Below are 144179 nucleotides of genomic sequence, written 5' to 3' on the forward strand. Positions count from 1 at the left end.
AAAGCTTTCTCCTTCCTTTGTCTTCAATGGCATTTCCCAAAGGTATTTTTAAAGTGCAGATGAAAAGTAACATACAGGGAATATGAAAGAAGGAGGAAATGCAAAGTGATTAAAAACTGTTTTACATTTTTTCTTCATGTTTGTATCTGAAATTAAAAAAAAAAGTCTTTCATTTACAAATCAAACTAAACAAACTCAGTAACTCTTGTAACTTTTTATACCCTGAACATCTATCCCTAAAATCCACACGTACAGGGCCTCCCCAGTGGTGCAGTGGTTGAGTGCTGGGTTGCAAAGCTGCCCGCAGCCTCTGCAGTGCCGGTTCAATCCCCGGCTGCTGGGTGAGGGTCCCACATGGGGCACAGACCTCACCTGCCACCCGCTGCTCCCCTCAGCAGTGTATTTCATCATGTCTGCCTGTTCTGTTCCCGCTCTGGCTCTGGTGAATTCTCTCACCCTCCCACGTTTCTGACTGTACCCAGTGCTTGTATAAATAAATAAATAAATCTTAAAAAAAAAAAAAAAACCGTACATACAGTACAGATCTTACAGACAGCAGGAGGCAAGGTGAGGAGAGGGCAACAAGAAATTGGCAGCAAGGTAAAAATGGTTAGGTTCCCACATCGAATACTTGAGAAATGTGCCACCTTCGGAAAAACTTTAAGCCCTCTCTCAGTCTTGGTTTCTTCCTTCCTGAAATGGAAATTGTATTTGATCCATCAGAAGTAGGTTCTGAAATTAAAATGAAAATAGATTGGGAGTGATGAGAGCAGTGTTAATTATCCTGCTTGGGAGATGGCTGCTTCCTTGGCATTCTTCTGATTCAGGGCTGGCCTCTACTGTGTCAGCTGACGGGAGGAGTGAGGGCAAAGTGAATGAAACAAACAAGGTTGAGAACCAACCAAAAGGCCAACATAGCTGGGAAGGTGGTGGAAAAAGGTAATTCAGGTTAGTCACCAGAAGCAGGTTTAAAAAGCTGGTAAAGTAGGAGACCTGGGGAGATGTAAGGAGCTGACCTGTCTACTGTAAGGAGATCAAAGCCCTAGATTGGGGCAGGCCCGCGATAATTTGCCAAGTAGCAAGCATTGCCTTCTCTCCCAGTTCCTGCTGCATTAGAAATTTCTGCCAGTCTCTGCAGTTTTAGCTAAACCTTGTTAAATTACCCAGAGACATACACATAGGTAAAAAGGAGTTATCTATGGAGAGAGTAGGATCACCATCACTTTTGATGCCATTCTTCCAGGGGATATTTTCCAAAATAGTGGTTCGTACACTGTAGTTTCCAAGGGGGAGGTTTGTTAAAATTGATCATGAGCTCACCAGTTTCTGATTCAGCAGGTCTGGGATAGGTCCTGAAGATGAGCATCTCTAATAGGGACCCAGGGGATGCTCATGCTACTAATCCAGGGAACACATTTTGAGAACTGATGCTTAAAGAGATTAGTTTAACTACACGTGGATGCAATTCTTCAGGCTCAAAGATTAGCCCAGATATTGATGATGATGATTTGCAAATTTCCTATTTTCAGTGTCTGGTCCAAGTGGCATCAAACTGCCATCAGAATTACTGGACACCTCTGGTACCCAAAACTGCAGTTCTAAAGTTGGTATTACTCTTCCAAATTTGAAATCTTTCTTGTCACGTCTTTGGTTTTTGTTTTTCCCCACTCACAGGCCCATTTTGTTTTACTTTCTGCAAGTTACTTAGAGCAAAAGGGGCAAAATCTTTACATTGGAGAATGACCTATTATAAACCATTATTGAACACAGTTGAGCCTCTGTAAATTGCATTAGGAGTACAGCTGTGGAGAAGGCATTTTGAGGAACTCTCCAAGCCTGCAATTTGAAGGCCCTTTTAACCACCTCCTGCGGCCCAAACACCTCAATCTTTCATTCTTACAGAAAAAAATGATATTTTCAGGTTTTTCCTCTCTTTGCCTAGGACTTTGACATATCAGCACACAAGCCCCTATTTTTTATTATTGTGAAATTATTTTTATGTCTAACATCTTGGAGAGCTTTACTCAGAACTAACTCCAAGTAATATACCACTGATTTATGTGATGATGGTCAGCACATCCTGACCATCCTTTAAAAAATATCCTATTACATGGGGAATAAAGTCAAAGGCTAAAAGCTGGAACAAGGGGCCTCCCCTGGTGGCGCAGTGGTTGAGCCCTGGGCTGTGAAGCTGTCCGTAGCCTCTGTAGTGCCACATCGATCTCTGGCCACCGGCGAGGGTCCCACATGGCGTGCAGACCTCTCCTGCCGCCCGCTGATCTCCTCAGCAGTGTATTTCGTCAGTCTGCCTGTTCTATTCCCTGCTCTGGCTCTGGTGAATTCTCTCACCTTCCCACGCTTCTGACTGTACCCAGTGCTTGTATAAATAAATAAATAAATAAATCTTAAAAAAAAAAAAAGCTGGAACAAGAAAGTAAAAGAGTAAATAAGGTATTGAATCTTGTCTGATATTTTCTTTAAAGATTTATTTATTTTTATACAAGAACCAGGGTACAGGCCAGATGCTCAGGAGGGTGCGAGGATTCACTAGAGCCAGAGTGGGGAATAGAACAGGCAGAGTGACAAAATACACTGCCGAGGAGAGCAGTGGGCACAACAGGTGAGGTCTGCTTCGCCATATGGGATTCTCGCCGGCTGGCCGGGATTGAACCCAGGCTGCAGAGGCTGTGCTTCACAGAGTGGTGCTCAACCACCTGCGCCACAAGGGAGGCCCCTTGTCTAATATTTTCATCTCAGCCTAGTGGGTAAAGATGACCGTTTTACATGGGAATGGATTGTTTAACATTGGGGAGCAATATATGCATTATTTTATATCATAACTAATAACCAGAGGGGAAAAAGTCATGAGTTCTATTATATGAATGCTAGGCTGAGCAACAGGTCAGGGAAAGACATACCTTGATAGAGATTTCCTATCCTTGCTTCCTGTCTTATGGACAGACTGATCCTCCTGATACCTTAATAGATTCTTGTAGCAAACAAGAAGATTAACAAGATGATTTAAATCCAACAATTTAAAAAGAGCCAGAATCTCCAGACTGTTATTTCCATACCAGCTTTTCCAGACTGTCAGATTGTTCTTTTCATACCTTGCAAGCATCACAGCTAAATATGATATTCACACTACTTAACAGCAAACATGGCATGGACAGGAACAAATCAAAATAGATGTTGGTCATGCACAGCCAGTGTATATATTCCAATGCATGTTAGCTGAATATCCATTCTGATTAGAGTAATGGCAAACTAAAAGTAATCGTCCTCTTCATCATTATCTTACCAGAATTGCTAGTGTGCTTATGTTTATACATTTTTGCAGTGGTGGCTTAGAGTCATAATACAGGACTAAGCATGAAACTTGCTTCCTGTAGCTTCTAGATCTTCAAGCATGCCAAAGTTGGAGTATAAATGCCTAAGATTCTCTATGAGATAAAACTTTGACAGACCCAACTGACTGAGGAACAACATTTCAATTACCAGATGTTTTTACACATGTGGAATATAGAGAAACAAAATAGACAAAAACTGAACCAAAACAAAACTCAAACCCCGGAAATGTCATTATAGAATTTGGTGTGACTATCAGTGGGGGAATAAGGGATTGGGAAGAAAAGGCATGAGGGCCCACTAGACTGTGGTGGAAGATTATAATGGTGAGTGTGTAGATGGTAACTTACATCTGAATATCTGTGAACCTTTATCTTTAAATCATGTAGTGTTGTATGCCAACATTTCCTCAACAATAAGAGTTTAAATACATTCATATATGCATACATTCCTTACATATATGCATAGATCAATTTCAAAAAGTTAAAAGTAAACTGAGATGAGGGCTTCTGTGAGAAGTGGCAGTGGAAAGAGACAGTGACCACATTGATACCTCTAGTCTACAGATGACAGACCAGGGATATTATGTGACTAACTTGAGTAGCTTAGCAAGTGGCTCCCAAATTAATGTTCTATGCCGGTTCCAATAACCAGCCTATGTGTGAACACCAGGCTGAAGAGGCATGCCAGTGCTCTGTGTATATAACAAAAAATAGAGAACACACATATCCAGAAGAAAGCTACTTGGGTATATCCACCAGAAGCATGTCCTTCTGATCCTTCAGGATTACTGAAAATAAATTGCAAAAACAGGTAGACAGGAAAATTTCAGGTACAAAAGTGTGTCCATAACCAATGCAATAGAAAAAACAAAACAATAATGCGGAACATGTGCCAGAAAAAAAAAAAAAAAACAATTGATAAAGTAAAAGAAAGCAAAATGCATAAACTGTAAAGATAGAACAAAAGGGAATACATCTTTAAAACAAGTTGGCATGAAAAAGAGTATATATATAACTTGGGAATAACAAATTTGATCATCAAAAAAAAGGAAGACAATTCTGAAAACTAATCCTATAATGTATTACAAAATTACTGTGAGAAAGTAGGAAAAAAATTAACTTATGAAGAGTAGACACTAACATGTAACTGTTTCTAAAATCTGAGTGTCCACTAAAGCAATAAAGACAGTAAATGAAAGGAATTCCTGAAGATGTGAGAGAAAATTCCTGAGTTGAGGAAAATCATGTGATTTCCAAGTGTTCCATGGAATAAAACAAGAAATTTAGAGAAAAGGAAATATATGACCACCCTGTTTTCTGCCTAGGGACATACTACTGCTGATATGCAAAGATATGGATTCCTAGCAGAGTCTTAATAAACTGAGGAGATAAAGAGGTGTTCTGAGTTGCTGAACCAATTGAAATCTGTAGAGCAAAATTAGATAAGGAAAGCAATGTGAAGGGATGCCACAGTGCTCAGGAATTCATCTTAGGCTTTTGACCAACAGGTTACAGCCAATAGGTTAGAGATATTCATGCTACAGACCCTAATGAATACACCTTTTTGAGAATCTTGACCATTTGCCGCTGTCAATGACAACAAAAAGATTGAAACCTTACAAGTATATCTGCCAATGACAGGAAATTTAATAAAAAAATCAATAACCATTAAAGCAAAGAAAAGCTCCACATATTTTGAAATTAAAAAAATACTTTTAAGTAATCCATAGGGACTCCCTGTTGGTGCAAGGGTTTAAGACACAACCTATGAAACTATCCATAGCCACTGCAGCACGAGTTCGATCCCTGGCCAGGGAGCTACCCACATGGTGCAGCAGACCTCTCCTGACTCACCGGCTGCTCCCCTCAGGTGTATTTCAGTAGATCTGCCTGTTATGTTCCCCACTGCGTCTCTGGTGAATCATTTTGCCCCCCACACCTCTGGCCTTTATCCCAGTTCCTATATACATAAATAAATAAATCTTTAAAAAAATAATCCATAGATCAAATAAATAATTACTAAAGGAAATATCAAGCATCTCAAATGGAATTATAATCAAAATATAACATATCATAACTTATCAGGTGCAGGAAATCAGTGAACTGAGGACTTTTTTGCGATAAGGAGCATGTTGTTAAGGAAGAAATGTTTTCAATGATCCAAGCTCCCCCCCTAAAGAAGCTAGAAAAGTAAGAGCAAATTAATCCCAAAGTGTGAGTTAAACTGAACCTCATTTCCTCCCTCATATCATAGACAACAGGTAGATCAAGTATGTAACCAGAAAAATTAAAACAAAAAAGCATCTTGTCTAAATATAGCAGAATAATTTTTCTCCATGTTTTAGACATTTCTTGGAGAAAAACATAAAAGTATTAGTTCAACTGTAAATATATGAATTCAAAATTAATACTGAAAAATTTGATAATAATTTATGACTCAAATAATATTAATAAACCCATAAAGTTTTAATAGTGATCACACATTTAAAAAATAAGTGTATTTCTCCAAACTAAAGTGAATTTAGGGAGATCACATCATTTCACCATATGAAAAGTATTTAATTTTTAACTTAAAAAATAAAACTGGTTTATTTGCTTCTTCATTCAATCTTCCATGCCCTTTTGTTTTGGTCGAAGTAAATGAAAAATAATTGACCTCACACATATGTGGAGCTGGCAAAGGGAGTGGAATTTTCATAGCCCTTTTATGGATATTCTTCACTGATATTACACAAAATGTTCTTGTCTACACAAGTGGTTGTTTCATAAATGTTAGTTGCTTTATGGAACCTGAAACCGTGTGGTTTCATGGATCCATACTTGTTACCTGGATGATACCTTACCAACAACTATATACTTTTATGTAGAACAGTGATTTCTTCTTTGCTTAGAGGAAGGAATAAATGTTAGGGAGTGAGCTGCTTTGATTAAGGAAGAGAAAAGGACTCAAGGATGGACAAAAGCTTCTCCTCAGGCATTTCATTGCATTTTTTTCCTTTTTTTCTTTTTTTTTTAATTTTATTTATTTTTTACATCATTTTTAATTTTTGCACAGTGTATGCATTTTTATCTTGGTTATAGTCCCTGTACAATTCCCACCACCCATGTTTTGCTCCTGCTCCCTCCTCCCCCACCCCTGTTGTGTGTCTCCAGTTTATAGTTGCTTGTTGATTTTGATTTTTACTTTATTATAATGAGTCTTATTCCTGTTCCCTTATCTGGGTTTTCTAAATTCCTGCTACGAGTGAGACCATCCAGTATTTTTCTTTTGCATTCTTTAAGTGATGATAGTAGATTTCCTGAGGCTCTAGGGGCCTTGATTGACCTTTAATTCCCACCTTAGCATGATACTTACTAGAAGAGGTCGAGGCTGGCATATTAAGAAAAGCCTTTGTGACTCCTCCCACAAAGAAATGGGGTGGGAGAGAATGAGGAAGGAAAGGAGGGAGAAAAGCAAAAAGAAGAAAGGCTACATCTGGCCAGGATGGGAGGCAGATCAGGCGGAGAGGTCATAAGCTTGGAGAGCAGATGAGACATAATCTCCATTTCCAGCTACCTTCTTAGGAGATAGGAGAAGAGGAGGAAGACTCATGTAGACCCGTGACTACCTAAAGAGATTGACATTAAGAGTAACTCTGAAATATTTCAATTTCCTTCTCTTTATTTTTTCCTTTCTTTGATTTTTAAGAACTGAAGAGACTAATTTTTAAGCTGTAAACTCCAAAACATCCATGAACTTCTAGAAGCGTTCTATTAAAAAATATAATGCTTATAATGCTTCAACTTGGAGAGTGAGTTTGATAATCCTCTCTGGAGGGTTTGGATTTGAGGATTAGGAAATACATGAAATATATTTGTTCTTTGTCATTTTAGTGACAACCATACATGCAGAGTGAGTTTGAATGAATGCTCCAGCTCCTCCCCAGCCTCTGTGGCCCTGTCCTTGTTCTCCCCCTTGGGCTGGTGTTCTGACTCTCATTGGTTTGCACAGTTGTCTTGACTTTTTTCATGTTCTGTTCTCACAGACATTATTTTCTCAGATCAGACGCCCAGAATTACAGTCATTGGTAACCATGAGGATGGGTTTCCTGGGACCAACCTCCAATTTGGTGGCGTCCTATTGAAATGCCAATCAAAGTTCCAGGCAGCAGGGGAAGGAGGCTTCCCTGGGGCATTTATATTCTGAAATGTAAATTATGGTTTGCCTTGACTTCCACTGCAATCTTTAAGATGTACTCCTCCCTTTGTTCGGAAAACATTCTCAGTGCAGCTGGGAATGCTATTTCCAATTAACAGACAAATCTGCAAGTAAGGAAAGGAAGACTGTGAACGTTCTTAGAGTTAAATTTCAAGATTTTTCTCACAGGCCATGGCAGCTTTGCATTATCTTGAAGGAGTTGTTGTTTGGGTAGAAGATGATGATAGGTTCAAAATGGAATAAAACTTGACTATGAATTATGTTTAGTAGAGTTTAGGAGTCATGAACAAGCAAGCTGTGTCAGCCTATTTTAGGTTTGTCTACCCTCATAATTCAAGAGCATTTTATAAATACCAGTAGGTAAGAATCTATTTTGTAATTCAAATTGTCACTTTTAAATATCAATTTTCCCTTGAGACATTTTAGAAATAATGAAGACTAGTTTCTTTTAAGAAAAATCACAGCTATATATACTCACTCGTAAGGCTGTACATGGACTGGCTTCTTTGCACGCCTTTTGTGACTTTCTCTCAGTGTGAGTAGACTCAATTATTAGACACTCCAAGATTCTCAGAACTGGTTTCATCAAGACGCCCTGTTCTAGCATGCAGGGAGAATATTTTGAGTTGAAAGCAATGAAATCCATTGAGACTGAGGAAGTTTCTGTCCTTGCCTTAGTACTTCATCCTTCCCTAATCTAAGCAGCGATGATCACATCCTAAGCTTCTGCCTTTTTCCTAATTAGAGATTCAACCAACATTACACTTTATGGCCCAGAAGATGTAGTTTGTGGGGGGGGAGGTCATGCAGCTACAGATGTATCAGTGAGCATGTCCTCACTATCCACATCTCATCTTTACTCCAGAGTAAGGATGAGATCACCCCAACAAATTCATCTCTTTCTTAGTGCACCTTTGCCATAATATTTGGCTCTCTCACTAAAGGTAGAGCACACTTTACCTCTGTTTGAATGTGACCAATGAGATATTTGCAGGCTTGGAATGGAATGGTGCTTTTGAAAAATGTTTAACTGGCTCTTCACTTATGAAACAGCTTTGTTGGAGAACCAGTTGTTAACCACTAAGAGGACAAATATCTGATTTGCTGCATTGGCTGATTTCTACAGAAAAAGTACTCACACTATCATCAGTTTCAAGCTACCCATAAAGGAACCATGAATGAGAGGCTGGGAAGAGATGTACAGTAATGTAGTGTTTTATAGTACATCCACATTACAGATATAATACAGCTAAATAACCTCAAGATCTTAGATAATAAGAGAATAAAGAGAATGTAGAAAAGCAATTAGAGACTGGTACATTTTGAATACTTATCTTTGTTGTTAATGTAATGCATGAAACTGTATCTTGATTTAAACTTTAATAATAGTTGTTTCTAACAACCAGCTCACAAAAGGCTGAATATAAAATAATCAACTCTTGTAAGAAAATACGATCAGCTACCACACACTCCTGTGTGAAATGAACTCTCCATGTTGGCTATATTCTCCTGCAGCCCTGCCATTGCTCTTAGACAGTGCCCTGGCTGGCCCACTGGTTCAGCGGGGATAGACACACTGGGCAACAAGTCCTGGCTTGCTCCCAGGCCTGCAAGTTGAGCAGAGCCACCTGACCTCCAGCCACTGCAGAACCACGAGAATGAACTTCACTATTATAAACTACTGAGCTTGGAGGTAACTTGTTATGTAGTACGATTACATTAATAGATGATGAATATACCAAAATCTGAGAGGTGAAAAATAATATCACAATGTTTTTTTATTTTCAAAACCAGTAAGATGATGATTATGATTTTTACATTTTAATTTTCTGTAGGATTTAATCTAAAAAATAGAAAAGTATGTCCTGGATCATCAAGGTTACCCAGTTTATTACTAGGGATTACCACATAACTTGGGTGATGCCATTTGATTGGTCATTTATGATATGATTATAATTATTTTGATGCCAAGTGAATCACCGTGGTAAAACCTGTAAAGAAATTTCCTTTAGGGATCTCAAGTCTTTCCAGGGTCCTACTTACCTCTCTTCACCTTCTTTCCCCTGTTCTTTCTCTCTAACCCCATTTCTAACTACTCCCTCTACCCTGAGAGTACAGCTCACTTTCACTCAGCTTCTATTCAGTTGGTTTGTCAGAGCTTTGTTTTTTGCTGTTTCTCTGCCATTAGTTTGCTTCCCACATCATTACCATTAACTTCCTTATACCCTTCAGGCTTGAATACAGTCATCTCCTCAGTGAGACCTCATCTCACCATCTTATTGAAAGCTAAACACCACCCTCCTGAAGGATGATTCTCCTTTCCCTAATTATTTGTCAGTGCAAATATAAGAAAACTATCCATTATGTTGTACTAGTCAATTCCGTGTATGATTTGTTTTCTCCCCCAAGAATATAAGCTCAACGTGAACAGAAATATACATCTGTTTTATTTACTGCAGCATTCTTAGTACCTAGAACAGTATCTGTACATAATAGATGACTAATACATAACTACTAATTAAATAAGTGCTTGCTTATAGAGTTGTGAGTATAGTGAGATCATCTATGTGAAGGATTTGGCATGGTGTCTTATATAGAAATCTCCAGCAAATGTTAATAACAATCCTAATTTTCTTATTGAAAGTCAGATGTAGGTGATGATGTGCAGAAGAGGGAAGAATGACTTAAAACTTAAGAGAGGCACATTTTAAAGTTTTCTAAATAAATCTTTAACAGACCTGATGATTTTTCAAAACTATTTAGAAGCTTTGGACTTAACATTATAAAATAACAAATTTCAAATTCACTCAGATCTCTCTCCATTTAAATTCTCAAGAGAAAGTAAATAAAGTGACAGATGAAACAAATGTGATGAAAGGCTTACATTCTTGGGTACTTCTCCTTATGTTCGAACTCAATAAAGAGCTAACTTGTCTCTGGAGCCTTTGCCAACAAATAAAAACACTTTTCTTTTGCTGGCTTTCCTTTCTACCAGGCTCACTAACAATGCATTCTTCAAGTTCTTTATTTTCTTCTTCAAGACTCTGTTCCTCATTGAGCTCACTACTCGTGTTTGGCGACGCAGACTAACTATTCGTACATAAAGAGACAATAACAATTCAGCATATATATTCAGATTTTATGTGAGGTGTTGTAGAAACACAGACATGGACTGCATGTCTGCTTTTGGACAAGAGGAAAGAATAGACATTTTGGAAGAAAATGTTATGCCTGTTTCAAAGGATGAATTCATTTTAAAGGATGAATAACCATAAAAGAAGATGAACAGGAAACCAACAGAAGACATACTGAGCAGAGGAAGGACTATAAACACATTTGATGAACTGAACTGTAATTTCATGAACTGTGAGCTACATCAAATATGCACAACATTTAGTGGAAATGGCAAGTTTTGAAACTTGAGTGGAAGGCAGTGGTCAGTAACAGCTCCTCACACGTGTGGTAAGGATCAATGTATTAATTTATCTGAAGTGCTTAGAACAGACTCTGATATTCCCTAAATACTCTATAATCATTAACCAAATAATAAGAAGCCTTAAATGTCAGGTTATAATGCTTCAATCATAGAGAATGACCTAAGGTTTTAAATAAGCAAGTGCCACAGTCAACTTTGCTTTTTAGGTAGAATACTGAAGCCATTGTGAAGGGCTAAGACAGGAGACAGAAAACTCATGAGGATGATGTTGACTAGGGAAGAAATAGTAGCAATGAAGATGAGGAAGAGATGAATTTAATGCCCACTAAAACTATAGATCTGCTATTGAATATACTTGAAGAAGAAGGAAGACCCAAGATGGTAGATGAGATCGCTGAATAGAAGATGACTCAATTAACTGAAATGAGAAAATTCTCCTTGAGAAGCTGAGAGCTATTTCCTCTTCATTCCTCACTAGATCATCTAATGCAAGGTTCTTGGGCTGTGTGGACTCAACAATGTGGCTGATTGTGACTGAGACAATGGAACAGTGTTCACTAATGAGGTGTATTGTGACATATGACATTAATGGATCATATGCATTAAAAGCAATTAGAGCAGTATTCCTCGAGTAGAATGAACATGGTTCTTGGTACTTAAAAAAGGCAGGTATTAATTTTCAAAAACAAAACATGATTCCGACAATGACTCCTGGATTGCGACTAAAAGTCATTTGTTTTATGATTGAGAAAATTTTGTCTCCAGTGTAGAGAGCTAATTGTGGCTGTCGTTTCCATGTTCTTCAATTGTTCTGCAAGATGAATGTATGCTTTATCATGTTAATTTTACAAGTAGGCTTAAAATATAATAGGAAATGTACATGGAAGCTTCTTGACATGGAGACCAATGTCTAACAGCCATTTTATTTCAATAGTCATTAATTCAACCTTCTTTGCCTTCTATGCTTACTCTATACAAGGAGTGTTTTTAGGAAGTGGAGAAATCAGGATAAAAGACAAAAAGTATGTCTTAGATTGGGGCAGAGTTAACAGATAACAAATAGACAATTGTAACAGAAAAACCTAATTCTGGCTGAAGTATGCATAAGAGGAGAGTCTGCTATAATTTGAACATAATGTGTAAGTTGGCTATTATTATGTTATTCCAGCATGCAGGTACATGGTTCTGGTAGCATCATGAGGCAGTTTTGAGAATTTCCAGAGGATGCACAACTTGTTCATCCTAAATGTAGATGAAGTTTTCCTGCCAGAAGGAGAAAGTGGCACCTGGGGAGAGGTTGGTACTTTGCATAGCTCTAAACACCCCGACCTTGCTCCCACACACCAGATCTTCTTCCTCCCTTTTAATTAAGGCCTTGTTCAGCATCATTCAGAAAAGTCCCTCATGCTCAATCTGTGACTCAGAGTCCAGCCATTTGAATGGTACAAACGTTTCCTCTGCAGGAAGGAGCAGATGCTCTGATTGAAAACAAGTAGGGGAAAATAAAGAAGGGAGCCTCATAAATGAGAATGAAGTTGGGGCTAAAGAAATCACAAGTTTCATAGAGACGTTAGCTTATTTTTCATGACACAACAATTATCACAGACCTTGGTCTCTAAGGAAAATAAAGGGAGTGCAGCACAGTTGCAGCAGTTACCATCCCTGGAGTGCTGATCTACCATTGGAAGCTACACGGGTGGGAAAGGATTCTCTCCAGGTAACTATGAAAGAGTTATCAACTCATTCTGGTATGCCTCTGGGACCCAAAAAGGGAAAAAATAATCTAAGTCTGGCACCTAGGCATCTTCCTGAGTGGGTCGTCATGGCAACAGGATATAGCAACTGTTTTCAGGATTCTAGGACTTTGGCAATTCTCATGCGTTTCTCTGCTTCAGCTTCTATGTATGCACAGACATATGGATACCAGAACTGGTGCCAAAATTGAGAAGAGTATTTGAAATTCATGCCAGGATTCCTCTGGGTTACACAGGACCTCAGCCGACCTCACAGAGTTTAGCTTGCTCTGCACCACCGCTGATAGCATGACCCATCTGGCTCCATTGCCTGCTGGGGCTCAGTTGCTCCAGCTGTAAAATGAGGGGATTGGACTCAGCAATCACAGAGGTTAATGTCAGCTCCAGAATTTTGAAGCTCAGTGATTTTATAGAATTTACTTCCAGAGTTGTTCTTAGTTGAGCTTGAAGATGCTGTTAGAAAAAAAAAAAAAAAAAAAAAAACCTTCATGACTATTATTGATGCAATTATTTACTCTTGGTTAAGGACTATATTATCATTCAAGAGAGCATTTAACTCTAGTATATGATAGACATATTTACGAAGGCAATACATGATGTTTATGTGTATATGTGTGTATGCACATAAGATTGAGTTTAAGGGTATGAGTATGACTAGCTCTCTTGAAAGATAAACTGGTTGGGTCTCCCCTGGTGGTACAGGTGGTTGAGTGCAGCTATGTGAAGCTGTCTGCAGCCTCTGCAGCATGGGTTTGATCCCAGCCAGCAGGTAAGATACCCACATGTTGTGGCAGACCTCTCCTGTCTCACCTGCTGCTCCCCTCAGCAGTGTACTTCAGTCAGTCTGACTGTTCCATTCCCCACCCTGTCTCTAGTGAATCCTCTCACCCTCCTGCACATCTGGCCTGTACCCCAGTTCTTGTGTGCATGAATAAATAAATCTTTAAAAAAATAAAAAAAAAACGGTCATCAAAAGAGAACCTCTAAAACAATGGAGAAGCATTCCAGTTTTCATTTGTTTTCATTCATTCATTTACATTCACTCATTCATGATTTCAGTTTTTTGGTCTATGATTACATAACACTATCCTAACATTATGTACCTCTGTGTGTATGTGTTGTGTAAGACAGAGTGTGTGTGTGCCATACAAGACTTTAGCTTGAACTCAAGTTCTATTCACTTAAGAAAAGACTGTAATATTTATTAAGACTGTAATATTTATGAGTTCAGCATTATATCTACCTTCCATATTGTTTTATCTTTAGCACTTTGGACATTGCTTGACAGATGATAAATGCTATATCAATATTTGGGGGATACATGAAAAATGAATGAATGAATACATGCATGAGACAGTATGGGCCTATCTCAGGTTCTTTACATTTGCTAAAGTTTGCCTTTTGAGAAAGAACACACACAGTACTCCAGTTATCACTGTGCAACAAATAACCCTAAGATGTAGAGATAAAAAAATTAAAATCATTGAAAATTTTATGTTCGGAGATTCTGTAGGCCAAAAATATAAGATGAATACATTCAGCAAAGAGAGAAGTTCTGGAGCATGGGAGTTCATGACACTCAAAACAGAAGGTTCAGGACTTATTTTGACCTAATTTTCGAAGACACAAGGGCACTTTTCCCACATTTTTTTAGTTGTTAGGTACAAAAACCAGGTGAGACTCAAGTCTAAATTTCTAATCTCAGTAACGCTAGGATAAGCAACCAGAGACCCCAGAGGGGCAGAGTAAGGACTCTGTTAAAATCTGATGCCAATATGATTTTTTGTTTCTTTGTATTTGGTCTGTGTTCTCTCTGAAAGCCTTTTAGAGTGTTTTATGTGTCTGTTATGTCCTGGGATTTCTCTTTATTGATGTTATGCATTTTTTCCTTGTTAGTCCTGCTTAGCATTCTATCTTTTTTTTTTTAATTATGGGGAATGTATCTTTACCAAATATGTCTTATCTTCCATTGTTTACTCCTTATGGAATATTATTATTCTGTTTTTGACTTTTCTACTTCGGTTCTTCCTGTCTTCCCTTCTATCATGTCCTACTGTCTTCTAAGAAATTTATTCATCTTGCTTTTCACTTTATTAATCCTGTTTTCATCTTTGCCCTTTCTGGTATTTATACCATCTATTGAATATGTATGCCATTGTCAAGTATTCTAGTTTACTTACTAATTATTTGATACCAAAATATTTCTATTTGTTTCTAGTGTTTTGTCTTTTCTTTCTGATGTATGTTGCCAATATGTCCCTCTTTTTGAATATATTGTGTTTATTTTAAATAGTTATCTATTTGATACATATAGCTTTCAGCTGTTTAGTCATTTTGGTCCAGGGTACCAGCTCCCATGTTAATGCAATAGGTAGTAGGCCAGAGGTCTGACCCTAAGGGCTCGGAACGACTGTGGAAGTTCCTTTGTATATTGTCCCTCTCACTGGCCATTCTGTTCATTAGGAAATCACCTGTAAATGTGATGAAGCAGTATTTTCCATAGCTGTAATACTCTAGACATGGGAATTAGGAAGAAGGGGCTAAAGTAATGAAACTTTGAGTGATGTTTTCTCCAGTTCTTCACCCAATTAGTTCTTTTATGCTGTTTACATACTGACCATACAACACAAATAGCCTTATTGTTGCAATTTTTGTGGGAAAAGGTAAAAAATAGCTTCTCAAATGCCTATCTGCTCAAAGGCCTCAAATCTCCAGTGTATTGTGCACATGTGACACATGCACGTGTGCCTGGACACATGCATAAAAACACGTACACCCTTACAGAGCGTAAGGATAAAGGTGGCTTTACATTTCTCCAAAACGCTCATCTTCTATCTTAAGTTAAATTCTTTCAGGCTTATTCTGCATCACAACTAGTTTTCCTAACAAAGATGGACAGTAAAGAAGGCGTCTGAGATTAAGGAGTTGGATTAGCAATGAATACTTTTGGTAGACTGAAGAAAGGAGACACCAGCTCTGAACAATTAATTCCTTATTAATATTATTTCCATCACATGGACATGATTTAGTGCTTCAACAATACTCTAGACCATAACTGTATTTTTCACGTGAGGATAATGTGTCTGCGATGTCAAATTTCTTGCCCATGTTTACACTCATCTGTCCTAAAAGTTCAGATGTGAGGCTTTACAAACAAATTATCTGATGTTGCTGCCCATACTTTACTGCACAGTGTTGCTATCTACCTCTTAAGGTACATTTTTCTAAAAGAACATCAAGGTCCTGGTTCATATAACTGCTCCTCTTCATCTGAGCATTACTATCAAGGGTGGGACTATGTTTAAAAGAACCTGTCTGTGCAACTGATTGTGCTTCTGCTCATTTGAGTGCATCTCCCTTCCCAGAGAGCTGCTCACCTGAGGTCACCACTACAATTTTAGTCTACATAATTTAATAGACCTGTTACCAGTGTAACAGCGATTACCAAGCCATTAGTAATCTTTCGGGCAACACTAGACAATCTCTTGTACTAAAGCTTTTATCGTGGAGTTTTAAGTCATTAGATTAATAAATAATAAATTACCTACCAGACATATTCACTATAAAAGACCGCACTTCAAATGTGCTGGCATGCGTTATTAAATATAATTAAGGTATCTAACTGAAGAACTGAAATAGCATTTTTCAGTAGCCTGTCAAGCCCATGAACTTAGAGCCAGCTCAGGAAACCCAGAAACTCATTGTCTGAAAGTAGGGTTAGATTTCCGGTCACCATTTAGTCTAGGGTGAGGTATGGCTCCTCACTTATGAGACAGCCCTGCAGAAAGTCATTGTCACCCAGCCTGTAAAAATCTCATTATGTCTGATAGACTGAAGGACCAAAAGAATAAAGATGGGACTTCTAAGACAGGGTGTTTCATTTGTACCTGGGGGCCAATTAGCAAACAGCACAGGAGAAGCAAAACTTTGTACAATTACCTAGAAACTATTCGTCCTGCCTTCCTAATCAAGTACATATCAGAAACAAACCAGCCACATTTATGTTCCTTATATGAAGTGCAAGGGGAATTTATAACTCTTATTTCAAGTATTCAGAATCTATGCCTGTAAAATCTTTAACTTCAAATGGTAAATTCTCTTTCCCCTCCCCCAGCAATAATCCTGATCAGAAATAGTTGACTTCCAGGTACTTTGCAAATGGGTAGTGAATGGATTAAATAATAGATCGATTTTATATTTCTGAAGTGTTTTGTAGTTTTCAAAGTTCATTTATGTATGTTGCGCTCTAATAAGAAATAGCAGGATTTAGTGCAATTACTGCCTTGTAGGTAAAAAATCTAGGCACATGCAAAATAGTGTGTAGAAAAAACAGACTTGAAACAACATAGATCTATCATAAATTTTACCTCTAATCCAATATTAGCTTTGAGTTTGGTCATTACTCTCCAAGCAGCCCCCTCAACAATTAAATGAAATTGAAAATATGTAATTCTTGAGTCATTGTGAAGTTTAAAGGGTCATATACATGAAAATCACAGGTATGTAATAAATCATCTTTCTCTCCTACTTCTCCCAGCTTTGCTTATGGAAATCTTGAATATGGACGTTGCTCTCAGACAATTAGAAATATGTATTCAGTTTTTGTTTTTGCTGTTAGAAATATGTTCTTGAAAAATATGATCCTCTCATTAATTGTCCATTCATTTGCCCTGTTGATCTAATCTTATCACTCACATATTCCAATTCAACCCCAAAGTGTGTGCAAACTATATTTGAGTCTAAAAGGTAAAGGAAAATTCAGTAATGTAAGGCAGTAATATTGTGTTAAAAGTTTTGCTATTTGAGTCTTCAAATTACTTTGAATAATATTGCATTAAAATATTTACCTTGCCTATGAGTTTTTTGATCCTCACTGATTTTGGTACCCAAGATGTCTGTTCACTTGCCTCACACTGACCTAGGCCCTGCCACCCCACCTTCTTTCATATACTTGATCTAATTTGGTGCCAGGTGTGAGGCCAGTCTAAATCAGTCTAAATCCAGCTCAGGCTAGAAGATACCAGAATAAGTGAGGCCTCTATCCTGTGGCTATACACAGCCCTGGAAATAGAGGGAATTCCTACTTTTCCATGGCTTTGGAAATAACACAACAGAGCATAGGACTAATAAGAACAGAGTTTACATTGGGAAGATTTTGTTTGGTTGGTTGGTTTGTTTGAATTTAATTTTGCATCAACTATGGGTTATTAAGGGTTAATGAGAGCAGATGAAGAGATAGCAAAAAGATGTCTATTGAATCTGACATCTGGTATTTCGCCAACCACTTCCCCAGAGATGGGACTTATCATGACAACAGACTCAACAAGTGCCACTGAGTCGCTCCTTACCCCTTTATTTCAGGGCAGCAAGGATTGAGTTGCTCAGGGTTCCCTATATATCCCTTTCTCCATTTTCCCAAGAATATCAACTCAGACACATGAACTCAAATAAAAACGACCCAGGTCACACTGCAGGAGCTGAGGCCCAGTATTTCCTGCCCATCATTGGCTCAGCTGGAATCAGAGCATAGTCTTTTTATGGCTAGGTTCTCAGAGGGTCACTTTCTGACAAAAAATTAAATGCTGGGCTTAATGCTGATAACAGACTTCATTCTCGCAGAAGCTTAAAATTGAGAAACCAAAATTGACTCAGTACAGGAAAAAAGTGAACAGTGTGACTAGCAAGAATAATTTAGTTTAACACTTCCCAAAATATAGTCTACACAGGAAATTAACAAAAATTAACATTTATTGCCTGCTTATGAGGAGCCTGGTACTGTTCTTAGTTCTTTTGTTATATTTAACTATTGACAATGACCTAATCTGATAGTCACTATTTTTAGACTTGCTGAAGGTCACTCTGTTAGGCCATGAGATCTGGCTGATTCTAGAATCTGTGCTATAGTCACCTCACCAGGATGTGTGCTTTTCAAAATATTAAGGAATATCAAGTTTGGGAAAATTTAAGCAAACACTGTTTACAAAAGTCTTGGTTCATGGGTACTGTTATAGATGAATGAGCCCACCCTATTTATATGTTCATGTCCTAAGCCTCATGTGGTGCTTTTCTAAAGTAGGGGACTACAGAAAGATCTAGATGGGGTCATAGAGGTGGGTTTTCCATGTTGGGGTTGGCTTCCTTGTAAGAAGAGACAGCAGATTTATCCTCTCTCCACCAGGAGAGGACACAGCTATCTAAAGCTACAAAGAAGACCCTCAGCAATAACTAATTGAACTTGGACTTCCCAGTCTCTAGAAATGTGGAACATAAATGTCTGTTTTCAACACCCTCCCAGGCTATTTTGTTACAGCAGACCGAGCAAACTGAGATAGGAGCTATGTCTGAGATGTATGTTTGAGAGTGTGTGTATGCTTCTGGAACTGTCTGTGGAGCATGGACAGCTCCAAGGTCAAAATGTGGAGGAGAATGTCAAGCTAATTTAAGTAGACTTTTAGATGCAAACCATATTGGAGTCTTTAACAGGCTAAGGTCAACAGCATTTCGCTAGGAGAGGAATTTTGAGTGTAGAGTCTCCAAAGGTAAATACCTTGGAGTATCTTGGAATATCCCTTGGTAATAGAACATTCTTTCTAGGTTTATTTTATTTTGGTGTAGAGCAGTGGTTATCAGTAACTGACTAGCTGGCAGGCAGAAGTTCACAACTGACGGCAGGTTTAGGAATGCCTCCACGGTGTAGAGTTCAGCTGGTCCCAGCTGTCACACTTACCTCAGTTTGAGTGAAGAACGTTTAACAAGTGTGGTCACGCATACCAATGCCAGTCCTGAGAGAGACCAGGCAGACATGAGGAGTGCAACCAGCTGAATGAGCCAGTAAGGCTCAGATGAGCCAGCAGAATCATTGGGATTTCTTAATGGGTATCTGCTGCCCCGAGGAAAGGACTAGGTGCAATCTAATGGAGCTGGCTGTGTCTGTTGCTGTGTAAGTACCATCTCTGGGGAAGTGACTGACACAACAATATCAGATTACAGCAGTGCAGACATTTGGCAGATGTGTGTGAATTCTGAGCTAAAATCCAAATGTGTGAGTGTGGGAGTGGGTGCTTCTTGGTGTGGCTGTGTGATAGGCTATTTTTTAAAATTCCACAGGGATAAAAAGGTGAAATTTAGTGTGCAATTAGGTGCACACAGATAGCATTTAATTTTTACGGCTGCAGTTTTTAAGCAAGAGTTCCACACATAGACACATTCTCACATACATGAAAGAAATCAAATTGCCCATGGGACCCATGGGAAAGAAGTGCTATTACTCTTGCTTCTTTCTGAAGCAGTTGTCAGATCTCTGGTAATATCTCGAATGAGAGCCTTGCCTTTTATGTGACAAGGACTCTTAAAAGCTCAATAGCTGTTCTGGGGGAAAAAATAGAAAATGGATAGGTAGAGTTTATTTGAAGTTTAAGTTGAGAGAAAAGGAGAGGCAGGAGATTGGTATTAATATGTGATAGCGTGTCCCTATTATGCATTTCTATCCTGTTTTGTTCAGGTCAAATAATGCCCCAAGTGGGGCTGGTCTCCAGGCAGCTGTCCAGAGTACTTGAATTGTATTGAATTAAAAAGAATCATATCTAATTGAATCAAATCAAATAAAATTGATTCTGTGAGTATTCACTTATTTCCAAGGAAAGGTTATTTAGGATTGATCCTGGATAAAAGAGGAATAGTATCAGCCCCTAATGGGATACATTAGGTAAGGGGGGAAATGAGATTTGTGTTCTGATCAAGAGGTGCTAGCAAGCATGAGAAAGTTTCAGACTTTCCATCCAAAGCAAGAACAAGGTTAGAAGCAAAGTTTTAGATAGCAAAGTTTTAGATATGACAGAGAAAGTAATTTGGAATTTGGAGCCTAGAGAAAATGTCAGAAGTTTTGTACTCAGGACAAACCTTGTTGGGGGGTAGGAGATTTTAGAGTAGACTACTTATGAAGAGTAGACTACTTACCAGTCACTTGGTCAGGACTGGGTGACAAGGAGCCCTCGTAATGAGAGTACGAAGTACTAATTGCAGCCCATTGTGGTCACCAACATTTCCAAACATCAAGAGTGCAGGCCAAGAGGTCTCCCAGAGGGACTGAAATCAGAACAAGTGGTGACTTGGGACCCTGAAAACCTGACCTGTTTCACTGTGCATTAGCCAGAAGATTCTAAAGTGGCTAGATTACTTCCATTGTATGCATGTATGAAGATAATACACAAGAACATCCATTCATATGAAGTAAGATGATTTTCATATAAATAATTACTACATTATTTTTATTATTTAGTTTCATATGCAAATGGGGGGAAATTTGTCTGAATGTTGAATCTATTGTACTAAGCATATGACAGAACTGGATGTCTGACATACTCTTGATAAGATTGTGAATCCATCTTCCCAACTTAAGGTTATTGTATGCATTGCAGAACAATTTTAAGTGTACTGGAATCATTTAAAAATCTATTTCACCTGGGGAACCTTCCATTTTCTTGTAAAATTTTGCTAAGATCAATTGCCAGCACTTACGTGGTGGCCAGTCTATGCCAAGCACTATTCTAAGCTCCTTATGTGAGTTCACCCATTTAATTCCTATAATCACCCCAAAACTCAGAATACATCTTTGTTTTATGAATGAGGATTTGAGGCATGGGAAGGAGAAAGAACTAATGTAAGTCGTATTGCTACTGAGAGCACCAGAATATGAAACCCGGTCATCTTTTTCTCTTCCTCCAAGTGAAAACAATTCATATTTAAAATGAATACAATAAAGGTGGAATGCAAAACAGGCATGCAGTAAATCCCAGTAAAAGTAATTTTCACCTTATCATGTCCAGTGCTTTCCTTCCATCCTCAGTCTAGGCTGTGAGCAGGGGAAAGCAAACTGCGGATCTATGTGGGTTTTAACTCCCCAGATGATTCTGATGGCACTCCAGAACTGAGAACTGGCATGTTCTGTGAACCCATTTCACGGTTCTGTCACACATGTTCCCAGGAGGCTTCTTCCTGCCTGCTGACTCAATTCAAACAGGAAGAACTGCAAGATGTTTTCCTCTTCTATTAAGAATTCCATTTTACAGCCCTCCTAGGAGCTTGTGATTATGTCAAAGCTGTCAAATTGGATTGGTCAAAATTGTGTGGATCACTGAAAGCACTTTTTTCTTCTGGCATTGACTCTATACCCTTGCATGGCTATACCAGCAGATACCTCCTGACAGCAAGTACATTTGCTTCTTGAGTTGCAACTATTTCTAAAATTTAGGTCTGTTATGTGGCACTGAATTTCCATCCATTAACTTCTGACTGGGCTAGAATCATATGCTCCATCTCTGTATTTTCCGCTTTCTCACCATCATGTCTCCTGTATAGAGACCTTCAACATGAATTACAACCTTGCAGACATCAAAAGTACTTGAAAAATATCAGGTCAGTCTGGAACCATTCAATGAATGTCCCTACAGATTATTGTGGGTTTAAGAGTTTGTGGCTTTTCGGGGCCTCCCTGGTGGCGCAAGGGGTTAGGCACCGCACTATGAAGCAGTCTGCAGCCTCTGCAGCATTAATTTGATCCCCGGCTGGCCAGGGAGCAACCCACATGGCACAGCAGACCTCTCCTGTCTCACCTGCTACTCCCCTCAGCAGTGTATTTCAGTCAGTCTTCCTGTTCTGTTCCCCACTTTGTCTCTGATGAATCCTCTCACTCCCCACATCTCTGGCCTGTACCCCAGCTCTTGTATGCATAAATAAATCTTTTTTTAAAAAAAATAGTTTGTGGCTTTTCTTACATGATAAGATAATAAGTACATGATAAGAAGTATACTTAGAAGTGCCATGCTTTTTGTTATAAGCATGCAAACCTAACTTCTATGCATGCTGATGGACCATTCCAAAGAAATGTAGTACAGTGGAAAACAAGAAAAATAAAACAGGGTGGCCATATCTTAAAGGAACTTAACATTCCTGTTTTATTGCGTAAAATAGGAAAGTGAAACAAACTGATCAATAAAGGAAAATAAAAATGAATTTTTAGACTCTAAGATCAATGAGTATTACCAGAGGGACAGGGGAAGGGGGATGGATAAATTGGGTAAAACGTGTCAGTGGTATGGTGAAGAGTGAAATTGGACTTCTAGTGATGAACTAGATGTTGATTTTTAATGATGCCCACCTGAATCTTATGTTGCAATGCATTTTTATTTCAATGAAAATAATTTTTTTTAAGATTTATTTATTTACACAAGTACTAGGATAACAGGTCACAAGCATGGGAGGGTGAGAGAATTCACCAGAGCCAGAATGGGGAGCAGAGCAGGTAGAAGAACCGAAGACACTGCTGAGGGGAGCAGTGAGGGAGGCAGGAGAGGTATGCTGTGCCATGTGGGGTTCTCCCTGGCTGGCAGGGAATCGAACCAGCACTGCAGTGGCTGCAGACAGCTTCATAGCGCGGCGCTCAACTGCAAAGCTCAACCACTGCACCACCGGGGAGGCCCTCAATGAAAATTATTTTTAAAGTAATTATTTTTCAAAAACATGGACACTCAAAATGTATTGAATTTAGGCATTTTTCTCAGATGTACTCAGTGCCTAATAAACATGCTTGTTATTAAAAAAAATAAATGATAAAAGCCTCAGGACAACATTGCTTCCACTTCAAATGGATTACGAATTTTTCAGTTGGACTTTGAAGGATCCCTCTTTCTCTGATAGTCAAAGTTGTATAGCTGTATTTCATGGGGAGGGTACTCATACTTTTTTTTTTTTTTTTTAAAGATAATCCAAATGGCCTGTACCATAAGAAATTAAAGATACAGAACTGGAGAAAGAGTGAGTTCAACATCCATTATGTACAGTTCAATGTTTACGTATGTATAGTTATTAAAATAGTTCATTCAAAGCCCCTGATAAGTGTATGGAACCTGCCAAGCAGAGCACCTGCCACTGAAAATGACAGAGAAATTTGGTTTCCTTTCTGTAGGAATCTAACTGGCAGGTTTCTTGCCAGTTCTTCATTTATGTCTCCCTTTGCTTGACTCTCCAGCCCACCACCTTCTCCAGCCTCTCTTCTTGTGACTTGAAGAAGCTCCTCCAGTTGCCCTGTGTCCTTCTTTATCTGAACCTCACTAGGATATATTACAACAGTTGTTGATATGTCTCTCTAGTCTGATAAGGAGCTAGATTATCAGTTAACATCATAAAATACAGGAATTAGAGTTAAGAAAATTTATCCTCACCATGTAAATGTTCTGATTATATTTCTGATGCTTCTTTGAGGTCTCCATCCTCTATGGAAGCCTCAATCCATGCATTCCTCCACTTGCAGATTTCAAGGCCCCACCTACATCTAGGATTAGAAGCAGAAATGATGAGTATGATCCCAACCTTACCTTGAAGACCTTCTGCCAAAAGAGTTGGACTTTGGAATTGTTGTGAAGAAAGAGATAGATAATGGAAAGTGTCCTGACAAAATGTATAGATTCCCTCTGCCCATTGAAGCAGGTGGCCCATGGGAAACACCTTAACAATCCAGAATGAACATCCTATGCCTTTATAGAGAACAAAAGCACATATGTGTTGTATTGGCAGAAGCAAAATTTCAAAATCCCCACCATCCAATGGACTACATGTAGTTTACAGTTTAATATTTGATCCTGAAGTAAAAACAGGTTAAGCATTCTGTAGCAATCAATATGTTCCCAACCACCTACTAGACCTTTTTACAGAAAATATACCATTTTGTTCTTTCATGATATAGCCAACACATTTGATGACTCTCTTAAGGAATCCAAAAACATTACTGATCCGTGAAGAATTATTTGAATAACACTCTTGCCAAAGTTAAAGAAGCAATTGACTTGTAATAGAGGAAAATGGTTATAATGGTACCAGAAAACCCAAGCAAAAGATGGTCATGGCAGCCTTTGTGTAGCTCCGATTTTGTGTGAGGAAGGAACAACAAAATGAACTGCAAAGATATTTAATAGGCAACTAAGCCAATTCATGGCATACAGGGAGAGAAAACTGGATAAAATTCTTAATCTATTCATGTATGCTGATGAAGCTGTAAAGGTAACTGTGAGGTTGAAGTTAATTACAATGGATTTTTTTTGCATTATAAATCAATTTTGTCCTAAATATTTATCTATATGATTGATCCAGAAATATTTTAATATATACTCATTTTTTCGTAAGACTCCACAGTTCATGAGAGCTATATCTGTTGCTACTCTTGTGTCTGATATTGCCCCCAATTTTTTGCTTCCTTGCTCTCCACAAATCCTCAGCTTGAGCATTTGCAGGAGTAGACTTTATTTTAGTATGTTAACATTTGTCTGTAAAATGAGCTGATGCTTTCCAGTCAAAGCATTACTTTTTACATTTAGGGTTTTCTGAAGTGGAATGTGGAAAATTTGCTTGGCATTTTGGATTAGATAAGCTAGAATTTCAGATCACAAAAAATAAAGTAGTCCATACTGACTCATAACTCCATAATCAATCATTTTGGCCAGGAATATAATGGGAAAGATCTCTTGCAACATCTGTTTCAGAGGAAGATCTGTTTCATGTCTGCAAAATCTCTAAGATGTTTACCATTAACTAAGGCACTATTAGGAAGAAGAATATGGATCGGCAATTTTGTTCTGAATTCTATAATCATGCATCCAAAGTCAAAGATTATTTCCCAGTGAGCCAGTTTATGTCATATGAGTCCTGAAATGAACATACCCCACAAAGCTGCTATACATGGAGGCTCCCTTAGTTCAAGGGATTACAAAATCAACTGAAAAGGAGTTTCATAGGACTGAGACAATCTTTAAATCATTTACCTAGTCATCCTAGTTTACCTAGTCTTACCCCTCTGTGTTGGAGGAACCTTCCATATTTGATCCTTCAGACTAAGATGAAATGTCCAAGATCTCAGGATTTACCTAAACCCATGTGAACATCCTGGGTTCAATCTAGCTTTAAGAATCTCCAAAACTAGCCATATTTCACAAAACAAGGACATGATCACCCAAATTCACCTTTAGTCTGAGCTGCAATCCAATATGGTATGTATAGTGAAGGATTATTTTATATTTTAATTTCAAGGATTAAAATTGATGAGATTATAGCAGCAGTTTTAGAGAGTGACCCTAAAATCTGTGCACATTTCATATCAAGCACCTCTTCTTCAAGATTCTCAAGAGAATAATACTTAATATTGGAATTCAGAATTCTACCTTTTAAAATGCTACGCTGGTGCCCAATAGCCAAAGCAGGTCACCAAATAAAGATTGAGTTAGAAATCTAATTGGGCCTTCACACCTCTGCATACTCTTCACTTTCCACATTGCCCTACCACCAAAGATGGAAAAGCAAGTAAAGTGGGACAACTCACTGTTTGGGTAGCAGGGCAAAGGAAGGCCTAATATGTGAAGATAATGCCATGTAGTCTTAAAAAGAATCCCTTTTTTGTTTTATTCATTTAGCTTAACACTCAAGCCTGTATTCAATTACTGCAGGTAGAACTGGATTTCAAGACATCCTGCTTCTATTACTGTGAAGTGTTCCCCAACTTATACCATTGCACTTTTGTATACTCCCCATTGGCATGCATCGTGCAGTACAGACACCCCTGATAACAAAATCCAAACAGAGGACAAAAAAAATGTAGGAGAACATTGACTTCCCTGTTATATACATCTTAAAGACAAACTCACCTGCCTAAGTTTCTTAGTTGGACTAACGGAGGTAACCCAAAGACAAATATAGGAAATAAGCAAATCTGTGTCTATATATCCCAGTGTCTATGAATTCTAGATTGAAGCTACTTTCTCAGAGGTGACTAAAGGACTTTTGTATTATCTGTTCCCTGATTAAAGGAGAGCCGCTCTGTAAAGGGCCAGGATTGGTCTTGATAATCCAAGATGTCATTTTTCAAGTGCTGCCTTTCCCAAGTAAAATTCCATTCTGGGGATTTATATATAGGACATGAGAGCTGAAGTTAGACTTTGCTGTATTTTCAAATCTGGCCCTTGGTCTTTCATAACCAAACAGTCATAACATCAGCATATTTATTCTAATTTTCTTTTCTGCAATCTTTTTCTTTTTCTTTTCAAGGCAGTAACTTCTAAACCACTTGCTAACTCTGAAGGATGCAGAGGTGCTGAAAATAATATTAAGAAGTTGAAATTTACTTCCTTTCATGTTGAATTCATTTTCTTTTTCTTCTTCCATTTTTCCCTCATCCTTCTATCCTTCAAATCTTTATTTTTTCTAATGTAATATATCTTTATTGTTCTTCTTTCTGGCCCTTCACATATTGAACTAGATCAAGGTAGGAAGATTAGCTCACAAGGAAATAGAAGGAAGCCCTGTAACTTTTGCTTCATTCCATATCCTCAGGCATCTTTCTTCCCAAATTTTTATGGACATGTTTATTATTTTATTTTCCCCCCCTGGATATTATAGGACCTATTGTTATTCCTTCTCAAGACATTTATCTGTTATGCTGCGTAAAAGCCATGCTGAACATAATCGGTTTAAACAATCTGTTAAACTTACAATTCTCTGTTTCTGCAGTTTGGACCAGGCACAGTTGAATAGCTCCGTGGGTTGGTACATGAGTGGCTGAGCTCAGCTGAGTTCATCCATTCGTCTCTGTTGGATTTCAGGTTGGGAGGGGACTAGTTGGTCTAAGGTGGTCCTGATGAATTGATTTGTTTCTCTTGTTCTTTCATCTTTCTTTGGGTGAGCTGATGCCTATCCACATAGAGGCCAGAGAAGAATATCCTAAAACTGAGAGGAAAGTTGCAAGGACTCAAGATCCATACTCAAAACTTGCCAAATGACATCTGGCTGCATCTTACCACACAGTTGAAGTCTCAGATGAGAGGGAGACAGCCCCAACTCGATAAGAGAGCAAATTTTTGCTACCATGTTTCTATTCTACCATAAAGAAAGAAGAGTGTAGCTATGAATTTTGTGTTCCTTATTTCTCTGCAACTCCATTTCCACATATAAAAGAGATAATAACATCTATAATGCAGTTATTGAAGATAAAATAATATATGAATATATATTATGAACAGCATAATATCTAATGTGCAGTGAGAGAATATAATTAAGCTATTATTATACTATCCTTATTATTTTTTAAAGATTTATTTATTTATATAAGAACCAGGCTATAGGCCAGATATGTGGGAGGGTGAGAGGATTCACCAGAGACAGAGTGGGGAACAGAACAGGCAGAATAACTGAAATACACTGCTGAGGGGAGCAGCAGGCGAGACAGGAGAGGTCTGCTGCACCATGTGGGATGCTCCGCGGCCAGCTGGGATCAAACCAGCACTGCAAAGGCTGTGGACAGCTTTGCACTCAACTACCTGCGCCACCAGGGAGGCCCCTACCATTATTATTTTTCATCATAGACCTGTGTCCTCATTTAGCTATATAATGTACAATCTGAACATTTTCATGGCCATGTGAATTACAAAGCTTTGGCTTGAGGAGTATAATTTTTTGTATTTTCTGTTAATCATACACATATTTGCCTTGGGGTGGCAAATAGAACTATAGTTTCCTGACTCCATGGCAGATGCAATTCATTGATTTTGGTAATTTTTAAAGGTGTTTTAATATCTCCAGAAATCCACTACCAATTGGCCAAAGGTGGTGCAGGAATAAAAATGTTATTATACTAGAGAGGGAGTCAGAAGGCAACAGGCACCCTGATATTGGGAGGACCAATTAGTCCATCTAAAGAGGAAAATAAATTGCCAGTACAAAGGAGACTCTTTGGAAAGGACCATAAGTTATCATGAAAGCCAGGCTCATTATGAAGCAGCCTGGCTTTTGGGTGAGAGAATGGTCAGGACAGGTGTCCAGAAATTAGATGGCTCATAACTTCATCTCTCTCCCTACTATTGATACGTTCATGGAGTCTGAGTCAAAGAACAGAAAATAAAAAAGAAAAGATTAGTATAATTTTTAGAAGATTTAGAAAAACAGGAACTTTTGGCGGGGAAAGGAGGGATTGGAGTTAAAATCAGGGGGTTGCAATTGTATGGGGAATATAAAAATAAAAAAAATAAATTAAAGAAAAAAACAGGAACTTTTGACAAGCCTCTAAAACTTTCTGAATCTGATTACTCCTCTGATAAACGTGAGAAATACAGTACAGTGGATAAATCAAGGACTATAGACAGAGGTAAAGAAACTGATTATTGCATCTATGAGAAGAGACTAGAAACTCAACACAGCTCTGTGTCTAAAATATAAAATATTTATATTAAAAATAAGTTTCCAGGGCCCCCCTGGTGGCGCAGCGGATGATCGCTTGGCTGCGAAGCTGCCCTCAGCCTCTGCAGCACTCGTTCGATCTCCGGCCGCTGGCGAGGGTCCCACATGGCACGCAGACCTCTCCTGCCGCCCGCTGCTCTCCTCAGCAGTGTACTTCGTCAGTCTGCCTGTTCTGCTCTCCTCTCTGGCTCTGGTGAGTTATTTCACCCTCCTGCGCTTCTGACTGTACCCAGTGCTTGTATAAATAAATAAATCTTTAAAAAAAAATAAGTTTCCAAATATTTTAGTTCCATGCATTATATAGGCAAAAACAGTTAGGATTGAGTAGTTTTCTTTGCCTTTTAAATGAGGTCTTTTGTCAGTAGGATTCAAAAGAACCTGTAATTGGTCCTGAATTTCTTCCCTCAGATGAATAGGAGAAGTGCTTCTTCATTTCTCATTGGCCTCTCTTGCAGTTAATCTGATGGGGATAGTTAAAAGGATACCTTTCAAAAAGGCTGCTTATAAGCCACATCTGCATATAAAACAATCTATAAGATAATACATACTGTCACATGCCTATCCACATGGAGGCCAGAGCAGAATATCCTGATCTGAGAGGAAAATTGCAAGGACTCTTGAGATCCATACTCAAAACTTGCCAAATGGCACCTAGCTGCATTTTATTGCACAGTGGACGTCAAAGTTGAAGTCAAAGTTTTTTCACAGCAAACACAGGAGGATCGCTTTCTGGTTGTCCCCATTTTATAGGTATGTTTCACAAGTGGAGGTGCATTCCCAAGAGCATGAAACAAGTTGCTGTCACAGCAAATCCTCAAAGGCTGCTTTTCTCTCATCTTTTGACCTTAACCCTCAATCCTCCACCCTAGGGGAACATAGCCACTTGATAAGTTTATAAATGACATTGTTGGTTGAAAATGTGTCATATAGCTACTTAAAGATTCTCAACATAAAAATCTATACGGTAACATGTTGTTAGAACCTGTTAGAAAAAAAATTAATTTGGACCTTTTGTTAATTTCATATATTCTTATATCGACTTATGGGATTTAGCATTTATTACTTATATACACTAAATTATGTGAATGAAGTTATCACTAAGTTAACAGTAAATAGGACTTAGAATATTCTTTTAATGATCCCTGTAATGAAATTATTGGATTTCTAAGTGTTTCTGGGAACTAAGTTATACAGAAGGAGAAGGAGAATGAGAAGAAGGAGATGACAGTGATGACCATCATTGTATTTCGTTGTGGAACTTTGGAGTTGCAAACTGCCTTGATGTCACACATAATTAGCACAGCAATATCAGGTAGTAAATGAGCTGCATTCTGCTATTAGTGAAAAGGGATCTCAGATGCCAAAAAGTACAATTCTATGATGCAATCACCACCCCCTTTTAACTTCAACAAAACCTGTTACAGTACAAAAATAGCAGTAATGCCATTTCAATTACTACATATCGATATGAACATAGGAGAGCTTAGAAATGCCTAAAATAACATCAAGCCCATAACAATTTATTCATTCATTCAATGATACAATATCAGAGTTAGGTTCTAAGGATGCAGAACATAAATAACAGCAGATGCATTGAGTCCTTGGTAGAATATAAAATCTGCTATATGAGAAGGTGATCGAACAATCATTCATTCAAGAAAATGTAAAATTTCAACTGTAATGTTGACTTAAGAGAAAAATCAATGAAGAATGTAATGCTCAAACTAAGTCTGGTGGTTAAATATATGTGTCAATATATATTTGGGCCTAGGGTATGCCCATATACCTGGTAAAACTTTCTGGGTTTGCTATGAGGATGTTTCCAGCAGATATTATCACTTTAAACAGTACACAGAGTAAAGAACATCTTCCCTCACCAATATATTGAAGACCCAAATAGAACTAGAAATAGGTTCTGGTTCTTTCTGCTTGAGCTGGGTCTCCCAATGCCCTCAGGTACCAGAGATCCTAGTTCTTTAGCTCTTTGCTGCAGGATTTACACCAGTCATTTAACTGGTGTTCAGCCTTTTGGCTTTGAACTGGGAGTTGCACCTGTTCCTCTCTTGGCGAGAGGACCATAGTAAAGGTTTGTAATTTAGAAGCTTATCTCTTGCAACTGAATTCATGAATGGCATGAGGATTCTGTGGAGATGACAGAATGAAGAGAAAACAGGGACAGCAAAATACAAATCTGGACAGTAGAATAAGATGTCACAAGAACCAAAGGAGTAATAGCAGAGAGATAGTGGAGAATCTGGGGAGGATACTATCAAAATGAGCATGCTAAGGAGATCCCCAACTTCAAAATTCAAGAAAACTATACAAAGGAGAAAAGAAAATAATATTTGAGGCATTATAATAGAACATTATAAAGTGTACTTCAAGTTTCAAACTTGCAGATTAAAACTTTCCAAGTAAAGACTGTGATATCAGTCTTTCCCATGGATCATGACTAGCAGCTTACAGTATTTTAAAGATGCTCATAATAGGTGGAGCTCATCTCAAAAAAAAAAATATATATATGATGCAGTCTCTTCTGCCTTGGCCCCAAGTTTAGACTTTAGTTTGTGTTTAGAAAGAACAAGAGAGAGAGAGAGAGAGAGAGAGAGATGTTATCTAGGGAAATGCTTTAATTTCAGAAGCAGTTGCTTATTTGGGTCACTGCAGTCCTAGGCCTGGAACTCCACAATAATGGTCAGGGAATCTGATATAGTCCAGGTGCTAGAGCTGATTCAGAGGAAGTGACTACCTTAACTGAACTCCCAAAGAGATTATAAACAACCCAGAAAGCTGATTTAATTTCCATGGCTTTGAATTGATCCAACTTTTTATGTCCATGAAATGATACATCTCTAGGGTAATCAGAAGCCATATTAGGCCAGAAACTTTGGGTAAGCGTGGTATCAGAGCACAGGCAGATGTCTTTCTTTGCTCTGGCCAGTGGGTTTCCCTTGGACAATTTTCTTTGGACCTTGACAACTTCTTTTTCTTTACTCATCTTTTCTTTGAGAATAATTCAGACTGCCTTACTTATCGGTGGTCAAAAGCACATAAGTTATAGAAAAAATTGCACTGTGTGAGTGTGGGAGGCAGACAGGCCAGCATCTGCTCCTGGGTGGGGTCAATTTGAACAAGTTAAACAGCCTGATTAGTTTCTTATCCAACTGCATGATATGTGAAAAGTCATAATCTTCAGGAATAATGTTAGGATAAGGGAGACGAGGCACCTAGCCCTCCATTTGGCATACAGTAGACACCCAATGTGATAGAGGCTATCTTTTGTTTATGCTTATGTGCTCTCCGCCCCCCCATTTCCTGCATCCCTCTCCCCAAAACTTCCTCTCATTCCACTATTTTAAACTTTGCTTAAGCTGCACATTGTTTTCCTAAAGCCATTCAACCCAATAAACTGGCATGTTTCAGTGATTATATGCTGAATCTGACGCGTGACAGGTAGGAAGCAACTCCACATATTGCATGAGTTTGAGTTCAACACATTATTTTTTTTCAACACATTATTTTGAAATCAGCAAAGGTTAAAGTGTGAAATAATATTATAGGAATTGTGAGAGCATTTCTTTAAGCATTTTTAAATTTTAGGAGTTTATAAAGATGTGTAAGAATTCTGAGAATCTCTGAAATTTCTAACAAAGAGAACTATATAGACCATAACTCTCAACTCTCTTTTGTCCTGGACATTTTAAGTGACCCAACCCAACTCTCATTTTTCTCAAAGGAAACTCTGTTGTCACAGTTAGGGTCATAAAATCCTAAAAGAAACAAAAGAAGAATTGGAAATATAAAAATAATGCCGGACTAGTCCAAGAGGGATGTTCGAGACACAGTCAACAATCTAGAATCTATATGGAAAAACAAAATATGATAAAAATGTTCAACAATTGGGACACAAATTAATAACATCATTACACAAATGCTGAGAAGGAAGATTTTTACTCCAATCACTCACTGTCTGATATTTGGTCTATTTTGAGACACAGCCTTTGCATGCATGTGAAACAAATCTATGAACAGTGCAATTAAGCGAAAGTCACTGAGATGAATTTATCTTCAGTATCTAATCACAGATAACTCTATGCTAGTCTCACAGGAATTTAATACACCCTGAGTTAGTTCAGTATTTGAGATGAACAGGACTGTTAATTTTCTTTACAATTTAAATTAATTTAGAGTATAAATATGTAACTGTAAAATGGCAATCTATGTATTTTAAGCTGGGAAAGCCAGTTTTTGCCCCCACTGTGAATGTTTTTTGATGATAAATTCACATCATTATTATTTATAAAGGGCTACTTAGAAAGGACCAATTATTAGAATTGATTGTAATGATGTTCATTTTATCCATTTATTATGATTCATTAAATTGTAACTTTTTAGTTAAGACTTCAAATGTATTGGTAAGTTTCACCATCCTGAGATTTTTGTCCTGGACATTTTAAGTGACCCAAGCAGTTCCATCTCAGTTACAATTTTCATGACTCTTCCTGAAGGCAGGCCATTTTTATCAATTTTTTACCTTGATTAATTTTTTTTTTTACTTGCTTAATGTTTTGTGGTGAAATTGTTTTTGTATGTTCTTAAAATACTCCATATTCCGGGCCTTCCCCGGTGGTACAGTGGTTGAGCACTGGGTTGCGAAGCTGCCCACAGCCTCTGCAGCACCAATTCGATCCCCAGCCACAGCAAGGGTCCCACATAGTGCGACAGACCTCTCCTGCTGCGCCCGCTGCTCCCCTCAGTAGTGTATTTCATCAGTCTGCCTGTTCTGTGCCCTGCTCTGGCTCTAGTGAATTCTCTTACCCTCCCATGCTTCTGACTGTATCCAGTGCTTATATAAACAAACAAACAAACAAATAAATAAATAAATAAATAAATAAATAAATCTTTAAAAAATCTTTAAAAAAAAATACTCCATATTCCATGAAGTGTTTCAAAAATGGTGACAGTAGAATTGAATTAAAGCACAATGGATATACTTAAAAATTAATGTCTATGCGACAAGTATGGATAACCTAAAGTATAAGACATAGAACATGTTTAGGTAGATGAGCAGAGTGAGACTTTTGCAAGCTACTAAAACTGGGCTAATCGTTTTGTTTCAGACAAAAAGAAAAATGTAATTAGTTTGGTTTCATTGCCCTTGATAGAGAACATATAGGTATTCCACTGGTGGAGCAGATCTTTTTTGGGGGGGGAGAGAATGATTTAAGGCTGTCTTTGTTTCCATATTTTGTGATGGGGGTTAGGAGCTGTCTTCCCCTTGAGAACTCAACTTGGAGGATATAATAACACAAGTCATATTTCAAAGCATTACAGGATGCTTCCACAAGGTTTGCTGAATTTTACTCCTGATATTCTTCCATGTAGGAGATTTGACTTTGAAAGTTCAGGCATTTTAAAGTTTTATTCATGTGCAAAGCACATCTTGAATTCCTTTAATGTAGCTAGCAAGCTGGTTCTGTATTTATTTCACCCTTGCATAACTCAAAAGTAGCGGAACAGATTGTGCTCAGATTGGGCAAAAGCAATTACCAAACCCTTAGACTAGGACTAGTAATGGTCCCAGAAGATAATTTTTGGGAAAACCATGATGGCACGTAAATACAGGGTTATTAACGATTTTCATTGCCAGCTTAGCAGCCTAGTGCTTTCTAGCAAGACCTTCTCATTTGGCTGGATGTGTAGTACCATTTTAGAAATTAGGCAACATATTTTGCACTTTGCATTGACTTTGGTTTTAGCATATGCTCCTTGCTCTGTGCTCATTATGAATTATAAGAGCAGTAAAGATAATAATAATTTGGGGGCCTCCCTGGTGGCACAAGGGCTTAAGCACTATACTATGAAGCAATCCAAAGACACTGCTGCACAAGGTCAATCCCTGGCTGGCCAAGGAGCAACCCACATGGCACAGCAGACCTCTTGTGTCTCACCTGCTGCTCCCCTAAGCAGGTATTTCAGTCGTCTGCCTGTTCTGCTCCCCGCTCTGTCTCTGTTGAATCCTCTCAACCCCTACGCATCTCTGGCCTGTACCCCAGCTCTTGTATGCATAAATAAATAAATCTTTAAAAAATAATAATAATTTGGCTCAGCACTTGACCAGGTACTTTCACTGTTACATTTTCCAGTAGACCGTCACAGGTCTGTGTTTCCCCCATTTTTTTACACATAAGAAAACTGAGACTCACCATATTGGTATACTGTTCCAAGACCACAGCAATTAAGAAATGGAATCAAGATTCTAATACAGTTTGTCTGTCATTCAACAACTATATCACAAAGCCTACTATGCATTCAGCACTGGCCCTAGTGAGGTGCACTGATGAACAAGACAAGCAGAGTTCCTTTCTTCATGAAATGCACAGTGCACTAAGGGGCTGCACAAAAAGTGAGAATAAAACCATTAATGATCATATTATCACAAGTGGTAATAGTTCCTGTTTTAAAGGAAAAGAACAGCACTCTCTAAAAGTGGAAATCCAGCCCCCAGTGAAGATTAGGTGGCTTCTTTGAAAAAGGTGCAATTAAGTTGACACAAGAAGGGGTTAATAGACTCCAACTCCACTGCTGGCTTTTCAATGTTATATTCAGACTAGCTTGGAATGATGATCTGACAATAGCACAAAGGGATTTCAACTTTAAAAAATAAAGTTCTCATCTTAGTCTTTATGAAAAATAAAAACTACCAGATAGAAGTCAAAATTCACTTCATCTTTAATAATCTCTAAGAGAATAGGCCAGAATATAATCACACAGCCTGTTCCAAAAAGCACTCTGGACTCTGAAACCAGTTGTGACAGAGCTGTCCTGAAGGCCATACAACATTTGTCTAGTCTCTTCAGACACTTATACCTGCTTTGGGTATAATTAGTTCTGCCAAGTCACGCTGTCCATAAGGGCAAGGAATATGACATTTCCACATTTGCATTCTCCAAGGTTTGCTGCTTCAGTATTTGGTATCTAATTGAATTGGTGGATGAAGAAATGTAATATGTGCATGGCAAACATAGGCACACACAAGGGGCTGCATGGTGTGGGATAAAGAGGATGGACTATGATGACTGATTGATATGGAACCAAGTCCTCATCCCACCTTGTTTGACCTTGCTTACATAACCTTCTCTGAGCTTAGGATTTCCTGCCTGTGAGAGGCTACTAACACCTTCCTTATAAGGCTATTATGGAGTGAAGACACAATCTATATGAAAAGAGTTGGATGTATTTAGCTGCTCACAAATTGGTCACTGCTATTAATGTCTTGTCACTCTTTTTCAATTATGCTTTATTTATCTTCTATAGTTATCAGGAAGCTGGTCAAGGACAATGGGGGGAAATTCTAGAGTGCTGGAATATTCAATATACCATGAAGATATTCATGACATATTAATATGTAATAAAAGATAAAGGTGCTATCAGTATGATATAAAGAAAATGGCCAGATAAGGATTATATCTCACTCTGATCAACATTTAGGTAGTGTAGCATTCTTGTCCAATGAATGTTTATTATGTAATGAATGATACTGTTTCCTAGATTTTTTAAAAATATTTATTTATTTATTTATACAAGCACTGGGTACAGTCAGAATCGGGAAGGGTGAGAGAATCCACCAGAGCCAGAGCAGGGAGAAGAACAGGCAGACTGACCAAGTACACTGCTGAGGGGAGCAGCGGATGGGGCAGGAGAGGTCTGCGCGCCATGTGGGACGCTTACAGGCGGCCAGGGATCGAACTGGTACTGCAGAGGCTTTGGGCAGCTTCCCAGCCCAGCGGCTCAATTGCTGCGCCACTGGGGAGTCCCTGTTTCCTAGATTTTTTAAAGTTGTTGTTAGCTATATCTGAAAATAAGTACAATGCAGCAGGACTTCTTAGAACAGATATCCCTTAAAATCTCTATTGTATATTTAGTCATCTATGTATGGTTCCTTCAAAGGCATCTTGAATAGCCACTATCCCTGGTGCATCTCCCTGCTGGCTTTGCAACTGAGAGTAACCAATGTGCCATGTGAACCCTTGAACCCCTCCTTGACCCACAGAAAGAGGAAAGTGGCGGCACAGTAAAAAATCTAGCAGAGGAAGAAATGTAAGTTCATGCTGATAAGCCACAACAAAAATATCAACCCCCCACTTGCAGAGGGAAATTAATAAAATCAAAATAATAAAAATATATCCACCTTTCCCCATATTTCAAATTCATAAAAGATAGCCTGAGCAACAGAAACGATAAGCAGACTTTTCAGTATACTTTCGGTAACCCACTGTTGTCCCTTTAATACTAGCTGTCCTTACCCCTGAAGAGAAAAAATGATGATACAGTCTTGGTTAAACTTACATAATTTACTAAACATTAATTCCTTCAATGTATTTTATCAATCATTGATAAAATATCTCTATTTAAATGCTGCCTCTTTGGAATGTAACAGACTAATGACATGATGATGATGATGACGATGACAACTTTAAGTTTTCCCCTCTCCTCTTGTGGTAACTACTGTCTGGGATCATGTTCAAGTAGGTGTGAGATCAGTGTTCCCCCTTCTCTGGCCATTTCTCGACAGTCTTAAAGATCACACACTATGGCTAAACCACAATAGCATGCATTGACATCTGCATTTTATACTCTTGGGTGTCCAAGTGGCTTTAGCTCAGGATCCTTCTCAGCGCTCAGCTGATAATTGCAGGGGAAACCTGGACTGGATTTCCCCATGTTTAGTTTTATGAACTGTGACTCGTACCTACCTGGCTGATGCAAAATTTTCTTCTTTTGTCAGCAACAAAAATTGAGAGGGATGGTAAAGTCTTACATACTGACTGCCTGAAAGGAGCAGTTCCAAGAAAACGGCTTCAAAAGTAAGAACAGTTTGATAAAAATTGGGCTGTGATAATTGAATGGAGTGTACCTGACTTGTGTCTTCCTTCTCTGAAGTGACCATGGAAACCTTGGTGTTGCTTATGCTCTCTCTGTGCATTGGGTTGACTCATTGTCAGAAGTGCACAGGGAAAGAAAACTTAAAATATAAAATCCAAATTTTGACATAGGCCTGACACTTGAATTACTGAATCTAGAAGCAGAACATTGAAATAGAGAACACTGTTCTCTGATATTGTAGCCAAAGTGGTTCAGTCTCAGAGCGGTCTGGCTTGCAATGCCCATTGTATCTCTTCAAGAGAAATGGATGAAGAGTGTATTGTGGACACGCAACAATTCAGTGCTTCTCTCTCTTGCAGTTTTGCTTTCTCTCTTTCCCCTCCTCTTCTCTCTCCTCTCTCTCACTCCCTCCCTTTCCCTCTTTTTCTTTCTTTTTCTCCCCATTAGCTTCCTCCACAAATGACCTTCCTTTTATTCTGCCCTCACTTGCAGTCTCTGTCTAGAACCCTCTTATTTTTAAGGTTGAACTAAAACATCACATTTTCTACACAGTGACCCATGCCCTCTTTATTTGAAAGCAAGCCTTTCTTCCTCTGAAGAAAGTGCTCAGAGAACTTTGCAGCTAATCTGGTTTCTGTCCAAGGGTCTTTTTCTGTCTTGTGTTAAAGTTAAGAAGGAACATGATTCACTCATTTCCTAGTGAAACAGACTAGCGTAATACCCATATGTGACACACTATTGGTCCTCAGAAAATGAATGTTAAATGAATGTGAAACATGAATAATATCATCATGCAAACCAAGTCCTGAGTGTGTGTCTCAGGGGATGGACATCAATATCCCAGCACTCAACTCAAGTGCTTGAAAATCTCTAAATTTCTAAAAACTCAATAGAGGAATATGTGTTTGCTGCATCAGAGTCTGGCTGTTGTGTATTCCTTCCAATGTCGTGTATTCCATCAAAGTACCCAGACCCAGAAATGCAGTGTCTTAATAGTTGTGGGGATTCTAAGGACCAAGTAGGAGAAAGTCTTCTTAATTCTTTGCAAACTAACTATAGCTTATTTAATGTTGACTGGAGCATTTTGGTGAAATGTGTTTTAATTTGTTCAAGAAAATATTGATAACTTTGCTGGACTCTGTGAAAGGGAATCAAACAATAACAGAAAGGAAGCATCCTTACCAGCAAATGAGACAACTAGACATATACAGGTAAATCATTTAATGCTTTATTTTTTTTAAAGATTTATTTATTTATGCATACAAGAACTGGGGAGCAGACCAGAGTTGCAGGGGGTGAGAGGATCCACCAGAGTCAGAGTGGGGAGCAGAACAGGCAGATTACTGAAATATACTTCTGAGGGGAGCAGTGGGCCAGACAGGTCTGCTGCACCATGTGACTTGCTCCCTGGCCAGGGATCAAACTCATGCTATAGTGGCTGCAGATAGCTTGATAGGGCTGTCTAACTGCTGTGCCACCAGGGAGGCCCTCTAATGCTGTATTATTTTTGAGGACATCCCTCATTGAGTGCAACCAAACTCTAACCTAATAGTTATTATTATTTCTGCCTTTTATTATTTATTTAGTTGCTGTTACCACTTTTATATCTTGTCTATATATGTGCATATTTGCTATTGTTATTCATTTAATTATGTTAGTAATAGAGTGCGGACATTTATATAATGTATGTGGTCTCACTTTGAACTTTGGTGTTGTCATTTCCATGCTATAATGTTCCTGCCACATTTCCCTACAAAATGGACATTTTTGGTTCCTGAAACCTGAACATTGAAACCTATTTGAATGCCACTTAGTCCAGGTCTCTCCCAGATGAGTAAGTGCCCTTTCCAGGAAGCTGACACATTCAGGTCAATGTGTACATGGCAGCCTTCATTGTGGGAGCTCACTGCATCCCCATGTAACAAACAGCACATTTCTCTTCTGAACATTTTTTATTTTACAGAGAAGTATGCTTATATGGTTGGCTGTGCTTTGTTGGTACCTATTTTTCAAATGAAGTCTTTAATTTTTTTTAGAGTGACTTGGGATTCACTATAAGAATAAGGGGAAGATACAGAGATTTCCCATATATGTACTGTTCCCAGGAAAAAACAGCCTGCCCCAATGTCAATATCCCCCACCAGAGTGCTACATCTGTTACAACTGGAAAACTTAAACTCACACATCATAGCCATTCAAAGTCCATAGTTTGACTTAGACCTCTCTCTTGGTGGTGTACCTTCTATGGACTTGGTCCGATATATAATGCCATTCAACAAAGTCGTGTGGAGTAGTTTCATTGCCCTAAAAATCCTCTTCCCTTTGCTATTCATCCTTCCTTACCTCTTCCAACTCCTCACAATCTCTGATCTTTTCCTGTCTACATACTTTTGCTTTATGTCATATAGTTAGAATCATAAAATAGAGAGCCTTTTCGAAGATTGATTTCTTTCACATAGAAATACACAATTCAGATTCCTCCATGTGGAATCTGTTCATGTTCTATAGCTTCAAAATTCATTTCTTTTTAGCACTGAATAATATTCCATTGTCTGGATGCAACATAGTTTATTTAGCCATTCACTGACTGAATGACATCTTGTTTGTTTCCAAGGTTTGGCAATTATGAATAAAACTGCTATAAACATCCTTGTTTATAGGTTTTTATGAGGACAGTAATTTTCACCTTTTAGGTAAATATCAAGGAGCGTGAATCCTGGATTGTATAATAAGAGCACATCTATTTAATAGGTGCATAATGATATTTCTTATTGTTGTAATTTCCTTTAGCCTGATTAGTTGTGGTGTGAAGCATCTATTCATATGCTATTCATTATCTGTATATGTTGTTTGGTAAAGTGTCTGCTAAGGTCTCTGACATGTACTTTCATATTGTTGAATCTTAAGAATTTTTGTGTGTATTTTGGATAGCAGTGTTTATGAGATGTGTCTTTTGTAAATATTTTCTCCTACTCTGTGGCTTGTCCTCTCAGTCTCTTTATATTTATCTTTCACAAAGCATAAGTTTTCAGTTTTCATGAAGCCCAGTGTGTCAATTATTTCTTTCATGGATTGTGTCTCTTTTGTTGTATCTACTAACTCATTGTCATGCTCAAGGTCATCCAGGTTCTCTCCTAGGCATTTATAGCTTTATGATTTATATTTAGGTCTGTAATCTCTCTTGAATTAATTTTGTGAAGGATGCACATTCTATGTCTACATTTTTTTTTGCCTCTCAATGCCCAGTTGTTTTAGCACCATGTGCTAAAAAGGCTGTCTTTGCTTGGTTGTATTGCCTTTGCTTCTGTTTTAAAGATTCATTAACTATAATGTATTAGTGCGAGTCTATTTCTGAGTATTCTGTTCTGCTCCACGGATCTTTCTTTTTTCCTGTTCTTTCCCCAATACTGTCTTGATTATTAAAGTTTTGTAGTAAGTCTTGAAATCAGAGTGTCAGTCCTCCAGCTTTGTTATTTTTCAATATTGTGTTGATTAGTCTGGTCTTTTGTCTCTCTATATAAACTTTAGAATTAGTTTTCCAATATTCACAAAATAACTTGCTGGAATTTTTGTTGGAATTGCAATAACTCTATAGATCGAGTTGAAAATAATTAACATTGTGGCAATATTTATTTGTTCTATCCCTGAACAGGGAGGATCACTCAATTTATTTATTTCTCCTTTGATTTTTGTCTTGTAATTTTTCTCATATAGATCTCACAATATTTTATTAGATTTATACTTATGTATTCCATTTTAGAGTTGGTGTTTGTAAATAATATTGTATTTTTTTCATTTCAAATTCCACTTATTCATTGCTGCTATGTAGGAAATACAGTTAGTTTATTTTGTAAACTAAAAATTTGCTATGCTCACTTATTTGTTCCAGGAATTTTTTTATAGATTATTTGCTTTATCTACAAAGATAATCATGTCATCTGTGAACAGAGTTTTAATTGTTCCTTCCAAATCTGTATACCTACTATTTCCTTTTCTTGTATTCTTGCACTAGCAAAAGCTCTACTAAAATGTTGAAAAGGAGTAGTGAAAGGGGACAGCCTTGCTTTGTGTCTAATCTTAGGGAAAACACTTTGAGTTTCTCACCATTAATTAGTAAATAGTCTTTATCAAGTTGAAAGAAGATTTCCATTATCCATAGTTAACTGAAAGTTTTTGTCATATATAATAGTTAGATTTTGTGAAATGCTTTTTCTGCACTATTAATATGACTGTATAATTTTTAGCCTGTTAGTGATCGCATTTATTGATTTTCAAATATTGACACCCCTCCCCCCAATAAATCCCCCTTTGGTTGTGGCATGTAATTCTCCTTATACATCCTTGAATTCAATTTGCTAATAGTTTGTTGAGGGTTTTTGTTCCTACATTTATGAAAGACAGTGGCTTGTGTTTTTTTGTTTTTTTTTTTTTTTTTTTAATGTAGCTGTCCTATTTAAGTGCTAAAGGAACACTGACCTCATAGAATGAGTTAGGACTTCTTTCCTCTGCTACTATTCTCTGAAGAGGCTATAGAGATTTGGCATAAATTTTTCCTTAAATACTTGTTAGAATCTGTTACCTGTTTTTATACTGAGCTTCAATTGACCTTATTTTGACCTTATTTTAGAACTGGACTTGAACTTACTGATCTATAATTCCTCGCTCATCAGCCATCCCAAACTAAGTCAGAAATTCAGTCTGTGGCCTTGACAAAAAGAAGTACCTGTATTTCACAAGAATTGAACACATGTTTCAGTCTTTTCATTACCCAATGCATTCTGACTCTGAGTTTAAGGCTTAGTTCCCCATTTACAGAGCATGTCCTTGAATCAGGTCCTTAAATTCTGTAAACTTACTCTTTGTCTGTAAAATATGACGTGTGATATCATACATTTCTTTATCACATGGTGATGTGAAGGTCAAATAAGTTAATGTTTATGGAAATACTTTATAAGCTGCCAATACATGCATATACATGTGAATTATATGCATTTTAAACTTCAGCCTGAAACACTTAAGTGATTCTATGATTCTCTAAGAAATGAATGACTCCAGATTCACACTTCATCTAAATACAAACTATCATGAGGAAGGTCTGGATATAAAATGTCATTATCAATCTTTCCCAGGGACATTGGGGTATGGAAAGTTCAAGAAAAACTGCTTCAGGGCCTCCCCGGTGGCGCAGCGGTTGAGTGCTGGGTTGCGAAGCTGCCCGAAGCTGCCCGCAGCCTCTGCGGCGCCGGTTCGATCCCCAGCTGCTCCCCGGCCACCGGAGGAGGGTCCCACATGGCGCGCAGACCTCTCCTGCCGCCCACTGCTCCCCTCAGCAGTGTGCTTCGGTCCTTCTGCCTGCTCTGCTCCCCGCTCTGGCTCTGGTGAATTCTCTTACCCTCCCACGCTTTTGACTGTACCCAGCGCATGTATAAACAAAACAAACAAACAAATAAATAAATAAATAAAGCATGCCTCTATTTAAAAAAATAAAAAAAAAAAAAAGAAGAAAAACTGCTTCAGCTACCTTGTAGTCTTGGTTTCCCTCCAGAAATTCTGATCATCCACCCCTCTTTCATTTGGCTTTGTAAGTTTTATACTGCATTTCCATGGATTCTGGAATCATTTCTATATAGTGGCTAGAAAAAAATTATTTTTTGGCTAACATATTGATCTATATATAACAATTGCATTTAAGACTTTCTCTCTCCTTGTTACCACACTTGCATTAATCACTAATGTAGGAATAAATACTATTAGAAACTATGTAATAGATAACTTTGAGGCTGCTCTTGTTTGTTCAGTGGGGCCTTATGTGGGCCATTCATGAAAGGTCCATAGTTTTTGCTAGTTAACACCCTGAAGTGACCACTTTGGCTTATCATTTTCCTTTTGAAATTCAGTGAGCTTGGAGGTAACAAAGAGTCTGCCCTCCATCTGGCATCAATGGGAATATATCTGTCATGTAATTGAGGAGGTGGTGGCATGAGAAGACCTAAGTCTTTGGCCTCTAACCTTTTGTCATCTGTGCAGTCAACATAGAAGAAATCACATTATTCATTGCAGTAGCATAATAAGGAACAGTGTGTATAGAATTTGCTGGTGTGGGATTTTTCATTTAATTACATCTGAATTTATATCTTCCCAGGGGACCTCACTGATACAGGAGGGTGCCAAAAAGCTTTGTTGGTATATAAGTTCCACAATAATTTTTCCCTGATATAATTAAAGTCTGTCCATTGATTGCAATTCTCAGGAAAGATTATGTTTTTGAGCCAACACTGTCATTGTTACTTTGTATTTATGGAGCAGCTCTATTAGCCTGTGACCTTGGGCAAGTCATTTAACCCCTCTGACTTTTGGCATAAAGCAGAGTTACCAATGCCTACTAAACAGAACTGCTGTCAGGATTACACAATGAATGTGAAAGATAATTAATGAAATAGAAAGAATCTTATTCCCTGAAAAGGAAGCTCATTATCACTGTTCATTCTTACAACACCTGTAGGTTGAAGATAGACCAGTTTGTTTGTTTGGTGTGTGTCTGTGTATCTATGCTTATGTTCAATTGAAAACTTCAGATGAGGATTTAATTATAGAAAAATCAATTCGATGTTGCAGAACTGAGAGACTACAAAACTGAAATTTCTCTCTGACTACTTTTTGTACATTAACCTTAAGTAGGCTACTCATAACATATTAGCTTTACATAGATTTCCTAACACTGAAGCCTGACCTCATTCAGGAATTTCGCATAGGTCCCAAAGATGTGCAAATAAATAATAAATAAAATATATATATATATATATATATATATATATATATTCAGTGTTAGGAATATATATATATATATATATATCTCAGACATTTAAAAAAGAAAATGAAAAACTCCATGGGAATCTATCAAAACTGATCAAGAACTGAGAATGAAAGAGAACCAGCTTTGTGATAGCATGGTTCACATTTTCTTGAGAGACTAGACTATTGAATTGTTAGGAATTTTGTGGGCCATTTGTTAGACACAGCATTATTGAAAATTCAATTATATAAACATAACTCATTAAATTATACTAAAAGCAAAGATAATTAATACTCAGAATGCACCACTTCATAATTTTTGCAACATTTTGTTATCTATACTCTTGAGCATATTGCTATACAATGACCAATTATTGTGCACATGGCAGAACGGATGACATGGCCTTTCTGATATTAGGTTATCAAAGACTGCAGCTTCCATCTTGGGTCTCTCTTCTCTGGAATCCTCCAACTTAGGGAAGCTCACTGCCATGTCTTCAGGACTTGGGCTGCCTAATGAGAGGCCTGCATGGCAAGAAAATGAAGTTTTCAGACTATAGCCAATGAACTGCTGAGCCCTACTAGTAGCCACATGAATTTGGAAGTCATCAAATAACTTCAGTCCCAGTGAAACTGTGTGACAGACCTTAAATGGGGCCCAACCAGCTAAATTATTACTAGCAATCAAAAACTACAGTAGCAAAACATCTAGATATTCTTCAAATTGATGTCTGATGTTAGAAGGGTTCCTGAGAGGTTAGGAAACCTCTTTTTTCCTAAATAATACAAAATCATGGACAAAATCAAAATCATACCCACAATTAGTATACTTTTGTCCCCTTATAATTTGCTGGTTAGTTGGTCCAGGCAAAGGTCATCAGTTCTACTATTTGAAACTTTGGGGGAAAGACTTGTCTCAAGTGTGAATTTAGATCTGAAATGACATAATCTGTTTGACAGTTTTTTTGGGCATCTTTAATTGTGAACCATCAAAATACAAAATTAAATTGTAGGGCCTCCCCGGTGGTGCAGCAGTTGTGACTGGGCTACGAAGCTGCCTGCAGCCTCTGCAATGCCGGTTTGATCCCCGGCCATTGTTGAGGGTCCCACTTGGCGCGCAGACCTCTCCTGCTACTCCCGCTGCTCCCCTCAGCAGTGTACTTCATCAGTCTGCTTGTTCTGCTTCCCGCTCTTTCTCTGGTGAATTCTCTTACCCTCCCTCGCCTCTGACTATACCCCAGTTCTTGGATAAATAAATAAATCTTTAAAAAAAATTAAATTGTATTCTATAAGAAAGCCTCAGTATTTACAAGTATTGTATGAATAGTTTCGTCTCAACAGAAGTAAAGATTATGAGGTTGTCCTTCTTTGGGTAAGGAAAGAAGGGAGGCCAGGAAGAATGTTATAGGAATATGTGGTGATGCTGTTTTCACAGAATTCAAGTAAATAACCAGGAAGCTATGAATGTGTTTGCCAGTTTGATGTTGATCCTAAACTAACTAGAATGTTTCACATTTTCTGTCACTATTAAAGCTAATTGTGAGATGGGAGGTATTTCTCAGCTATTGGGATTAGGTCAGAAAAGACTAAAGTGAGCCATAGGCTTCTGATGACTTCCATGTAATTGAGACCTTGGCCTAAGTGTCTGTCCAGTTCATTCAGAAACTGGATTGAAAGATGGTTTGTGAATCAGACTCCTGGAAACATTTATTGTTGAAGAAACATTCTACCAGTCTTTGTGCATAAATATAAATACACTTTTTTTAAACTTGAAAAGCATATAATTATTAAAATATGTTCCTATTAATATATTTTACTTATACATATAATTTTTAAAAAAGGAACAGTTCTCTTAAATTAGCAAGTCTTCTTCCCTCAAATTTGGTAAGCAATTTTTATACAATCTTGAATTAATTAAAATTTGGCAATTTTTAAGGAAACCTGCTATTTATTTATAAATAAATTCTTCTATTTAAAAAGCAGGAGAAAAAAAAATTGTGTGATATAATGGCCATTTAGGAAACCAAAAGGCATCAATTAACCAAAAAAGACATTTTAGCAACTTTATGACTCTTCATTCAGGAAAATTAAGAATAGTTTTTCAGATGAACAAAATGAAGTCATAAATATCCAAATACAAGAAATATTTATAACCAACAATATAAAAACTGTCACAATAGCAATGATTACTAAGAACTGAACTTCTTAAAAGTTAGATATGTTTTTTAATGATTTAAGAATATAAAAAGGCACAAATTGAAAGACCATTTTGAGGCCAGGGAGGAAATTTTGCAAATCTGGACAAAAAATAGCCATCTTATGGAAAGAAAAAGATCTATATTTTAATCTTATCCCTTTTTTACATTATCCATGTACTAATTTTCAGTAGATGATTTATTAATGTGCCTTTATATATGCTTTTGGCATAAACAGTATAAACAAATGAGAGGTGATAACTTTTAACTTTTAGCTACAACTTTGAAGTATAATTATCAGTATATTAAATAAAATAATGTATGTGTTCTGTTAAATCAATCTTCCTCATAAACTGCAATAAATTTGGCAAGAAAAATAATCTTGTACATATTCATAGTTTGCTGTAATTATTGAACTAGTTAATCAACAGTTTAGAATAGGTAGTAATTAACAATAATTAACTTTAATCAAATTCTGTTTTTCCAGATAAAGGGAAATCTGAAGGACAGAAATCCAATAACTGTTTAGCTATTACATAAAATAACAATTTATTTTTTATAATTTTAGCAATTTTGAGATAGCAACAAGTCATTTAAATAATATTATTCAAAATAGCTACATGTATTTATAATTTATAGCTTACTAAAGGACAAAATATATGGAATGTTTTATTTAGTATATAGAATTTTGTGTCTGTTTTTCACTTGGAAATTGTCCAGGCACCCTAAGATTATTTATTAGTTAACTCAATCATGTGTTGAGATCTTAAAATTAAATTTGTTGAAATTGAAACTTTATTTTAGGCATCAAATCTTTATGATTTATAGCATTGTAAGAATTTTATGAAAGGGAACACTTTGGTGTATTTCCAAAAATACACTCCCACAAAGTGGACTCCTGTATCACTAGCAGACATTTAGGTGTTTTCCAGCTCCTTCTTTTTATTGTTAAATCATGAAATAGTTTTATCTTTAAAGGATATATTTCCTTTTGGATTCCTTTCTGGGAGAAAAATCTCAAGCATTGTGTTTCTGAGTACAAAGGAATAAATACCCTTCAATGATTCTTTTTTTTTTTTTTTTAGAATTTTTTTTAAAGATTTATTTTTATTTATTTATACAAGCACTGGTTACAGTCAGAAGCGTGGGAGGGTGAGAGAATTCACCAGAGCCAGAGCGGGGAGCAGAGCAGGCAGAAGGACCGAAGTACACTGCTGAGGGGAGCAGCGGGCGGCAGGAGAGGTCTGCGCGCCATGTGGGACCCTCCTCCGGTGGCCGGGGAGCAACTGGGGATCGAACCAGCGCTGCAGAGGCTGCGGGCAGCTTCGCAACCCAGTGCTCAACCGCTGCGCCACCGGGGAGGCCCTCAATGATTCTTAATGTGACAACATCTCCCTGATATGCTTCTGGGAACCCTTACCAACATACAGGAGTGGCAGAAGTTGTATCAGTTTAATCTCTATTTCTAAGGACTCCTATACCCAAGCATCACTGGAAAATAGATTTTTATTGGATGTGAGTTTGCCTTCTTTAGAGGTACTGACTTCAGATCTATATCTATATCTTCAGATGATAGATAGATAGATAGATTGATAGATAAACAAATGCTGATGCAAACTTTATTTACAGAAATAGCTCCGGAACTTCCCTGGACTTCATCTCATTTGTGTTGCTGAAAAAAAAATCATCTACAATTATTGCTTTTAGTTTTGCACACTAAAATTTTTGGTATTTTGAAAATAGAAAGATGTACAGAATTTTTAAATACCCCAATAGTTGCCAAACAAGATCATTTCCTGACTTGAACGGCTCTGCCAAAAGCATTTTGAAAAATAAGAAAGATCCAGCAAAAGAAAGTTCTTGAGTCATTGGTTATTCTGTGGTTTTGTAGCAAAGGAAACAGCAGCCAAGAGGAAGTTAGTGAAATGAGTCCTAAACCCTCAGCCTTTCCCCTTGTTCTGTTTTTTTGTTGTTGTTTTAAGGTAGTAATTTTGAAAGGATGGAAGGATTTCCTACACTAGATGTAATTATTTTTAGGAAGTGATACCTTTTTAAAACAATTCTTTGGAACTACAGAAAGTATGGGAAATTATAGTGAAGCAGTATTCAAACCTAGGAGATGTTTCCTTTCTTATGCATATTTATGAGTTATTTCAGTCTTTCATTTTTTCCCAGCCAAGGAAAGTGTGTACGGTAAGGTTGTTTTATAGGCAAAGACTATTTCTTTCTCTGTCACAAAGACAGACCACTTCCTTCAAATTTAACTTGTCTATGGAAACCCTCTCCTCTGATTGAAAGAATTAAACTAGGTCTATGAAAAGTCTTCCCTCGACCCTGTACACCTCATTTCCACTCTTGAAAAGGAGAGATTTCTCCTTGACACTCCAGTATGCTCTTCACCTTAGAAATGTAAGTGCTGACTCTTCCTGAACTCTGCAACCACAGACATATATTTGAAAGTTCCTCCTCTTATTCCTTTGTTCAGTTTTGACTGATTTGGGCAGTTTTTCTTTTTATCTTCTAGTTCATATTTTCAGCTTTCTCCATATTTCACTGAATACAGCTACCTTTTTATTTCTGATTCCTCTTGATATTTTGAGATTTCTTACAAGAAAAGTGGAAAACACTATTTTTATGCCACTGTTTTCAAGCTAGATGCCCAGTTATTTGGTTTTAATTGTATTGCATATAGTAAACATCATTGGATCATCTAGTCTAGAGATTTTCTTTAGATGATAATATTACTTTGCTTACAGAATTTTAAAAAGTTGATCTATCTAAATATTTATGATAGTGGTACTAGATCGGGGTTCATCAGTGGTAGCTTTTTCATTGCCTGCATTGCCTCAAAATTATTTTCAGCATAATTTTTACTATTCATAAGATAATTCTCTAATGAGCTTAAGTTTTACTCCAAATGTGTAAGATTAAATTCTATCTATTACTTGAATTTGCATTAAGCTTTTTTTTTTTAGGAGTTTCATTTTCAGCGTGTAGCCACAGATTTGAGAAAATAAAGATTATGTAAGGTGAAAAAAAGGGGAAAAGCATGAGAAATTAAATTCCATATAAAATATTTATAATTTAAAAATATAACATATAGGGGAGATTAAGTTTCAACAAGTCTGGATACTTATGAGTTTATTAATCAGTAGCACTAGACAATCTTAACTGCTTTTTGAGTCCTTTCAGCGATCCTCATAAAAATATTTCCAGTCAAAGAATTCTATTTTTGATGATGTTGTAAACCAAGTCTCATGAGATTGTTTGTTTGTTTGTTTGTTTAGTTAGGGGTTTTGATCCCTTGTTTGTTCACTTTCCGTCAAGTTCAAGTGGATTGTAGTAAACAAGTGAGGGTGAGGGGGAAGGAATTACTTTCAATGAGAAATGGGTCCAAAATACACTTCTGGGGCCTCCAAGGTGGCGCAGGGGTTAAAGACAGTGCTAGCAAACTATTGCCAGCCACTGCAGCAGGAGTTCTTTCAGCAGGAGCCCTGGCCTGCCAGGGAGCAAACCCACATGGCGAAGCAGTCTCCTGTCTTGCCCACTGCTCCCCTCAACAGTGTATTTCCGTAGATCTGTCTGTCTGTTCCCTGCTCTCTCTGGTGAATCCTCTCACTCTCCACACTTCTGCATTAAACACCCCAGTTCTTGTATGCATAAATAATAAATATTTAAACAAACAAACAAAAAAATACAATTCTGCTGAGGTCAGTTCAGACTGTTCCAAGAGTGTAGATACACCGCCCTCCCAGGGGCTACAGTGAGGAAGGGGAGAAACAGAAAAAACCTTGCCAGTATCCAGAAGGAAATGGGGAAAAGTAGAATCCCCAGAAGATACAGAGGTGTGGCAGTCAGCGCCCGCCAGCCCTGGCCATGAGTCCACCCTGCTTAAATGGTCAATGTCAAGCACAATTTGTGTGCCTCAAGAAGTATCTGAGACCAGAAATGACTGACAGAACAAGGACTTAAATAACCAGAAATATAATCACTGGTGATACTCAAGCTTTAGCCCATCTAGCTAGGTGTCATTAAGTTCGATAAAAAGACCAAGCTTGAAAATTCCCCCAAGCTGGTATAACCATCTATGCATAAGAACAAAATAAAAGCTAGTTTTCTTTAAGGACATAAGGGAAATTCAACTTAGGTTATTTTTTTTTTTAAGATTTGTACAGTTTATTTTTTAAATTTTTTTAAGATTTATTTATTTATTTATACAAGCACTGGGTACAGTCAGAAGTGCGGGAGGGTGAGAGAATTCACCAGAGCCAGAGCGGGGAGCAGAGCAGGCAGAAGGAAGAAAGTTCACTGCTGAGGGGAGCAGCGGGCGGCAGGAGAGGTCTGTGCGCCATGTGGGACCCTCCCCAGGTGGCCGGGGAGCAGCCGGGGATCGAACTGGTGCTGCAGAGGCTATGGCCAGCTTCGCAACCCAGCGCTCAACCGCTGTGCCACCGGGGAGGCCCTATGTTATTTCTTATAAATGGCTCTGATAATCATAAAGGAAACTTGTATCTTTCTAAAAATGGAATAAAAATCACTTTTAACCATTCCCGCTGTCTGTTCCCATTGTAATAACTAATCAGTGTAACAATTAAACAACATCCTCAATTTATGAACCATTGTGAAGTCACATCTTTGCACTTCATATTAGTTTTGAATTTGAAGACTACTGTGTCTAAACTCTACCAGTCTGGGTTTGATTTCTACTATTCCTGGACACCCCAAGGGACTTGTAGCCAATGAGAAAGTGCAGCTTCAAGATTAGGAGCTCATATCTTTAAAGCATGGGAAAATATACAAAAAGGAAGAGTTCTAATTCAAAAATTTCAGAGTATTGTTGAATATAAAATGAATCACTTCCCTAGAATAATGGGTTTCTGATCTAGTTTTATGCAGAGTAGCCAATAAAGCTGTATAAATAAATTCAAGAAATAATAATCATTAGTGATCTGTTTTTCTAGGAAGATAGAGACATTTAAGTAAACCACTTCTGAATAATATATGCAAAATCATACACATGTAAGTAACCATTATGTTAGGCACTTATATGTAATGATATAAATATATATATACACACTATATATATAGATAGATAGATATATTTATATTCATTTATACCTCCCCCTAGTCATCACAGCCTACCTGGAGTTTCCAGGGTAACAAAATCAGGGTAAGGTCAGTCTGTGTAGCAGGTATTTTGAAAATGACTACTTAGTTGGTAGCGCAAGTTTGGTTATACATCTCAAGAATACTCAAAAGGTGATATATTCTAGAAATTTTACATTGATCAGGACTTTTACCATTTCCTAAAAATTTACTCCCCTCTTCCATCATCAGTTCTCTTATCTAGGGAGGTAACAAAAGACAGATTTTAATGTCTCTCTTTGGAGGCCTTGCTGGAGTATTTTTGGTATCTTTTGGTGAAATTCAGCACCTCCTAAATAATATTGAACATGTTTTCAGGTTGACTCAATATCTCAATTCAGGAAAATTCTCTCAGAAGATCATCCTCCAAAGAAACTTAGCACCAACTAATAGCAGTCCAAACACAAAGGAAAATATAAAACCTTAAGTGAAAATGAAATGCACAAAATGATGCAGAATTTCAACTTGATGAGATGAAAGTAAAATTCAAAGTTATTAGGAGACACACAGTTCTAGCTCAGATACATAGCACCTCCCGCCCTGCTGAGCCAGCTAAATGGTCACAGCCTTACTCTCCTTTCCAGAGCTGCCCTGGTAACTAGCTGTGAAAACACAATTTAGAAGATGCTGTTTGACTGTCCTCGAAAAGACATCATTAGTTAATTAAACTGTAGCTATTTAAGCACCTGTAACAGTTAAGGGAATTTCAGTTCTACTGAAAAAAATATATTATTTATAATGAGCCTCACTACCAAATGAGTTCTGAATGTGAAAATCTAACCGTTAATTTGTGACTCAAAATATTACAATAAAGTCTGAAGCTGAACATTCTGATTGCCAGGGGAACCAGGATATGGAGAAAGGTTGAGAGCTAATGAGCGCAACCTGTGGGGATAACGGGTTGTAGAAGGGCCGTCTTCCCAGTGTGCTGGGACAGAGATGGGGGAGTGGAAGGAAAACTTATAAAATTATTAGAACCTAAACCAAATTTCAAGCTAGAAAACAAAGATGTTGACAATGGTACTATGATGAGGTGAAGTGAAACAGGATTAGATAACAAAGACTTGAATCTCACAAGAGAAGAAAAGCAAGCCATCCACTGAGGTTTTGAAAGAGGCAACTTGCGGAAGCCTTCAGTTATGATTCCCAGTACTGCTCAAATTTTGCTTTAAAGCAATTCTGTGCCACTTAATCTTTGTGAGATTAATGTATTCATAATCATCACTGAAGAAACTTTCAGGTCCCAAAAGATACTAAGAAGCTTTGCCATCACCATCTTAGGCCGACATTTAATATATCTGGACTATTATTCTTTTATTTTAAAAGTAATTCAGCATATACAAGATAAGATGCCAATTCTCTAGGTTGACACTGCTCTAGATATAGCAGGCATTGCTGTAAATAAAAATATCCCTGCATTTTGAAACTGGGAATCTAGTAGAGGAGAAAGAATATAAATCAGCACAAAAATGTTAGGTCAAATTGCGGTAAAACATATAATGGAAATAATTTATAGACAGGACTATAGTCATGGGGTAGAAAAAAAATAGAGTTAAGGAATCCTAATGCAGTGGGATAGTTGTTGGGATATATAGGTATATGCATTTGAACAGAGGGGACAGCAAGTGCAAAAGTCCTGTGGTAGGAGCATACTTAGTTGTGTAGCAGGGACAGTGAAGAGGCCAGTATGAGTGGAATAAAGTGAGTAATAAGCAGAGTGAAAGATGTAAGTCAGAAGGGATAGTCCACCAGGATAGCCTCAGGGCAAGGGAAGATTTGGGATGGAAACCTTCATGTGGTACATAGCAGGTGGTAATCCATGCTATGGGCAAAAAATTAAAAAAGTGCATATATCTTTTTTTTTTCTCATTACATAGTTTTTATTTTTATTTTTTATATAATAAATTTTATTTTTATATTCCCCATACAATTGCAACCCCCTTATTTTGACCCCAATTCCCTCCCATCCCGCCCCCTACCCCCCCATAGAGTGTCTCTGGTTCATAGTTTTTTGTTGATTTTGATTTTCACTTTCTTATAGTTATTCATTTTCCTGGTCCCTTATTTAAGTTTTCTAGATTCCTGCTATGAGTGAGACCATCCGGTATTTTTCTTTTTCTTTCTGGCTTATTTCGCTGAGCATGATCCCTTCCAGCGCCATCCATGTTGCTGCAAATTGCATGTGTTTCTCTTTTTTGAATGCTGAGTAATATTCCATGGTGTATGTGTACCACATCTTCTTGATCCAGTCATCTATTTTTGGGCATTTGGGTTGTTTCCAAAGCTTAGCATTTATCTTGAAATGAGACAACAGAGAACTTCTGTAGAGGCACAAGGTGACTCTGGGAGTGCCCTGCTTAATCCAGGTTAGAGGTAACAATGGCTTGGAAGAGAGTGATAATAGTAGGCTTTGTCACATAGGATATGATTCTGAATGTATTGCCAGATAGCTGATATTGTCTCATAAATGATAACTGATATGCCATTGTTCAGTTTACTAAAATGGGAGAAAGCAAAGGACAAAGCAGGGTGTGGCCAAAGGGTTAGAAATACACGAGTTCTAGTTTAGATGTGATATTTGAGTGTTCTTTCCATATCCAGATTTAAGTAGATAATCCATTATATGTTTCTGCAGCTTTGGGGAGAAATCAGGACTGGTAATATTGTTAGTTGGAAGCTATTAGCATTTTAAAAGCCTCTGGTGACTGAAAGAGGCATTTGTAAGCCCCTAATCCAATTCATGTGTTTTTCATTCATTGCTTCATATAACAGTCCCAAGCTTTCCTCTTGAAAATGCCATAAAAAAGGGAGCTCTATAATGCTCAAAAGATTCTATTCTGTTCTGGAAATTAATATTTTTTTTAATTTGAATCAAATTTTGATAATTTGAAATATGTATTCACTGGTCATTTTTCGGTCTTAAGAAATCACACAGAAAGTTCACATAAGAGGCTTTAGAACATACACAGATAGTAATTACTTGTGATGTAAATCTTATCTGCCTGCTTTCGACATTCTCAGAATGACTCACTTTACATTCTGTGACTGGTTTTCTAGACCCACTAGTACTTTATTTTTCCCCTTACAGATAAACTGGTGGTAGCTGTGCCCTTTTAAAGTATATACCTTGAAATGAGGCAGCATTGGCTGTCTCAGTCTCTATGCTGAATGTGCAATGGACAACCACATATTTTGTAAAGTTCCACAAGCCTGTGTTTGCACATGGAGGTCAGGCCTACAGTGTATGAAATAAAATAATAAGAATTAAAAGCAGTGTTTTAAAGATATATACTTTGAGTTGTAATAGGGGATGAAATTCTTTCTAGTAGATGCTACTTTAAAACAGTGATGCTTTCTAGTAGATGCCACTTTAAAAATGATTTTTGTGACATGAAACTTATAAACGGAGTTTGGTTTTGTCTGAATCTACTAAACTGACTTAAAACCTTTGCCCTAATTTTTCATGCACGTTAATGGTATGAAAGTTCCTGTGATCAAAAATTAAACACAAACACTTGTGGGCTTTTAGTAAGGGATAAAAAAATATTACCTCTTGTGAAGAAGCAACAAGGGGAAGACTTGGAATGACTCTATTTAATTATCTAAATTTAAAACAAATGACTGTAGTTCCCTTAAAAGCATTTCTTCTAAAGAACAGGGAACACAGTAGATGGTCTGCACTTTGACATCACTAAAACGCGTGTTAAAATGTGTCATGAAATATGACCCAGAAAATTGTTTTAAATTGACTTGCCAAAGGAAACAGTAGCACGGGTTAGAAACTCGCTAAATCATGAGAAAGATCAATGATCATTACAAATGTGACCTCTTTGCTTCAGGTCCCAGTGTATACTTAACATTCTTATTATGGATGTTTTCACCATTGCAATATGCAAATGAAGTCGTTTCCAAAATGCCATATTCAAACCATTGCTCCAATGAGCAGTATATTGAATTAATCATGACCAAAAATTATTTGACAGTCTTTCCATCAAGATGTGGAGTTTTGGCCTCCCTTGGTGGTGCAGCGGTTGAGCGCTGGGTTGCGAGGCTGCCCACAGCCCCTGCAGCACTAGTTCAATCCCCCGCCACCATCGAGGGTCCCACAAAAAAAAAAAAAGATACGGCGTTTATGACCCTTCAGTATGAACATGAGCCAACTCTGTGACCATGTTGACCGATAAAATAGAGAAATGACCTTCTGATAATTCTCTGGCCAAGGACTAAAATCTTTCACTCCTGTCTCATGAAATGAGAACTTGGAAACAAAACTTTCTGTTTGCTCTCTCTGGCATCTCAGCCACTCTCTTTTGAGAAACCCAAATGCCAGGAAGTCATGTTTAAGTGCTCCAGGCTGGCTCTCAGCTGACAGTGAGGTCAACTGCCAGTCTTAGGTGGAAACCAAGCAGTCAGTAACACCTTCAGATGAACAAGCTCACCCACCATCTAAACGCAAAAGTATGAGATCTCAAGCAAGAACCAGCCCCCCATATGACCCCCGTGACCTTTAGAATTATGAGATATTATACTAAATTGGGGAGGGGGCTATAGGAGTTGATGTTATACAACAATAGATAACAATAACCTTTTAAAAGTGACAAATGTTGTGCACAAAACTAATCCTTCAGCAAAAGTAGATGTTCTTATTTACATATGAAATTGATGTGCATAGGGTGACACACTGGATATTTAGATAAAATCTACAAGCAAATGTAATCCCTACCCCTCAAACATTATTTTATAAACTTATTTCAAATATCTCTCTTTGAAACCAGTTGAAAGGGCAGAGTTTTGCTGTATCCGCTATGTTATGTACTCTGATGAGTGTTTGGTTGTATTTTAATATCTAAAGACGCTAATAGGATTTCTTGTCTTTTTATTTTAATTATTTTAGATGGCATTGTTATACTGATCTCAGATGTTTTTAATAGATTTCCTGGAGTTAAGCTATATTTAAAGTTATAAGAAAGCATTCCAAAACAAACCAAAATTTCCCATGTGAAAACACAGCATTTACCATTGCAAAGAACAAGTGTGACACTTGGAAAATAGCAGCCGACACAGGCATGAACACAGTCTGTTAAGCCATTAGTAGGCATTCAACAACTACCTGTTAACCCACTGATTGATGGCCTGGCCTACATCTAGAGGTTTTACATTATAAAGACAGACAACTTTGTTCATCCTTCTGCATGCAAGAAAATGCTTCAGGCCACCAGGCAAACACATTTATATAACTCAACACCTTGAAGACTCTTTTTAGTCTTTCTGTCATCAATCTTTATCTAACTCTCTGACAGTTTATGTCATAGTATTAAACGTCCCTGTACAATCTGGATCTGGATTTTAGATATGGTAATTGATTTAAGACTGTCTCTAATCTGTTCAAGAGAAAGAAAGGAAATGGAGTCTTTGTTATTTTTCCAATATTCATAGCAAACATATATAGAAATTAAAATCCTAACATTTAAGTACCTCATAATGCTTTAGGAACTAGTTTCGATTTTCTTTTTGCAAAATCCTCTAAATTTAAAAAAAAAGGAGGGTGAGCAAACAGACACTTCAAATCGTGCAAACTTTGAAATTGCTACCTTCATTTAAAAACAAAAATGAGCACAGAACTCCCTCTTCATTCTGGAAGTGTGATAAGCTAATAAAATCCACCCCTGACTCCAACTGGGACTCATGCCAGCATGGAGAATTGCCACCTTATCAAGACTCCTTACCCTCTTGCCTTAAAGCAGATGATGCATTTGAAAGAAAAGAGTTGGTTTATAAAGAAAGTTAGCCTGGTGAGAAGGATGAAGAAGGGGGAAAGTGAGAATGTCAGAAATAGATCCTTTCTTGGCATTCCCTGCTTTTTGGTACGTGTGAGGGATCTTTTATTTCCATCAGAGTAAAGAGGACTCAAATAAAATTGGAATAAAAAAAGAGAGAATTTCTTCTTTTATCCCAAAATATACTTGAGTCTGAGGAAAAATAAGACTCGTCCTGTTTTCTATAGATACCTTCCTCTCTTGGATGCTTTTTAAGTCACTGCTGGTACTGAACCTCATAATACACTGTGTGCATATGTGAGAATGTGTGTGTGTGCGCATATGTGCGTATTCTTTAAGGCACTTCACTTCTGAAATTCCAAGTGTATGGCAAGGTTGCAGAAGGGAACCTAATTTACAGACATTGGCAGTGGACTTTTTCAGACTCTATCTGGTCCATGGTGACTGTGACTGCTTTCAAAGGTCCTCCTCACTCTCTGCTGGAAGCTGGATAGCCTAAGTGTATTGCTGGAGCTGAGTGTGGAAGAGAATGAGAAACTCGTGGGGGAAGAAAGGTAGGGAGAGCCTCTGCCCATCAGTGGGCTCTCCCTTCCAGAACCTCACCAGTTCTGCAGGTGAGAAAAGAAAACTCCCCTTATGATCCTAGCAGAGGTGGAGAAGAATAATCATTGTTCAAAACAGGCAGTTTCTTTGCCACAAGTTCAAGTTTGAACTTTATCTCAACTACCTAAAGGGAATTCCTCTACACTCGAGGCCCCTCTGTCTTCAAGATAAAAAAGGTATAGATTACATATTGGTTTTCCCCTCACTTCAGGTAGATAGGTAGGTAGATGGATAGGTAGATAAACAGAATTTTCAATGAATTTTAAAGTTTGCAAAACAATCAATTTTATGAGACTTTTTGAAAGCCACTAGATTGAAGTTCTCCATTTTATAACATAATTCTCCTTATAACACCAAACAGTCAAATGTTATCTCTTAAACTTAGGACAACTTGAAATAGTGAAGAGGAGATAGCAACATAAACAAATAATTTTTCCTTTGCTTACTGGATTATTTGCTTGAATGGTTCAAAACTCACCAATTTATGTTTTTTCTCTAATGAAATATCTTTAAAAATCGTTATTCTGAAAATGTGATATATATCCTTTAAATGCTTGAGTCAACACAAATTATAAAGACAAGAAAGTAAAACATTTTAGAAAAATACTATCATATAGAAATAGTTACTCTCAACACTGGGTGAATAGTTTGCTGACAGCAGTATTTACATACATAGAAAAGTGGTGGATAGATGCGTATTTTAAAATGTAATCATATACAAAATTTCTTTAAACTCGCAATAGATTTTACTAGAAATTAATTGAAAAACATATAAACATTAACTGTCCTCTCTTAAAGGATCACTGAAACAAAAATCTACTGACAAAATGATCATAACCTCTAAATAAAAAGAAAAAATGGTTAAAAAAAAAAAAAAAAAAAAAAAACAGGAGACGAGAGTTAACAAAAAATTTTGGAGTTTAGAAATCAGATATTCGGGGATTAAATCTTCAACATCTAGAAAGCATAGAAGCAAGCCTCATTCAAAATCTAAACCCACTCCAAGACACCAAACAAAGATCTATCATCACAAAATTTCAGAATTGTGAACATAAAATGTGGGAACACGTGACCCATATAAAGGATTAGTTGTGAAAATGACCTAACCACTCTTTATCACAGTAAAATTTAAAAATCAGTGAAGCAATATTTTAAAATCAGGGGAAATTACATATACACTGGAATCAAACACTCTTCCAAATTCTTAAGAATAATATGTAAAAATCCTCAAACTTTTCCTTTCATGCACCCATTTTGCAGAGCTTAATGGATGGAAACCTTTAAGAAATAGGATATGTGGTTTAAAATAAGTCTGTGCTTTACATTTTATTTTGTTGCCCTCTTTTTTTCTTCCTGATTTTTTATAAATAGCAATGTCTGTGCATCAGTCTTTAATGTTCATGAATATTTGAATTGGGGTGTTTAGCTACATGTTGGAAAAGATCAAGGGAGCTGGGGGAGAGACATAAAGCTAGAGTACAGTTTGCTGCCCGATGCTTTCTTAGCAAATCTTACATGTTCTCAGTTCTGAAGACATAATTCATCTGGGTTTTGCTGCAGAGATGGTTCATGAGGCTCCTGAGGAGCCCCAATCAGTAATATAAGCTTGTATTGTGATCTGGTGATTTTGTCTTTGTCTCCTTTGTCCCTCACCTGGAGGTGTTTCAGTCACTGTCCCATAACCAGGAGAGTGAATTATAAATAACAAGATGATGTGCCTTCGGCTTCTTTTTCTTTCTTCTCCAATTACCTGCCATTCTCCAGTCTTGCATTCATCCTGTCCTTGGTGGCCAGTGCGATTAAATCACAGACTCAGAGAATAAAGAAAAGCTATAGTAGAGAGAATTTTCCATTGGAAATTGTAAAGACAGAAACGTCAGAAAACTTCATATTTGGACTGTGATTGATATTTTTGCTTCCTGTGAGTGATGTTCTGCTTGATTTATATTGATTTCACAATATGTTATAAAGGTAGGATGGGATTTAGCATCCACACTGAAGATCATAGCTATATGCTGGTGAAGAAAAATTCTTAAAAATGTTTGCACCAGCTACTCATATGAAATACATGGATGCTATAGTCAGAACTAGTAAAAATATATCAAATGTATGTATCCTCCTGGATGAATATGAGTTCTGGCTATCACACTGACTTTTTATTTAATACATAGAATTAGTTTAATTCTTATACTGGTTCCAGTGGCACTCAGCACCCATGAACTCCAGGGCTGCTAAATATTGGTGACCCTGGGGATTTTAAACTTGGTGAGTTTACTTGTGTTTCTCCTCCATCTCAGCTAGTTAAATCAGGTCACGGGATGCTTCTGAAAGATGCTTACAGCATATGGGTAATGACGCTGAATAATACAAGCATGAGATTTAGGCTGGTTCTTAATTATTTTGGTGATATTTCTTTAGATGATATTTCTCATTCTACCTCAAATGATGATTTGCTACTGCAAATATTGTTACAATTAATTATACTTCATAATTGTTTTGAAGAAAAAATTGAAAAAATATGTAAGCAAAAACAACAGAAAAAGCAAAAGTGTGTTTAGTCCAATTCCAGTGTCATCATAAATACTTTCATTTGGTACATATGTTCTTTCAGATTTTTTTTGGATATACATAGGAGATAATGTCAATTTATTTATAATTTTCTTTTTTTAATCTAACTTTAGAGACAATAGTGGGTTTCTATTTCTCTTCTACCAATTTATAAGCTTTTACAACAATATGATAAACTGTTTTAAAGTTTTAAAACAAGCATTATTAAAGCACTATGTTTTGTAATGTATTTTTCCTGTCCATCACTGAATTTTACTTTTGGGATTTCCCCCTTCTTGGTTATTTTAAAGAATATTTCAAAGACTGTTTTGCTTCATCATTTAATGAAGGAATAATAGAAGAGGGAGTTTTACATAAAAGGGCATATGAATATTTAAGGCTCCTATTCTTTTTATCAAATTGCCTTCTACAAAATTTGCACTAATTTTTAATTCTTACTTAGATCAGGCTGTCCACCAAGCCTCACTATTTCTGTCACTAGTGGTTAATCAATAGTTATGACATAGCCAAAAGTCAAAGATTCAACATGGGCAAGCTTTGTTCTTTGAAGTTTTACTTTTTGAATTATCATCTACGGTAAAATATCATTATAAGTTTGATTTATAGGTATTTCAGTTATTCACATTAAATACTTTCACCATTTTTTTCTTCTAAAGTGTCTTAGTGAATAAATGTGTGAGATTGTATGTGTGTATGTATATATACCTATCATATAATATCTCTGAAATTGAACCTCCTTTGTTAAATATGTCTTTCATTCTGTCACTTGCTTTTTAATTTTGCTCACAGTCATTTTCTATTAAGAGAAATATATTTGTTTTTAGGTAATAAAATATACCAGCATTTTATATTATGGTTTCAGAGTCTACTGTCATAATATAAAATACCTTCAGCAACTCAAAATTATATCTGTACTTTCATATTTTTATAAATGTATTTTAACACAATCATATATTAATACATCTATACTTAATTTGATGTTAGATTGAATTCTAACATACCTCCTCTACTTGTCCAAACACAATTTATTGAATTAATTATTTTACCCATTGCTTGAAATTCCAATTGTATTATGGAATAAGTTGTTATAATAAGTTCTTGGATATATTTCTCAACTTCATAGTCACTTTCACTGCTGTCTTTTTCTGCACCACATTGGTATTCATTCTTCTTTTTTATTACCAAAGTTTCAAATTGCTTGTTAAGTTTTACTCAGTAATGAATTACAGGATAATTTTATCAATTTCTTCATATGTTCTCAATAGAAATATCTATACTGTATTGAATTTATGAATCCAAGGACATGATTAGCATGCATTTTTGGATAATTTCTTAATTTGTCAAATAATGAGCTGTCCTTTCCAAAAGGTTCTGTACAATTAACATTATGTTAAGCACTTTATTTTTTGTTTCTATAATAAATATTTCATCCCTTTTTTTCTTACAAACTCTCCATGTTTTTTTTTTTTTTTTTTTTTTTTTTTTTTTGTGTGTGTGTGTATGTGTGTGTGTCGGAGGCATAGGATCACACTTCCTCAGGTATGTCACGGCACCATACCCCACCCCAGCTTCACCCATAGTCCCAAGAACCCTCTCTCCATTTTGTTTTCCCTCCCTCCTGCCTCCCCCTGAGGCTTGTAGTCTCAAAATCACAGTCAAATTTCAAGGGTCTGTCATTGGTTTGGTTTGTTGAATTAGTTCATTGTCTCTAAAAGTTTTGTAGTTTATTTTCTTTATTTTTAATCACACACTATTGCTAATAATTATTATATATTGTGCATATATTATATGTCAGGTTTCAAACACTTGGCACCAATTTAAGTACATGATAATTTAAATGAGGTTTTAATATTAATCTTTTCCTAATGTGATGTTCTAGTCAACAAGAGCTAAATCATTGTTGTCAAGGCCACAACTCAATTTTAATTCTTGATTTTACTTGGAATGCATCAATTATTTTACTATTGCTATTTCATTTTCAGATAGAATGCACAAGCAATATGCTTGTTCAGTTATAATAAAAAATTTTATGAGCTACAAATGTTAAATATGATCAAATATGTTTTTAGCATTTTTAGCATTTCTGATAGGAATTGAATTTTTTACTGCAAAATGTCAATATATTTCAATCTTATTGGTATATCCTATATTCTAATGTCAGTATAATGAGGTTATACTGAGTTGAAAATAGTATAATAATCTCTTATTCTTGGGCCTCCCCTGGTGGTGCAGCAGTTGAGCACTGGGTTGCGAGGCTGCCCGCAGCCTCTGCAGCGCCAGTTTGATCCCCAGGCACCGGCGAGGGTCCCACAAAAATAAATAAATTAATAATCTCTTACTTTTAAAATTAATGTAATATTTTAATAAAAGTCATGTTCCTTGGTGAAAAATTTTGTTTTTATAGTTTTTCATTTAATAAGTAATATATTAGGTTTGTGTATACATGGATTACATTACAAAATTATAAAAAAGTTGGTTGTTAGTGGTATTTACTACCAAGAAATTTTACCTTCATCAAAAGTAATTGGAAAGCATTATATCATTTCTTAGATGAGACCTCAAAATAGCAAAGAAATTAGCAAATATAATTCACTCATCAAGCTACATGGATGGGATAATTTGGAGTTACATTAGTATTTTTGTCAACAATTTTAATTTTTTTTAAATTATTGCTCTGTTTAGGTACAAGTACTTGAGTGAAATCTGGTAATTTACAGTACTTTACATGTATATTTTTTTAAAGATTTATTTATTTATGCATACAAGAACTGGGGTACAGGGCAGAGGTGTGGAGGTTGAGAGGATTCACCAGAGACAGAGTGGGGAACAGAATAGGCAGATCGACTCAAATACACAGCTGAGGGGAGCAGTAGGTGAGTCAGGAGAGGTCTGCTGCACCATGTGGGTAGCTCCCTGGCCAGGGATCAAATTTGTGCTGCAATGGCTGCGGATAGCTTCATAGGTTGCGTCTCAACACCTTGTGCCACCAGGGAGGCCCACTTTACATGTTTAGTGTCCATTCACACCTATAGTTATATCATTTTTAATTGGAAATATGTATTTTTAATAAATCTTAACTAAAATCTCACCTCTATTAGTTTTCCTATCAGTAAACTGCTGCATTTTAATTAGTTTTACTTTTTTTTTGTTTTGTTTTGAAGGCAACATTGGATTTAGAAGTATAGGCTCACAACCTTCTCATGTATGTTACCACTCTCACCACCAGGGCACTCATATTCCAACCCCACAGTCCAACCCCAAGTCCACTGTTCCTCTGTCCCTACTCTGCTCAAACCCTCTCACACATTTCTTCTTTCCACATTTCTTCTGACAAAAAAAAAAAATCAGTCACACATTGGCTTCGATGATGTGTTTGGGGACTTTGACTCTGGTGGCAAGGTAAACAAAGACAAAATTAAATGTGTTTGCATCAAACTGAAAAACTTCCATACAGCAAAAGAAATGATCATTAAAATGAAAAGACACTCTCGTGAATGGGAGAAAATATTACCCATCATGCATCTGACGAGGGGCTTTTATCTAAGACATAGAATGAACTCATACAAAGCAACACAAAGAGAGGAAAAGATAAGCAAAACAAAAGTTGGACAGAAGAGCAAAATAGTTCTCCAAAGAAGACTTACACATGGGAAACAAACACAAAAATTGGTCATCATCATTTATTATCAGGGAAATGTAAATAAGATGCCACCTAACACCTGGAAGAATGGCCCACATCAAAAAGACCAGAAACAAGTGTTGGTTGTGGTGTGGAGCCCTGGGAGAGCATCAGTGGGAATATAGATTGGTCCAGTCTCTATAGATAGATTGGTAATATAGATTGGTCTATATTACCAATATAATATTGGTCTATATTACCAATATAATATAATATAGATTGGTCCTAAAACTAGGTGGCGGTTTCTCAATACATTAAAAATAGATTTACTATATGATCCAGCAATTCCACTCTTAAGTATCTGCCCCAATAATACACAGGCACCAATTCAAAGGGACATGTGCCCTCCTAGATTCATTGCAGTATTAGTTACAATAGCCAAGCTATGGAATCAATCTGACTGCCCAGTAATAATTTGCAGAATAAAAAAAAAAGTGGACTACTACTCAGGTGTAATACAAAATGAAAGTTTACTATTTGCAACAACATGGATGGAGGATGGAACTGGAAGGGATTACACTAAGTGTAGTATGTCAGAAGAAGAAAGTCAAATACCAAATACCTCATGTGCAATGTTAAAAAAAAAAAAATGAAGCACAGGATCATATAAAACTAAACCAAACCAAACTCTTGAAATTGGACTGCAGAACTGACACTACCAGAGAGGGAGAGGGGGGAGTGGAGAGCAAAGGTGGGAGGGACCCCAGTGGACTATGGTAGATTACTGGTACTCTGATGGTGGGCTTGATGTGGTAATATGCATTTGAAGAGATAGGAACCTGTACCCCTAAAATGTAGACAGTCTAATAAATCAACATTACCTTGAAACATTTTTTGAAAAAGAATTTAGTCACATGACAGACTAGGAAATTTAGTCTTTTCCAGCATCCAGGAGAAAGAAATGGTGTGGTGAGCAAATAGCATCTTTGTATCATGATAATGTATGTTCATCTTCCGTCATTTAATTAATTTAGTTATCCCTAGTTATTAATTTTGCAACTTAGTGAGTTGTGGTCAGAAAACAGAATGAAACTTAAAATATATTGAGATTTTCTCTAAGAACTAAAATATAATTAATTGTGCTAAATGATCCATGGGCATTCAAAAAGTATGCAAATTCTATCAAAGGTAGAAAGTTTCATATCTGTTAATTAAGCAAATTGATGTTATTCTTAAAAATATCTCCTGTATAACACCTAAATATTGAGTTCTGTTTCTTCCTTGAAAAATGCTTAGTAATTTTGTCATATATGTTAATTAGCTGTTTTATTTTAACTAAAGTAGATACTGTATTCAGATTTCCTTAGGTTTTTTCCCGCCTATTTGGCCGTCCTTTTTCAGAATCCGGTTCACCACATTAGAGTTGGACTTCCTGTCTCCACAGGCTTCTCCAGACTGTGACAGTTTCTCAGATAGCTTCTGTGTTTGATGCTCTTGATAGCTTGGGAGAGCATGTCAGGTGTTGTGTGGTATGTTCCTCAAATGGGATTTGTCTAATATGTTCCACTTAATTAGACTGGGGTTATGGGTTTTGAGGAGGAAAACAAAGGAAACATGCTAGTCTCAGAAAACAAAGGAAACATGCATGCTACATCAGATCAAGGGTACATAGTTTTTAAAATGTATGTGCAACTTCATCACCTGACTAGATAGGTTGCCAGGATTTCTGATTGTAAAGCCACCCCTTCCCCTTCCCCCAACCTGTCATACCATATCTTTGGAAGGAAGTCACGCTAGGCTGTGAACACTTAAGATTATGGGCCTCTTCAGAGTAGAATGTTTATATAAATTGCTTGGAATTTCCTCTGAAAAAGGGAGATGTGTCCCTTCTCCACATATATTATTGACCAATGAATATCAGTGTAAACTCATTTGTATTTATTTTGTACTTTGGATTACAATCCAACAGTATTTTGTCACTCAGATTTTTCTAGCTTTGCCTGGAAGTTCACTCAGTGGGTTTCTGTACCCTTTTATCATACCTCAGTGGACTTTTTTTTTTTTTGACACATTATCTTATTTTATTGCAATACCCTTCTGATCACACAAGTCCCAGAACACTCAGATAATAAACAAAATATAGTCAGATGTTAAAGATTAGTCTTTAATTGTAAGCCAGTATGCCACACTTGTATATGACATTGCTGACATCAAATCACACCCACACCTTAGTGGCCACGAAGCTGTTCAGCGGAGCTTCCTCAACTCTGAGCTGTCTGAAGCTACTAGGTTTAGCAGTAGTGTTTTTGTCAAACTTTCAATAGGGAGTTGCTGAACCCACTCAACTTTGGCATAGTGCCAAAAACCTAAGGATTTGAGTTACTCACAATAGCATTTACCAGCACCAGGGCCTTCTCCACAAAGTTACAGACAAATTATTTCCTGGATGGGAAGTCTAAAGAGCCAACTGAAGTTTGTAACTCTCACCCTTACCTAGTCCCAGATCAGGCATTTTTTGCAGATCCCCAGTTCCTTTATTTTATTTTGTGTTTCCCAAAACCATTGCTGATTCTGTTTCCTGCCTTGTCTTGTCTACTGTTGATCCTCCTTATTGTATTTTTTAGTTCAGTTATAGAATTATTTAAGCACATTCCTATTTGAAGCTTTCTTATATCTTCTCTGTCCTTGAAATTGTGATGTCATTGTGATCAGTTGTTTCTTTTTCTTATTTCAATAAGAAAAGTCCCAACTGTTATTTTAAACTCTTCTTCACATATGTTACCTAGGTTTGCTGGATTTAGGTTTTTTCCCCTGGCTTATTGTTAATCCATCATGTGTGGTATACCTCTTTCTCTTCATTTTTAGTTTTTCTATATTGTGCTAATCATGTATCTTTCCTTAACTAGAATGTGTTGGCCTTATGTTAATGTTACATGTTGTGGAATATAATCCTAGGTTACTTAGGGGTCACTTGCCCAGAATCCTGGAGTGTTTATTGTTTTATAAAATGATGGTTCTGGGCCTCCCTGGTGGCGCAGGTGGTTGAGCACAACTCTGTGAAGCTGTCTGCAGCCTCTGCAGCGCCGGTTCAATCCCTGCCGGCAAGGGTCCCACATGGCAAAGCAGACTTCTCCTGCCATGCCCGCTGCTCCCCTCAGCAGTGTATTTCTTCAGTCTGGCTGTTCTGTTCCCCACTCTGTCTCTGGTGAATCCTCTCACCCTCCCGCACATCTGGCCTGAACCCTGGCTCTTGTATAAGTAAAAATAAATGAATAAATAAATATTTTTTTTTTAAAAAATGATGCTTCTGCACCCATTTAGCTATGGGAGCTCTAGTGCCAGTAGAGATAGGAGCCAGTGCAGTAGAAGCTGAGTGGTTGCTGTGAAAGAGTAAGCAGGAGTTGAGCCTACTTAAGGACTACAGGTGCTCTAGCTGAGGGGTATTATAGTGCAAGGAAGAGCACGGAGCAGGTTTTCTATGAACCCTGTGAAGACAGGGTAAATAAGGAGAGTCCCAGAGGCCTCATGGCTGTTGCAGGATTTTATTGGGTTTACCAGGTACATGGCAGGCAGGAGGGCCAGGGGGGCAGACCTCCCAGTCCCCAGCAAGTCTTCACTCTTTCTGGGCTCTCCAGTGTTCTCTTATTGCCTCTGCTTGTTCTCCTTTTTAGCTCTGCTGGCATCCCCATGACACCACCCTTATCCCCAGTCTCTCAACCCTGGTGTTTCCCATCTACATATACCCACATCCTACTCCAGGTGCCTGCCATCAGGCATGCATTCAGGACCACAGGGATCCATCATCAATCCTAATGGCAGGAGGGCAGAAAAGCCTGATTTTTTTTACCTTACCCTACAGGTATCTATACCACCCTCCAGTTCCTCAACTTCCCCGCTAGCTTCAAGCTAACACTTCCTTCTCAACTGTGGCCCACCTATGGTTTGAAGATCCTGAAATTACAGTTTTTTCCCAGGGGTGTGGGTCAGAGCAGAGACTCTGGACACTACAGGATTGGACTGTGGACTCACTATAGGCCCAACCGTGGTCATAGGTAGATGAAAGATGTGTGTCTCTTGCAGTCTGGAAGTATCACCCATGAAAAGATTCCCTCTCTTGCAGCCCTCTGTAGTCCTCTTTAGAGGATTGGTACAGGGGTGGGAGGTGGAAGCTTGGAGTTAGGGTAGAGCTGTGCCTGGGGTATGTTCCCAGTGACATTCAAGTACTGAATCTTCCCTTGAGGCACAAGCCTCTGCTCTTAGAACTTAAGTGCTTTAAACTCTGATGAGAGGCAGCAATTATCCCAGCAATGGCTTCTGGTGGGTGTGGAACAGGTGTTGCAGTTAATAGCAAAGACACTTGTAAAGAGGAACCTTTCACATATGGGATCACATGCGTGTGTCTTCTCACTCGTATTAGTTCTTCTTATCAATAAGGTTGAACTCCTGCTGCCTATATCTGGCTGTTTCAGACTCAAACTGACAGTTCCACCTTAGGTATGCTCCGCTGGCAGTCATTAGTAGAAGGCTAAGGATGCTTCAACCTCTGTCTCTGATTCCTTGGTCAATTTCTATCAGTATGTCTGCCCTTGCCTGCATCCCTGTGAACCCAGGCACTTGGCCATGGATCTCTACCCAATGGGGTCCTGTTCTTCATTTTCCACACTCAGTTATGTTCATCTCCCTCTACAGCTCTGTACCCAGGTTCTAAAATCCCCATGTAGACATGAGTTCTTCAGTCACCAACTGAAACAAGCCTCATTGTCTCAGCCATCCCTTCTCTTGGATTGCACTATCCCAGCAGTGTTCCAAGCCAAATGATACTGCAATTTATCCTACCCTCTCTGCTTTGTAGCTTTCCATGTGAATTGATGGTCCTCCAGTCATCTTTCAGGGACTGTAGTTTTTGTCTGTGTATTCTTTTGTCCTCTGTGTGTAGAGAGAGAGAGAGAGAAAGGGTAAAGGTGGTATATTTATTCTTCCATCATCTTGCCAGAACTCTCTGGTCCCCTTTATTGAAAAACAGTATTAGAAATGACTCTGAGTGCTAGATTTACACATCTCAATACTTCTACTTGTAATCAACTGTATTGATATTAGCTAAAATTGTATTCATATTGATCCAACCATAATCTGTGATCACAGGAGATATCCCATCTTATTCCCCACTGCCTGTCTGTGAGCTACTACTCCCTCCAACCCTAAGAGAAACCTGCCTTCCACCACCCGCCATCCATCTGATTAGTTGTTCGATTCTAGCATAGATGGGTAGTGGTGTCAAAGTGACTCAAATGCTCATGGGAATCAACTTTATCAACTATTGCACAGTGACTATGCATGATACCCCATGTCTTTAGTTTAACAGACTCCAAGCATTCCCAGTTACTTGAGTCCATACATTTCTCTCTAACACTTTTCAATGAGATTGTTTCATACATTTGTAATAACAGTATATTTTGTCGTATTCTGTATTCCATCTTGGGATTTCCCAACATTCTAAATGCTTTTCAAAAATTAATTGAAGAAGGCCTCCCCTGGTGGCGCAGCGGTTGAGCAATGGGCTGTGAAGCTGCCCATAGCCTCCGCAGTGCTGGTTCGATCCCCGGCCGCCAGTGAGGGTCCCACATGGCACGCAGACCTTTCTTGTCGCCCGCTGCTCCCCTCAGCAATATATTTTGTCAGTCTGCCTGTTCTGTTCCCTGCTCTGGCTCTGCTGAATTCTCTCACCCTCCTGCACTTCTGACTGTACCCAGTGTTTGTATAAATAAATAAATAAATCTTTAAAAAAATTAATTGAAGATTAAGATTCTTTCTTGTTACCGTGATTTTTGAATGGTTTTAACAAAAGCACAGGTAATGTATCTACTAGTACAGGATCCTATCACCACCCTAGCAATATGTATTTAAGACTCATGTCTTGTTATGGTTTGATAGCTCATTTAGTTTCGAGCTAAATAATAACCCATTGTGTAGATACGACAGTTTTATTTTTACTCATTTATCTATTGAAGGACATCTTTGCTACTTCCAGTTTTTTAGGATAATGAATAAAGCTTCCATAAACATTTATGTGCAATTTTGAGTGGACATAAGTGTTCATATAAGTTGGATAAATACCTAGGAGTGTGATAGCTTGATCATATGGTTCGACTAAATTTAGCTATAAAAGAAACTGCCAAACTGGTTTCCAAAATGGCTGAGCCATTTTTCATTCCTACCAGCAATGAATGAGAATTCCTGTTGTGTCAGTCCTTACCAGCAATTGGTATTGTCACTTTGAATTTTGGTCCTTCTAATAGGTCTGTAATGGTACCTAATTGTCATTATAATTTGCAGTTCTCTAATGCCAAATGGTTTTGAGAATCTATGCATGTGAGCATTTGCCATCTGTATATCTATTTGGTTGTGTCTGTTCAGTTCATTGCCCATTTTTTGATTGGATTGTATTTCTTATTGTTGAATTTTAACAGTCCTTTGAGCACTTTTTAAAGGTAATTTTTATTTTATTTTATATAATTCTTACATCATTTTTTCATTTTTGCACAATGTATGCATTTTGGTTATATCCCCATACAATTCTCCCCCCCCCTTATTTTGCCTCTAATCCCTCCTCTCCTCCCCCACCCCCCATTAGTGTGTTTCTGGTTTATAGTTGTTTGTTGATTTTGATTTTTTCTATATTATATTTAGTCTTTTTCCTGGTCCCTTATTTAGGTTTTCTAAATTCCTGCTATGAGTGAACAAAATTCTCTGCCCCATGTCTTTGGCAGATATCTCATGTATGGTTTGTCTCTTCCATTCTCTAAATATTGTGTTTCTCAGAGCAGAAGTATTATTTTTTAAAGATCATCTTATGATTTTTTTTCTTTTTTCATCATGGTTTTGATGTGTAAAAAAGTCATCATCAAACCCAATATCACCATATTTTCTCTTAAAATTTTTTGTAGATTTGTGCTTTACATTTAAGTCTATTACCCATTTGTGCTAACTTTGTGAAATGGTAAGTTTTGTTTCTATATTCACTGTATTTCAATTATGTCTTTAATTCTCATAGTACCATTCACTGAAAAGACTGATTTCTCTAATGAATTGCTTTACCCCTCTGTCAAAGATTATTTGAGTCAGTCTCTGTCTGTCTGTCTGTCTGTTTTTGGGCTCTTTAAAATGTTTCATTGATCTATGTGTTCATTCTCTCACCCATACCATGTTGTCCTGATTACTGTGTCTTCCAGCTATATATGAGGTATGTGTGTTAATAAATATAGCTTCTTATACTTGTTTGTTTTTCAGTTCTTTTTTTAATATTTTATTTTATATAATTCTTATATCATTTTTCATTTTTGTACTATTGTTTTGTTTTAGACACCCCAGCTAAAAATTTAGAAGGGAAAAAGTGGGAAATTGTTTTTTTCCTCAACAAAAAAATTGTTTTTTTCCTATTTGAAGTATCCCAACTTCAAATATTGCAATAGCAAATAGGCATGATCAAATTTTTCTTATATTAGATTTTTACATTCATTTTCATGCTTCTTCACTATTAAAAATTTCTTAATTTCCCCATTGTACAAATTTAAAAACTCTTCTATTGATTTGTGAATTATTAATCTTATTTTTATTTTAATAATAATTACCTTTTATATAACAGCAAAGATCTGCATACCTATGTATTTCCTCAAATACAAAGTATAATTGATCATTTAAAATTAAAAACTTCCATATTATACTTCCCTAGGTCAATCTCCCACATTTGTTATAATAATTTGGGTTTCACACAAGATTGATTTCATTTTTTGCCCCTATACATTTTCCTTTAGAAATTATATTTGTTGTAATAAATTTCTAGATCCCAAATGGAGTTGCTCTTGCCTGGGGGCCAAGGGAGCAGAATAAAACTCAGATAATTTTTGTGTCCCGATAAATGTTCCACTTTACCCTAAAGGAAGGATGTTCAGTCAGCCAGTCCCCAAATGCTAAGGCAACTTGAACTCTGCTTCTTTCCTTGTTCCTTCTCACTCCAAATAAGGTTGAGTTTATGCCCCCAGATAACAGATTGTCTGTTTTTCTCTTGCTTGCTTCTTACCTGTTATCCTATAGAAGCTTCCTGTCTTCTGCTTCATTTTGCAGGTCTCCAATTGGGGATCAATCACTTCATGAAGTTGTTAAAGCAAAGTTTGCATCATCTGAACTGTCTTCTTTAATATTTTTTAACATTTCTGATATTTACATTTTCTCACTCATGCTTAACAAAACAAAATGTTATAAAACATCTATTTTATTTTTATAGGTTTTGCATCCATAGTCCTTTTCACCCACAATGCTTTGTGTTCTTGATTTGTGATATCTTGGTTTTGATTTAGTCCTGTTGACCACTGTATATCTTTAGGTAATACTTTCAAGAGAAGCACACGATTGGTAAATTATCTCTCCTGGATTTCTCTGGTTACTTTTTTTCTTTTGGCATAAAGACAATAACTGATTTGCACACAGTATTTTCTTTTCCTCAGAACTTATAATTCCTCCCTTTTTAAAAAATCTAATACTTTGTATTGCATAAAAATACTGTTGCCAATTTTTTTTTCATTGTAGACAATCTGGCATTAATCAATTGTGTGTGTGTGTATGTGTGTGTGTTTGTGTGTGTGTTTTCTTGCCTGGATGCTTCGGGGAAAAAACAATTTGAACTTTTCAAAATGTTACCATGTGTTAGTTTATTTTCCTTCATTTTGCCTGAATCTCATCATTTCTATTAACAAACACATCTATTTTTTTATTTTCGAAAATGTTCTGTATTATTTATTTGAATATTTTCTTCTATGTATTTTCATTATTGTTTCATCATGTATTCACAATGGCCCTTAAGAGGGATATCACATCCCCATTTACAGATTGCTGAACTTTCTGAAATCCAGAGGATTTTACAATTTAAGAGAAAATGAATATATTCGGTTAACATAAAAATATAGATTCATAGAAAAAGTGAACCTCAGACAGGTAATTTATGTCAGTCAGTGTCACATAGTAGATTAGGGGACAGAGAAAACAGTAAGCTAGTAACTTTCTAAACATGGGGCTATCTTTTTTTATATTTCTAATCGCTAATGTTTCAAAATGCTTGTCTAAAATTTACCATAAAGGAAAACTTGATTTCAACAGCTTGTAGGTGTGCATTTCTGGAGAGGCCCTTTGGAGGCTGCCTCATCTTGTGGATGAAACGCACACACCACCTGTAAGGAAAAGAATCATTTGTAAATTCCTCTGCATGCAGCGAGGACAGGAGACCCCTAAAGCAAAGCTGTTCTTTTTTATTAAGGAGTCTTTACTGTTGCAAAGCAGTCATCAGCTTATGCAAATTCCTGTGGGTGCAAAAAACGGGGACCTTTTAAGCTGCCTATTACTTTATTATTGCTGAAAGAAAGAAAAGAAAAGCATAAAGGGAGAGGGGGGTGGGGAGAATTAAGGCTCTAATAACAGTGAGCACTTGCTGCCCAGGTTGTATCTCTTGCTGGGTTTGAATGATTTTTCTTTGTCGACAGCCTTGCACTGGGCTATTTTTAGCATCTCTTTAATAATTGAGCTGTAGCAATTGTGCTCAGCAGCTGGAACAGGCAGGGAAAATAGCAGCTCAAAGAAATAGTGCACCAGGGTCATAATTTAAGTCAAGCCACATTATTGTGCATACCTTTCTCAAAGGTAGAGTGATGAGGTGAGAAAAAAAAATGAGAAGAGTAGAAAAAAAGAAAGACAAAAGGAAGTGACAGTTATTTTGGTCTGCAATTTTTTGAAACAAGCCTGAGAAGTTACCTTCCTCTGAGGGTAAAAAAAGTGGGAAGAGTGGGTCACGCTACTTAATGTGGCAAACAGGCCTGGAACACTTAGGCGGCCAGCAGAATCGATGTCTTCCTTATTTCCAGGCATGATGAGAAAACACACACTCGCTGTATACCACCAGTAACCCCATGATGGTGTGAGGGATGTGAAAGTGGTCATCACTGGAAACATATGAAAATAGGCTCAGAGAAAACCACTGCAGTAAAAGCCAATTGACTGCCCTCTAACCTGCATCTGATGCTTGAAATGGGCTGAGCTGCCAACATTCCTAGACGCCAGCAAGAATGATAGTGTCATCTTTGAAAGGATTAATAAGGGAACTATTACATGCTTTTTTACTTTGTGACCCCCTCCACTTGACCATTTTTACCTCTGACTCTTCATCTGGCCATGACCTCACCCATGACCTCATCATCCATGAACTCACTCTTCTCTTTTTCCTCTCTAAGAAACCCCTGACCTGGAGGCCTCCACATACCATGTTGTAAGTTCCAGCCTCAATCTGTAGGCCTGGAATTCAGTTCTCTTCTGCTCTCAAATCAACACATTTTGGATTCCTGCTAGTCTTGCTCTTCTCTTAGGCTAACAGTGACATGAAGCAGAGCAGTTGGTAGAGGAAACTCACCACTGAAAGAGGAACTGACTATGAGGAAGGCAGGGGAAACCTCACATACCCTAATGTTTTCCTATTTTGAAAGGGTGTCGGTAAGACATATGTACCTTTTGATGATATAGTTGGATTTTTCAAACCATGTCATCATTAAATAGCTAATTTAGGCCTTTAAGCCAGTGAACATGGTGTGTAACTCACTATGATGAACCCAATCATTTTGGTGACTTTGCATTGCTCTCTCAGTGTGGTCTGCAGAGCTGAAGTGAAATGAGACATAACAAGCCCCTTATATCTGATCGGTGGAGATATATGGAGACGTTCAACCCCAAGCATGCAAGTATCTAAATAAACAAACAAATATGTAAGTCATCAAGTTTGTCTCTAGTTAATTAAATCACCAAATTAACTTGACAACTGTTAACTGCTATGTCCCCTTTTGACAGGCAGGGATTGCTAGTGTGATCAGGTTACAGGCTTTATTCCCCAGACGTCAAACTTTTTGCCTCTTAGACATTCTCTCTATTTTCTTTGCCAGGTTATCATCTTTTTTTGTTTTTTACTACCCCCATTTGTTTTCCTTGTTTTTCCTCCCTTCCTTCTTCATCGCTTTTCCCTCTGCCTTTGTATTTTCTCTGCCTACTGGCTGGGTTTGGGCTTGGAGCAAGGATCTGTCCCAGCTAAGCTGGGTTGGTTGACATTCCATCCAGTAGAGGTCAATATGGCAAAGAGGATCTCTGTAGTTCCCCGGCACCTGCACAGGCTGTGAGTGTAATACAACCAAAAGGAGTGATTGCCACTGGTTACCTCTATGGCAAAGAAGCAACTTTCTCATCAGCATCTGTGTGCTTTAATCATCCAAATAGACATTTATTTTGAAAATAGCTTTTGGGAACTTTGAAATAAAAAGTAAGTATGGATGCAATACTTCTCACATATTGCTTAAACATTAGGGTAAATATTAACTCATGCTTTCTTCAAAATAGAAAAATGGATGGGAGGGACTATTTAAAATATCAGTCCTGAATAATGGATTTAAGTACCTGACATTTAAACTAGACATTAATTTCATAGAGTTTGTGGAACCAATTGCCACAAAATTGGTGGCTTGAAACAACAGAAATCTATTCTCTCACCATTCTAGAAACCAGAAGTCTTCAAGCAGTATCATTTGGCATAAATCAAGGGGTTGACAGGGCTGAGATCCCTCACTCCAGAAGGAAAGCTGTTCTTTGCATCTTTTAACGACTGGTAGCATCTGTTTTGTTGCTTAGTACCCTCCCCTCCAATCTCTGCTTCCTTGGTTGCATTACCACCTTCTCTGCTATTTGTCTATTTTCCCTGCTCAGAAGGACACTCATCATGAGTTTTAGAATCCACTCAGATCATCTGTATGATTTTCGCATCTTAAGAATCTTACCTTAATCCCATCTGATGACAAGACTCTTTTTCCAAATAAGTTAACCTTCACAGGTTTTATGGAGTAGGTCTTGAATACATATTTTGAAAGGGCTGATTTCATTCTACTGCACACACTCTGTCACATAAGATGTCCATGTCCTCAGATTCATTCAGCCACCGTGATACTCTAAATGAGACATCTTATTTTTATTTCTATGTCAGAGGATGCTACTAGGAACAAGACTAGCTAATATTTATGGGTGACTGGTATTCTACACTTATAAGAGGGGGGTATTAGACTGAAATGTGAAATTGCTAACAATTATCAGTTTTGTCCCACAAAACAGCAATTTCATTTGCTTTAGTGACACATATTCACTCATTTAAAACATATTTACTCTATAAGGAGCCTTGAGCATATATTATTAATCTATTTGACAGAAAAAGGAAGTGAAGTGGAAGATGGTTGGGGAAGTTATCTTCAAGGTCATAGAGGTCTTTGTTAGTGACATTAGTGTTCACTCCAAGGTCTAGGCCCCTCTTTAACCTGCTTCCAACTGTGTTCTTCTTCTGGGATTGGACATGAGGAATTTCTTTGGCTGATGCCAGAGGGTGAGCTGAGGGATAGCTGATGCTTGCTGTTGAGCAGGTCACTGTGTAACTTCTGTTCACTCAGCATGCAAAGAGTAGAAAAGGAAATGAAGAAAAAAGCTGAAGTACATGGAGTAGGTGATGATGTGCAAGAGAGAGATAAACAGATTTTATAAACAAGGAGACAAAAAGTTGAAAACAGAAAAGAAACCAAATTCTGTTTTTAAGAGTAAAAGGGTATACATGTGCTAAGCAGTGCTTCAAAAACAAAAGTTATTTCAAGACGAACTTTACTAGCTGTTGAATAATCGCCAAAACAACCTGCCAGTTTGCAAAGGTTACCTGCTTGGTAGGTTAGTCACTTAGCAAGTCATCTGGGTACTAGAAACTAGATACTCAAAAAATGAAAAGGAGGAGGAGGATATAGGGTTAGGAAGGAGAAGTGACTTATTATTTATTATTTTTCAAGTCATGATGGACCAAAGTATCAACAATTTAGAAGTCTGTGCTGGCTTTCTGAAAGCAAATGCCAGCACACAAAGTCCCTTCATCATAGATTAAGAAGTAAGGGAGAGAGAATGATATAGTTACCTCTATGGGCAGGAAGAGAAGGGAAGAAAGTAAAAGGACACAGAAAATATGTGTGTGTATGATACATACATATGATACATAATGTACTTAAATGTGATGTATGATATGTAATATGCATATAGACACACATGATATATAGCATATGCATGAATGTTTATACATAAACTATATTTCTGTGACACATGTACATAAACAAATAAGTAAAATTTATGATAAATTATGTAACTTTAATAGTGAAAAATAAGGAACAGGCATGGGGAGGAATATATATTCAGTCTGTGCTGAGCCATGTTCTACTAATCTGTAATGAAAACAGTAAATTTCAGCCCCACAATTGGAAACAAGAAATCTTATCTTTCCCTGTTTGTTTTCTTAGTGTCTCATGATTTATAGAGTACCAAAAGCTGGAGATTGGGGGTGTCTGGTCTTTGGAAGCACATCTCTGTAAAAGGAGCAGCTACAAATCAGTAGAAAGTAGACTGTTGACAAAAGGTACAGGCCCCCAAATGTCACCTCTTTCCAATGTCAGCTTATGGAAAATTATATTTTTGCCTTCCTTTAAGATGCAGTGATTTCTTTCTTAAATACCATCTGCTCAGATAGGATACCTGCTGAAAGAAACTGTTCCTTCAATTCTTTGACATATGCTTTGTTTTTGTTCTCTTGGGAACTGAATTACTTCTTATTATTCCTTGCAAGCAGAAAAAAATTTAACCAGGATACTTGACTTTTAAGCTGCTTACATTTAAGAAAAAGCAATGGCATTTTTCCTACTAATTAAGAAGCAATATATATTCACGGCAGAAAATTTTAGAAATCTGAGCAATTAAAAAGAAAGTTGAAATTATCCAATGACCCGAATACCCAGAGAAGATCATTATTAATATCTGTGAAATCTCCTTCAAGCCTTCCTTGTATTTGTATACAAATGTTATATAAAATACAGTATTGCTATTTGGAATGCATTTCTTTTCTTTTTTTTTTTTTTTACATTACATGAAATGAGTATTTTCTGATACTAAATATTCTTTAAAATCAATTTTAATTATAACATGGTTTTTTTTAATGTGCATAAAGTGTCAAGATTATCCTTGAGAATCAGAACCAATGATATGACACATATAATATGTAGGTAGGTGTATCGACAGATAGAAAGACAGACAGACATTATAAAATGTGGACCAGTGGTCCAGTAAACCAAAGGATTGCAGGTGTTTCAGTTCCAAGGCCAATCAGGCAGGAAAAGTCAATGTTGAAGATAAAATTCACAGGTGGATAGGTAAGAGGATTCTCTCTTATTCGGGGAAGCTGCTATTTTTTTTTTTTTTAAATGCAGGTCTTCAACTAATTAGATGAAGCCCACCACATTAGGAAGAGCAATCTGCTTTACTCAAGTTTACTAACAAAAATGCTTATCTCATTCAAAAACTCCCTCACAGAAACACACAGAATAATGTCTAACCAACTAAACAACTCTTCCTATGAAGAATGTACAGAGCTTTTTTAACAGAAAACAACCCAGGACTCCACTATCAGCCAGCACTGTTGTGTTGACAGAAATGTGGTTCCTAGTTTCAGTTTGTGTGTCTCTGATCACCTTTTGTGAAATCATTGGATGTCTCCAGTTCCCATTTCTCCATCACTCTGTGTTGATACAGTATAGCAGGGGGATCACATATAACCACTTCATCATCACATTAGAACACCAATAGATAAAACCAATGATGATGACAAAAACAGCATTACTCAACGACTTACTTTCATTCAATGTCATTTTCCTTAAAGGTTCAATTTCTGAGAATCTTATCAGTTATAGTGAGAGTTTGTTGCACTTGGACCATCACTATCCTCAGTGTGCCCTGCTAATAGGCTCCTCTCTGCACTTCCTGCTTTAATTGTAGGAGCTATGGCTCAGAGTATAAGACTATCAGAGTATAAGACTGAACCCTCTGACCATCCCAATTGACTTATTAGACCTAGTTTTTCCTTCTATCTTTTTTAAGTGAGGATGAAGTGTTAAAAATAGGAGGCACTATTGATACAAAGGAAATAACAAGCCCTAACATCTTGAAAAGCAACACATAGTAGGAGTGGGTTAGGAAAAATCTAGTAAGGCAGGTTATTTCTCATTATTTACTTTTTTGATTATTACGTTGATGCAAAATCATGGGACATATATGAGCTGTCTTCCTGACCCCTGCACCACCACCCACCCACCTCCCAGTTCTTTTCTGTGAAGAGAAGTCCACTGATTTATCAGGTGTGTTTCAGATATGTCAATAGCTGTGGTTTTAAATCTAATCCAGCTTAATTGGCTTTATTATTAGGATAAATTCCTTCCCAATTCTGAAATTATGTTTTCTATCAGTGTTGGAAAGGCTTTCGTGTTAATTCATATTTTCAAATGTAAAGAAACTAAGACCGTTTCTGGGCATGCAAATAAGACATTTTTAACCAATGAAATTTGGTTTTTAAGGTAAATTCATACCATTGTTAACTTGAGCTATTATATGTCCACTACAATCCACAAAGGACAGTAACCTAACCAATTGAAGTGACTTGATAAAGTTACTTCTTAATTCTCTTTTGTAGATTTTACATTTGCAACTCTAACTAATTGCATTGAACATGAAATCTAATTAAAACCTCATTGAACCATCTGTATTCTTTGGTTAAAGGACATGTACTATTAAACGTGTTGAAATGGAGGTATTGAAAGAATTACTTAAAATTCAGTTCCTGCCATTCTCAAAGACTGGATGGTGGCAGAGTATAATACTCCATTGTTGTATCCCATCTTTAAAAGCTCCTCAGAGCCATAGCTAATTTTCCTATTAGTTACAGGCTACCGATTGTACCAGCAAATAAATTAAATCTCACAAGTTCAGCAATAAGGAAGAAAGAAAAAGAAATACACACATGCACACACAGGAGTTTTCTATGGGTAATATCTCCTTTTTTTTTTTTGCCTTTTTAATGCAAGTGAAATTATTTTATCTAACTGGGGCATTTTAGCAATTCCTTTGCCTGCAATGGATCTACCTCTTAATAACTATAATCTTTCAGTGTTGCCATGTATAAAATTTAGATAGTAGAAAAGGAAGCAAGTGAAGAAAATACCATTGGAGTAAAATCTACATACCTGCAAAAAACTTAAGTGTCCACCAAGATTTAACCCATATTTGCTTGCCTTTTTACTTCTGCTCTAGTAGAGTCTGTTCAGATGCTAACATCAATTGCAGAGGAAGTTTTCCCAGTCTCCTAGCCTGTTTAAAAGCTAAAAAAATTATGTTGACATTTCTTCTATAGGTCTTACACACACACACCCTGGATGGCCTCTAGTTTATTTATATTTCAGCAGCTGCAGAAATGACATCAAGATGCAATAAAAGTATCTCTCAGTTATGCATGCACCTGTTGTTATAGGGAAATTTTGCACAAATGGGCACAGACTCTGAGCTATCAAGTCGTGGGACGAACCCAAAGCATCTTGGACAGAGAGTTAGGGAAGAAACAAAGAATGTCCCCTTACTTTGGTCCTTTGTTAATCTGACTTCCTTGTTCAAATGCAGGCAGACCTCACTTCCCATGCGCAACACACAATGAAACATTTTTTCATTTTTATAAATTGTTTACCCTGGTGCAGAAGACCCACAAACACACAACATACCTTGGAAAATGCCATTGGTTGATGGAGCAATGAGAACATTAGATCCTGAAACCATCCAGGACAATTAAAAGCCATTTTTTAAGAAAATGTCTGAAGTAAATTTCAGACAGATTCATTGAAAGTGTGGTCTTCATCATAGCTGTGTCTAATAGCCAAAGCAGAGATTGTGTCGTGACACCTCACGGTGCTGTGGTTCATAGAAGTATCTGTCCAAGGTCATATACCAGGCAGCAGGTGCTGAAAGAACATCCAGTTATCATTAGGGCATCTCCAGTTATCTGGGCATATATACACCTCACTCTGAGTTCTCACTTCAGTACTTGTTTTGTCTCTGAAACTCAGTCACCTTGCCTGTACATGGCTTGACACAGAGTCAGATATAATAAATGTGTCCCTGACAAAACAACAACAGGAATGATATACCCTGGACTTTTCCTGGCATGTGGCCCATATATCCTGTTTCCCACCTTCCCTGTGAGGGGCCTCTTACGTGGACTACTAACAGGAAGTGTAAAGGAGCCCGTAGTCATCAGCTCTTCTCTGACATAGGTGTTGCTGCTCAGGATAGCCCCACTGTGGCAAAGATTAAATTCTGGGCCTGAGATTAATGAGGCTACCCTTAAGGGGAAACAGCCTTTGATTTAAGATCTGCAGTGTCCAGGTGCTCCCCATCTGCTTGACCACAGATCTGCTTCCCTTGGGAAGTGGGGGTGGTGGTGTTGGTGTGTGCACGTGTGTTTGTGTGTGTGAGCAGGGACTGGAGGATGAAGAATATCAATGGTCATTTCAAGCCATCTCCATGGTTCAGTGACAAATATTTGATCCTGTAGGCCAAACCCCATGCTTTCCCAGTTAATTGTTGTTTTCAAAGAAGAGACTACCATAAGCCTTCTAATGATATGTAATATTGACATGGAAGAGGCTCTGAAAAGAATATTCCATGGTAGACACCTAGGTCCAAACACACATTTAGATGTTGAAATTCTTTGACCATTGCTTTGTAGGCACTGTGGCTGGAATAGCAAGTTGTCAGGTCAGCTTTAAACCATCTTTTATTATATATAAGCTAGACGTCAAGTAGAACCTGAGAAACTTCAGTATTTCAAGCAGCCTTAGAACTATTTTCTTTTTTTACATATAAAAGGAAATGATGATGATGATGATGACATTGATATAAATCTATTGATCTCTTGCTATTTGCCAAACGCAACACCAACACTTGACACTAACACTCTCAGGTGGGTATTATTAATAATTTCATTTTATAGAAAAGAAAACCCAAAAAGTACTTTATAGTACTCATTGCAGTCACTTATGTTTCACTTAATATGTGGATCAGGTCTATTATCTGTCTGTCTGTCTATCAACTATCTACCTATTATCTATCAATCTATCATCTACTTCTCTGTCTTTCTATCTATCTTACGTATTTAATAACAACCTTATGAGGGAGGAATTATTATTTTATTCCCACTTACTGATGAGAGAAAGTAGGTAGGAGAGGATAAGTAAATTGCTCAAAGTAATGAATGTTCAGAACAGAAAAGGAAATACAGATCAGAGTCTGTACTACATTATAGTGTATATAGATACTACATTATAGTAGTATCTATACTACTATACTATACTATATCTATACTATACTACTACATTATAGTGTATATAGATACTACATTATAGTGTCTCTTAAGTGCACTTAAATATTTGTTTAGAAAGGATAAATAAATGAGTAGAAGGGCTTTTCTGTGATGATGTAGCAAATAAAGGATAGAACAGAAACTCTTGCTCTTAACAGCAATGCCATCTTGCCTCTCATCTTGTTCTGAAAGGATTATAGTCTGCATGGATTTTCCTTTTAAAAGTAAAATACTTGCAAAAAAAAAAAAAACCCTCATTCTCTGCATTCTTCAGTTATGTAGTTAGACATTAATGGCACAGGGAGGATAGGGCCTCCTGGAAAATGCAAATGGCCCTTACATATTGTTATTTTCAGTAATTGGGCAAACTATTCTGAATACATTGTCTAAAAATTAATAAGAAATCACCCTGCTTTAGTATCAGCTAGTTTAACACTTTTTGAGGCATTAGGATGGAGAAAAGGTGCTAATTTAGACATAAACTAGAAGGAATGTGAGATGATTGACCTTTGTAGTACGAAAAGTAAGACTTTATCCTTTATCATTAACAATTATAATTTTATAGATAATATCTGGTTTATTTTTTAAGCATTTATTTATTTATTTATACAAGCATCAGGTACAGTCAGAAGTACGGGAGGGTGAGAGAATTCACCAGAGCCAGAGCGGGGAGCAGAACAGGCAGAAGGACCAAGGTACACTGCTGAGGGGAACAGCGGGTGGCAGGAGAGGTCTGCGCGCCATGTGGGACCCTCGCAGGAGGCTGGGAATAGAACTGGCTCTGCAGAGGCTGCGGGCAGCTTTGCAACCCAGCACTCAACCGCTGCTCACCAGGGAGGCCCAATATCTGGTATATTAATCTGTCAATTCTTTCAAAAGATTTCTCAGATTCTCAACATCTACAAGATATAGTATGCTTTAGATAATTTTGGGCAAGTGGATTCAGGTTTTAAAATCCAATTTTAAATTCACATGGGAATGCTCAGCTGGTTCTTCTTTTAAAATAATTACTACATGAATGATCATAAACTATGGAATAAATGGAAATATAGAAAGGCATAAAGGTGAAATTTAAATCTTTTAATTAACTGATATAAAATGCATTCTAACCACTGTTAGCTGTTTATATCTATACATTTTAAAAGGTAAGGACCTTACTTTCATGATAATTTCCTGATGTGTTGCTATGATTTTCCATGTTATTAAATATTCCCCATAATGTAATTGTAGTGGATGCAGAATATGTTAGGGATAAGTGAACAAGACTATACTTATCCAATCCCTAACTGAACATTCAGATTCCCTGTCCAATGGAGAGAATTCTGGACACTGTCTACATCTGTGATAGGATCTTCAGAGTATCTAGGTGTTTCTCAGTAATTTAATGAAGATTGATATCTTAGGAAAATGTCTATGAATGTGATTGTTTGAAAAATATATCAAAGTAGAAAAACAGAGTGCTATATTCTCTTTTTAAAGTAAAAACATCAAACTGATATAAATTCAAGTAAAAACATCAGGATGGTCATCAGATTTTTATTTTCTAAATTGTGTCTTTGGTGTGAAAGTTAAAAAATCTGATTATTCCAGTTTCGTTTGAATATATTTGGGATGGCAATTTCATTATAATCTTTATTTGTATTATTAATACACCCACATATAAAAGCATATCTACAGAGAGAGATAACAGCACGCTGTTTTGAAAGAAATAATATTTTACAATTAATTGCTGTATGCAATTAACACATTTGTATAAAGGAAATGGGATTTTATGGAATGACATAGATACACCAACTTTTTGTATTCTGCTTCAATATACAGGATCACCTGGAGTTGAAATAGCATTTGCTATCCAAAGATATTTTGAGTTTATGTGTTCATTAGGAAAATCTCAAGCGATAGTAAAATTATCAGTGGTTTCCAGAAGAGGTATGGAAGAGAGGTGAGGATGGGATGAGTAGAACACAAAGGGCTTTTAGATGGTGAAAATCATATGGTATTGTATTAATGAGTACTTGTCATTATACATTTATCTAAACCTGTAGAACGTATACCAAGACTGTACCTAATGTCAGCTGTGAACTTTGATGATTATGATTTGTCAAAGTGGCTTCATCAGTTATAAGAAAAATACCATCTGGTCAGTGATGTTGCTAGAGAGGGAGGTTATACGTATGGAGGAGCGAGTGGTATATAGAGAATATCTGTATCTTCCTCTCAATATTTCTACGAACTTAACCCTTTAGAAGGAAAAGGAACTCATGTTCACACTTTGCTTTATCTATAATTGCATAGTGAATAAAACAAAGAAAACACATACTCCTACGAGACAACCACGTTCTTCAAAAGAATAACAAATGTACTTGGTTTTGACCTTCAGATATTACCCTCCTAATCCACTTAATTTCTTCTTGCTGCCATTTGGAGACTTACATGGGTGAATTAGTATCATCTTTTTAAAAAAAAAAAAAAGATTTATTTATTTATTTTATTTATACAATAGCTGGGGTATAGGCCAGAGGCGCAGGAGGGTGAGAGGATTCACCAGAGATAGAGTGGGAAGCAGAACAGGCAGACAGACCAAAAGCACTGCTGAGGGGAGTAGCAGGCATGACAGGAGAGGTCTGCTGTGTCGTGTGGGTATCTCCCTGGCTAGCCGGGAATTGAACCTGTGCTGCAGAGGCTGTGAACAGCTTCATAGTGCTGTGCTCAACCTGCTGCGCCACCAGGGAGGCCCTAGTATCATCTTTTAAAAGGTAACTGCTCCCAGGAAGTTTGGTATAAGTGTCTTCCTTACTGTAGTCTTGTAGTGTAGACTGATTGCTGATTTTAATATTAAACAGAAATGCCTGATATGAGCAACTGGTACTCTTTGGGATAACTGGTACTCATAGGGGAATAAGAAGGCTTGTGCCTGGGTAGAGATGTTTGTAGTTTGTAGCTCTTCAGAAAAGTCCAGGCCTGGCTGTACCAAGGGGTGGTCAGAGCCAGAGAACACTGCCCCACTGTCATTATTCTGCCCTATTCACTCTATTAATGATTTACCAAACACTTTTCTAACAGGGAGTGTTAAAAAAAAATAGAATCTCAAAGACAAACTCCTCTGTCTCTGAAATACCCACTAGAAAGTAAAATATTTCTCTCTCAATGAACTGACTTAGAGGTACTAGGTGTTAAGGCAGGCCAGAGGCTCTGCTGTGCAATCAGAGACTGAGCCCAAACACACCAGGCCGTGCTATTAAGGCCTGAGGCCAGCGTGGACAGTTCACTTTGCAAATGTGAGCAGCCAGTGTACGTTGATTTCAGCTACAGCTGCAGAGACAGGTTCTTTGCAAGTTTAGGCTCACTTTTCACTGACAGCATATGCCAGGTAGTACCAAGACCTTTCTGCATCCTGCCTTGGGCTTCTCTATGTTCTTGTGCTCACTGGGTCCAAAACCACAGGTGCATTCTGGAAGTACATTAATTTAATATCCTATAAGGAATTTTACCCAGTTTGGGGTGGGGTGGGCTGGGAGGGGAGTTGCAACCAGGCTAACCAGGCTCACACTGTTTTTCTGTGTTTAGTTAGGCAATCCTAAATATTCAGAAGGCCTCCCTGGTAGAATCAAGGAAGGAAGGAAGGGCATTCGTGATAAATCTTTATCTGAATTTTCTTTTCTCGTTCTATTCCTCATTCATGCTTCTTGGGATCTCTTCTGAAATCAATCCCCAGTAGTCAGTTTGTCCTGTTCTCTGTCTTTCTTTCTGCAGAAGACTGAACTAAAACAATATTCTGAAGTTTACAAAAATTGGCAAAATGTGCATTTTTCAGTTAAGTGCAACTTTTTAGTGAAGGCTTTTTTCTTTCCAAAGATGGTCTACATGAAGGTAATAAATAAAAGGATATATAAATATTAGAACCTTTTCTTCAAGAATTAATGATTTTTATTTGAAAATAATGGATTTTACCAATAGGAACAAATATGAAATTAGCTGATTCTGAAATTTGTTTCCTCTCTGCTGTGTTCCCTGAGAAGATATTTGAGCAAATAATTGGTCTCAAAATAGTGGTAACAAAGATCCAAGGCTTCTAACTTATTTGGTAACACAAATCAAGCATGATAAAACTGACCAGGTATCCCCTTTTTACCACTACTTTATAGTACTTTCCCTCTTTCAGTTCTGCTCTGTATATAGCAAAGATGTGCACTCCTTCTGTTATGAGAAAATCCAGAAAACGAGAAGCAGCCCATACTGATGTAACTGGTGCAAACATTGGATTAGCTCACAGTGTTCTCAGGTTATTATGGATCATGAGCCAATGGTTTTCTATGGTACTGTTTTCTTAAACCTTCTGTAACTTAATGGAATTTATCAACTCAATATAATCAATACCCTGGAAATGACTGACTTTGAAGGGAAACCAGTAATATGCTGGCTTAAATTCATTTGAGGCTAGAAAATTAACAGATCACCATATATAGAGTAGTAGTAATGCTTTCTTCCAAAAACAAAGATAATAGTGAATTATCACTTCTTTTGAACTTTGTCTCTTTAGTTTACTGATAGGCAAAATAAGCTCCTTATCAACATAATGAATGAGATTGGTCTGTCTTTAAAGATAATCCTAAATAGAACTATTCTTACATCCAAACCCTAATTGACTGGTAATGACTGTCAGATTAGGCATGCTCAGAAGGATTACAGGGTTTTGTACTGAAACAGGAGAAAAGACTCTGTGATAGATTAATAATGTCTGTCATGGCTTGAATAGAGGGAATGTCAGTTTATGTGGAATTTTTACTCCAACCTCCACCTCATTAACTCTCACAATGTTATTCTGAGGTTTTAAGGAAATAATTAACACTTTATGGCTAAAATCAAGTAAAAAATAACTGAGTTAATATCATTCTAATGATGGCAATAGGACTTCTCCAAGACTTGAATATCTTTGATTGAGTTTTAAGATATATAGCATAAAGTGTAATAATGTTAAGTATGAGGTTGGATGATTTTTTCCATAAAGTACAAAAGTAATGAAAAAGCCACCACCTTGATTAGGATATAAAATTTGCAACACTCCAGAAGTTACCCTTAAACCACTTCCCAGCAATAACCCAGAGGTAAACACCAGTCTGAATTCTATAAGCATTGATTAATTTTGATTTTTTTAAACTGCATACATTGGAATCATAAGATATACTTTTATATCTTTTTATCAATGTAGATTTATTATCTGTCTCTGTACTGGTAACTGGTTATTCAAGTAAGTTTGTTGAGAGCCCAGTGTCTTACAAATAGAAAAAAGAAATTATTGTATTCTACAAAAAAAAAAAATTTGTTGTGAGCAAGGACTATATTAAATCCTAAGCACATCTTTCATAATGAAATTCCAGTACCTCTTTAAGACTCAGCTCAACTGTCACCTGCGTCTTGAAAGGAGTTTCTGGAAAAATAGATACTGTGAAAAATCTCTTTATATGAATACCAGGAAATATTAAATGAGATACAACAAAAAGCACTTTAAACGTACCAGTGACCTCAATACACTTCTGAAAAAGTGGAATTTATTCCAGAGACACAAGATGTTTGACATCTGAAAACCATCAGGATAATTCATGACATCAACAATAAAGAAGACAAAAAGCATATATTCGTATCAATCAATGCAAAGAAAGCATTTGATAATATTCAATATCCATTTATGATTAAAAACCCTCAAAAAATTGGGGCTATATACAACATACCTCAACTTAATAAAGGACATAAATAACAAACATATAACTGCCATCATTCTCAATGGTGAAAAACTGAAAACTTTTGCACTAAAATAGGGTCAAGACAAGGATGTCTGCTTTTACTACTGATTTTCAACATTGTATTAGAAGTCCTACATAGAACAATTAGGCAAGACAAAGACATAAAAGGAATCCAAATTGGGAAAGTAGAAGTAAAACTATCATTATATACAGATGACATGATAATATGCATGGAAAACCGTAAGAGTCCACTGAAAAAAGCTAATTGAAACAATAAATCAGTTAAGGAAAGTGGCAGTTTACAAAATTAACATGCTAAAATCAATTGCCTTCCTATATGCAAACAATGAGGTAGAAGAGAAAAAAAAGCAATCCCATATACAATTGTGTCAAAATAATTGAATGCCTAGGAGTAAATTTTAAAAAAGAGGTTATAGACCAATGCAAAGAAAAACTATAAAACATTGTTGAAAGGGATGGAAGGAGATACAACGAGAGGAAAAGTTATTCCCTGCTCATGGATCAAAAGAATTAACATTGCTGAAATGGTCATCTTTCCCAAAGCAATACAACAATTGAATGCAATGCATATCAAAGGTTCATTGGTAGTTTTCAAATAAATAGACAAACATTACAGAAATTTGTGAGGAACCAAAGAGACTCTGATTAGCCCAAGCAATCCTGACAAAAAAAAAAAAAAAAAAAAAAAAAAAAGATTATATCTCATTCCAATACTTCAAACTTCACTGAGAAGCTATAATAATCGAAAGAGCATGGTACTAGAACAAAAACAGACACACAAAGCAGTGGAATAGAATTAAGAGCCCAGAAATAAACCAATCCCTATATGGAAAATTACTCTATGACAAAGGAGCCAAGAGTATGCTTTATAAAAAAGAAAGTCTCTCCGATAATTTGTGTTAGGAAAACCACATTAAACTAAACCATTATTTCACATGATATAAAAAAATGAACTCAATATGGATAAAAGAAATGGATGTAAGACCTAAAAACATAAAATACGTAGATGAAACACAATATATACTTTAGTGATGTCTTTGTGAATTAAATTTCCAACAGCAAGAAAAACAAGAGAGAATGTAAACAAGTGGCACTACCTCAAGCTAAAGAGCTACTTCACAGCAAAATAAACTAACAGTAAAATACAAAGGAACCCTACTGAATGGAAGAAAATATTTGCAAACCTTATATCTGACAAGGAACTGATGTACAAAGAATGCATACAATGTAACAAAAAGAAAACAAGTAATTCGCCCAAAAAAATGGGCAGAACAGGACCATGAAAAAAATACTTATCATCACCTATTGTCAGGGAAATGCAAATCAAAACCACAAGATAGAGCCTCACACCTGTGAGAATGGCCCATATCAACAAGTATTGGTGAGGATGTGGAGGAAAAGGAACTCTCATATACCATTGGTGAGAATGTAGATCTGTTCAGTATGGAAAACAGTATGGAAATTTCTCAAAATATTGCAAGTGGATCTACCATATGATTCAGCAATTCCACTCCTAGATATCTACCCAGTAGTGTAAAAACACCAATCTGAAGGGATGTATGCACTTCTATATTCACTGTAACACTATTTACAATAGTGCTATATACAAGCTATAGAAGCAGCCTAAGTGCCCAAAGGCAGATGGATTAGGACGATGTGGTACATGTACACAAAGAATTACTACTCAGCTATAAAAAAAGGTGAACTCTTGCTATTTGTGATAATGTGGATGGAATTGCGCTAAGCAAAATAAGGCAGAAGGAGAAAGACTAATACCAGATTATTTCATTTGTATGTGGAATATAGAGAAACAAAACAAAAGGTCAGATAAATCCAAACCAGTAATAAAACCTAGCAATCTGAGTGAAGATTAAGAAATCCACTTTTAATAATAAAATTGTAGAACACTAAAGAAAAGGGAAAACTTACAAGCAGAAAGTAATTATCCGAGTAACTGAATGATACAGAAGATTTCTAAAAAGCAAAAGTAAGGGTTAAAAGAGTTAAATGATATCTATAAAACTATGAGGAAAAGACAATCATCAATCTGAAATTTTATGTTCAGAAACATTATTATTCAAAAGTATATGCCTAATAAAATATTCTCAAATCAAAAGTGGCAGAATGCAGCTGTGTTTTTTCATTTATCTTATGTTGCTCTCTGGCTTTATAATTCACATCAAACTCAATATGTACATAATTAAATTTTTAAACACCACATTGAAAAATCAAATCCCATATTGCACCAAAAATATTCAATCTTCTAAATCTAATCTGTATGACATAATTTGACTTATCCCTGAAGTACAAGAAGAGTGTATGAGTAGAAAGTCCTAGCAGTATGTGTAGAAACATCAACACTTTCCTTTGATTTATTCACCTTTGGTTATATTCCAGATAAATACTGTGTAAATTAAATAACCTATGTTGCTAACACAATACATTATATCTTATACTCAAAATGTAAATCTATAGGATTATATTAACTATACATTCATTGCTATATAACAATGTTAACACAAACTTATTGACTGAAAAAAAAACACACATTATCTCACAATTTTTGTATCAAGAGTCTTGATACAGCTTAACTTGGTATCTGTTTCAGGATTTCACAAGTCTGCAATCTCATCTGATTGGGGCTGCAGTCTCATCTGAAGTTCAGATGGAAAAACATGCATTTCCAAGGTCAACAGTTGTTGCCAGTAGTTAGTCTCTTGTGAGGTAGGGAGCTGAGAACCTTCAACTCTTACTGGCTGTCAGCTATAGCTTATTATCTGTTTAATGTCGTTAAACTTTTACACTATAACCATTTGCTTTTCAAAGCCTGCAAATGAAAAAGTCTCCAGGCAAGATGGGTTAAAATCTTATGTAACATTAGCATGATAGTGACATTTCATTACCTTTGCCACATTCTTTTTGTTAGAAGCAAGTCACAGGGTCCAATTCATTGTCAATGGGCAGGAATGTCACAGACATCCATGCCAGAAATTAGGGGTATTGGGAATCATTTTTTAGTATGTGAATCATTAATGTATTTATATTTTTAATATAATGAGAGAGATGGCAACAAAAGTTCTGCAACAAAGATGGCAACAAACCTCCTGCCTGTAACTTCTCTTTCTTGCTCTCTTCTTTCTCTTCTCTCTTATGTTTGTCTTATACTAGTTCTGCTGATGCTATGCATTTTTCTTTTTTTTAAGATTGATTTATTCATTTACACAAGAACGGGGGTACAGGCCAGATGTGCGGGAGCATGAAAGGACTCACCAGAGACAGAGCAGGGAACAGAACAGGCAGACTGATGAAATACACTGCTGAGGAGAGCAGCGAACAAGACAGGAGAGGTCTACCGCGCCATGTGGGATTCTTGCCAGCTGGCCGGGATGGAAACCACGCTGCAGAGGCTGCGAGCAGCTCCAAAGCACAACGCTCAACTGCCTGTGCCACCAGGGGAGGTCCTATGCATTTTTCTTAAGTTGGGAAGCAAGGTGAGGACTGGTCCTGGCTGTCTATATCATAACACATATGACTTGAGTGTCATTTTAACACTGTAACTTCAGTAGGTACATTGAATAAAATAATAGTCTCTAATAATGAATAAATTTAAATAGACAATGAAATTCATACAGAAGAAATTGTCAACCATATGTAGAAACAAATCTCTGATGAGTTGCTTGGAACTTTAATAAATACAATAATCTATAGAGAGAATAGATTGATGTATTTTATTGAATGAAGCATGCTAAAGTTAGGGTCTACTAGACTGGGAATAGAATCCACCTCTTGTGCATTTGTCTGGACTTTCCTTATTGTACATCTGCAGAATGAATTTTTCAGAGGAAGTGATCATTTATGTCCATCCCATTGTCTCTTGGACAAGGCTAATTTCTTTCAAACAACCAGGGCTCATTAATTTAGACGACTACTTGAAAAGTTCAGCTGAACTATTCAGAAATAACTATATTCATTCAAAACGATCATGAAAGCACTTACTATATAAAACCACTATACTTTAAATTTTGGAGAATATAATATTATAATTGATAAACTTCCTATATTATAGAAGAGTGACATCACTATCCATAGTTAAATATAGTAGCTCAAGCTATATCAAATATAGTAGCTCAAGCTATAAAACCAGCTTTGAGAATCCATAGCCTTTCCACTTAGTTTCTTTTTTTCTTTTTAATTGTTTGGGGCTTATTGTTTTTAAATGACTGAGTGCTTTGACATTTTTAATGTTAATTTAAGTAAAGGAGCCCTATTCTTTTACTCCACACCAAGCTGTTTTCTGCTACATTAGTTATAAACTCCAAATAGTCTTAAGTTATAGTACCCAGTTGTTACTTCATTCAAAAGTAGGAATAAGTCAGAAAGAAAAAGAAAAATACCGGATGGTCTCACTCATAGCAGGAATTTAGAAAACCTAAATAAGAGACCAGGAAAAAGACTAATCAATACAAAGTAAAAATCAAAGTCAACAAGCAACTATAAACCAGAGACACACTATGGAAGGGGTGGGGGTGGCAAGGGGCGGGGAAAAGAAGGACTAGAGCCAAAATAAGGGGGGGGGTGCAATTGTATGGGGAATATAACCAAAATGAAAATGCATACATTGTGCAAAGATGAAAAAAGATGTAAGAATTATATAAAATAAAATATTTAAATAAAAAAAATGATTCCTTAAATAAAATAAAAGGTAGGGAGAAAATCTGTGTGCCTTACATCATAAGTCAGGAGTGTGGAACCCTAGACAGTGTTTCTGCTACTTAATAACATAGATCAAGAGCATCTGCATAGCTCTCACATCTGTCCTCTGTTAAAAAGTCACCCTGGAATAGCCTCAAAAAGTTTTGTTTAAGGGCCTCCCCGGTGGCGCAGCGGTTGAGCGCTGGGTTGCGAACCTGCCCGCAGCCTCTGCGGCGCCTGTTCGATCCCCGGCTGCTCCCCAGCCACCGGAGGAGGGTCCCACATGGCGCGCAGTCCTCTCCTGCCGCCCGCTGCTCCCCTCAGCAGTGTCCTTCGGTCCTTCTGCCTGCTCTGCTCCCCGCTCTGGCTCTGGTGAATTCTCTCACCCTCCCGCGCTTCTGACTGTACCCAGTGCATGTATAAACAAAACAAACAAACAAATAAATAAATAAGCATGCCTCTATTAAAAAAAAAAAAGTTTTGTTTAAGATCATTTTTTTACCTTGTCCCCAGTTGATCTGAAGTCTTCGAGCAGAGACTCAAGCATAAATGTCTATCATGCCTGAATTCATCAGTATAGATGTGTGGATGCTGAAGATCATAAGTCAGATCTTGAAAAGAATAGATGGGATTTAACATGGCAAAGAGTAGTTTGCCATGGAGGATGATGTAGCCCCCATTTTCCAACACTTTTGGATGTTGGTTAAAATTTTCTATAGGGGGGCCTCCCTGATGGTGCAAGGCATAAGTTGCAACCTATGAAACAATCCTCAGCCACTGCAGCATGAGTTATATCCCCAGCCAGGAAGCTACTCACATGGCGTAGCAGACCTCTCCTGACTTGCCTGCTGCTCCCCTCAGCACTGTATTTCAGTTAATCTGCCTGTTCTGTTCCCTGCTCTGTCTCTGGTGAATCCTCTCACCCTCTGCACCTCTGGCCTGTACCCCAGCTCTTGTATGCATAAATAAATAAATCTTTTTTTTTAATTTTTTCTATGGGGTCTTACACAAATTGGCCCATACATGTCTCTTTAACTTCATTTATACCACCTTCATGGCACCCCACTTGCTTACTCTACACGCGTTCTTTCCTCAATTCAATATGTTCTTTCTACCACAATGCGTTAATGCCTTTGCAGATACTGTTTCCCTTAACTTAATGACTCAAAACACTCTACTTTCACCCTCCGTTCAATTTTAACTTGCTCAAAACAGCCTTCCCTGATTTTTCAGATGAGACTTTACCTCAACATTGACATTTCACAGCAACCTGTATCTCTTTTCACTAGCAATTAATATAATGGTATTTTCCATAATTTGTGTGACTAGATGGTTATGGTCCATCTGTTTCATTTGATTGTAAGCTGCATCATAGCTGTGTCTGTTTTTCTTATAATTTCCTTAGTCACACGTCCTTCCATAGTAGGGAATCATCAATCTTTATTATGAGTTAGTTTTAATTTTTGCTGTTATTCAATAATGTGTATGTACTTAATGCCTCTGAATTGCATATTTTAAAAAGAGTTAAGATGGCAAATTTCATGTTGGTGTGTTTTACTACAGTTTAAAAAATAACAAATTTTAAGATGATTCGAAAAAGATAATGAGTTGTTTGTTTTGTGGTTTTTTTTTTTCATGTTTTTACCATAATGTCTTCAGCAACTGTTGTCATATAATGTGGATAGTTACTCTTTGGTGATAGAGGAGAATGATAATTTGAAAAGCTGATGCTGCAGTATCTACACTGTGACAAGGGAGAAGTAGAGGAGACTTTCAGATGGATTCAGGGATGAATCTTAATTTCCATGATGAAAATTATAGCTTGCTTGATTAGTCTTTGTCATCACTTAATGACCAAGAAGAAGATAAAAAATAAAAGGAAGAACTCAATGTAGGAGTAACTAGTGACATAAAAGCAGATTCACATCACCTTCCTCCAATACCAATATACTAGTATAAGTTTAAAATGTGCCAACATTACAAAACCACTTATGCTTCAGTTTTCACTAATCAATCAGTAAGTGAAGAAGATCAAATCCTTGAATACAAAGTAAAGCAGAAACACTACATTGTTGGCCTCATAAGGAATAATGTGAATGGATGGAATAATATTTGTAGTTGAGGTGTAAAAACTAGAAGATCCCTTAGGAAAAAAGCAAAACAAAACAAAACAAAAACCATACCTGCCACACTGGTTAATTAATGACTCAAAGGAGAAGAAAAAATTATTTAATTTGCCACTTATTTTTCCCTAGCTAGGAAGAATGCAGGAGTGGGCACAGAGATCTCCCTAAACTAATCAGGAATTTTTTAAAAAGAAGAAAAGAAATGAAAAAGAAAAAACTGCCTTTTGAAAAACATCTCACTTCCAAAGATGATCAAAATGATCCATAGTTAAGAGATATGCCTATCTTCTCTTTCTTATTATTCTAGCTCTGCTGCTTTGGCAGTGGAAAAAGGAAACAAGAAAGTAAGTAGTTTTCAAATAAGACTCAATGATGTCATTCACAGGGCCTAGAGAAGATCTGAAATAAGTCAAGGAAGAGACACCCAAAATATATTTGAGTAAGTAGGTGGTCTGGATAAAGATAACCATGTGTTTTACTATTTTCTAAGTAGAGAGATTATAGACCACAATATAGTGAAATTGGTAAATAATAGCATAATTAGAAAAATTTTAAAGCTCATCTACTTGGATTATATTAAAACTGTTATTTGAACAACTTTGAAATTGCAGAGAAAATCACAGTCCCAACTGTACATTACAAAAATAGCAATAATAAAGTCTCTGAATATGAACCAAGTGTTAAAATTGCATAAAAAGACACTGCAGAGTATTAAATACTTGCATTATTAAACAAGAAAAAGGAAAATGAATGATGTTTTTCAAAATCATTAAGAACAACACAATAAGGAAAATAGAAGAAAACCACTAATAAAAAAAGACACACAAATTAATAAATTAGAAAGTACTACTGTAATAAAAAGCCTTCAAATATAAATTCAGGTACTGACTTTTTTTATTAAATCTAATAACATCTAGATTTTGGAAATAAATTTTATTTTATTTTTTAAAGATTTATTTATTTATGCATGCAAGAGCTAGGGTACAGGCCAGAGATACAGGGGGTGAGAGGATTCACCAGAGACAGAGCCGGGAACAGAACAGGCAGACTGACTGAAATACACTGCTGAGGGGAGCAGTGGGCGAGACAGGAGAGGTCTGCCTCGCCATGTGGGTTTCTCCCTGGCTGGCTGGGGATTAAACTCGGGCTGCAGATTGCTTCATAATGCGGTGCTCAACCCCTTGCGCCACCAGGGAGTCCCCTGGAAATAAATTTTAAAAGGTAAACAAATCAAAAATTAGTAAAAAGAAGAAAAGGCAAATGCTCATATCTTGGAAAATAGAAACAGAAAATTGTGACATAAAACCATATGCAAAGTTGTGACATTTTTACGTATTTTTTAGAAATGTAAAAATCAAATTAACTCCAGGATTACTAAAATGCTTTAGAAAAATATTCAATAGCCATTTCTGATTTTTAGGTCTTTAGTAAAGTAAAAATAAATGGGTAATTTTGATAGGACATATCTCTCTCTGTCTTTCTCTTTCATACACACACATTCATACACATACACATCCAAAGCTGAGAAACATTTAAAAATCTCCTTGAATATCACTTTGATATAAAGGTATTATGGCTATACTTAGCCCTAGCAATAAGAGTATAAAATAATAGATGAAAATATTAGATTCAAAGAGACAAAATTATTATTTGCAGATGTTATGAATACATGCCTGGAATATACATGAGAAAAAAATAGAAAGATATAGGAATCCAGTACAGTAGTGAGTTACCAGATCAATATATTTCATTTTTGCAAACAATAACAAATTAGAAAATATATGAGAGAGGAGATTCCTTTCAAATTAGTTACATAAAAGATTGCATTCCTCAGTTGAAGTTAGCCAGTAGAATAATATATGAAGAAGGAATTGAAATTCTACTTAATGACATCAAAGAAGTTTTGAATAAAGCAGAAATGTGACTGAATAGTATTGGAAAAGAAAACTCAACATTACAAAGACACTGTACTCCCTGCTATAATCTTTACATTTTCATTTCAAATGAGTTTATATGAAATTTATCTGAATTTATTGTGGTTTATTATAATATATATATGTATATGAGTTAGAGAGAAAGAGAGTGTGTGTGTGTGTATGAGAGAAAAAGACAGAAAGAAACAAAGAGAAAGAGGTGGGGGAAGAAAAAAGAATAGGGGAAACAATCAGGTAAAATGGATGTGGAAAATAACGTACCAAAATTGATGTGGAAAAAATGACAAAATTTTTAAAATATCTATGTGTAAGAGAAGTGTGGGTCTACCAGATAATAGACCTTATAGAGTGTAATAATTTGATTCTGGTTTTTAAATAAACATCAAAATTAATGCAATAACATAAATTTCAAACATAGCCTCAAATAAAACTGCAATAAGTATGTGATGAGGATAGTAGTGCAAACTTGTCCAACCACTATGGAGAGCTGCGTGGAGATTCCTCAACCTACTAAAGATAGAGCTTCCATATGATCCAGCAATTCCACTCCTAGGTATTTACCCAAATGACATGGAAACATTAGTTCCAAAGGGCACCTGCACCCCTACGTTTATAGCAGCACTATTTACAATAGCTAAGCTATGGAAACAACCCAAATGCCCAAAAATAGATGACTGGATCAAGAAGATGTGGTACATATACACCATGGAATATTACTCAGCATTCAAAAAAGATAAACACATGCAGTTTGCAGCAACATGGATGGAGCTAGAAGGGATCATGCTCAGCAAAATAAGCCAGAAAGAAAAAGAAAAATACCGGATGGTCTCACTCATAGCAGGAATTTAGAAAACCTAAATAAGGAACCAGGTAAAAGACTAATTAATACGAAGTAAAAATCAAAATCAGCAAACAACTATAAACTAGAGACACATTATGGCAGGGAAGAGGGCAGGAGAGGAAGGATTAGGATCAAAATAAGGGGGGGTGCAATTGTATGGGGAATATAACCAAAATGAAAATGCATACATTATGCAAAAATGAAAAATGATGTAAGAATTATGTAAAATAAAATATAAAAAAAAAGGTAATGTGGGGCCTCCCTGGTGGCACAGGCAGTTGAGCGCAGAGCTGTGAAGCTGTCTGCAGCCTCTGCAGTGCCAGTTTGATCCTGGCCTGTGAAGGTCCCACATGGCACTGCAGATCTCTCCTGTTGCACCCGCTGCTCCCCTCAGCAGTGTATTTCATCAGTCTGCCTCTTCTGTTCCCCACTCTGTCTCTGGTGAATCCTCTCGCCCTATTGCACATCTATCTGGCCTGTACCCCAGTTCTTGTATAAAAATAAATAAATATTTAAAAAAAAGGTAATGTGATTTATGTTTGGAAAGAAAGAAAAAAGATGCTGAGCCCTTCTCTCTTTCTACTAAAATAGAAGTTTGATTAAAATTTTAAATTTGATAATGTATTTAAAGGAACTCAAAGGATGCATGAGTGATGTATTTGTGTCTTACATGAGAGGGAAAGGCATTTCTAATTTTAAGTTCCAGGAAAAATGATTAAATTTGAAGTTAATATGTTAATTCTAAATATGGATTTTATTAAAATACAGTTGATATGCTAAAGGTATAATTTAGGCATGTTTTACATTTATATATTTACAGATAAATATATATTTCAGACAATCTTTTTGTTGTTTTCAAAGAAGTTTTACAGCTGTTAAGAAATAAAGTCAGCTTCAAGGGAAACAAGGTCAAAAAGAATAATAAAAGTCAATAAACTGAAAAAAATACAAAAGATGACAAACTATATTAAATTTCAATAGCTAAATGAAAATAAAATAGCCATTTTCATATGCAAATATTTTAATACTTGGAAAGATTAAAATTTTGTTCATATTCAAATAAGTTAACTGAACAATGGCATTTTTGAAACAACAGGGAAAATTTGAATGTAGACTTGGTATTAGATTGTAATAAGGAAATGTTACTTTATTAAGTTTGACAATATTGTATTTGCGTAAAAAATCCATCCTTATTGTTTTAACACAAACTGAAGTACTAAGAGATAAAAATGACATGTCATAATTTCAATACTTTCTATAGAATAAGTGAAATATAAAATGACAAAAAGTTCATCTCGTATCTGTGTGATAAATATATGAAGGTTTATCATAATACTCTCTTCACTTATATGTCTTCAAAATTGTTCATTATAGAAAGTTATTTAAAAATAATTTACCAACATAAAATATGGCCCAGAATTTGAAGTAGTGGACATTTTCTTATAGCCATGGGCCAAAGTGAAATCGGATGCCCACTTTTAATCCTCATTCTGGTTGACCTCTTAGTAACCTTCGATGCTGCTGGCCAATTCTGCCTTCTAAAGCTCTGCTTCTCTCAGCACATAGGGCTGCACTATGTTCTAGAGATCCTTCCCAACCCTTGGAATAATTCTTCTCAACTCCCTCTGCAGCATACCCTTCCTATTTATCATAAACATCTGTAGTTCCTTAAACCCAGTGTCCTGGACTCCCATCTCTTTTTCTAGAAACCCCTAGAGAGCTCAGTTGTATCATTACCCCCACTGCAATTACACATATATGGAGAAATTCCTCATCTATATAGTTCTTACCAGCATGGGTATGGATCTGCCTGTGGAGGGATAAAGGATTACTAGGACTCGCATTCCGCAGCCGGAGAATTAGAGGTTTCTCTAGGTCTCTTCTCCTCAATCTGTTAATTAGGCATAGTGGTAGCGGCAATTCAATGTTTTTAGAGGGATAGTAATGATATATAGAGAGAGGATTAAATATATATACATTTATTATAAATAAACATGTATATACTTGTAATTATTTATAATATGCATATTCTCTAAATTATCCTCTGTACAATTTTGTAATGTTGTTACTGCTACCCCTATTTAACAGATTGGTCATATAATCATGCAACTAGTGGAATATATATTTTATTCTCTAAATAATATCTGAGTCCAATAAGGGTCTAACTGGTAAATGTCAATATTATTTCCAAACATATTCCTCTAAGTCTTATTTTCATATAATTCACTACCTACCTGATATCCATTTCCAGGTCATTTGCTATTAAGAGAACTGGTAGGTTTGGTCTCTGATTCTGATAATAATCTCTCTACAAAAATATGAACGAATAGGCACAGCAGACCTCTCCTGGCTTACCTGCTGCCTCCCTCAGGAATGTATTTCAGTCAGTCCACCTGTTCTGCTCCCCACTTTGTCTCTGATGAATCCTCTCACCACCACCCACACACACACACCTCTGGCCTGTACCCAATTTCTTATATGCATAAATAAATCTTTTTAAAAAAGTAACAAATAAAGGGGCAAATGAACAATACGAGATGAATCTGAGTGAAATAAGCAATGGCATGAAGTCCCAGAATTAAGTTATTTCGGTAAAACTAAGGAAAATTCTAATGAGAGATCATTAGGGATATACTGAATAAAAGAGAGGGAGAGAGGATAAAAGCCAGAGAATAAGCTGATGACTGGGAAGTATACACTTGTCTCCATACAAGATCGAGAAAATCAATAACTGTATAAGACCAAGGAAGATAGAAAAAGACATAAAAGTTGGACCATACAATGAAGACCTAACTGGAGAATACAACCATATGAAGAGCCAAATGTCATCCATGAAATAAATTGAGAAATCAAATAAAAATGTTAATATCATTTGGCAACATAACTAGAAAATAAACTTAATAGTCACATCATTATATGATTGCTTATAATTGAGATGTAATATATTTTAAATAAACATGTAACATCTGGATTATTTGTATATTTAATTCACTTTCAATATAGAATTTAATGAAACTCCTTTATTAAAGGTCTTCATAAAATATGAAAATAGGAAAGGAAATTTACTGGTGAAAACAAAATGAGATGGCATTTCCTTATACAGATCCAAAATCTCCCTAATCAGAAACTGTCAGTTAATTCCGCTTGTACATCACCTTCATTTGCACTCAAGACAGGTTCTAAAGCCCTCTATGGAAATAGATTTTTGTAATCATTGAAAACTATATCACAGACATTAGACTGCCAGCTACAAAATTGGAATCTTACTGACTTGGGTTTTCTTCATTGGGAAAAAAGTCAATTAAAATAGAATTGGGAGTGAGTGAGCGAGCGCGCGCGCACATGAGTCATTAGTAAATATGCTTGCAGCAGGTAGGGAATGAATGCACCTGAGAGGGGCACCGACTGTGGTTTTCACACCAGGGACTCAAATATGCATAAGAAATTAACTAGACATACCAGGACCAAACACTGAATATTGAAGGAACATCCTTCATCACTCTGACTTCTGGATCTCACTGCTGATGCCTTTGAGCACTCAGTCTCACATTACCCTTCCTCGTCACAATAGCTGCCTTACATCAACTCTTCTTCTAAGTAGGAAAGGCTTCTCCCCAACAAAAGAAAAGGATTTTCATCCTGATACTTGCTTATTTCAATATGAATTCTATTAGTTCTCCAGTGCACTGATTTGTGCTTGTTTGATTTTTAGCTAGTGCTCATTCAGTGAAGCATTTTTGTTGCTGTTGGAAAGGTTATAGTTGTGGTACCCAAGTGTGTTCAAGTTTGACCACCCAACATAAATACCTGCTGGCACAAGCTTGTTCCACACACCTTTCCTCTAGTCTCTTCTGCCCCACTCCACTTTCCAACTCTCCTACTTCCATCAAAGCCTCTTCTGTTACTGTATTTGTATGAGCTGTGAACAATAGAATTACAGGATAAAAATACAAGGACAAGAAGAGACATTGGAAAACATCTATATTCTATATTTGGAAACTGGTTTATTGTAAATGCAAAATTCAGTCTGTAGGGCCTGGTTGTCTAAAGAAACTAATGGGTGAGCATAGTGAAGATTCATTTATACTGAAGCTCCAGGATTGAGTAATGATGCAGTTCAATCATGGGACTTCAGAGTGAGGTCACTGGTACTAGAAATAGTGCACTCTGTTTTAGTTCACCTTCCTTTTAATCAGTTGAAGGGTCTAAGATTCTTTGAATTTAAAGAACCAACTTACTAATGCACAACTAGTGGAGGCCACTGCGGGAGAGAGAATTCCTGAGTCCTAGATCCCAGTGTCTCGTATTAAAGGAAAAAATAATTCCAACTTTCACATTATCTTTGAGTGTCCCTTGTTTTACCAAATTAGTAGAATTCCTTCAAAGTTTCCCTTCTCTGTTTTCATCCTTCCCAACACTATTTTTTCTTTTCTTCTCACACTAACATTAGGCCAAGCATCTACTGCTCTAATCAGTCCTGCTCTTGACACTAGCTAAGTTTTCCCAATACACTCTCATCATAATTTTAATTTCCAGCTTGAAAATAAGCACTACTATAAATATTTCCAAGATAAAATGAACACTCCCAAGTGCATTTTAAGCCTTCAGTAATGTCAAACTATCACTCAGAAATAGCCACGTCTTACTATGACCCAGTGTGCACAGCTATGTTGGTTTTCTTATACAGCTGAATACAGCCTCATTGAACAGGACACTTGATTTGCTTTCTCTATCTGATGGTTGACAACTGCTTCTCTACCTCTTGCCAGCAGTTTACCCCACTTCACGATACAAGCATCTGCAAACATAGATTCACAGTGTACTTTTGCCCAACAGAATCTCATCAGTGCTACAGAGGTCCATTGAAATAACTGGAAGAGCAAACTAATACATGAGGACCTTGGCCTGTGAGGAACCACCAAGGATGGTGGCAGCTCAGATCTATACTCTACTTAGTAAAAAACCCAATAGGATTTTTTTTTTTTTCTGAAACAATGTTGATATCCAAAAATTGTAGTTTTTCAGTTTAGCTATAATTTCATTAGTTTGAAGTATATCTACATACTGCTTTTCTCCTAAAATGGACACTTTAGGATCCCTGGACAATTCTTTTCATTACTTTTCTGAAATTGATCAATTTCATCCCTGGCTTGTTTGACAGTCAACAAGGAAATTGAATTGCTTTTGAACAAGTAAATGGGTTCCCACTCTTTTTCCTACTTGAAAGAAAATACTTATTTGCAGCACAAATAAACACCACACATGTCCATTTCCACAACACAAAAATTCTTTGAAAAATTCACTCAGCTGGAAAAAAAAATATCAGAGTAAGAAACTATACACAGGTCTAGAAAATGCATTGGGTAAAAAATAAAACTGACAGTGTCCATGCCTATTTATTCCTTATAGAAGGGACAACTGTGGCACCAAAAGACCCAGTTTTTTTAGGTATATTTTCATGATAATCCTGGGAGGATTAAGGTTGCAGGAGAGGGTAGGGGAAGGTAATACAAACTAAATATACTTGGATTTGTTTCTTTTAATCTTGTGTGTTTAATATTGCTCATAGTTTTAATCAATCTTAAGAAAAATTACAAAGACAGTTAGTTAAATAATTAAACAATTTCATGCAATTCCATAGAATCTTGTAGTATTTCTGAATTCCCCAGAGATCACACTCTAATGTCATGTCCAGCCATCATGAGCTCCTTTGTGGAGTCTGTGTCAGGCCTTCTGCTCTGTGGTCAGCTTATAGTGCTCTTCAGAAGAGACCATTCCACCCAGGTGTGTCTCTGTGATGCATTTGCTCTGCCCTGCAGTCAATTTGTTCTTCTCTTGTCCTCAAAGGGCAAATTGTGCATGTATTCTTTTTTTCTGAAGGTCCTGTTTCTCTAAACTAGAATTCAGCTGTACATGGTGTGCTTGTTACTATCACAAGAGTTGTCCTCCTGATACTACTACTGAGCACAGACCTTAGTGGCAGCAGCTTTGGGAATATGTTGTCAGTTCAGGAATTCCAGCTTCAGAGTTCTTAGTAATTTCATAGTGGAAACCACTTTACTTTATTATAATCAAAATAATATATGATATTTAAACAAAAAAATACAGTAGTATATATGAGGGGAGAAAATAATAAATTTATAATCACTCATAATTTATAATAATCACTTAGAAAATTATAGAGATTTTAAAAAATATTCATGAATGTTTATATTATTAATTTATTTTTTTATTTTTATATTCCCCATACAATTGCAACCCCTGATTTTGACCCATATCCCTCCTTTCCCCACCCCCCTGTCTCTTGTTCATAGTTGTTTGTTGATTTTGATTTTTTTCTTTCTTATAGTTATTCTTTTTCCTGGTCCCTTATTTAGGTTTTCTGCATTCCTGTTATGAATGAGACCATCCGGTATTTTTCTTTTTCTTTCTGACTTATTTCGCTGAGCATGATCCCTTCTAGCTCCATCCATGTTGCTGCAAATTGCATGTGTTTATCTTTTTTAAATGCTGAGTAATATTCCATGGTGTATATGTACCACATCTTCTTGATCCAGTCATCTATTTTTGGGCATTTGGGTTGTTTCCATAGCTTAGCTATTGTAAATAGAGCTGCTATAAACGTAGGGGTGCAGGTGCTCTTTGGAATGGATGTTTCTGTGTCCTTTGGGTAAATACCTAGGAGTGGAATTGCTGGATCATATGGAAGCTCTATCTTTAGTAGGTTGAGGAATCTCCACACAGCTCTCCATAGTGGTTGGACCAGTTTGCACTCCCACCAGCAGTGCAGGAGAGTTCCTTTTTCTCCACATCCTCGCCAACATTTGTTGCTGCTAGTTTTTTAATATGTGCCATTCTCACTGGTGTGAGATGGTATCTCATTGTAGTTTTGATTTGCATTTCCCTGACTGCAAGTGATGTTGAACATTTTTTCATATGCCTGTTGGCCATTTGTATTTCTTCTTTAGGGAAGTTTCTTTTTAGCTCTTCTGCCCATTTTTTGACTGGATTACTTTCTTTGTTTTTGTTGAGTTTCATCAGCTCTTTGTAGATTTTTGTGATCAGTCCTTTATCATTAGTGTTGGGTGCAAAATTTTTCTCCCAGTTGATGGGGTTTCTCTTTGTTTTGTTTATTGTCTCTTTTGCTGTGCAGAAGCTCTTTAATTTGATGTAGTCCCAGCTGTTTATCTTTGCCTTCACTATCACTGCTTTGGGTGATGCATCTGTAAAGATGTCTTTGAGGTGCATGTCATGTAGTGTATCAATGTTTATATTTTTAAAAAGAGATTAAAGCAGAACTTTTGCAAATTTATAAAAATTAAGCTAAACTCTTACCAAATTTTGAAATACTGTTAATGATATAATCAGACATATGAGACATTAAATATGAGTGTACTGTATAACACGCCGTGCAAAAGCATTTTGAAATCATGCAGAAATGCCTATTTTAGGGAATGATAAATTACTACATCTTACTTGGAAAGAGACTAATAACACTGAAAGTTTTAAAACTTGCCTAAAGTATCCCACAAAATGTTTCATAAGCATCTATTTCCTGGGCAATATTTTTTTATTAGTGAAAAATATATTGGCTTACAATTTTACTTTTGAAATAGATAATGTGTTAGGGGAAACATTTGAATTTAAAAGAAAGATTATTGCTGAAATTGTGAATATTGCGTAAGAAATATAAAAACTCACGTTTGCTTTTCCTTACTGATGGGTTCCAGTAGATTCTATTTATTCAAGTAGCACACATGGCTGGAATAAATAAACAAACAGTTTCCATTGAAATCTACAGGAGATGTTGGAGTAATGTTGTATGTGTCGTCAGAATGGTCTTCCATTAAAATCCAAATATTTTATTTGCAAAGATAAATATGCAGTAATCACTAGTTTTAAATAAGTTCCTCAGTTCAGAGAGTCTTAGGGATGAAGTCTATGAAACCTTCAAAGAATGATAATACCAAATGCAATATTAAGTTCTAAAATGTAGACAGCTAGCATAAGCCTAAAATGAAATTAGATTTTCTTAAAAATGGTCTAACAGGAAAGGTAAAGACTAGTCTCAGCTAAAATATTCATAAAATTGAATTTTAATTAAAACTACTTGCAACTCAAATCTATATTGCATACTATGTATGAGTAAATTGCATTTTGTAATCCAACATTTGATATAAGAAAATCTACTAATATAATTTATTTTAGTAATAACTACTAAAATGAGTATTCTCATTGGTTTCAAAAGGATATTTGATAATATTTAACTCCCATTTTGACAGAAAATTCTTTGTGAAGCACAGTGGGAAAAGTGTTTTCTTTATTATTAACATTAGCATGCTGAACCATAAAATACTTGAAGCAATGAATCAAAAATAGGATGGTCATTGTCACTGCCATTAATAAATATTTTCTTTTAAAGTTCTAGAAGATGACACAAAAATAAGAGGTGAGAATAGAAATGAAAGAAGTACAATTATATAGATATTGTCACAGCCAAAATAATAATAGAGTTACATAAAACAGAGACAGTATGAGAACCAGGAAGCAGTTAAATGTATAAAAATCAATAGTCAGCACTACCCACTTACACAACACAATGAAAATGATTTGCACAGTAGATAAAAAGTTATAAAGTGAACATAAGGAAAGTATAGAGAATTGAAAGCAATAACATTTTGAATCTTTGTTTTTGGATTGCAAATAATATTTGAATAAATGGATAACTGTGACCCGTTCCGACATAGTAATCATTGATATTATAAAGATATAATTTCTATGAAGACTTATGCACATGCCATCATTTATAATTAACATTTTTGTATTATTGTTCTGTTTTAATTTATAATCATTTAGCCTTATTTGGTTTTGGTGCAATTTTGAGCACTTGCAAAACAGCCAAATTGCATTAAAATATTCTAAAAATAATTTTGGACCTGGATGAGAAATGGCAGTGGTGTAAAACAGTTATAGAGTAATATATAGCTATAAAGTTATAATAGTCAAATAGTATGTTAATTAGATGAGGGGTTCAATTTGACAGAACTGAAAACCTACAAATAAAAGAGTGAGGAAGCTGCTTGATTAAGAAGTTTATTCATTTATAAGCCCTATATGTATGCTTTGCTTCAAATCAGCTCTTTAGTGACCTGTATTTACTCACAGTCAGGCAAGAATCACCAGATTTTGACTTATCATGACTTCTCCTGTGCCACGTTTCCCATCCTTCTATTTAAGTTCCATGACTGTCTTCCTCTCTGGCATTCCCTGGTGCCTTCTGCTCTCCTTTGGTTGCACTCTCGTTGGGCATCATGATCACTTCAGGTGACATTTGCAGGCAAGTAACCTCCCAGTCTACACCTCTAAGTCTCCTCCTTTTTCTGCATGCCACCTGGAAACCTGTTTGCATGCATATCGAGTACATAACCTAAAAATATGCATCCTTATAGTTCATTACCACTGTTAAAAATATCCCCTCCTTTCACTAACATTTGTCTCAAAAATTTTACCAAAATGTTGGCTCTCCTCACGTATTTTCCATCTTATTCTTATCATCTATTTGCATCAGTTGTCCTTAGCACTAGGTTTTATCTTATTTCTATATGTGTATATGTACACAGAATATACACACACACACACACACACACACACATATATATATACATGGTATATAGGTTAACACAGTATCTGATACATATCAGGAAAATAAATATATGTTGAATGAGTAAACTAAATGTATAGCTTCACCAGGCCATTTTCTTAGTGTATATCAAATTATTTCATATCAAGAAAGAAATTATGAGTAGTGATTTCAGAATTATTACAATGTAAACAATGTATGTCAGGCATAAAACTCTTTGAACCTGCATGTGAATAAGTCATAGGCCTTGCCCTTGAGGAGCTCACATTCTAAGAAAAGATAACAGGTCTAAAATATACATCCATGGTGGATTTGCTTCAAGAGGAAATTATTTTCTATTGCAAGAGTCACTTGCACTAACAATGAAACCCTGTCTTAATTTAAATCCTCGGCAGAATAACCATCACATAAATGACAACTTGGGGAGGTTCTTCACATTGGAGTGTATGCCTGGATTTTGAATTTCAGCTTCCCCTAATCCAGTTCAGTGGATGATAGTGGATTGATTCTCACATCAAAAAGAACACAAAGCTATACATACTTAACCTCTGTAACCAGCTACTGCTGGAAAAATAATAAGCAAGTCTTTGGAGGGGAAAAGAGTTGCTTGAAATGCTGAAGTTCTTTTAATCTTGTGAAGAATGGGATATAAATCAATAAATAACAATAACATCAAGAGGTGCAATTACATTTGCTATCCACTTAAAAACGGTGGGTAGAAGTGGTTGGTTCCAACAGCTCTCTTCCTTTAAAAGTAATAACAGACTCAATCTTTACTTCTGGAACTAGGGCATGAGTCTTAGTCTGGGTTAGTGACCTTTCACTAAGTGAGAGATAATCTAACAAAAATAAATCAAAAAAAATAAAGCCTACATCCAGGGATTTTTTTTTTCCTCCAAAGGTTTGCAAATTAGAAGCATTTACATATTTAAAGTTGTGTCTTAACTGGCTCTAAAAGGTGGATATTTATTCAAAAAATCACATAGATAGTTAGACTCATAGAGGTCAAGCGACTCATTTCATGACTTACATAAAGCAATATAGCTACTTAGGGGGGTATTATTATAATTCTGACCTAAATACAAAAAGCATCTGCTAAGAATTTAACTGAATTTGATTCAATATCAGTGTTCCCCCTCCTTTTAGTAGTTAAGCATTTCCCTCTGTGCCAAAGTTATTTCATTTTCTTAATTTAGGATTGTTGAGTCCTTTTCCCTGATTGGATTGAAAAGGTAATGAGATACAGTTTCACAAGATAAGCACCACAGTAGTGTTCAATTTTGAGTGTTAAAATAACACTCAAATATTCAATATTTGCCTAAATATTGAAATGGGAAATGTTCAATGAAAATATACTCCAAGTCCATCAATATATGTTTGCTTCCTTAAGGAAACTTTTCCTTCACATATTGCCACCTGGGAGATTTGAGGCAGAGTGTTAGACTTACAAATCCTAAGATACAATGATGAAATGAAGGCAGGATAAAGGAAGGGTCATCCACCGATTAAGTGGGATGCATATGAATAATAAATAAAAATAGATATAACTACATCACTGAGGAAAACTTCATTTAAATAATTGAAGATTTGATGAAGCCATAGGCTGAGGTATATCCTGCAGTGTCTTCCTGGGTGTTTAGGTGGTATTGACCCCCTCTCACCCAAAGCCCCATTATCTCATTAACTACTTTTCTCAGTTACAATAAGCAACCAGGCCTAGCATTTCCAAGTTTATTCATCAAGTAGAGAGGATCTAAATGGACATTTACTGGGTAAATGATCCTTTTAAAGGATATGAAAAGATGATAGCAGCAACTTCTCTCCAACAGAGAGGTAAATTGAGGACCACTGTGCCCTGGGCTCACCTCACTCATGTCCCATGCATCCTAGGTTCAAGCTAGAATCAACTTGAAAACTATCTCTGCATCTTGCTCTTTCCCTCCTACCTTTTGATTTTAAAATAAAATTTAGTTACAAAAAAATCAGACCACAACAAAGATTAACTTGGTGAAATAAGAAACACCCATATCAGAGAAAGCAATAGAGTTAAGAACTCTGCAAGCTATTTCACAAAGCCCTTCCCTCCTTCCAAATGTCCCTCTCTCCAGATGGCCACTGAAGCATTGTCATTAATCACAAAAAATGAATCAATGAATAAAAAAAAAAAACTTGCTGAAAAGGAGAAATAATGAATACAGTAAATTTGTGGAATACTATGCAGCAGTTACAAAAATTAAGATGCATCAGTTAGTTAATCCTTTATTTGTGAATGTGTAGACACAGTCCTAGCTTCTAAAGATGTGAAGGTGAACAAAATAAAGATTCATGTTCTTTTAGAGTTGACATTGGGGTGAGGGAGACAGGCAACAAAAATCAAACAAATCAATAAGTAGTATGATGGTAGTTGGTGGGAATAATTTGAAATAAAGAGACGGAGAGAATAGTAGAGTAGGGTATAGTCCAAGAAAAAAGTTTTGGAGTCAATAGTATTTGAACAGAGAAGGAAGTAAGGCTTGGGAAGAGATTCCAGTTCAAAGGAAAAGCAATAGGGAAGAGGCAGACCCTGGAGGGTCTAAGAAGTCATGTACAGAGTTTAGACTTTATTTCAAATTGCATTGCAGGGAAACCACTGGGGGCTTTTGAACAAAAAGTAACCTTCATATTTGCATTTTTTAAGATCAAGTGCATTGAGGAGGAAGAATATATTTTGGTGGGCTTTTGCCATCAGCTTCAAGAAAGATGATGGTCAAAGTTCTATATGGAATTATAGGGAAAAATCTCAAAGTCTTATTTTTTATTTAAAAAAAAAACAAAACATTTCTAATGTGTGATACTAGCTATGCAAAATTAGTACTTTCAAATTGTGTATGTGAAAGCCCGTGTAAATGCTTATTTAGAAAGGTCTCAGGAGAGACATGGAAAACAACACACCAAACAGACAAGAGAAATATTTCTGAGACCACAGTGGGCTTGACTGGGTAGGAATGAAACACTTTTTCATGACTTATTTTAATTTTTATTTTTGCAGCAATATTATGCTCATTTGTTGATTGCATATCTCAAATACAAATTATAAGAATTATAAAGCAAATCAAGCGGTTGGAATGTTGTTAAAATAAACGTTACAAGATTTTTTGACTACTACCTTAAAAAATGAATATTTTAGAGAATCAGTGATTCTGGAGGCTTGAACTAAATCAAATAATTTTACATTTACAAATTTACTGTCAAACTATTTTACTATAATGTTAACTTCAGAAAAGATTAGATATACATTTACATGGAAGATGAGTAGGATGTCGAGAAGATGTGAGAACATGTACAGATTTATGACAATTCATGCAGAAATTGTCATCTAGAGCTGCAGATGGAGATTAAACAGAGAAGAAAGCTAGTTTTAAAAGCATAAGAGTGGAAACCCTGCTCCTTCATTTTCTAAGAAAATGATTGATTGAGAGCACGTCATTTAGCCTCTCCACATGTCCACTGAGAGAGACAGAGCAAGACAGAGACAGAGAATGTTATTTAAAACCACAACTCTTCTGATTGCTGCAGTTTCTACAACTTTTACCCCCTGAGGGCATGGTGTCATTTCTCTCAGGAGTAGGTGACCTTTTGTTTAGCAAAACAAAATGATGAGACATTTGGCTGTGACAATATCAAACTCCAGATGTAATGACAAAGGAATTCTGGGAAACAGAGGGGATTAAATTGCCCTACAGAATAAATGAGAAATTTCAAGTTTCAGGACTGGAAAGAAGCTCACTAAGGTGAAGAAAGTGGGGTCCCTGTGTGTTTGCCACAGGGAGTGGCTAGAGGTCTTCTAAGAAAGTGGTTCTTGAATAATACCTATTTTTACACTGTTCGCTGGTTGTAAAGCAACATGAGACCTCCATGTCCGTTATGGACAAATCCCAGTGAAGGAATGCAACAGAAAAAGCCTTGAGTTCTGGGACTCTGGGGCATGAATGTTGTGGAGATGCCTTTCTCAGGGTATTAGTAAACCATCTAAAATTCCAAGAAAATTATGGGTTTCCAGTCATAGATGCAGTAGAATTTGTTACCAATCCATTGTGTCTCCAGGTGATAACTGGGTTGCATTGCAGTATTTGAGGTAAAGTATATTCCACATGCCATTTAAAAATAAAAATAGCAATTGCTCAGTGAACATTACCACTGACTGACACTGAGCAGTGCTAGAGATTGCACCTCATTAGATCATCATTCTATCTCCAGCAATGCCAACACTGCAAGTTGCCACTAGAAAGTGTACCACTCTCTGAGCCTCAGTTTCCTTATTTGTAATATCTGGTTACTAATTTTAACTTACATATTTCTTTTTGCAAGAATCTAATAAACTAACATACGTAATGCACTTAGAATAGTGCCTCCAAAATGGAAGTATATCCTAAATGTTATTATTAAATATTAATTTCCTATGCCTATTGTACTACAAAGTAATCTTGCATCATTTAATTGCAATGAAGGCAGCAAGACATTTGGAAAGAGCAGTAACCACAGGAGATCAGGAGTCCAGCCCTGCAGGCCCCTTTACTCACTATGGGACATGGCCCAGTAGCCCTGAGGTGAAATTGTTTCTTCTATATAGCATGGATTTTGAACCAGATACTCCTAAAAGTATATTTTAATTCTTTCAAATTTTGAATCATTGATTTTATATAAATGTATCTACTACTAAGTTCACATACATTTAATTGAACTATCTTATATAAAGTGATAGTTTAGCTTATTTGCCATTCTCCAAAGGCTCATAAAAGTAGAAAGTAGCCCTCTATCTGAACTATATATTTTTACAGAAATTCCTTTGTCTTTGCGATTCTTGCATTACCCATCTTTAAAAGCAAAGGGTTGACTCAAAATAACGAAATAGTCCTTTTTGGGATTTGACTCAACACTATGTGGGCAGAGTATGGATGGTGGAAGCAGGCAAAAGTATGTCAGGGATGTGGATTGTAAGGATCACTACAGTAAGAAGTCACAGTAGGTGGGGGACAATGAGAAAGCAAATGAGATTCTGAGACTCTGTGTGGGCTAAAGATATTTCTTCACCTTACTGTGAGACATTCAAGAAATGGGGACTAATATGTTGGGAAGAGGAAGGGAGAGCCCTGTTCCTGGTCTGCCATGGTCTCTGCCATCTGTCTCTTGGGCACTCTTATTAGTCCATGACACTGACCACATGTGCCACATCGTAGCTATCCTTCTGCTAGCCCATCATCTAGAACACTAGGTGCCAAAAACATACCTATCAGTAACTAACTTGGTACCCAATTCTTGTGAAAAACTCAAGTTTCAAGCCCAAACACCTCAATTTTCTCTACTCAAAAATTTTGATCTGTTCCCTCCCACCATTTGGGATAATCCAAATCCAGTATAATATCCTTCATTTGACCTTGAGAACCGTGATTGTGACTTTTTTCTTGTAGAGGGAGATAGGAAAAGGAAATGCTAATTTTTGTTCGTCTTTCCTTTTAATATCATGGTATGCTAAATAACCAAAACAGCATTACTATTACTGTGTTATAATTATTTTGTTTGTTTCTGACTGTGCAGTCATTGAGGATATGAAAAATTTGAACTGCATATACCCAGTCCCCAGTTCCCAGACTTGTTGAAGACTCAATAAATGCTTGCTGAATAGAATATTGCACAAATTCACTATGTAGACTCATCTTAATGTTTTTGCTCAATTCCTGAGAATAGCTTTTGTGTGAAGTCATAAAAATGCATTGATGAGTAGATAGCATCCCAAAACCAAGACTTTCAAGTGCTTTTCAATAATTAAATCCTGAGGAACAATTTAAAGCTTGCATAGTTTTCTCTCAAATACTCCCTGGAGACAGCTGGTGCTCGCTGGGGTTCATGGGCTTCATTACTAGTTTATTTTCCTTTCTTCCATGTTGGCTGCAATAAGGAGGGGGGACAGGGAGGGCAAATGAAGCAGGTGGAATCTGGAAGGTGGCAGAGCCCTCACATAGATTGTTAAATAACAGGTTTTGTGCTCAGTCTTGACCATGTTTGGCTTCAGTTTGCTAAATGAAATCAGGCGAGTAGTTGCGTGGGCATAAGGTGGTATTTAGTGACTGAAGTTCTAAGATCAGTTCAATTAATGAGGGGCCTTCAACAAGTCTGTTCTGTATTTTGTGCCTCATTTCTCTCCTTATATAACAGGATTTATAAACTGCTGTCCCAATGAAAAAGGCTAGAAAGCATCTTCAGATTTTCTGCATGCCTAATAGCATATAGACCATACTAGAAATGTAATACAGAAGGGCAGTTGGTTTGTCCAACTTAGTGTTCAGTAAGCCTGGAGGCTTTTCAATTTTTGGAGAGAACCCTGTGATCTGAAGCTTTGCCATTTTATTTGGGCTGATCAGAACTAACTCTCTACCCTTATTTGCAACCCATCCCAGGAACTCCTTTCAATTCTCAACATTCTGTACATCCTCTTTCTCCTCCTCTAAGAAATCTTTCCTTGTTTAGATGTTTCCCCAGTTATTCACTCAACAAATATCCAGTGAGATACTTATGGTTACAGACACAGTTTTGGGTTTTGCCAATTTATCAATAAATAAGGCTGTCAAAAGTTCTACCTCTTAACATTTATGTTGTAAGGGGGCCATTAAATACTGGAAGATATCAGGTACTAGTTAGATTCAAATGGCTTCAAAAGAAGATGAAGCACATAGTTAAGTCACTAGCCTATGGTAAAATAACTGTTCCATTGTGACATTTAATGAGTACCAGTTTTGTCAGATTAGGGGAGATTAGACTAATATAGGTAAAGTTGCAAGAAAGTCATCACAATCTAAGAGGAGGCACCATGTTCCCTTTGTCTTTGTGCATAAGCATGGTTGCACCCCTTTAGAGTGTGTAAGTTTGGAGAGTCACGTGTTACCCTTTGGTGTGCCTGCTAACAAGTATGGCATGAATATACTCAAGCACAGGTGTGCAAAGTGGAAAAACAGATGGTTGATTTAAATGTTTGCTTTCAAAAAGGGGTAAACATTTAGCTTGGTCTTATGTTTCAAGTTAGAATCTCAAGTCTTTGAATTATATCACCTTAACTTGGAAAGATCTTCAACAGATCTTCTAATTTAGAAGTGATCCCAGACTTGCCCAAGGAAATTATTTACAAAGTACCTTGAATGGTACTTAGCACATATCTCATGTTTAATAAAAAAGCATTTCTATATTTTTAAGAAATGGTGGTGTTTACAGGATTATGCTGGCTAAGAGAGTAGCATTATGCACAGAGTATGATGATGGTGATGTTGTCCATTCATTGATTTGTTATGAGAAGTGCTTCCTCATGCCACCATTGTCATTTAAAGAAAGGCCCTCAACTAGGAGAGGAGAGATGTGGATTCTAATCTTGCTGGAGAATCTGAGCAAGTCATTAAACCCTTGAGTATATTTTCTCATAACTTATAATAAAAATATCAGTCCTGCTTCCTTTGTATGTAGATGCAAGCAAAGTTAGCTGAAGTTATTCATTAAATAAAACTCTGTAAAGGACTGAAGTAATACTAAGCCACCCGGATGTGGTACAGACATAAAAGAATTGATGGCTCATAGCTAGGTCAGTCTTCATCACCATCAAAATTTCCCCAAACCTCCATCAGCTGTATATTTTCTTTTAAGAAACACATTCATGGGACCCACTGAAGGCACATGAGAATGGACTCATGGCTAGGTCCTCTATTACAACATCTCCCAATGATAAAAATGGTGCCTGGGATTGAAATCCATATAGAGTTACCATGGGTATGCCTTTGGGCATATAGAAGCAGATTTTGTATTTCAGTGTCAGATGAAAGATTTTTTGAAAATGCAGAGCTCAAAAAAATTGTAGAATTTGCTGTAAAGTACAGCAAATTAGGGGTCAGAGGGATCCTGTTCTTTATCCACCATCGTCAGTACAGAATTCCAAATACTTTGTGCCAGACTGAGCAGCTACATACAACAGCAACCCCTGGTTTTATATTTACCTGGAGAACCAATTTGAGATTTATGTTTGCACTCTATTAATGGTGGAATTTTTTTTAAAATGGAAGCAGAATACTAATAAATTCCCTTTGCTTCCTCTGCTTTGTGTCGTCCATGAATATTTGAATCACCTCACCTTCACTTCCCCTTTGCCGTAGAATTTTGCTGTTTTGAGAAGCTAGAGATCATAAAGTATATGTGAGGAATCCAAAGCAACTGATAGACTTGGCAGGAAGTTTGAATCATTTCACTGAGTTTGGCATTTTAAAGCAATGCATTGTGAAAGTTGTAACAGAATATGGTGTGTGGAGTGGTCATTAATCAATATTTCCTTGAAAACTGCCTATATAGTTTGCCTTCAATTATCTGATTAATTCATTAATTGCTGCCTGTGGGGAATTTCAGTTAGGTATTTTGTAGAAATTTTACTTGCTCACACAAAAGTGGTAATGACAAAACTCCATCCACACTGAGGTAAATGCTGCATTCGGTAGCCAGGAACTACTGTTTCATCACTTATTAGGGGCCATTTGGGCCTATAAAGTATCACTGAACACTCCAGAAGCCAATCCTGTGCTCTAAAGTCTTGTGCACAGCTACTAATGTGACCAACTAAAGGGTTCAAAAAACCCAAAATAGACAAGAAAACTAAACCTCCTTTTTCACCCAGTAGGTTAATAGGAGTACCTATACCATTTGACTTACTGGTAATGTGAATGAGGTTTCTAGATAAAAGATTTTCTACCTTGCCACACTTCTCACTCATTCAGCACTGTCAAATCACAGATGGGTAATAAAATGAAAACTATTTAGGTTTATTTTTAACCAACCACATTTATAATAGCAAGTGTCTTACAGGATACTAACTGGATGTTTTTTTACATGATTCCCTAGAGAAAAAGAAACAACTATATTTAACAGCCCTCTTTAAAACAATAACCCCAAACAAATATAATCAGAAAAATGTAGATGATTCTGTGGGTCAATTTTTCCCCCACTTACTGAGAGTTGAAGACCTTTTCTCTGGTCTTTCTTTTATTACCACATTGCAATACCATTCTGGGTGGGGGATATTTCCCCACTCAGTGTCTGCATGATGAGGGCAAAGTTTAATCCTAACAGAGGGAGTGCTTTGCTTTGAGGGGTAACTCAAAGTATTTTTGGTTCCATTGAAGTATTTATTCTGCCCAATTTCTGTAAAAGATATGATTCCTCTATGAATACACATTCCCAATAGTTGGTATGAAAAACAGGAAGTTTATCAAACCTTAAGAGCCAAACAGTACACTAGGTCAAAGGCTCTGGAATTAGAAGGTGGCAGACTAATTCTAAAAACTGGCCCTGGTTGAAGGGAAGGCAATTTGTCATTGAAATTCTCTGTCTATACTTCCAAGTTGCATTGAGATTCCTGTTTTGCTTGGATTCCAGCATTGCTTAATTTTTTAACTTGACAGGAGAATTGAGGAAATCACTAACACAGTTAGCTTTAAAATCAGGTCCTCATATTTATGACACTCTCACTGGCTTAGAGGACCTGTAAATACACTAAACACATTAGTCACATAAGTCTTAGTAGAAATACATTCCATATCAGCAATCTATTAGGTAATATTAGTCATTAATACTGGAGATCCTAATGATAGCAAGAATTTGTAGTTATGTAGGATAAAAATCTAGAGATATAAGGTATAGCATGATAACTATAATTAATAACACTGTATTGACTGCTGGAAATTTGCTAAGAGATCTCACCACAAACACATACTAGTAACTGTGAAGGGGTGGAATGCTAGTAGTTCAGAGGTAGTATATCAATCATGTTGTACAAATCATTTATTTTAAAACTAGCAAAATGAATAAAAAATTGAAAAAGTATGTATTTGCTATTAATGTAGATTAAAAACATTATGGAAGAATCACTGTTCTGTCATAATTTTAAACATTTTAATGAAAAAAGTAAGTATATTTATGAAAAATGTAAAAATGTGAATAATAATACACAAATTGGTTAGCCTGTAAAGTCTACTACAGTCAAGTTGGTTTTTTTTTTAGGGAAAAAAAGATATACTATTACTGATAATAGTTACGTTTATTTTCTTCCTTACCCTTCTTCTGTTTTAAAAGTTATTAACAATGTGTAGTAATTTCTGTTATAATTATAAGGGAAAAGCTGTTAGAATATTCTTTGACTGGATTTCTAGAAAACTACACTTTCTACAGAGATCTTTGTGATTCTGCTGTAAGTCATTGCAGATGCCTGAGTGTCTTTAAGTTATGCAGTAACAGAGTTTTATTTTTAACATTCAGCTGTACATTCTTGACTTGTACAGTTAATATTTTGATGGGACTGGGTCTTAGAATCTTCTTTCTGAAGCTTTAGGTGGATGCCTTTGTTAACTCAGAAGGTATAAATAGATAGCCAGGAATCTGAAAATCCCTCTTCACAGCATGTTGATCTCTTTGATAAAAGTAAAAATGATCCATATTCCCAGACATGACTTTTTGAAAATTTTTTGGTTTTGGTTTATTTTTAATTTGTTGTTATTCTATTAACTCAGTTGGTCCTGCCATAAGTGACATCTCTGAATGTCATGTAATGTATTAGAAATGCAAATCCCTTCTAATACATGTAATGTATTAGAAAATTTTATGTCTTAAAAGCACAGCATACAATAATTTCTGATAGGATCAGATGAAGAAGTTGGATGATCAGCTACTTGCTTTAGACACCTTTATGTGTTCCTACAAGGAGTGCTCAAGGTAAACTTGTCATCAAACTTGATTATCAGTGGCCCTCTGCTTTTTCACTGAGTAATGTCATTGTATTTCCAGGTATTGAGAACTCCCCTAATCAAGTCATCACCCTTCAGCTTATGTTTTAGGCAATGCCTTAATAGCTGTATCTTATTTCTTCCAACTCCTGTAAAAAGTTACCTATTTTATAATCACTGGTTATTCCTGTTCCCTGTGTTCCTTGCTAATCCAATACCTCAAAAAAATCATAGCAAATAGTTGAATCGTGTGCAAACAGACAGTGATGATCTGCTGTATGCTTTTATGCAGTATTTTCTTACACAGGAAAGTATCACTATGCCACCTCCAAATGCCTGAGAAAGTTCTGGAATTATGTAAATCACAGATTAGCCTAGCTACCAAAAGGGAACTTTCAGATGAAACAGCAATCACTGGGAGAAGCACATGACATGGTCATTACATTGCAGCAGATCTGGTGCTGAACCCCTGATTAACTTCTGCACTCTTCCATTCCATTGAGGAAAAGGAATATTTGGTAGAAAGCCTGGGGATATGGGACTTTGAGAGAAGGGTGGAGAGTGCTAGACATGGCAGAGTTTCTTCTGCTTAGTTCATAGAACTGGCTGAAACATATGGAACCATGGAAAATATCTCCTTGAGAGCTGACTCACAAAATATCTTGTAAGAGAGAGATAAGAAGAGAGACAGACAGACACACACACACACACACACACACACTTGAACACTCTGAGAGACAGACAGACTGAGGAGACAGAAAGATTGAGAGGTCATGAGAACCTTGCATTTACCTGGGCTAAAATCCTTCCATGGGGATCCCTTCAGCATTCAGATTTTCTTTCTTCTACTAAAAGCTGATCCTGTGAACTTTAGAGCTTTTCTAGTCTACAATATATTCCAAGCCAGATGGTCCTTTCATTCTGCAGAGCAGTAACTGAGATAACTAATAAGCAAAAAATAAATGCTGGCACTGCTGGGAAAGAAGAGGTTTCCCCAGTTCACCTTTCATAAAATGTGTTCACACCTGTTAAACAACACCATGACATTCCTACAGGCTCATTTCTTAGGGCTTAAATGATTTTTAAATATTTAATATATTTCTTCAAAGACTTATACAACCTCAGAATACCTGTCAGCAGCTTTCAATCTTTCAATAAAAATAAAAGAAAGAAAAAAATGAAGATAACATATAGAAAGGTGAACACATTTTATGACTATTTCTATTTCTTACCATCTTCCTGTCTTGAACAAGCCTTGTGCCTTGACATGAAAATTCCCTCTATTTGAAACACCCTTCAAGTTTCTTTGTAGAAGTTTTTCAACTTTCTGAAGTTGAAAGCCTCACAACCTGGTCCTTGTCAGACGTTTTAAATTCATTTCCAACCATCTACAAAACTCACTATTTAAATCTATTTAAAATTGGTTTTAGGCTGTATTGCCTAAACCTAAGAACCATAGGATTGAAAAGAAAATTTGACTTGCAAAATGATGTGTATCAGTTTACTCTGTTCATTGCAACTGCACTGTGGGGTGCCTTGTCATCTGCGAGAGAATATACTTCTTCAGCCTAAAGCAGGATGGTGACACTCCGGTTTTTGAGAGGAGGACAAATATTTGGTCCATTTTTTGAAATAATCTTTAACAATTTGTTTTGAGGTTACATTAGCTTATAGCACTGTATATGATCAGTGCTATAGGATCACACATTTCAGGTATGTTTCCACACCACACCCACCATCAAGGCACCCATAGTCCTCCACCATAATCATTGGGTCTCCCTACAACTTTGCCATTCCATTCTTTTTTTTAAAAAGTACTTAATAATGACATATTAATGGGGCAAATTAACTAGTGGAATATATGAGTTATACTTACTTGCTTGTTATGATGGATTTCTACTGTTAGTTTAGCAGGTCTGCTATGAGGTTTCCCAGAATTTCTCTACCTATATAGTATGGACAAGGACTGGTCATAGAGTTAGTCAGTGTCTGGATGGTATAAGTGAAACCACACCTGTGTTTACCCTTGAAAAGTTAGTGGAGGTCTGAGTTGTTGCTGCTGCTCTTTGCTGTACATATGCTGGCCCACCTTGCAGGCCAGTGAGCATTGGTGGGGGCCCCTCTTTCCTCCAACTACCACTTATTTTCTTCCTTTTGCACCTTCACTCTTGTTGCAGGTGTGTGTTTAATTCCATAGTGGAGGCCATTTGCACCATCAGAGTTGGCGATTCAAGGCAATGAAAGATGATGGTGGCTCTGTCTTGTGCTCATGGATTTTATTTTTCTTTAAAGATTTATTTATTTATGCATACAAGAACTGGGGTACAGGACAGAGGTGTGGGAGGTAAGAGGATTCACCAGAGACAGGTGGGGAACAGAACAGGCAGCTCGACTGAAATACACTGCTGAGGGGAGCAGCAGATGAGACAGGAAAAGTCTCCTGTGCCATGTGGGTTGCTCCCTAGCCATGCTGCAGTGGCTCCATATAGCTTCACAGGTTGTGTCTTAACCCCCTGCACCACGAAGGTGGCCTGCTCATGGATTTTAACACAATCTTGCGTTTTTACTTTGTTCTCACTCTCACACCCCTCATATCACCTCTCTAAAGGCATGCTGGTGGGCCTCCCCGGTGGCGCAGTGATTGAGCGCTGGGATGCGAAACTGCCCACAGCCTCTGCAGCGCCGGTTCGATCCCTGGTGGCCGGCGAGGGTCCCACATGGCATGCAGACCTCTCCTGCCGCCCGCTGCTCCCCTCAGCAGTGTACTTCGGTCCTTCTGCCTGCTCTGCTCTCCGCTCTGGCTCTGGTGAATTCTCTCACCCTCCCGCGCTTCTGACTGTACCCAGTGCTTGTATAAATAAATAAATAAATAAATCTTTAAAAAATAAATAATAAAGGCATGCTGATATCTAACTTGAATACCAATGACTTAACAATATTTCTGAATATTATCAGTATTGTCTGACCTGCTCATTTAGACCTAATACCAGGGGCAGAAACCAACTGTATAAGATTAATTCCCTACAACAGATTCCTTATTTTGGAGATTAAATACATAACATAAATAGATATAGATGGTATTAGATTTGTTTATTTGCCCAAAACGTATTAAATTACGGACCCCAGTCCAAAACAGTTGAAATCAAACTTCAAAAGGAAATTCAATAGATTAAAAAAGCTCTAATTTTGTGAAAGTTATGTGGTAAAATCACTTGATTCCGCCTCAAAGATGGTCATTGTAAGAAATTTTGTTAGCAAAATTGTATTTTAATTTTAAATAATTCATCAGGAATGTTATAATAAAGTATTAACAAATTCAGGATGGTGAGTTTTCTAGATTCTGTAAAACTCATATCAGTCACTGGCCCACCACAGAGAACCATCTACCTTAATGTCAAGAAATTTTGGTATCCATCCAGTCTCTTAGCTGACGATATCAAATCTGCCCTTGTGATTCATACTGGGCAAGAATTGTAAAGTCTACCTGGAAACACACAGTGCCCTTTATTTTTTTGGTTAAGAAAAGATTTTTTTTTTTAAGATTTTTCATTTATGCACATAAGAGTGGGGAGCAAAACATGGATCCACTGAAATACACTGCTGAGGGGAGCAGCAGGCAAGAATGGAGAGGTCAGCTGCACCATGTGGGTCAGCTCTCTGGCCACGATCTAACTAGGGAAGCAGTAGCTGGCAAATAGCCTAATAATGCTGAGACTTTAACCCCTGCACCACCAGGGAGGCCCTAAGAAAAGTTTGGTTGGAACAAAAAAGCCCTGCAACATTTGCACCCAGCTTAGTGCACTGGAGACTTGTGACACCTCCTAGATAAGCCTTTGTCACTTGGTCACCTGTGTCTGTTCAATTCAGGATTCACACAAAGCTCAGCAGGATGGAATTGAACAGCTGCTTCATGCTGAACTAGAATGAGCTTTTGCTTTGTGAATCAAATTTAGCTATCTGGTTTGGGTAGTGTCAAACAAATACAAGTTGTGTCTCCTGACCTTCAATGAATTCTCTTCAGATCATACTTTTTCTGTGCAAATATTTTGGGCCTCTGCTCCTCTTCCTGTATAGTATTTAGCGTGCATACCAGAGAACTTTAAAATAAGTAGATGGTGTTTATTCCTGCAAAATATTGCTGGGTGTATAGATACATCTGAGAACATTTGCGAGCCATGATAGTGATACCCGATTTTAGAGCCAGCTAATATAATGGATTAGCCTAACTGCATAGTTGTTTATTTGTTTCAACTAATTTAATATGGGCCTACACAGACACTGTCTTAATTACTCCAAAACAGTTTTCTGCTGTTTGAATATTTAGTGGAAATTTCTATGAGGACTTAAGTCTTTCTCTTGTGAAATAAATGTCTATCATGGAAAAGTTGCTATTGTTTTGATGACCCCAAGCCATTGTCTCTTGGCTTATATGGAAACGGGTAGCATGTGTGCCTTGTGATTTGTGGCTTGAAGCTTTGGCCCATCATCACTATGTCTTTTGGCATGAATTTAATATATGAGAATGCTGGACAAGAGCTGCACTGAGGTGTTCTAACGAGGCTGGCCAACACATACGCAGAGACTGCTGAGGAAGATGAATTGTCAAATAAGCTACCCGGTGCTCTGACAAGCTACCTCAGTGTGATAATCCAGTTTAAGATCTTGCTACATTATTCATTACTTTTCTCTGCCACTAATCTTTCCAGTGCACTTCTGTTTTGTGACTGCCTATATTCTCAAACTATGGAGACTGTTGTTTTATGATAAAAGATAAAGCCTTTCATTAATTTCCCCATGCTTTACAAAGAGAACAAGGGAAAGCAATGAACTCTAGTAGTTTGCTGTTCCAGACTGTTTACTGCAACTGGTAATTTCCACTAACTGTAGGAGAATTAATTATACATGGGTAGAGACAATAGCATCTTAGACTAGGTCTCTGTCAAAAGCCCATGGCAAAGGGGAGTAAATTAAGATTTCTGAACACATACAGCACCACCCATGTTACTGTGTTTGCTTATGAGAACTTGGATGCAAGGACTGATCCATGAACACTGACATTTTGCAAGCACCATATTCCATTGTCTTACAACATCACCGCCTTACAAGGATTAAGGGAGTTAGCACAGAAATGCAGTTAAGGAATCATAGAACAAAAGCTGGAAAGTTTCTCAAGGAGTTATCAGGATATAAGTCCTAGAAAATAAAATCATGGTGAAAAATATTAGAATTAATACATTATACCAGCATTAATTCACTTAATGCAAAAGAAAGTAGCCAGTGGGGCCTCCCTGGTGGCACAGGGGTTAAAGATAGCACTTTCAAGCTATTGCCAGCAACTGCGGTATGAGGTCCATTGCCCGGCCAGTCAGGGAGCTCACACACATGGTGCAGCAGACCTCTCCTGTCTTGCCCGCTACTCCCCTCAGCAGTGTGTTTCAGTAGATCTGCCTGTTCTGCTCCTCACTCTGTCTTTGGTGAATTCTCTCACCCCCCCCCACCAACCTCTGGCCTACACTCCAGTTCTTGTATGCATAAATAAATAAATCTTTAAAAAAAGAAAGTATCCAAAGAATAATAGATAATCTATAAAGATAGAAGTCATAAAGAAAACAAAAAGTGAAATGGAAGACATAAATTGTGTTATATTAATAATAATGTCAAATGTAACCAGATTTATTAATCCAATCATAAGGTAGAGATTATCAAACTAGGTTTAAAAAAGATCCAACTATCTACACTTTATATTTAAAGATACAGATATGTTAAAAGTAAATGATGACAAAATATACATAATGAACATACAAGTCTTTGAAAAGCTGGAGTGGTAATGGCAATTTAACCAAATTCATTTCTTTCTTCTAACAGCTTTAAAGTTCAAAGGTTTTCAATATATGTCATCTGCAAATACAAATGATTTCATTTATTTCTTTATCATTTGAAATGCAAGATCCATTGACTTTCCAAGGTAGATCTTTTGGAAGCAGCCTTCAAAGCTGAGATGCTACATATACAGTCCAAACTTTTACTCCCCAGGGAGAAACTGGTGTTGGGCGTCCCTAACAGCTATAAAGTAAGGTAGAGAGGGAGGGCATATAACAATAGTATACCTCACATCTTGGTGATATATTGTGTGATTTTTTTTATGTATCTATAATTGATAAGAGAAGAACTAATAGCAAGTCTTTAAACATGCTTTGTAAACATCAGAAGAGGAAAGAACACTTCTAGGTCATCCTGTAAGGTTGGTATTACCCTGATGCTAAGACCCAATAAAGACATCACAAGAAATCTGTAGGCAAGTATCACATTTGTTAATACAAATGTTATATCCTCAACGGAATAGTAAAAAAAAAAATGAATAAGTATCACATAAAACAGATTATATACTATAACCCTTTGCAGTTTATTCTACAAATGAGAGGTTTGTTTAACTTGTAAGATTAACTTCATAAAATTATCATATAAAGTATACATCATATCAACCCTTATATACTGCTTATAGATATATAAAATAGTATTTTGTTATTTTTTTAAAGATTTGTTTATTCATGCATACAAGAGCTGGGGTACAGGTCAGAGGTATAGAGGGCGACAGGATTCACCAGAGACAGAGTGGGGACCAGAACAGGCAGACTGACTGAAATACACTGCTGAGGGGAGCAGCAGGTGAGTCAGGTGAGGTCTGCTGCACCATGTGGGTAGCTCTCTGGCCGGGGATGGGACTCATGCTGCAGTGGCTGTAGAGAGCTTCATAGGTTACATCTTAACCCCTTGTGCCACCACGGAGGCCCTAAAATAGTATTTTGGAAAACAATTTTAATTTCTTCAAAAAAGTCAAACAGAAATCAGATGACACAGAAATTCTACTCATAAGTATATAGTCATGAGGATTTTAAGAAAATATGCAACCTCAAATTTGCACATAAATTTGCATGGCATATTTTTTTTCATGTGAGTAAAAAAGCAGAAACAGCTCAAATGCCCATCAATGAAGAATGGGTAAACAGATGATTAAATATGCCTTCAATGGAATAGTATGATACCATAAAAAGGGATATACTAGTGATGCTTACCAGAAAATGCATGAATCTTGAGAATACTATCCCATCAATTAATTCGGTAACAAAAGTACATATAACCTGAGTATAGGTATATAATATCCAATGTGAGAAAATTCATAGGAACTGCAAGTGGACTAGTAGTTACAAACAGGTGGAGCAGGAGCCAGGGGAGAATGACAGATAATAGATATTCTCTTGAAAAATGATGGAGGATCATAAAAATATACAAAATAGTGGTAAGTTAATAGTTGCAGAATTCTGTGAAGATAAAAAGGACTGAATTGTGCAACTTAAAGGAGTAATTTTTTTAAAAGATTTATTAATTTATGCATACAGGAGCTGGGGTGTAGGTCAGAGGTGCAAGGGATGAGAGGATTCACCAGAGACAGAGTGGGGAGCAGAAAAAGCAGACTGACTGAAATACACTGCTGAGGGCAGCAGCGGGAGAGACAAGAAAGATCTGCTGTGCCATGTGGGTTAGTTCCCTGGCCGGGGATTGAACCCACACTGCAGTGGCTGAAGATAGCTTCATAGTGCTGAGATTTAACCCCCTGTGCCACCAGGGATGGCCCCTAAAGGAGTGAATTTTATATCATTGTATAAATTATAATTCAATACAAGATTCATAATATTATACTGTATCAGTAAAATAAAGGATAAAATAACATTATCTCAAGAGAAGCATAACAGGTCTTTGACAAAAACCAGCAGTCCATTATAAAACATTTAACAAACAAGGAACCAAAGGGAAGTTCCTCAATCTGCTAATACCTACAAAACACCTACAGTTAAAATTATACTTAATGGTGAAATGTTAAATGTTTTCCCTCTATAATTAGGAACAAGATAAGGATTTCTTATAATATCTATTCATACTTACGTATCTATTCAATATTTTTCTGAGGGTTATAGATATTTAAATAAGTTATCTAAATTGGAAAGGAATCGTGATATCACCTCTATTTGCAGATGACCTGATCATTTATGTAGAAAACTCCTAAGGAATGCACTAAAAAACTATTGGAACTGATAAACAAGTTCAACATGGTTAGAGTAAAAGATCAATATAAAGTAATTAAATGTATTTCTATACACAAGCAATAGACAATCCAAAGTTAAAATTAAAAGCTAATTCAGTTATAATAGGTTTAAAAAGAACAAAATACTCACACATTTTTAAAAAGAGATGCAAAATTCATCCTCTATAAACAACAAAAAGTTTTCAGAAGAAATTCAATGAAAGGAAAGTCATCCTAAATATGTACTGAAGATATATTCTGTTAAAAATGGCAATAATTCCTAAAATACTCTTTTGAGTTGATGTAATCCCTGTCACAATTCCAGATGGCTTCTTTGCAGAAATTGTCAGACTAATCCTAAAATTCTAATGGAAATTGTAGGAACACAAACAACCTAAGGAACCTTAAAAAAGAACAAAGTTGAAGGACTCATACATTTTGATTTGAAATCTTAATTAATCACCAAAATAAATTAATCAATAAAGCATGGTTCTTGAATAAGAAACAACATATGGGTCAATAGAATAGAAAAGAAAGTCAGGAAATCTATCCATACCTCTAGGGTCAATTGATTTTTGACAAGGGTTTCAAGATAGTTCAGTGTGGGTAGAATATACCTTTCAAGGAATGGTGCTAGAAACACTGGGTATATACATGCAAAAGAAGGTTCTTGTATCATACACAAAAATTATCTCAGAGTAAATCATAGACTTAAATGTAGCACCTAAACTTATAAAGCAGTTAAAATATTTAACTTTTTAAAAGAAAATTTAAGAACAGTTCTCTCTGTTTTTGTTACCATAGGAACCAAAACTCCAGACAGAGTGAATGTAGGACTCATGGAGTTCTTCAAATATGCCGATAGCTAGGTTGTCTGGCATACTTTCAATTATTATGTGAATTACTAGGCAAGAGGAGGTGTATCGCTCTTTCTTTTGGATAGCCATTGAGTCATCATAATTCTTCAGTCTGAGTTACTCAACAAGTCTATTTTGGACAAACTTCATCCCTTGTGCAAAATATCATTGAGTAGCTGTAGAACTAGCATTCTGCTTGAGCATTTTATTGTATTTCCTTTTGCAAACATTGAGGATATATAGTGTTCTCTGAGTTCATCCACATTTTTATTTTTGCCTAGTATTTCACTTTCCGTTGAAAACTCGTATAAATTTAGACAGCATGAGACTACATAATGAGGCCAATATGATGTAAGAAGACACAAAATGGTTTAGAATATGGTTTTCACTTTTTCCTTAGTCACTCATCAGAGTCATTTCATCAAGTAACAAGAACCACTTATCCTTTAATGAAAATAGGATCACTAAGGGAATTTGAAAAAAAAGTAAAAAAATAAGAGGGGAATGAAGGAAGGAGAAGGAAGAAAAATCAATAAACCAAAACAGAGTTATGTGCTATACATCTGTTAATTTATTAGTAATTATATTTACACATAATTCCATTTAATCAACCACAACACTGAGAATGGAAAAGATCAGATCTGAATATAAATTAAGACTTATGTTTGGAAGTTGTGAGTTCTTCAAATGAAGTTATCCAGTAGAGAATAGATATGTGGATGGAGAGCTCAGGAAAGAAATTAATGTGAACAGTGTACCTTCATGAATGTAGAATATTAAAAACCATGAATCTAAATAGCCAACATGAACTCTAGGCAATTTTCTAGCAAGCTAGGAATCATGTAATTATACTTTAAAGAATTATTGTTACTATAGGTGGAATTTTGAAACATCAGTCATTGTTTTAGGTAAGATAATTTTGAAAAATGGTGTCAGTAGACTCTCTGATAAAAATGGGAGTGGTTAAATGGTAAAATGGGAGTGTTTGGTCCATGACATGACTTCTAATACACCCTAATTATCAAAAGTGAGTTTATCAGGGAAGCAAATTTAGCACTGACAACTTTCAAGGACTAGACTTCAAGTGAAAGAAATTTCATTTTGCTTGGCTATTTGAACCCAATAAATATAGGAGGAAAGAGAAGCAAGGTGAAAAGTTCCTAGGAATTGTGATATCATAGAAAGAGAAAAAGTTCTAATGCAATTGGCCCCAGTCACCTTGTCTGTAATTAAAGCAGGAACCAAATCAGGCTGTAGTAACAGTTACTGGGACTGTCCTCTGTCAGGCACTGCTCAGAACTTTCTATACAATAATTCAATGGGATATGCTCTTCCATTCTACAGATGGGAAGGCAGATTAAATAGCACATATAACTTACATAAGTCACAGATGTCAAGATTCTATTGCACATACTCTGACTCTCAAATCAGGTGCTTTACTGCTACCCTATATTCAGAAATAGGCAATTCAGATGCTCGCTGGGGCCAGAAGGTGATGTAAGTGAATGATGCAAGTTGAGTGTAAAACATCAGGAGTGAGGGTGCCTGTGGGAAAGAAACAACTCATGCATGTTTCTTAGAAAGATTTTGTTTTAATTTATTTTGTTTTATTCTTTTTAATTTTTAAAAAGATTCAGTAGCCAAGGACAGCTACAGAGCAGTTTGCCAGTTTGCAGCCTCCTGATGAGAGGAAGAAGTTCAAGGGCATTGTAAAAAGCCAGACCAGAAATCCAGTCTTTTAATTTTTTTCTTCTGAGAAATAAGTGGATCATTTCCAATTAACACCTACATCAACTACGAAAAAAAGAAATGGGTGATAATGCCTACAGAGCTTGCCCTTTCTCTCTGTCTCCTGCTCACACCTTCCATTTCCAGACGCATTTTGCAAAAAGCAGATCAGCAAGATTCAAGAATCTGCTTTAATTGGTGGGATGTCAACCCTCTCAACTAAGAATTAGGACAGTCAAATTCAAAGCTATAAAAATGATCCTTTCTATTTCCCCTTTTTATACCACAAACCTCTGCAGTATCTTATCCTTACTCAAATCTGTATGGAATAGAATAATCAGGGGAAGAGGAGCTTCAGGAATTGCTTTTCCCTCTTAAGTATAAAATGAAGCTGAAACATTCTATTATCCCAAACTACACCTTCTATTTACTTTCCAGTGTGACTGTGCTCACACCTCCTGCTTGTTGACAAGATCTTTTCAAAAGGGGGAGTATGAAGGGTCATCTATAAACTTTACAGCCAAGCAAACCTGGGTTTGTTTCTTGACCTTCCTTTTAAAGGATATTGGTGTGCAAGTTATTTCATGTATGAGAACTTTCACTTCCTTTACTGTAAAATGAAGAGAGTAGGACCTGCTCAGTTGCTGCAAAGATTAAGTGAGTTAATGCCGATATATTGTAATGTTCAGTAAATGACTTAATGATTATGTCCAGCTTTCAACCTACCCAACGCTGGCAGGTGCCCCATAAAACTTTACCTTTCATGTTCCCCATAAAATCTTACCTTATCTCAGAAATTTTCTTTGCTTCTCCCATGTGTCTGTAAGCTCCATATTTGTCCTTTTCATGGCACATATTCCAATAGATAGCATAGAAATTGTTATATAAATTCTATTTTTTTTCTGTTTTAAATTACATGGTAAGGGCAGAAGCCATTTTTTATTCACCATTTGTACTATCTAATGTCCAGTGTAGTATCTTGCTGACAATAAACAGCAAAGCATTTTTTTAAAGATTTATTTATTTATTTATTTATTTATTTATATAAGCACTGGGTACAGTCAGAAGCGCGGGAGGGTGAGAGAATTCACCAGAGTCAGAGGGGAGAGCAGAGCAGGCAGAATGACGAAGTACACTGCTGAGGGGAGCAGTGGGCGGCAGGAGAGGTCTGCGCCATGTGGGACCCTCGCCGGTGGCCAGGGATTGAACCGGCGCTGCAGAGGCTGCAGGCAGCTTCACAACCCAGTGCTCAACCGCTGCGCCACCAGGGGAGGCCCAACAGCAAAGCATTTTTTAATTATATCCAGTAACTCAAAAACATCTGAGTAAATTGAACATTTATTCAAGCCTTTTACTGTAATATAACTTACAAGCATAAAGTTACAAAAACTGCAGTTATATCACAAGATGTGAAGATGCAAAATGAATAGGTTTGTAAATCACCACTGATGTTAGATAACAGTTATCACCAGCCTGTATCAGCACCCTGGAAGCCACCTCTGAGTCCTGTCAATCACAGCTACCACCTCCCACACAGATGATATCATTACCCCCTCGCTTCAACCCTACAGGTTTATTTTTCCGTCTGTAACTTATATGCCTACCTACGTATAATACATGTGCATAGATGAGTTTCTTTTTTGTTGTTTTCTGATAAATAATACTATGGATATTATTTCATGCCACTTTTGGTAACAGAAGTTCCTTCATTGTCATTGCTAGTAGCAGTTCATCCTCTGAATATTCCACAATCTATCCATTCTTGTGTGGTTAGAAATCTTGTGTGGTTAGAAATGAGTTATTTATTGTATCTGCAAATTTAAAATACACACCAAAATAATCCATGGGGGAAAAAGATATCACAATGGAAATTAGATGCCATTTAAGCCATGCTTAGAGTGAAATTTATAGCTTAAGATGCAGATATTAGGAGAGAGAAATGCTCAAACGTAAATCAGAAGACTTAGCCTTTATACTAAGTATTTGGAAAAGAATAAACTTCTTTCAAAGAAGGTAGAGAAGGAAAATTGTCAAGATAAGCTTAGAATACAAATGGAAATAATACACACAATAGAGAACATCGACATGGTCAAAAGTTCAATTCTTTAAAAAGAGTATTAAGATTGACAAACCTTGGGTGGTAGTAGATAGAAACTTCACTTGGTGTGGGCATGATGTGGTGTGTGCAGCAAGGTGTGAGGCTGTGCTCCTGACACTTGAATAGTCTTGTAAACCTATGTTACCTCAATAAAAAATAGCTAGAAATTGATAAACCTTAAGAAAAATAATCAAGCAACAGTAACAGACAAGAGTGAATAACAAATCTCAGTAAGAAAAAAAGGATCTTAGTTCTTTCATTCATAAAAAATGTGAATAAGAGGGCCTCCCTGGTGGTGCAAGGGGTTGAGTCTCAGCACAAGGAAGCTATCAGCAGCCACTGCAGTATGAGTTTGATTCCTGGTTAGGGAGCTACCCACATGGTGCAGCAGACCTCTCCTGCCTCACTTACTGCTCCCCTCAGCAGTGTATTTCAGTAGATCTTCCTGATCTGCTCCTCGCTCTGTCTCTGGTGAATCCTCTCACCTCTGGCCTGCATCCCAGCTCTTGTATGTATAAATAAATAAATCCTTTTAAAAAATGTGAATAAGATATTCTGGAAAACTTTATAGCAATAATGTATATAAATGTATCTAAAAAGGACAATTTTTTTAAAGATTTGTTTATGTGTACAAGAACTGGGCTGTAGGCCAGAAGTGTGGAGGTGAGAGGATTCATCAGAGAAAGAGTGGGGAGCAGAACAGGCAGATTGACCGAAATACACTGCTGAGGGGAGCAGCCAGAGAGCCAGGAGAGGTCTGCTTTGCCATGTGGGTTAGCTCCCTGGCTGGGGATTGAACTCACATTGCAGTGGCTGGCGATATCTTGATAGTGCTGTGTCTTTAACCCCTGTACCCCAGCTCTTGTATGCACAAATAAATAAATCAGGGAAGCCTGAAAAATGGACAAATTATTTGTAATATCTTCAACTCACAAGAAACTATGAAACGTATACATGCTGTGTTATTTTCCATAAACTTTCTTGGGAAAAAAAATGGCTTAAAGAAATGTCAGAACACCATAAAATAAAGTAAAATGAAGTAGGCGAGGGTGGAGGGTAAATGAGAGAGTCAACTTAATGGTCCCACTGAAAAAAGGGGCAGTGAAAAGAAAGTCCACATGAGAGTATGTATTGATCACCTGCAATGGTTGTTTACTCTTTTTTTTTAAAGATTTATTTATTTATTTATTTATTTATTTATTTATTTATTTATTTATTTATACAAGAACTGGGTTACAGGCCAGAGGTGTGGGGGGTGAGAGGATTCACCAGAGACAGAGTGGGGAACAGAACAGGCAGACTGACTGATATACACTGCTGAGGGGAGCAGCAGGCGAGTCAGGAGAGGTCTGCCTCAACATATGAGTTAGCTCCCTGGCTGGGGATTGAACCTCGTGCTGCAGTGGCTGCAGATAGCTTCATAGGTTGTGTCTCAACCCCTTGTGCCACCAGGGAGGCCCCGATTGTTTACTCTTGGGGGGTAAAACTGGGCCAGGAGGGGAGGGAGACAAATCTTTAAATCCATTTAACTCCATCAGTACAGATTGAGTTAGTACTTAAAGTTTGTATTATTTTCACAGCGATTTTCAAAGCAGACCAAATTCAGAAAACCTTATAAATAGATTTCTTCAATACCAAACACAATTTGCTTTAAAGTTATTAAGCTCCTATAGGCCCCATATTCTTCTCATTTACACTTCTAAAATTATCTTTTATATAAGATTAATACCCTTCGGGATTTTCATTATTTGCTAGGTTGTGCCAGAAAAGCCTTGATTTTCTATCACTTCCTCTTTTTCGCTCTTCGGAGTTGCTTTTTGATTTTCATGTGACCTTCCTCCCACTCAGTGTCTCTTTGATTACATGCAGAACTGCTGACTGTAAGATATTCCCAGAACCTTCAAGTTCTACCTTTCCGATTATGCTCTAATTAAGAAAATAAGGCTTCACCAAAACTGCAACCTTATTCAAAACAGAGGAACATGGGCAATGAACCAGACTATTCTTTTACAACCACAGTGGACAATTTACATTAATAGGGGAAAATAAAATAAAAAATGAAGGGAGATCAGGAGTGAGGGAGGTAGAAAGAGGGCATGGAAGGAAGAGAGGAAAGGAAGACAGGCAGTGAAGACGGGAGAATGCTAATATAGCATTTTTTGTGTAAATAGCTCACAAGAGAACTTGTCTCTGGGGAACACACTGCATTATAGACATTATCAGACAAAACCTGATGCCAATCAACTCGCTGAGGACAGTGAGAAAGTTTGTGGTAAGAGAATTGTGGTACACACACCAACTGCAAGACTTAAATCATGTTTTTTTTTATCCTGTTCTTTTTTGTTGTTGTTCTGCTGTTTCATAATAGAATTAAAAATCTTTGCAGCCCAACAGATCTAGCAAGGACAGTCTCTAGGATTTTAATGTGAGAATCAATGTGTTTGTGTGTGTGTGTGATGTGTACATGTTGATTGTGAAGTTCTCCTTGTCTTTTACATGAAACTTGAGCTTATTTTTTTAATTGGAATAAAATTTGAGCTGTGTAGTCAAGCCATATCTAACTGATGGCTTTTCCTAATCACAGGGTAAGTGTGACTATCTCACAATTGGGTGACATCCAGTTCAACGTGCATGCACCAATGTCAAACAATATGTCATCCGTTATATTTCCGTGGAGCAGAACTTCCTATTGACTGACTCACAGATCTCAAAGTCTTTGTATTATTTAGCTGTTGGTTTGTAATAAACCGCCTACCAACCTAGTAGCTTAAATCAGATACCAGCCTGGGCTCAGCTGAGTGAAACTTCTGGGCTCAGCTGGGCTCCCTCTCAACCATGTTAGCTGCAGTTCAGCACATCTGTGCTTCTGAGTGTTTCAGGTAATGTCCTGGGTGGTAGAGAGACAACAAAGCATGAGTCTTTGCCATTCTCCAGCAGCCTAATTCTTGGGAGTTCTCTTGTGACTAGGAAGACTTCTAAGAGAATAAACATAAACACAGAAAGCTTTATGGTCTAGATTTGAAACCACACTCATGTTTATTGCAGTCTGTTTTCCTAAGAAAGGCACAAGCTCAACCCCACTTCAAGAACTCAACCCCCTGATGGAAGGGCAAAGTCATCTTTAGTAAAAGGAATCAAGTAATTGTGGCCATTTTTGCAAACAATCCACATTATCCTCCTGTTGTTTTTGATATTTTCCTTTGGGTCCATTACCAATTCATGTCAAATCCAAGGCAAATCACACATTAATGTTGAGTATAAGGACCTACCCTAGAATTGAGAAGTTGCTTTAATGCTAAAAATCAACTTTTCGATTTCAGTGCATTAACAGACAGATGATAATTTCAAATTAAATTTTCCATCATTCATTTTCAATGTTTCCTTTATCATCTTCACAACAATCCTTAGTACAATATTCAGTACTTTATATCATGAACTCATTTATATTTTAGTAAAAATACTAGGAGGTGAATGCTGTTATTACTCATAATTTACATACAAGGAAATTAAGTCTTAGAAGTTATAAGAAACTTCAGAGTCACATGGTTAGCAATGGCCAGATTGGGAAATAAGACACTGCCTACAAGTTAAAAATCACTCAACTTGAAAATACAAACCCCTGCAATAAGGGGGGGGGGAGAGTTCCAGCAAAAGAGTATCTCTGTACTTTTCCTACCTCCTCCCCATTCACAATTTACAATCTTCAAGAAATTAATGCTGTGTCTCAGTGAGGAACATTGAGGTCTACTTTGCAAGGCAGTCTGTGGGTCAAGGATGTAAAATCTATGCTATCCCACTGCTGGCAGCCTTCTGTTACCAGAATGGGGGTGGGGAGGGGTCTCAGTTCCCTTGACCAATAAAAGGAAACAGAGTTTGAGGACAAAGAAAGTAGTTTAATTTGTTGACAAATTAAGGGGGGTGGCAGAGCCGTGTCTGAAAGACCACCACCCTGCTCTTTGGAGGAGGGCAGGGGTATTTATCCATAGTTATAAGGGAGTAGAGGGGAAGTGGGGAAGGGTCGGCATGTCCATCCTTGCAACATTGTCTGGAGGTTTGGGTTGACACCAGCTTGCTTTTGCTGTTGCCTGGTAGTCAACAGCTCTAAAGTTATCTTCACAGGAATGCTCTTTTCCCTCTGAGTGTAAGAAAATAAAGTTTGTTCAACCTAGAGGGTAAATAAAGAAAGGAAGTGGGAGAGCCTATCTGGTGGGGCAGAGAGAGACATATGCTTTGCTGCTGCAGACCATTTGAGCACCAAAACAGCTGGAAATTTTGAAAAAGTACAAATGAGAAACCAGACATTTGTCCTTTGGGCTTTAGAGGCAAGGGATCCGATGGTGGATCCAGGGAGTAAGAAAGTACACTTCTAAACCTTGCCACCTGTGCTTGCACGGAAATTGGAAAGCTCTCTTGTCTCCCTTTGGAGAGGTTAAGTGGCTGATAAGTTAGTTTGTCCACTGGTCATGCATATTTCATGCCTTTCCTTGTCATTAGAGCAAAACCTCACTGAGTAACTGAATTCAGACTAACCACCTTGATTGGGAAACAAGATTTTACAAAGATTGGAATAATGAGAACAGAGATGGTATAAAGTACTCATATTTATTTATGTATTCATCAACTGAAAAGATTGCTAATCTCCAGGCAATACTCAGTCTGATGGTGCAGCAAGATAGATTAGAGTGAAAATGGTTATGTACCAGGTTATTATCTGGGTAAAACATGGGAATTCCCCAGATAAGCCAGAAAGTCTTGTCCAGAGAAGAAATTAGATTCATTGTTTTCATTTTTATTTACTATTCACATTAGATGTTGAGAAAACTCAGGTTTGTGAGTGATTCATTCTTCCCTGAGTAGAGATGTGCTGGAGCCGAAGTGGTTTCACCCACCGCTGAGGTAGCATTTGAACAATCTCTTGAAGAATGAGTAGGAATGTGCCATGTACTCTAAGCTACTTCCTCTGAATACTGAAAATGTGCTAAAAAAATGTTATTATAATGGTAGCAAGCATGGTTCAGCTAGTTTGCAGCCTTGTATTACAGCAGAGGCAAAACATGACTAATAAAGGGTCACAATTATTGAGTTCTAATCATGACTGCCAGTCTTGTTTTCCTTAGCTTAGGGAGTCAGTTCTAATAGCTGAAGAAATCAATGAGAGACCATGCTTTGCTGTAAGTCTTTCAGACAGAGCAGCTACTAATTGCTCTGTAACTGTGGGTCTGACCGTGTTATCAACCCTTACTTCTCAAGTGATCCTGTTCTGGTGTAATTCTCCTTGTAATGGCTATTTATACAGAACAGCAGCGCCAGAATGGCCCTTGGAGACATCTTGTCCAGACTTTTATTATTGTGTCCAGCCCTTCCTCTAGACAAAATCCTATTTAACATTGTAAACAAATCTAAGAGGAGCGCTTGACTTAACGAGGCCTGGTGTGGCCTGTGCAATCACAGCTCAGACTCACAGCTGCAGTGACCCCGGAAAAAGCTCCAAGGATACCCTGCAGGTAGGCATATTATACCCCCCAAAGCTAAGTGATCACTTGGGGTCACACAACCAGAGTTGCTATAACAAACCAACCTTACCATGGTTAAGCACCCAGGTCTCTTTAGTGACAAATATTAAGAGTTGGGTGCAAAGTTAAGTCTAACATTTTGATCACTTGGAAGGAAACTCGTTTCATCTCTTCATCTCCTCACATGAAGTAATTTGCAGAACAATGAATATCAGAAACTCAAGCGTTTGTTAGCAACACAGAATCTTTGACTCCATCTCATAATCAATAAATTAAAATTTGCTATGTCAGAATGAGAGATGAATTGTTTTATCAGACCAACCAGGTGATTGGGATGTTACCCACAGGGCAACAGACTTGGGATTTGCCCCTGGACTTATTATTCTAGGAAAGCTGTGACTCATACAACTGGAACTTACAACTCCTGTTCAGAAGCATATATGAGTAATATTTAACTTGTTATAGGGATAGAAGTTCAGCTAGGGAAGAATGACATATAGAGTTCATTTACATATAGAGTTTCACTTAGCCTCTCTGAGTGAGCAGAGGGTCTTCCCAGTCTCATTGTGCAGATTTCTGCAAAAAACTCATTGGTGTCTATAGTGTCACATGACACAGAGTCCAGTGAGGAGGCTATGGAAAGTTGGTCACAACTTCCTTCTTCTGTCCCTCTAGAAGAAATCATCTGACAGTAAGAATCTACTCAAGATTTTGGCCTCATAAATGAAGACTACAAAACATCTCTTAAAAAATTCTCAATTTACAAATATATTTGACTTTCATAGTATTCAAATTGGAAAATCCAACTTAATCCAAAGTAGGTAAAGTAGTGATACCTTTCTTTACAAAATAATGACTTTTACAAACTTCAAAGAGATCTCAAAAATCTCCACATTTTTCAAAGATTGATTAGGACGAAAAGGGTCAATACCTATATAATAGCAGATCTAAACCCTGAGTCAAAGTGAGGAAAATGAGTTATTATTATTTTTGTGAATAAAATAATAAATTGTATACAAAATAAATTAATCAGAATTATATACACATGAAATTTGAAATTGATAAGAATAAATAAAAAAGAAAATGGGAAAAGTGGGACATTTAATTCAAATTAGAATATAGATTACATGGGAACTTTGCAAATCACTGTTATTTCTCAACTTGTATTCATTTGAAATCAAGTTTGGGCACACAGTGGTTTACAAGTAAGGGATTCATCCTCTTTCATTTCTCAGAAAAGGGGGGAAAAGCAGTGAGACTGAACTCAATTTTTGAGACACTTTGATTTTAGATGGAAAATTTTCTAGGAAGAAAGAATAAAGGCCAGCGTACCAATGCTAGCAATTCTCAGGGCTGAAAAAAAGGCTTGGTCCTTTAAGCAGATGTTCAGACTCTTTAATCACACCTCTCACTTCTTAGCAAATTCATTTTATCCACCAAAATGCAGCATTTGACAAACTTCATGGCTCTGCCTATATGTGCCTTTGGCTTTGTCTTATTTTTTTTTTTTTTTTAAATTTTTTTTTTTTTTTTTTTTTTTTTTAATAGAGGCATGTTTTATTTATTTATTTTGTTTGTTTGCTTGTTTTGTTTATACATGCACTGGGTACAGTCAGAAGCGCAGGAGGGTGAGAGAATTCACCAGAGCCAGAGCGGGGAGCAGAGCAGGCAGAAGGACCGAAGCACACTGCTGAGGGGAGCAGCGGGCGGCAGGAGAGGTCTGCGCGCCATGTGGGATCCTCCGCCGGTGGCCGGGGAGCAGCCGGGGATCGAACCGGCGCCGCAGAGGCCGCGGGCAGCTTCGCAACCCAGCGGTTCAACCGCTGCGCCACCGGGGAGGCCCTGGCTTTGTCTTAAACAGCTGCTTCCTTCTGTTCTTATGTTCATCAGATTATGAAAAAGGTGAAAAGTAGCCAACTCTGGGTCCTGATTAGGAGTGAATTAAGTGTCTATACTATCCTCCATGCTGCTCCTGCCCACACTACCTCCTTTAGCCTGTCCTGGTGAGAACAGTGGGAAAGGCAGATACAGGAAATGCTTCTGATGCTGAGTCGGTCTCAATGTGGGTGCCAGCAAGGGTAGTGCTGGGACACAGATCATCCTAGGAGCCAATTCGTCCTAGGTTTACACCTTGTTTTCTCCTCTGGGATCTGGCGTGAATGATTGCATCAGTCTGATCACGTGCCATCTGTGGGTCTTAGTTTTCTCACTTCTGAAGTGAGAAAGATAAGAATAGTAGCACCATCTCACATTTGCCAAGTTTGTTTTCCTGCGTGTGCCTCAATGATTGGTTTTCTCCTCAACCATCATCACAGATTCCATGCTCAAATTGTTAGGGGGAAAAGGATGTCCTAAAGCTAATTCCATACAGTCTTTGTGGACTCCACCCCCACCCCAGGCCAAAGCCAAAGACACTGGGAACTCCAAATCCCATCACCACCAAAGGGAAGGTGGCTGGGACCTGAGGGTGGGTTTAAGCAGCCAGGTTGGTATAAAGCCAGACACGTGGGCTTTGGAGGGGTTCCCCCATTTTGGCTGTCCGCCAGCTCGCAGCATCCGGCCAGCTCTGAGAGTGCCTTTGGGTTTCCAGGTCAGCAGATCAGGTAGGACGCATTGAAGACTTTATTTCCCTATTTTCTCCCTGAGTTGTACATTTTCCTTATTTCCTTTTCCCTTGTAAATAAACCTTTTATTAACCTTTTGTGTGTGCCTGTAGTGGAGTATTAATAAGTCCCTTTTAAGCGTGCGGGTGAGGACCCACAGCCAGGCAACCTGTTCAATATCAGGGCTGCCTATAACAGCATGTCTTTGTTTTGATAGGCACACCAGTGAGCTTGTGTTACATAATGAACATTTGAAGCACCAATAATTTCCTGAGCTCAAGCTTCTGCAGATTGGCAGTTTGGTCTGCACTTAGCTGTATGGCATGTTATGGATTTGGCTGATCTTGCCTGGGCTTGCTCTTGCATCTGCATTTAGCTGGTAAATTAAGACTGTCTGGGAAAACCAGACCCTCTCCAAATGGAGATAGTGACTTGTTCCCTAGAAAATATTGGAGATACCAAGAGAACAGAGTAAAAGCTGAAGACCTATTGAGACCCAAGTTTGGAAAAATTACAGTGTGCTTCTTCCAGTGTTTTGGTTAAATCCAATCATAAGCCCAGTCCAGACTTAAAGGGCATAAAAGAAACTCCTTCTCTTGGTGGAGTTGCTGAAAGAATTGGTACAATCTTTTCAGCCTACGTGGCAGGTAAGTTCTCTGTGGAGTCTGTTTCCATGGATGGATGGAAGACTGTGCTGAATAGCATAATGCTTAGTGCCTAGTCATTCAGTAAGTCTGACTATCATCATCTACAAAACAGGGCACTTGTACCACAGCTTTGTTATTTTGTTTTAAAATTGCCCCTCCTTGTGATTCATCCCGGAGCAAACACAAGCATAGATTCCATACATTTATTTAATTGGGGGTTGAGGGCTCCACCCTTTTTTTTTTTTTTTTTTTTCCTGAGAGGTATCCTGGGAAATCCTTCTGGAGTGGCAATCTGGCCCTTCTTCTCATTTTGCCAATCTAATCACCCTCGGGTAGGGTGATTTAACAAGAGTAATTAATCATTGTGTTTTCAGAAATTGGAAGCCAAGGCACATTAGCCTCATACCAGAGAGCATGTATGCAAGTGAGGGGGTTATGAAGGAGTGTGTGTAATGAGAGAGGTGAGAGTCTTATAATTAAGGAGGAGCATAAATAATAATGAAAGTCATTAGTGCCACTCAGTTGAAAGAATGTCATAAATGTAATTGGGGCATTAAAGTGAAATCCATTATGACAAACATTAACACATACAAAGGAGGGGGAAATGTGGTTATCTTGAGTTTGACAGATAGTGTCAGCTTCCAGTGGGGCCCAGATGGCATTCAGGAAAATGTTATGAGCAGTTTTATTTTAATATTTTTGGTTATGTGATATTTGGGAATCAAATGACACAAACACATGAGGAGTATTCACATGCTTGGCCTTGAGCGGCTGGCAGAGAAGAGAGGTCACTGAAGGCAGCAGCAAAATGGAGGCTTCTGTGTTGGATACATGACTTCTTCCTTAGGTGTTGTGGTAACTCAAGGCATATGATGCAGTCTGGCATTTTTCCTGCGTGAAATTCCCTGATGCACCAGCCATGCAGTTTGGATGCTTTCTTTAAAAAATAGCAAAGTGTGGGGAGAGCGACAGGGATGAGAATGAGGACATTTAAACAATTATGCAGGAAATTATATGATGCTAAAATTGAACACGGACAGACTGTTCAATGGCAGGATTCCCACTCGTGCTGCGCTTTGCAAAGAGGAAGAATTTTTTTTCTCTCTCTCTGGGACTGTAATTTTTGAGCATGAAATAATTCAGACTATAAAACAAAGGAAAGAATTTAAAAATGTCTAGAGATGGAGGCAAGGAGAAACAAAAAGAAAGCAGTTATAAAAAATGGGAGAAAATTAAGATGAAGTGTGTGCATGTGCATTCAAAGGAAGAGGATGATAAATAAGGGTGGTTTGGGAAGAGAAATATTTTTCTATGCATTTTCTTCCAGTCCCTGCCAGACAGGGGTATCATGAGGACTCAATGAGTCTACATATGTAAAAGACTTAGCACGCTGACTGGAAAATGGTAAACCCTCAATAAATGGGAGCTATAATCACTATCATTATAAGTGTTATTGTACATCAAGGCCGGCAGAGCGATCCATGTATGGGGGGTCTAGATTATTCATGCATGATGGGGAAGAGGGAGGGATAAACTGACATCTGTGTCAAGCCCACTCTAGGCAAAGAGATTTAGATAACATGTTAGCTCATTTAATCCACATTGTAAAGCTACTCAGCAGGTATTATAGCCTATAATTGAGGGGACAAAGGATTAAATAGTTTAATGCATGTAAAATGGTTAAAATAGCCATTGGTACATAATAAACACTCAATAAATGTTCGTTTTTATGATGGCCACACTCAAAGTCACATAGCTGCCACAGGAAGAATTACAATTTAAATTCCTTCTCTCTTTCATTCCAGTTGAACCAAGCTGCCTTTTAGCTCACTCACCTGGAACTCCACATTCCCCACAGAAGCATGTTCTGTAGCAAAAAGGCCATAGAGACAGCTGGGCTTTTGGAAAAACTTTGAAATTGAGTCAGAAACTTGGGTTGAAATCTCTGCTATGGTTCCCTAGATGCATAAATTTCCTAGTGCATGTGATATAAGATGCCCAAATGCCCCTTCAAGGAAGGACGAGTAGCCCCAGTTCCTGGAAGAACTTAATATACTGTCTCCTAAGTCCTTCAAGGTTTGATTCATTCATCAAGAATCATATCGTAAACTTCCTAAGATAGTCTGTATTTGATGACTGATGGCTGTGAGACTAGAAAAGCACTGATACCCAACTCAGGAAGAACTCGGAAGGACCTTTACAGATCTAGGGCTCCTCGTGAATGGGAATGGAGAGAGTCCTGGTTGAAGCTGTCATCAGCCTGCTGGGTAACTCCGCTCCTCTCACCATCCCATGTCCCTTCTGTAACCTTCACAGGAGTGGATCCCAAGTGGTCTTTTAATAAATGGTCTACAGACTAAACTTTAACTCATGCTTTCTGGGAAACCCACATGGAGACTGTTTGGAGTCTGCAGAGGAAGGCGGTAGAGTTAGTAGCTAGGAGATCTCCATGAGAATGTGAGGGCAACTAGTCAGTCTGTTCAACCAGGAACACAATCCTGAACACATAAAGTTTCAGAAAATGTTACTGAGCCTACAGTTGAGTGAATGGTAGAAACGATGTCAAGCACACATGATAACATGAGAACCGAGCAGGCTCGTTCTGAGGCGGGAGGGTTGCAGCCCACATCTCTATCCCATCCTGAGGAGAATCCCTCTTGCATCTGGGTCATCCCTAGGGAGCTCGCCTGGAGGTAAAAACATCATATAAGTGACAATGTCTTGATGAATTTCTTCCATGGCCTCAGACTACTGAGTCTAAGTAAAAGAGAGCAAGACCTAGACTACTCTAGGAGTGCGGCTGAGTCCCTGGCAGATGTTAAAGAAAGGGTTTAGTTTTGTTTGTTCATTTGCTTAAATTGCATGGATAATATATGAATATAATAGCATAATAATAAAAAAAGCAAATATATTAGTTCTGAAGGAGTGGAAAGATAAACCCATTTTGATTAACCTACCAGTTTTCTTTCGGTCGTAGAGATTATTGAACTAGAGATTCTGTTCATAAGTGGATGATGTATTTGCTTGTTTTTTCTTAGAGTTTTCGATTATTTTGTATGTTTGTTTTTATAATTTACACTCTTCTTCAGACTATCATTCCTCCAAACCTTTGCAAATTTGTTGTACAAGTTTTTTGTAAACTTTTAAAATTAAACAGAAAGAATCTCACATTTTAGCAGTGGTACCCTTTTACTTTCTGAATGTATTTGTATATTCTTCATATTTCATCTGGGGTAAAACAAAAGGTTGCCTGCATTTTTTTTAACTAGCAATAATTCCTTATTGCCTGACTTATAACCTGTATTTATAATGTTTCATATGTTTGAAAAGAATGCATAGTTCTTCTTTGAAAGAGTTAAGCTACTCTAGAGAGTGATTGGATCTTTATTAATCGTGTCATTTGAATCTGATGTCTTTACTATATTCCCTTCTTTTAGATTTGTCAGTTTCTCCTATAAATTTTCCCATTTCTAATATATGTATATATATTTGAAAGTTATTGCAAAAATCTCTTTATATTTTAAAAATTCTATCACAAAAATTGATTCCTTTGGAACCAAATGGATTTTTATTTTCAAAAATTCTGAAATTTTTAAATAAAATCCCATCATCCTTGGAAAAGGTGATACTTCCAATTGGCCTAGAAATCACAAGGTATTTATGCCATCTCTCCTCTCCTGAGACTTTGCCAGACATGACTATAATTGATCAAGGTTTTCCTTCCTGTAGAGTCCAGATGCTACCTTGGAATATGCTGTTTGAATCAGTGGTTACCAACTGATAACTGTTTGCCCTTCAGTTAAAACCCCTTTGCCCTCTCTGTTTAAAACATTATCAGTCAAGGTAAGAAAGTAAATTTGGACAGTGTCTAATAGGTTTGTTGTGAAAGAACACTAACAAGGCTGTAAAACAATAGTATTTCTATAAAAGCTAACCTATATGTATGTATATTCTTGG

The sequence above is a fragment of the Talpa occidentalis genome, unplaced genomic scaffold, assembly GCF_014898055.3.
Source record: "Talpa occidentalis isolate TD23 unplaced genomic scaffold, MPIMG_talOcc4v2.1 talOcc4.10, whole genome shotgun sequence".
Lineage (NCBI taxonomy): Eukaryota > Metazoa > Chordata > Mammalia > Eulipotyphla > Talpidae > Talpa > Talpa occidentalis.